Source organism: Anas acuta, chromosome 3 (assembly GCF_963932015.1).
Source record: "Anas acuta chromosome 3, bAnaAcu1.1, whole genome shotgun sequence".
Taxonomy (NCBI): Eukaryota; Metazoa; Chordata; class Aves; order Anseriformes; family Anatidae; genus Anas; species Anas acuta.
Genome location: NC_088981.1, coordinates 60,688,254 through 60,832,432, shown reverse-complemented (window position 1 = coordinate 60,832,432; position 144,179 = coordinate 60,688,254). Strand labels below are relative to the sequence as shown.

The following is a 144,179-nucleotide window of genomic DNA, read 5'->3' as shown; positions in this document are numbered from 1 at the left end:
TGCCCAGGATGAGCTGCGGCACCACAGCTCGGGAAGAGCAAGTGAGCAGCACCCGCAAGGGCTGAGGAGCCCGTGGGGAGCTTCACTCTTCTTGGACTGATGCATGGCACATCTCAGGGACTACGCTCCCTGGGAGCCCTCCAGATGGGAAGGGAAAGCTCGTTTTGCTATCACTCATGTTACATTTAATACTGAAGTAATTAAAGGGAATGAAGATGGAAAAGCAAACCATTACAGTAATAAAAATTCAGGAGAATAATTAGACACTTTTTATACTAATGAAGACTGGTGGGGGAACTCATCTGCATTTACCAGCAGTTTTAAAATATTAAAAATATTGTATTGTGTTTTATATTTAGCACCTAATTTCTGCACATACACACAATTTTTACTCAGTGCTTGTAATGAAATTCCAACAAGGTTATCTAGGGCTTTCTATGCATATTCAGCTATGATTGACTCACCGCTCCTGGGAGTCTGGAAAAAAACACATGCATGGCAGTTTTCTTAGCTCTTCACTTAAAGCACAGTTACAGACTCCTCTGCATGTTTGTATCAGTGTGATTGAAGATGAATGCATAAAAAAGGCTTTATTCTTATGCTAGATCTCACCACTATAAAGACACCACGCTCTTGTTCTGCAGTGAAAGGGAGGACAACATGACACATTTGTAGGTTAAACTCCAAGCAACAAGCATGTTTGATACAGCTTTATGCATAACAGTTGTAAATTCTGTTTTATCCCTGTTAATTTCTTTTTCTTTACTGTTGACTAAATAATAAATCCCAGTTGTGTACATGAATCCTTAAATTCTAACAGGATTTTCTAAGAGTGGTATACCTACTGAGTTTGCAAGCTGAAAAGAACCCCCCTTATGCTGGGTAGCTTAATTCCCACTAAGGCCTCCTCTCCAAAGCCCTTCTGAGGCCCATTGCAGACATCATTGCTTGAGTTAAGGAATTCTCCCAAGGCCACAAAGCTAATCAGAAGCAAACTCAGGCAAAGAGCTGGGAGTCCTGGTCCCATCTCTCATTAACACACCCCTGGGGCAGAAAGAGATGTGTCCTTTCCACAGAGAAGGATGACTGCTTTCAAAGCAAGTCTTAAAATTTCTGGCTCCCAGAGAAAAGCAAAGAAAAACTTGAGTAGTGCCTTCTGCTCTGTTGAAGTCACAGAGAAACTGGTGCCATCACGACTATGAGCGACATGTATTCCACCAGCCTTTCCTTCTCCGTGCACAAGTTTTTCCTCAGCCAATATCTTTGACAAGAGAGCCCTGGAAGTTCAAAGCGGAGAGTTTCCAGGGTCAAGTTTAGTGCCTTTTTGCAACTACAGAAAATTTGGCTTCGGATTTTTTTTTCCAATCCTTCACTTCGACTTTCAAAGAGCAGCTGGTATTTACTTCTGGAGAACGTGTGGGCATAGAGCAGGGAAGGCAGAACAGACTTGGATAGGAAAAGAAAACACAAAACACAGAAGGCAGGTAGCAGAGATGAAAGAGTAAAGGTCAGGACCATAGGGAGGAAGATATGAAAGAAATTAATGTGATATTTAAGTCTGTAACACTATTGGCTGGCTGTGTTGATTCAGTCAGATATAATGCTATTAAAACCTTAGTCAGTGTTTAGAGATCTTTTCTGCACCATCCCCCAGAGCTTTATTCTTTATTCCCTGGAACAAGCCCTGTAAATACCATCCTCTACTTGCACTGAAACTGGACTCTGCATTATCTTCTGTTTTCTGGGCTTCTGTGAGGCCTTTTGAGCTGCAGTTTCTTCAGAAACAGCCATCAGCCCCTTCCCTTTGGTGTCTGCAGAGGAGCAGTGCAAGAAGAAGCAAGCAGTGTCAGGACAGGGGCTCACAGGCCTGTGAGCCTTCTTTTGAGGCCCACCCTGTAGGCTGATTAGTTTTTGAAACAAGCCTTGTCTGTGTTGGGTCTCTAGGTATTTAGGGACTGGGATTGTATTGAGATGGCAGAACAGCTATGGCATTGCACTGTGGTGCTGAAACGGAGAATTTGGGCCATACCCAGGTTCATCCCTAGGGAGGTCCCAGCAGCCTGCACTGGTGGTGCTGATCTGGTTGCACCAGAGACCTTGGGCCCAGAGGGGCACTGCAAATTCCCAGTGTTTCCAGTGCAATGGACAACTTCTTGCAAAGTTCCTTACATCTATCCATTTTTTTTTTTTTTTTGTACATTTATAGGAAAAGGAATTATGCCCCTGCAAAAAGGCATTCCAGAAAATGCATCACATGAAATGACCCTGCCATTCTCCAGGGTTCAGCCATTGTTTCACTCAGAAGATGATACAGACTGCCTTATGAGCAGTGGTGCCACACCATACACAGCTGGACAGCTTTTGTCTTAGCCTGAACCTGAGCTGACAGCTTCCTGCTCCAGTCCCACACCAGCCTACCCAGAACTGCTGCTGCCTCATTTCCAGCCTGGCCAGTTAAAGTCGGCCAGCGGAGAGACAACGCTGTGGGCACCTCCCTGGTGTTTCCCTGGCAGCCCTGCTCACACAGCTCTGAGCAGCAAGAGCAGGACACAACTACACCCAGCTGGCACTCGTAAAGCTGGAGTGGGGAATTAAACTGCTCATTTTTCTCTGACATAGCTATTTCTCTTGGACAATCCTACAGGTTAAGCTGCTGTGGTTTTGTTGTTTTATTTTGTTCTGTTATGAGTCAAGTGGGCATGGAATCAGAGACTGTAAGACCAGAACTGCTGCCACTGCCATCTCATCTGACCTTCTATAATACACAAGCCACAGGCCTGCTCTGATTCTGTCTTTGTTACTCTTGCTCAGGCTTTCAGAAAAACCTCATCTGGACTGGCTGGCAGGCCAGGCTGCATGTGTGTACCAGCTGGCCAGCTGGCACTTGCACTCAACAGCATGAAGCACCATTGCAGCTGCCTCATCCCGGCAACTTTTGTCATAAGTGGGCAAGCATATTATAGATATTTTAAACTCGTCTTGGTAGTGGAGAAGGAGGAAAAACAAAGGGAGGAACTGAAAGATGGAGGGACATCCCAGTTGCAGAGACTTTGCTATCCCTAGGAAAGCATGAAAAAAAAAAAACATTTGGCCAACTCTATTTCCCAGCTTTTAATTGGTTTCATAGCTTGAAAACTGACTATCTAATCTCTGTTCCCCATGTTTAAAAAAGTGTACAGGTTCCTGGCAAACATAACATAATAATAATAATAATAATAATAATAATAATAATAATAATAATAATAATAATAATAATAATAATAATCCCTTGATTTCTTTCTCAAGAGGTGAATTTTCTACCCCATAAATAATTTCTGTTTTTGTTTGGTTTTGTTTGTTTGTTTCCTGAATCCTCTCTATTTTCATCAGCATCTTCCTTGAATTTGTAGGTGTCAGGCTAGACAAACATTTTAGCAGCAACCTCCCTGTAGGCATGAAACAAACTTTGTTTCTTTTGTTTTGTACTTTTAAAAGTGAGATAGAGCAAAGATAATATAAGGTGGTCATCATCATTTTGAAGCTCATGTTCAGCAGGACCACCTTACTGCAGTCCTCCCCAGATCTTAACTTACAGCCTTTGTAGAGACATATCTTCCACATTCAAATACCTACTGTTTGTTTGCATCTCATTTACTTTCAGATACTTTCCCCTACATTTTAAAACTATTAGATTTCTCTAGACAGTGAAGGAACAATTTCATATGGCATAATGTTAAAAATTGATCTCTGTGGGAATCAGTAGAAATGTAACCATTAAAACAGAAATCCACATTAAAATTTGAGACATACCTGCCAGTTTTTAATCCATTCTGCCTCTTAATCAAAATGCCATGCTGTACCATATAAAGCACCCTGCAAGGTCTATGACAACAGCCCCAGTTAGGTTTTGCAATCAGTCTTGTAACATTATGAATGGATAAAAAATCTTTGTTAGTTTTGCATAATTGCACTCTGTTCACCATTAAATATACCACTTCCTTTTATTTTATTTTATTTTATTTTATTTTATTTTATTTTATTTTATTTTATTTTATTTTATTTTATTTTATTTTATTTTATTTTATTTTATTTTATTTTATTTTATTTTATTTTATTTTATTTATTTGTTGACTCTCATATCAGCTGCAGAGTATTTTGCCTGGGATTAGTTTCAGGCTATCGGGCTTATATTGTCATGAACTGCTCTATTTGTCTTGTTTGAGAAGATTGGCAAGATATGGCTGATTATTATTATAATTATTATTTTCCACATGTGCAGCAACAGATATTTATCCAAAATATAACATGACCTCTGTCAGACTGTTTCCAGAATATTTCAGATGCAAGATCAGTTCACGGGGCATCAGCCTTTCAACTTGGAAAGTGTTGGGTTCTGGTCCACTGCATAGGTCCTGCATTTTTTCCACACTGAAGCATTTAGAAACTAAACATATCCTCCTCCAAGTTCAGATGAGAGTTATTCAGAAGGAAATGAGATGGGGAAACCACTGGCCTAATGCCAGAAGAGCAGTAGGAATGAGTGCTGGGAGGCTGATGAAGCACAAGGAGTGTGTTGTTGGAGGTCCCTCCACAGCAGCACGGCCTCTGGTGGCCCTGTACGGTGCAGAGCAGGACCTGCCCACAAGCGGCAGGGAGGACCCCAGTGTCTTTTCTGTGGCTCTTCTGCTGTTTTGCACTCTTCCATCCAGGGAAGAAGCCAGGAATATTTCAACTTCAAATGTGAAGGCTATGATACCATTGCTACTGTGACTATTCTTAATGTCCCATATATTTATCTGTGTGCACCCATAAACGCTGTTTCTTCCTGTGGTCAGATGGGCTCCTCAAAAGTGCCAGCCTTCACCATACATTCCTCATCATAAATGCTGTTTAACACTTTCTCTCCTGAACACCAAACGGAGCCGTTGTCTGCTGGCTGCACAGTTCCCACAGGCTGGAGATGTAGGGGAGGAGGTGGAAGGCAAGGGAAGCTCTACCAAAGGATCTAGTCCATTGCCTCCCTTGCACCAAGACCCCGAGCAGACTGCTCTATGTTCTGTCAAGAAGTGCAAATGCTACTCAGATTTTACACAAAGAAACTTGCAGCATCTGATAGGCCTGGAGAGAGGCTGAAGCCTGTCTGAGTTTTATCTGAAGTGACAATGCTGCTTTTCTATTTCATGTACAAATTAAAATGAGTCCCAAGGAGGGCCACAAAGATGATCAAAGAGCTGGAGCACTTCTATTATGACCGGGTAAGGGAGTTGGGGTTGTTCAGCCTGGAGAAGAGAAGGTACTGGGGAGGCCTTCCAGTACATAAAAAGGGCCTTCAGGAAAACTGGGAGGGACTCTTCATCAGGAAGTGTAGTGATAGGACAAGGAGTAACTGTTTTAAACTTAAAAATTGTAGATTTAGGTTAGATATTAGGAATAAATCATTTACTATGAAGGTGGTGGGGTACTGGCACAGGTTGCCCAGAGAAGCTGTGGATGCCCCATCCCTGGAGGTGTTCAAGGCCAGGTTGGATGGGGCTTTGAGCATCCTGGTCTGGTGGGAGGTGTCCTTGCCCATGGCAGGGGGGGGTAGAATTAGGTGGTCTTTAAGGTCCCTTCCAACCCAAACCATTCCGTGATTCTATGATTCTATGTTTCTATTTTTCCCTTCTGATTTCTCAAAAAGATTTTGATGTGCATCAGAATTGTAATGGGAGGGGGCTTCTACAGAGTCTGAAGCCAGAAACAACAGCTTTGGAGAATCTGCAAGCCTGTGTTCATTTTCATTAACAAAGTGTGGAGTAGAGCCATAGCTGGTACAAATCAGGACAGCTGGTGTGTTTTCAATGGACCTGACCCTGGTGACATCTGTTGTGGGTGTGACTCTAAAATGAAGGACATACTGCACAAGCAAGTATGGGAGCAATTGTTGGTTTGTTTTTTTTTTGACTTATTCAAAAATATATAGATAGGTTCTTTATATAGCAAGAACAAAATAAAATAGCTGAAATAATAAATGTGCCCTTTTTACTTTCATGGGCAAGTAGAAAATAAAATCATCCTTTTTATTAAAACAATTTGGCACTAGAATGGGATTTGTTGGATCTTTGCAGTTATGCCCAAGACCTTGTCCCAGTTTCCCCCTTTCCTTCTCCACCTGCTCCTTTAATAGCTGCTGAATAGCTGTAAAACAAGGACAGTGGAGGATATCAGATGCTTTTTTTTTTTCTTGTTCTTTTAAATAAAGCAGCAATTTAAAATCCCCTACATGAATAAACAATCCATATGTTGCCTGAATTTTTTATGACATGAATTCCAAAAAAAAAAACTTAAAAAGCTTTCTCTGTGGTTTTGGAACTGGGTCAGGAAACTCACTCAGGGAATTTTTAATGAGCAAGGCAGCCTCTCAGCTCTGGGTTACTGGTTCAAACGTGAATCAGGTTAGTAGGGACCAGAATTTGTCGCTGCAGCTGAAGAAGTTAGACCCACTCCTTAGCTCAGATACCCACTTTGCCATGGGCAATAACAACATGACAAGCACAAAAGCCCAGGATGGAAACAGAGCCTGGATTATCACAGTCACTGAATATCCTTCCTCTCAACACCTGCTCTTTAGCCCAAGCCCTTGCTTGGACATTGCCCTCCTGCCCTCAGTTCCTTCCAAAACCTGCTGTGCTACCTCTGGCTGTGAGGGGACCGTTACCCTCAGTCAGCACAGGGATAATGAAATATCCACCTGTCTGAAGGGCAATCTTACACAGTTAGATTTTTTTCCCTAGCTTTCAGGCATTAACCATGGTGAGTCTCCCTGCCTCTGTCATTCACCTCAACTTTTAGATCCATCACTGTCCCAGGCATCCCATTTTACTACTCCTAGGTGATAAAAGCAGAAGGGAAGTACTGGTACTGCATGGAGCTGCCCCGTCAAACCAAATGTCTTACATGGTCTGCCTGCCCTCCTTAAGTGCTTCCTCCAGCCCCAGCACTTCTGTAGAAATGAGGAAAACATTGCCAAAGGGTCAAATACAGATGGGGAAATCAACACCTGTTTTGTGTACTTATGCCTTTTTATTATGAAGGATCAATAAATATGTAACAGATGAGCTTTCACACATTAGAAGAAAACAAGTAAGAATTTAACTGCACTGCAGATGCAAAATGACATTTCTTTTTTATCTTCAATTTAACAACCAGCGTTTTATACCACTGGTGCTACTTTACCAATCACAGTAGAAGAGCATTAAGGAAAAAGAAAGTAGAAAAAGAAATGGATCATGGAACTGTAGTTACATTTGGCCACATTTATTTGATTGGATTTGTACTTTATGGTATTTTTAGGCACATCTGCAAACATACAGGGAGCAGCTTTTAGGGCTCTGCCTCCTTCTGTCTGACTGAGATATACATGTTACAAAGCCCTGTAAAAATCAATAATAAAACTTTCAGGACATAGTAGACAGCATCACAATCCACTCATAAATTTCATTATCTGTTTGTCTGGCTGCTGGGAATGAGAAGGTCACCAAGAAAACAATATCTGTCAGGTTTAATCATATTCTTTATGTATTTTTGTGGAAGTAGCAAAATGGAACCAATTAGTATAGGGGGATAGCCAGTAAAGATTTTTTTTGTTGTTTTTGTTGTTTTTGTTGTTTTTTTTTTGTTGTTTTCAGAATGGAAAAGAATTAGAACTATCTTTCAGACATCACAGCCAGAGGGAGTTGCTGCCTGCAGGACCTAGCCCAATCATTAGGAAGCCAGTGGAATGGCATTCTTCATGCATACATCAATGGAGACTGGGATTATGCCCTAAATATCCAAACACAACATTTTTTGCATATTGAAGGGAAGCTGTGAATTGCACTGGACAAATTTTATTGAGTTATTGTAAAAGAGAACTAGCAATAAGAAAATTATAGAAAATATAAATAAAACAGAAAAGAATTTATAGTTTATTTTAGTTATTTCTTTGATCAGTTGAAGAGCAACTTTAGCTGAACAACTTACACAAAAGTTGTTCGTTTGTTTTGAGAATACTACAGCTAATACCAAAATATACACTCCAAATGCAGTGGCCTGTTTGCATTAAGGTAACCAAGTGCTATTAGGGGTGGAGTAGAAAAAATAAGTCTCTTATCTCTCCCTGCTAAACCAGAGTCAGGCACTTAAGATGCTTTGGCTAACCTATAAAGACAAAAGCCAGGGTTGGGGTTGGTTGGCTGACTCAGAAAGAACCATTTCTGGAGGAAGGAAGGAAGGAAGGAAGCCCTAATGAGACAAGTGTTGGAGACCATCAGCATAAAGGAGAGTTGTTGGGCTGGGAAAGGCAGGGTCAGAAAGACAAGAGGTTGGTGGTGAAGTCTTGATTCTACTCACTCTAGAGAACTTCCTACACTAAATAAACTATGCTCCAAGCAAAGCAAAATGTTGCTTGGACAGACCATGGATATGAATAGATTATTTCTGGAACTCAACAAGGAATGTTCCCTGATTGTGAGGTCTTTTTAGCACCAAACTCAATATTATAAAAACTTAGGGGACAAAAACAAAACAAACCAGAATAAAAGTATAAGCTTAGAGATAGGTTACTTAGACCCATATGGCTTAAAGAGAGCTTAGCTTACTTAGAGATACAGAAGATGGTTGGTAACAATCAGACATCTGTTTGCTGGGACCTGGAAATAATACAGGACTGAAGGACTGCCAAGGTCACTGAATCGCAGATCCCAGCAGATGCATCAGGTGATCTTCTTCTGAAGTGCTTTGTTCTAAGCCTAGTTATGTTCAGGACTGATATGCATGTCAGCCATTCCCTGTTTATCATTCCTCTGTGACTTGCAGGCAATATTTCAGTAAAGGACATACATCCTATTCTTATGTGTCATGTTTTGACATTATTTAGTCCTGAATCAGGTGTGACAGCAGCATTGCATCTCAAGTGCTGGGAGTGGGAAGAAATATCCTGGGAAGTTATTACCCAGAAACATCAACTTCTCTGCCATGAAAAGAAGCTGTGGATGCCCTATCCCTCAGAGTGTTCAAGGCCAGGTTGGATGGGGCTTTGAGCATCCTGGTCTGGTGGGAGGTGTCCCTGCCCATGGCAGGGGGGCTGGAATTAGTTGGTCTTTAAGATCCCTTCCAACCCAATCATTCTGTGATTCTGTAATTCTAAAAGGTGTAGAGGAGACATTGGACTATTCTTGACCTGGGTTAAAATTCCCATTTCTTTAGTTCATACCTTCCCTTCTAACAAGGGAGAAATATGTTTCTAGTCAGTAAGAATTAGTACTTCAGGTAGGTATGTGGCAAGAGAATTGCTTTCCTCTAGTTCAGCTCTCTCAGTGTGTCACCCAGCTCTAAAATATGTAATCACACAAAAGAGTTTGTGACCGCAACTAGTTAGACACCACCAAAATGTGGAGCTATCTCTCTTAATTTTGACTTGCCTGAATGTTACTGTTTTTTTGTTTTGTTTTATTTTGTTTTGTTTTCATATGAGTTTTGGAGGGCTCCAAATTTCTGTTCCCAGAAAAGACCTTGAAATCTGATAAGTACAAGTGATTTGTTCCACTACTGATCTGGCTAAACATGCCCATTTTGTTCTTTATATTTCGACAATGAAGGCATTGTGCTAGCACGTGGCTCCTTGCCACTGAGAAAGAACAGAGAGAAAAGAAAGAACAGAGAGAGCCCCGCTCTGATGCTGGCATGTGGCCGAATGCTCCTTTGGTCAGAGCTTTCTGGGCACTCTGGGGCATGTCACTGTGCCAGACATGAACGCATATCACATCGTTAAATCCATAAATACTACCTGCTGCTGGTGTGCAGTCATGAATTTTTGACAGACTGAAGCGTGATAGAAGGAAATTACATTGACTTGCTCAGGGCAAAATTTTTGTTTAAGGAATTACAAGCAAAGTCTGTGAAATCCTTTGAGATCTCCATCCTCACCATTACTTTCAGCTGCTCTGCAGTCCCTTGTGGATGACAACAGGCTCCAAGACAGGAAGATGACTACACTTTACACAGCCTTACTGAGCTGCATTTACAGCCAAAGCTAGGAGACAGTCTCAGCCCCACAGACACTTCTGTGACTGTTCTTCAAAGGGAATTGTTAGCAGGAGTTTGCATGTGGAGAACTTCTTGGAGAGGAAGGGATTCAGGGAACTTTTCTGGGTAAATTCCTGCCATGTAAACTTAACTTTTAAAGCTCAAAGATTTTTCCAAAAGAGATAGAGAGAGGAGGAGAGAGAGAATTTATTTCGAAGTTTCGTAGTGTAGTTCAAGACTGAAAAATCAAAAAATGATATCACCAAACTCAGAGACTAAATCACCAAAAAAGAAGCACCAGAAACAATCAGTATTCCTGTGGGAAGATATACCATCACTTCACAGCTTTAATGCTTAGAAATCTCCTGGTCTCCATGCCATGGTTATAAATGGCTTGTTCCTGTCTGTATATTCTTGTGAAAATGCTGTCCTTTACCTTCAGTAACTCTTTTCACGGCTCTATCATGTTGGTATTTCATAGTACAGCCATGAGTAATGAATGCACCCAGGTCTTGCTTTTGTTGGAGATAACATGTAGTGGAAACACATACTTTCAGCTTTAAACTTGTATAGCCGAAGAGTAAGAGTGCCATTTAGGTACTAAGGGATGAGAGTGCTGTCAGTGCTTTTGGTTTGAGATATCTCAAAATAGACACAATTAACTTAAAATACTGTATGGTGTCTTACAATGGTATGCCCTGTTTTATTAAGATCCCTTCACCTTAAAATGAGAATTTTTCTCTTACTTTACTTGCTTTTCCTTTCCCAATATGAGAATTTCATAGACATTGTTCATGTCCTTTTTATATTTCCTCTTGCATCTGCAGTAAAGATCCTTTCCTTTGTATTTCTTTGCATCTGCAATAAAGAACCATATTAATGTGCCCTTCCTAAATTTTCCTATCAGTAACAACAGCAGCAAAGCTAAAGATGAAAGAACAGCAGATACAAAGAAGAGGGAAGATGAAGAATAAATATAGTAGAAAGCAAACACAAAAACTTCTGTCCTAAAATCATTAGGACACAGCAGTGCCATATACTTACATAAAAAATAAAATAATCAAACACACATAAAAAGAATGGCTCTGTACCCAAACAAATCAAGGCTTTTCAGAATCTCAGTTCAAAAACTACAATCCTAATTGAGGTTTCCATTTTTTAATTTAAAATATTGCATCAGCTAACAGCTGCACTTCTCAAAAAATGCACACATTTGTGCACCCAAACCCATGTAGTTAATGGTCAGCAATTCATGGTGAACACAACTCTTCTCTGATGCAGAACTGCATATAAAAAATCAAACTGTATGCAACCAAAATAGGAACTAAAGCAGGTTTCTTGCCACACAACCCTTCATCTTTGCTGCAATGAGATGGACTTTTAAGCTGGATGATAACTTACTTTGCATCAGTCTGGGGGTCCAGCCTAAAATGAAGAATAGAAAACACCTTTGGTGTTTCACAGAATCACAGAATTTCTAGGTTGGAAGAGACCTCAAGATCATCGAGTCCAACCTCTGACCTAACACTAACAGTCCTCCACTAAACCATATCCCTAAGCTCTACATCTAAACGTCTTTTAAATACCTCCAGGGATGGTGACTCCACCACTTCCCTGGGCAGCCCATTCCAATGTCTAACAACCCTTTCAGTAAAGAAGTTCCTCCTAATATCCAACCTAAAACTCCCCTGGTGCAACTTTAGCCCATTCCCCCTTGTCCTGTCACCAGGCACATGGGAGAACAGACCAATTTCCACCTCGCTACAGCCTCCTTTAAGGTACCTGTAGAGAGCAATAAGGTCACCCCTGAGCCTCCTCTTCTCCAGGCTGAACAAGCCCAGCTCCCTCAGCCACTTCTCGTAGGACTTGTTCTCCAGGCCCCTCACCAGCTTCATCGCCCTTCTCTGGACTCGCTCAAGCACCTCCATGTCCTTCTTGTAGCGAGGGGCCCAAAACTGAACACAGTACTCGAGGTGCGGCCTCACCAGAGCCAAGTACAGGGGGACGATCACCTCCCTAGCCCTGCTGGCCACACTGTTTCTGATACAAGCCAGGATGCCGTTGGCCTTCTTGGCCACCTGAGCACACTGCTGGCTCATATTCAGCCAACTATCCACCAATACTCCCAGGTCTTTCTCCTCCTGGCAGCTTTCCAACCTCTCATCTCCCAGCCTGTAGCTCTGCTTGGGGTTATTGCGCCCCAGGTGCAGGACCCGGTACTTGGCCTTGTTGAACTTCATGCAGTTGACCTCAGCCCATCGGTGCAGCCTATCCAGATCCTCCTGCAGAGCCTTCCTACCCTCAAGCAGATCGACACACGCACGTAACTTGGTGTCATCTGCAAACTTACTGAGGGTGCACTCAATGCCCTCATCCAGATCACTGATGAAGATATTAAAGAGGACCGGCCCCAGCACCGAGCCCTGGGGAATGCCACTAGTGACTGGCCTCCAACTGGATTTGACTCCATTCACCACGAGTGTCTCTGGTGCCTCTATTGCACCCATGCTCCAATCCTTCTGTTTCAGGAATTTGTCATGAAATATGTTAAAGAGTTAAAGACACCTTTGCACCTACAAGGATTTTGTCAATGACAAGCATAGAACTGATTATTACTTCAAAGTCTTTGAAGTCTCTCTTTTTTCTTTTTTCTTTTCTTTTTTTTTTTCTTTTTTTTTTTTTCTTTTTGACTATTAAGCTTGTTACTTAGACTTCTAAAATAGACCGACTAGACCTTACTGACTAAAAAAATCATTTTGACTCCAATGGGATTATTTTCCTTTGAATCAGTGCCACAGAATTGGTCTGGCGTTAAGATCTGTGGGAATTCCAGATACCACACTTATCTGTCCTCCCCTCCTGACAGCTACTAATACCATTTTCTTTTTCTAGAGGATCAGCAATTTAACTTAGTAGGGCACAGCACTGGTTTCTGTAAGATGTGCATAAGCTACAGGGTATTTAAAAACATAAAATAAACAATCCAAAACAAAACAAAAAAACAAAACAATAAAAATGACCTTAACTTCAAATGACCTTAACAGTCACAAGAACAAATTTTCCCTGGGATATTCTAAAATAGTGTTCTTTTTTCTTTCTGTGGAGAAGTTACACATCCATCTTGACCAAATCATATCACTGCTAGGTTTCAAATTATGAACTTATATGGTTACAAATTTTCTGTCTCTGAATTGAAAAGAAATGTAACATTGCATAGTTTTCAACTTCTGCTCTTACTACACCTTAAGAAACATTTTTAGGATTAAATATTGCATAACAAAATCATCCATGTCACCTGTCTGTGTGACACCCTCTGTGAACGACATGCTGCTGAACTCTTCCCCAGAGGAAACCAAATAGCCTATTTGCTTAGGAATCTGGTATATGACTCAATCAGTGACTCCTCTGTGTTGTTCTCTCGACAATTCATTAATTCTAATTAGAAATAAAAGCCTAGAACAGCACACTGGCTCTCCTCTGTTGGTTTATTGATTCAAAAAAATTAAAACAATAACGAATAAAGGAATACATTTTTGTCATTTCTATAGACCCAAGAAACTTCATTGCTTCTAAGGGATGCTGCTCGGTATGGCTCTTCATTAACCCAGACTCAGTACTCTCTTTTCTAAGTTATTAATTTCCCCATTACTTAGGGTAACTGTTTGAAATAGCCCAAATGATTTGTGCTACCAGCCATGAGCACTCAGCCCAGACCTCGAACTGGTTGTGGGTGACTAAAATTTGAGGGTTACCAGCAGAATACTCCTCTGATCTCAGTTCAGTACAAGTTTAACATAAATAATAGAAACATTCTCGGACTATGACCTGTACTTCTAGTGTTTATTTTTAATGGAGAAAGAAGGTTTTTTTTCTGTGCATATCCAGGGAATTCAGAGAAAGTAGCACTGAACTATTGAATGCTAGAAAGCAAAAGACAAATGTAAGTGTGAAAAATACTCAGCATACAGGAGATTTGTCAGTCTCTAACTCAACTGAAAAGTTCAGTGAGATTCATCTTATTACTGAAAAGTCAGGAATCTGGGAGGGAAAAGAAAGGTATTAGTATGTCCCTTGTAACTAATTTATCTAGCTGAAAATAATAATAATGATGTTGTTATTTTGTCTTGAAAACTTGGATACCAGCAGAAGATTTTGACTTCAAATAGTCTGAGAAATTGAATATTCAGAGCCAACAATGGAGGAAGAAATGTACTCCTACATGAACCCCTGTTGGTTAGTGGTTTAGAGTTTGCTTAAATCAGAATATATGTATGTATATTCTTTTATATATATTTATACATATATATTATATATATATGTATTATTATATATATGTGTATTATTATATATATATTCTTATATATATATTCTTTTAAAGTAATTGCTATCCTGGTTTTTAATGTTAGCCATCTAAAACATTTCAAAGTGCATCAGTCAGGTGGGCTACCCATTAGGGAGTTGACCTAATCAACAAATGTCTATTGGTGATATGACATCAGTCTGCCATGGCCACCAACATATTTTTGAATAGTGCCTACTTTAAAATGTGTAGCCCTGTACTCTCAATGTCAACACTGCCTTTCACAGGAAATTACACCTGTTCAGACAGCAGGTAGAGCAAAGAGTACATATGTATTCTCATAAGTAACAAATGATTGTAATTGTAACAAAAATAAGGCCAAAAAAAAAAAAAAAAAAAAGAAAAGACCTAAACTAGAAATAAGTTTTCAGGGCAACCAATTACTCTGCTTTGGGTTTGGGGCCTTGCACAGAAAGCAATGCAAATGGACAGGCACTGGGGAGAGTGGAAGGTTTCAGTCAACCTTCGCACCAGGGACATTTCAGCTGGAGTGTGAAGGCTAAAACCAAGGAGCTGCAAGTTAGAAAATAAAAGTCATATGTTTACAGAAATGAAGGCCCAAACTAGACAGCCTTCAGCCTTCAACACAGTAATTAATTGCTACACAGCGCCCAAATTATAAAAACTTGGGGAGAGTATGTAATGGTGAAATAAAGTGCTCTAGCTTGGTGCATTTTTGTTAAAAGCCCCATCTCCAGAGTATTTTCAATTGATTGTAGAAAACACTGTAAGAAGCCAGAGGAGAGGGGAGTAAACTACTGCTGTAGTGCTGTTATCTTTTATCCTGTACCTACTGCAGCAGTTTTCATGCAGATTCTTCCTTGCTCCTGCCACACTGGTCCCCACACCAATTTTGTCACCAGGAGGTCACATTTCAATTTCCTTGCCTTTAGCCCCCAGCACATGTGCAAAAGCTCAGTAGTCCTGTGGGCATATCTCAAGCCTTCTGCATCTATCTCTGCATCTGGAAAACAAACGGATTGCGAGGCTTGGGAACAGCATCAAGAAGAGCTGCACATTTCTTTTAGCTCTCAGACAGGACTCCCACCTTCCCAAAAGCTTTCTGAATGTGGTAGGAGCCTGGCTGGGTGCACTCCTCTATGTAGTGGAGGAAAAAGTTTCTTATGTACTTGCTATTCAGGCTGTGCCTGTGGGAGTCCTGATAACAGATGTGAAGGAATGAGGGACACCTCCTTCCAAATGCCCCTATTGCCAAGGCCTTTGGGGCATCAGACCCTTCAGCACTCATGGTAAGCATGTTGGACACATGCGTGCCTGCCCACCCAGGGACAGGACAGCTTGCGAGCCACAGTCACATCCTTCAGTTACATCAGCATATATTGTTTTTGGGTGGGGAGAGAAGTAAGAGATGTAATTCAGAGCCCTGGGGGAAAACAAAATTTCCTGCTTTGCCACAGGGACTGTGCATGTGCAGTCCACAGCAAAGGCTCTGCCTGAAGGTGCACACAGCTCACAGCAGATCGCAGACCTGAATGGCAAAAAAAAGGGGAATGAGTATACACAGGAATTACATGATCTTTAAGGTCCCTTCCAACTCAAAGCATTCCATGATTAAGGAAAACATGGAGGGTTAATCAAGAATGGAAATCAAGATGGTTTATGTCTCTGATGGTCTGATTCTTGAACATTTACACGTGCATGCACACCTCCCCCCCCAAAAAAAACAAAAACAAAAACAAAAACAAGCAAAACAAAATAAACAAAGAAACAAAAAAGGGAGAGAAAGGGAAAAAAAATATCTAGAAATGTGTTAATGCCATGACTTTTTATCCACGTGTATGAACATCAGCCCTTACTGAGCTTTGAGCTGAGGATCAGAAAAAATGCTGGTTGCTTGAGTTTTTATGTTGGAAAGACAGGAACCTTGCATTGCACAGGAAACCCTCCCCCACTTGCTGGCTTGGCAAGAAGCAGAGATGCACAACCACAGAAGAGGGTAAACACATTTCTGCAAAGTCTCTTAATTAAAAAGAAGAGAAAAAAAAAAAAAGGATTGTATATTTCATCCACATGACACTGACACATTCAAATTTGTATTATATGACACATGCTTTGAATATGTACACAAGTGATAAGCATATTAATGAGTCAAGCTTTGACAGGAAAATATATTTCAAAGCTTGGATTTCTTTGACACAGAGTTATTCCACGCTACAGATAATTAGTGCCGCCTGCTTTCCCCTTGCTCAGAGGAGAAATTTTTCCCTACTATAAAGATTAGTCAGAGCTCTTAAAAATCCTGTTCAGTTAAATCCAACTAGTAAAGAATGGTACAGCACATGTCAAACACCAGACAAAGAGGAAATCAAAATACAAAGTGATTAATTTAAGGAACCCTTTGAAAATCAAATCTGCATTTTGTTTTGAGTATGAAATAGCTCATCATGAATATTTATTTTGATGACTATTTTTACTAGTTTTGCTAGACTATGAACTGCATCCAACGTTCACCTCTAAACAGAGATGAGAAAACCAGTTTGGAGAAAGATGTGTCTGCAGCTCTGAGCACTCTCTGAATCCTTGCTTATTTACAGGATGAAACCCAGAGCATGAACTTCAGCATCTATAGCCAGCTTTTTTAGTCCCTATAAAAACTAGATCCACGTCTGTTCTTACATGGTGGCCCTTTTAATTACCAAGCATTACTAGAAGAGTGTGTGTTGTTGCAAAAAAGGGGGTTCACTGACCTTTCCACACAGTTGGACCTGTAATCTAGCTGGGGCTTCAGGGTGTGCTGTTTATAAATATGTCTTTAGAGGCTGAGGTGGGGTAGTACCAGCATCTGTTGTCTCCACTATAGTGGTGATGGAGGCGTCCCACCTTTAGCATGATTTTTCTCTATTGCAGCATTGTTGCTCAGGGTGACCACAACAGTGGAGGTCAGATATCTCATTCTGTTATTATTTTTGCAACTCCAGAATGATTGTCATAAGTTTTCTGGCTCATTTTCTGCCGTGCAGACTGGTGGAGCCTGCACTTGGGCTGTTGTGCAAAACCCAGACAGATTGTGACAGAAGACAAGCGCATGTCAGAAACATTTCTGCAGGTCCAGCTGGGAGTAGCTGCAGCTAGCAGAAACGATGTGGCAGAAAGCAGCAGCAAGCCAGGCAATCCTGTGGGAGGGTAAAAGGAGTCTTTCTCAGTCTTTCTCAGTAATTTTAAATCAAGATAACAAAACATATTTCTACAAGCATGAGCACGGATTTAATTTACAAGCGGTAGTGATAAAATAAGTAGTTAGTACTTATTAAACTATCCATATCTTTATGATGTGACATCATCGTGTGCAATGGAGCAGTATCTGTTAGTCTGGAGAACACAGAGATGATATTACTTCATAACAAAATGATAGGGAGTTATGGTTTCTTTTATCAGACTTGATCCTCCATAATTATGAAACTTTGCTCATAATCTGAATATGCATAATGCCTTCCTTATTACGAGGTACAGCCTTTTTATCCCCCCCCCCTTTTTTTTTTTAAATGGAAAATGAATGAACAACCAGCATTATTTATTTATTTATTTTTCCCACAGTTGAAGCTTTCCTTTAGCATCTTATAATCTTGCAGCTATTTTCCATTTCTCTGATGGCTTTTCTTTCAGCTGTGTCCTATGGAATGGCTTCTCAAAGGAAAACCCAAGGTCTCCCACTGAAGTTGGCATCAGCCCAGACTGCTCTTTCTCCTTCCCATGACTTCTCCCTCTTTTGTCTTTATAATGAATTTGCTAGTGTATCCTAGCCTCTCTGAGTAGTACAACAAAGTAAATGGAGCCAGGGCTAATCTGTGAACAATGAGGGTCCCTTAAGGTCCCCATCCCTCATACCAGGTCTTGTCACCAGCCCAACTGCCTCCCCAAAGTCTTCCTCCCACAGCAGAGAGCAAGCAGGCAGTACTAGCAGCTGCAGGCCACCATGTGCACATTTCTCTAAGCACCTCCTGCCTCTTTAAAGCAGGCTGAAATAGAATCCCACGTTAGGTCACCAACAGCTATAGTAATCTTTCAGGTTTGCTTCTATTTTTAAAGAGAAGAGTGACTTAACAGGAAATTATGGTAAAATTCTTTCACAGGACTGTTTGGGCTGTCAGGGATCTCAGGGGTCTCTGGTCTAGCCTCTGGCCTCTCAGCAGCCCCTGCCCCTGCACAACTGTCCTAATAGTGAAGAAACATTTTCAATGTGTCTCTATTTTCTCTCAAGCTCCCACCATGCATGGCTGGGAACAGCCCAGATCCCTCCTCTCAAGCAATCCCCACAGGTACCCAGAGGATTCTTCTTGTCAGGGGCCTCGATCTAGAGGTGGTTCAGTGAGTACAGAGAAGCCCTTCTCACAACCTCCTTTCATGCTACAGTATACTGTTGGCTCATTTTGACTTTGCTGTTTACCAGGACCCCAGGATCTTCCTTGCAGAGCTTCTATCCTGTCCCTGGACTACATCTTTGCCAAGGGCTCTTTCTTCCCAGGTGCAGGACTTTGCATTTGTCCCAGATGGATTTCATAATGTTCCCGTCAGCACATACCTCCCTCCTGTCCAGATGCCTCTGAATGGCAGACCTTCCCTTGAGGGTATTGGGTTGTGCACCCCCAATATGAGTTTATCTACAAAGTTGATGAAAGTGCACTCAATCAGCTTTGTTACCCGTCTCCAGGTAAGGTATAACATGTTACCATTTGAGCCCAATCATTCAGCAACTTTTTTTTACACAGTTGTCTGTCCATCTAGACATTCACATTCTAATTTGGATGCAAGGCCATTGTGGGAGTTAAGAGTTGAATAACTTGCTAAAGTCAATCAGTCCGCTGTTCTCACTTCACCTACAAGGCAGTTGGGTTACGCAGTCATTTACCAATGAGTTATCACTGGTAAATCTATGCTGGCTGTTCCCAGTCATCTGCTTCTTCATGTGACCAGAAATATGTTCCCAAATTAAATATGTTTAAAATATAACAAGCAACTCTGCCTTACACAAGAAGTAAATGCCTCTGCCTTTTTAGTAAAGCCTTCTAGGAATGCACAGGAGAAAATGGACCTGGACCTGGATAAAAGGGGTTAATAATCAAATCTTGGCAAAACACACACCAAGCAGTAGCGGCCCAAGAGGCAGAAGAACTGTAGCTTTAAATCACTCTTGAAGTATAGCACCTGGGGCGTCAACATCGTGAGCTGCGACCTCAGGAGAAGGGAAGAGCGCCATCTACTGAACCACAAGGCAGGTTCTCTTTTCTTTTCCGTACTCTTTGGGTACGGTTTTGAGGTTGTTTATTGTCAAACCAGCACTTACTGGAGAGTTACTGGTCACTGGGTAAGTTACTTAACCTGCACTAACAATAGGCTGGTTCACATCTTGGAGAAGAAATGATTACATATCTCTCAAACCTTTAAGTCCCAGTAGCCATAAAGAACATCTGAAACCTTTCTTGCTCCTATTATTAACTATACATTTATCTCATTCATCTATCTCATTAAACTTTAAAAAGTAGTTTAAAATAAAAACAAAGGATGTAGTAAAAACAAATAAAAGATCCTTTATTAAAATATAAACAAAGTATATAGTCAAAAATTATCCAAAATCCTATCGATAGTGAGTCAACTAGGAAACGAATCATTCAGGTTGACTTTATTTCCATTTACTGTAGTGTGCTCTTTTTCCCATCTCCAGCCAGTCCCTTTCTCCTAGAATAAAATAAGCCTCAGGTTTATATTTCTAGACTTTTTTTTTTTTTTTTTTTTTGGTAATGGTCTTTTTGATGTTATTTCTTGTGTTGGCTTTTTAAAGCACTTGCTAAATTTGCTTGTAATATGAGGCTACAGCAATCCACCATCCTCCTACACTGCAGTCTGTTCTAGCTTACACCGTATAAAAAATCCTGTGCTGTCACAGGGTGGGAACTGTACTCCGAGACTCCTAAAATAGATACAAAGGGAAAAGAAGAGCTACAAAGGAAAAATAGGAATACAATCTGAAAGCTCAGTTCTACTCTCAAGGCACACTGCATATTCAAACCACCATGTCGTTTAGCAAAATTGTCCTTTAGCTTTACAAGGAAACTCAAAGTCATCTCTCTGTTTTCATTTGGTTTCTGAAAGATCTATCCATATCAGTGATCCCCTTCTAAACTTTAGCTAACTTACAAAGCACATCTTTATGAGCTCTGGGAAAACGACTAACATGCAGTAATTTTATTTAAAAAATCTAGCTTGCATGTATTATTTCCATGGTGGAAAGTGTCAATCTCCATAACACAACCATTGCCAAAGACAGTATATTCACATAGAAAGCCTACCTCCATGCTTCCTTAGCTTCTGGTACACTTAGCATTTCACCAACTTTGCATTGTGACTTCTGATTCATTCAAATTATTATGCTAAAGGAGTCAATGTGTGATATCATAAAGCTTTTTTTTCCTTTTTTTTTTTTTTTTTTTTTTTCCTGGAAGTAATTTCTAAATGAAATTTAAGAATTCCCAGGTATAAATTGTATTAACTTTGGAAATATAAAACATATCAGCAACAAACAGCAGAACCACACCCAAATCCTACCTTTCAGAAATAAAATTTATGTAATTTCTTTTACAGGTACAGAAACACATCAGATTAAGTTATATAGACATACCAAGAATAAAGCCAGCTGGACAGCTCAAGGATGGATAATAAATGGACTTTCCATTTCACAAAGATTGCCATAAAATCAGAACACACTTCTCACCCAAGGTAGAATAAACTTCAAGCAAGAAAAAATCTCAATAAATGAATTTTCTGAAACTAAAGTTATCAGTAATTTTATTGTTTATTTGTATATTTTTAAAAGTATATATATATACACACACACATATATATATTGTCTATGAAGTCCATAATATTCTACCAACCATAACACAAACACATTTTGAAAGGGGAAAATGAATTGATGGTGAATTGATGGTGAATCATTTCTATTATTTTTGTTAAAATCAATGTATAGTGAATCATTTCTATTATTTTTGTTAAAATCAATGTAGTACAAAATACTATTAAGAAATTATCAACTTTTGACAGAGAAGCAACCCTCTCCAGAGCTGTCTGCAATTGTCGGTGATTTCCCTGGTCATGTCCTGTTGGGTACCACACATTTCTATACTCCATCTTGCACACAGCAACTCAACTGGCAAAGTGACAGCAAATGTGCACTTATTAGGAAAAGTCTTTGAGTGGACCAGCTCTCTGAGCTGATGCACAACACCTGTCCTTACTTATAAACTATTGCATGACAGTTCTAGTGTCACATTCTTCTCTAGATCAGATTGACAAAATTATTCTGTATACTGTGGCACATTGCTTATTTGCAGGATCGCTGGACATTTTGAATCCCTGCAATTGCAGGTGCCTTTAGGCACTGGTACCATCTGGTCTCCCCAGCTCTCAGCTTGGTACATATTATTTTATTTTTGAAAGACTGAAGTATCAGGTCATGCCTCCGAGCTTCTTGGAAGGAAACGGTGATCTTTACGGGTTGTGATCTGCAGAAGGTCATAATGCATATGTAGACACCCCTCCTGCTTTGCCCTTCTGTAAAATCAATGAACAAGAAGCAGTTCTACACAGAAATATTTCATGAGACAGTGAAAAGAGGTTTTTGTTTTGCTTTGGTTTTGTTTTTCAATAAAAAGATATGGAGGCAGAAGAATGTATAACCTGTGCTAGAATGTACAACCTAAGATGGTTGATACATGAAACTGTTTCATTGCACTACATATGCATCCTTTGGTAAAAACAGTGACTATCAGGCTGCTACATCTTGAGCATTAATCTCTGGGGAATAGTGATAAATACAAGCCACTGAATTGAAAGGTGGAGATTTCCTGCTCATGAGATAACACTCTGGAATAGCTTAGGTCTATGAGATTACAGGGAACTTCTCCAGCTGGTGCAGGTGTAGACCCAGCAATTCTTACTGGAGCTTCAGAGAAGTAGAAGAAAATATTTTCATAGGCCAAGGGTAGAAGAAGGCAAAGTTTGTTGTCTCAGCTTCCCATTCCTTTGGTAGTTCATCAGTTGTCTTTATTTCCTTGGGCTCATCTACAGCCTTTTGTTTATCAAATCCCAAAACATTCAAACTCTCGATAAACCATTCATTGGTAGTCACATAGGTGGCAAATGTTGTGTATCAGATTGACAGCTATGTAGCATTTTTCTCTGAATACACTTGAGGTTCTGTTTTCTTCTCTAATTTTACAACATTGCTTGGCTGAATGCCTAGAACTGAGTTCCACAGAGGATGTGAAGAGGTGGAGGAGAACAAGCAGGAAAAAGAAGAAGAAAGAAATATGGTCTCAGGTAACGTAATTAATCTAACAATAGTTGGCTCTGGCCAGGCTAGGACAAAGCACAGGAGAAGAGGAGCATCCCTTGGCAATGCAGCCTGCTCTTTGAAGATGGGGTGAGCATGCCTGAGCTCTTGTGGAGAGTTTATTTAAGATAGTATATTTAACTTTATATCAAGTCTCTGTATGCTTTGCACTCCTAGAAGACCATTGTATTCTTTTGGAAAGCCCCTGTATCACAATCATTTGATGATACAAGTAGGAGAAACTTTAGCAGAGATGGACTCTTGTGGTTACCACTGCTGAAACTCATAGCTAGAAGTGACCACCGGCTCCTAACCTAGGACTTGCCAAGTAGCCTAACTGCACCTCAGAGAAGGTGTAGGCCAAAGACCTGACACTTGGTTGATTCACTCAAAAACTAGGAAGGCACACTTGTGATATTTTGGTTTCCACAGAATGGGATACCTTTGATTCACTGAAACCAACCTCTCTGTTTTGGCATCTGCACCAGCTTTCTTCACTCGTGGGAAGTTAAACAGATTTTTTCCCCCTAAAAATTCAGTCTTGTTATAGTCTTCTGGATACCTATGAGGTGCCCCAATGCTCTTCATGCTTCAGGCTGAGTAAAACTACTGACTAGATGATGGGATCGAGGTAGCAACTTCAACACTGGGAAAGCTGAAGCACACTGAACTACAAGAAGAAAATTGATATGAACTAAACAAATTGGAGATGCTTTTGGAATAAAAAGAAACAAATGCAGTTTAACAAGTGAAAAAATCTACACAAAGATGAAATTGCCTGAGTACTGGGTAGGGAACGTTGGATTAGCAGCTGACCAACAGAAAGCACATCATCCTAGAGCTGACTAACCACAACTTAAAATGTTACCATCATTCCAGGGGAAAAAAAAAAAAAAAGAAAGGAACATCATTCTGGAATGTTAAAAAGTTGAGTGTTGAGTATATTATCCTAATACAATTCCTTTGCTTTACTCAACACTGGTGAGACACAACTGCAGAACCAAGTCCAATTTTGGTACTTCAGAAAAGCTATTGATCAATGGGAGAAAATCCACCAAAGAGCAATGTGAAATATAAAATAAAATTAAAATAAATAAATAAATAAATAAGCAGAAAGGATATGACACAAGTCTTCATGTACTTCAAAAAACAGCAGCTAGAACAAAGGCAATAATTTGCTCACAACATTCACTTTAGAGAAAGCAAATAGTAAATTGGAGACATGAAATCAGCATTAAACAAAATATGGGAATGTGAAGCTCTGAAGTTGATATGGTAATATATGCATATTTCTCATTCATATCTCTATTATATGTTCTTCTTTTACAGGTACTGTAGGTCTGTCTTGAAATTTCTTCTGCGGGATTACTTCCCATCTCTTCCACTGACAAGTGCATTGAAAAACTGATCATACAGCCAAAGGAAATGATCATCTGTTTCTGAGCAGTTAGTGCTGTCCTTCACTATATGACTAGGTGAAGTTACAGCACAGCAATGAAATTCTTACAGCGAGATGATCACTTTCCTGTTCATGGGTACTGTTTTTAAGTTATTAAATGTGTATCCACAGAGTAGGCAGACACACACATATGGCATGTCACTGCTAATGTTGCTACTCTTCTTAAAGGTGATTGCCAGGAAGAATTCAGTGAGGTGAGTGATTTGCTTACTGTGAGGGGAAAAAAAAAAAAAAGCCAAAAAAAAGCTTTGAAAAGGAGGGAAATGCCTTCATTATTATATCTCTTTGTGAAAAAGGCAGTGATTAGTCTTTGTGGGCAGAAGTGTATGCTAGGTCAGAATAGACAGAAGATGGAAATTGATAGGTGCAATGGCCACATTTTCTTTAGCATCCTCCCAGTCTGTTGTGACCTGCTTTGCTTTTAAACCTTGATTTAGCTGCAGCTGCTTTTCCTCATTGACAGTGGCTTAAAGAAACTGGATCCCTCTGTTGCAATGAAGGAATTTACAAAACTGTCCTTGGTTGCCAGTGATCTAAAAATCATAACTATGCTAGAACCATCATGGATGTTGCAGGATGACATGCCCCAAGATCATCCAGGATGGAGAGGCAATGCAGCATCTCACTCAATTGACTTGTGGCTCTGAGGATTGCAGGGGATGCAAAACCTCATCCTAGGTCCTGTGCTGAACATACAGCAGTCATTTGAGCTGGAAACAGATCTTTCTGAGACTGACTTGCCTCAACCAAAGCCAAGGATACACAGTTAGCCTGGTCTGACTGCTTATGCACCAAATCATACCTTATAAAGTGAGATCTTTTATTGTGGGAAACCCTGCATTCCTACCTGTTCCCCACAATTAGAAACCTGGCTGGTCTGGGTAGGAAATGACCCACAGATTCTTCCCATAGTGACTTGCAGCCTATATTCTGATTCCAAAAGCCCTGCCTGTGCTCAGGCACAGAGGAAACAAGGCAAGCTGAGGCAACACAGTTGGAGCAGTGTGCTGGCCTCAGAGGCACCAGAAGGGCCTTGCTGCTGGCAGCACTGTCAACGAGGGCCCTCGTGGGTTTCACATGCTGCAGAACTTGCAAGTGAAGTGAAGTCATGACTTAATGTGACAGTAGGGAGCTGAATCTAAGGTGGTAACAGCACAAGTGATCCCAGAAATAATTTGTTTTCCTTCTAGGGAAGTAAAAATACCCTTTGTGAGGAAAGGATCTTTAAATGCCGTATTGTGTTTTGAGTACTCTGAAAGATGTAGATCTTCAGGAATGTCTTATGTGCAAAGGGGATAGCACCATCTGGTAAAGAAATGTGACTTTGCCATGAACACATCCCAACAGTATTTCAAAGTAGGAGGAGGTGGTTGCATTCAGCCAGCAAGCCAATCCTTAGAGCAAGCTTTTGTCCTCTTCACGCACTATGTGTAAGCCTTGCACAAAGCTGTGCATTATGAATAATAAAAGAAGTTTGGACTTTCTTATGACATCCAATTTGCAGATATACCACTGTGCTTTAATGGATACCAGCAAAGAGAAATCAGCATGAAATCTCAGTTTTGGAACATGATAGCTAAGATATACAATATATCAAATAAGATTTAAATGTTAATTTCTAACCTTACAAAGGAGTAAAGTGTGAAATAATAATGCTCTGTAGTACCATATGATATCTAGTCTCCAGCCATACAAGATGACAGGGGAAAAATCTTTCAGATTTGAAGATCAGGAAGACTCTCTACCCAGGACAAGTGCTACAGTTGTTCCTTTTACTAACAGGAGCAGGGGAGGGTCAGACTGGGTGTTAAGGAAAGGTTCTGCACCCAGAAGGTGGTCAGGCACTGGAACAGGCTCCCCAGGGCAGTGGTCATGGCACCAAGTCTGCCAGAGTTCAAGAAATATTTCAACAACACTCTCAGATACAGGGGCTGATTTTTGGGTGGTTTTGTGTGGAGCCTGGAGTAGGACTTGATGATCAAGGCAATGGCTTGAAGTTGCACCAGGGGAGGTTTAAACTGGTCATTAGGAAGAATTTCTTCATAGATAGGGTGGTCAAGCATTGTAACAGGCTGCTCAGGGAAGTGGTCAGGTCCTCGTTCCTAGAGATATTTAAGAGCTGTATGGGTGTGATACTAGGGGACATGGCTTAGTTGATGGGATCTGGTAGGTGAGGTTGATGGTTGGATGTTAAGATCTTGAAGGTCTTTTCCAACCTGAATGATTCAATGGTTCTGTTATTTGTGTCCCTTCTAGCTCAGGATATTCTATGATGCTATGATTCTAAGTCCATGAGTCCTGATGAGGTGCACCCAATGGTATTAAGGGAGCTGGCTGATGTCATTGCAAGACCACTCTTGATAATAATTGAAAGATTATTGCAAGTGGGAGCAGTGCTTGAGGACTGAAGGAAAGCAGAAGTCACACTTATCTTCAAAGACCAGCCTTTATGTCCAGACTGGTTGAACATCTTCATTAAGGATCTGGATGAAGTATGCCAAAGGGTCATGTGGCCATCTGGAGAGACCTCATCAAACTGGAGAAATAGGCTGACAGGAACCTCATGCAATTCAACAAGGAAAAGTGTGGAGTCCTACAAATGGGTAGGAATAACCCCAATCACTAGCACATGCTGGGAGCCACACAGCTGTAAAGCAGTCTGTCAGAAAAGGACCTGGAAATCCTGGTAGACACCAAACTGAACATATGCCAGCAATGTGGCCTTGCAGCAAAGAAGGCCAGGGGTATCCTGGGCTCTATTAAGTAGGATGTTGCCAGCAGGAAGAGAAAGACAATCCTTCTCCTCTACCCAGCACTGGTGAGGACACACTTGAAGTGCAGGGTCTACTATATGACTGTTTAAATGCCATCTGTATATGGTCCTGGGCGTGGGGCTCTAACTTGCCCTGCTTGAGTAGGGGCTTCAGACCAGACGTCATCCTAACTTCAAATATTCTGTGATACTGTGATTCTCTAACTTGTACTAGGTAGGGAATAGTTATGTTGTGACAATATAGTGGGGAGCATAATTGAACCCTGAGGATATATAGAAAAAAATAAAGAAAAATAAAGGGCAAATTAAAAAAGCAAACAAACATGCAATTCTACTCCTGTCCTCTGTGTAAGTCCCTATGAATATTTTTGAGCTATTTCTTACAGACCAAAAGCCTTTTGTGCTACACATGGTTGTGGCAAAGCTGTAACCTGGGTTGGTTCTCACTAATAGCCCTTTTAAAAAGTATTTTCATGTAAAAGTGAAATAACTTTTTAAATTATGTGTTTCAAAATCAGAATATGTACAGATGAAGATGGTCATACACTTGCCCAAGAGCTTGACTCTGATCTGCTTCTTGCTACAATGTATTACAGACAAGTCTTTGATAATTCATGAAACACTTCATTACGGGTGAGATGGGTGTTACTATTCATTGTAGAATACTTGATTTAAGTATTGATTTCCTGTGCTTGTGTTTTCATGGAGTGCAAATCTCAAGCTGTTTCTTAAGAACAAAAGGTCACAAGAAGCTAAAAGATTTGCTGTTTTAAATTTCCACTAAAATCAGTGAAAGTCACTTGCACTTTCCAGAGTCTGGCCACTGGCAGATCTTCATTTTCCTTTAATCCCTCAAACAGTGGCACAGAATCCTAAAAGAAGGATGCAACATGCATTGCCGAATGAACTTTGAACACTGTCTCTTTCACACAGATCATTAGTAGACATGAGAGATTCAATATTAATTTTCACCTAGCAGTAGAAGTACCAGAGCTGTAACTGAACATGTGACATCTGAAGAAGTCTCGACTCTTAAGCCATCAGCAACAGATTAGCCAAACATCCCCCCTTTTCTTCCATATCAGGAACATTAGCTCTGGATGGAATAATGATCATAATTGTGGTAGCAGCTGGGACAATTACAGAAAATGAAGGCCACATCCCATCACTCCTAATTCCACAGTAGTGCCTGTTACTGTCAGTTGAAGGTTTCCCTTGATTTCAGAAGCTGAGTATCATCCAACACTGATGAATAATTACAGCCTTTACTACTATCCTCTACTCAGTGAAATGATTTAAACTGAAATCCCTGTGATCACTGTTTCATCTAAGGCTTCTGACCAAATGTCATCTGAAATGGCTAGGCAAAGAGCCAGGTTACCAAAGGTAGCATTTGGATAAAGCAATATGTCAGTCTGTATACAGAGAAATTAATTCAGATTGTCAGCTAACCATGTTTTTAATAATGTCCTCAGAGCACTTAGAGTCAAGTTGTTTTTTGAACACTCCCTTTGCCATTCTATCAAGTCATTCAAGTCACTTTTATTATTATTATTTTTTTATATCTGGAAATGAGTCATATTTCTATTTATCTGGAAATAATGGGAAGGAGGTTAACATACTTGAATTAATGTATGAGATTTCCTCTTACTGACTCTGACCTCTAGAACCCTTTTCAGTTTCGTTTGGTGCACCTGCTCAATAACATTATTTTCAGTCACTGAGTTTCTGTCCAAACATCAAGCTGGATGAATCTGAGCTGCCCCTGCAGGTATCTCCATGGACTTCTGGGAAGGCTCAGGCCACGTTTTTTGTTGTTGTTACTTTTTTTATTTTTTTACTTTTTTCACAGCAACATGGGTTAATGCAAACATGTACCTCATTCATATAGTCTGTTGTAAGTGCTTTTCAACCACTCTCTTTTTATCTCTGACGTTTCTGTTGAGAAATACATGTTCTGTCCCTTTCTTGAGTCATCAGTGTTAATCACATTTTTTTGGTAACGCATCTCTGAAAAAGAAACTCACAGATCTTCATGTTATTTGCTGTGGCAGAACATCTGTGGCCCACATAAAATAGTATAATTGTCTGGGAAAGAAAAGTCTGCAGTGAGAATGCACCAGTTTGAATCACTGTCTGATTAGATGTATTCTCAGCCAAAGAGAACTGGGTTTGGAAACTGTGCAAAACTTTGATGACTGTAGCTCTCTTAAAATTATTTCGACATTTACTACTAGCTGATCTTCAAAGTATAAATAAAATATCAATGCACTTTAAGTAAATCCCTCTGGTCTTGACTCTGTTCTTTCTCTTTCCACCACACACATGCCCATCAAGATCTGGTGATGTCAGAAATACACTCTGTTTACACAACCAACTGAGCAGAACTGCTTATGTTGCACTTGGGGGTTCATCTCCTCGGCAGGGCAAAAAGTCCCTGATGAAATCTCCGCAGGATGGAGCTCAAAAGGCCAGCTCATGCTAACAGGTCAAAACTCAAAAGCCAAGCTAATGATACTCCACGTGTCTCTAAGATGGTCTTAGAGTGGTGTCCATACTGCACTGAGAGCAGCCCAAAATACCAACTGTACTTGAGTCTGGGGAGGGTAATGGTGGCTGTCGTTGACATTAGATGTAGGAGATGTTTCAGCTAAAGTCAAGGGAAGAGGATGTGATATATCTGGACAGGGACAAAAAATGCCACTAAGTCTAAACAGAAAAACAAAGTAAGAAATCTGTTGGGCAATTATGTTGCACAGGGGAATCCTGGGTTCTCTTGTTGCAACATTGCTTCATACCTCCAATTTAAATTCCAAATCACAGAAATAGAGCAGATTTCTGAGGGCTGCATCCAGCTGAGCATCAACGGTGCATGGCATCTTTGTCACTGGTCTCAGGGCCTGATCTGTGAAACTTTTTTCTCCTTATGTCCAATCACAATTTTTCTTGTTGCATCTTGTGTTTGTTGCCTCTTGTCCTTTTACTGTGCACCTCTGAGTAGACCTTTTCTAATACATAAGGCTGTTGAAGACCATCATTAGTTCCTCCCAAAGCCATATCTCCTCCTGGCTGAACAAACCCATTTCTCTCAGCCTCTCTGACACCACATGTTCATGTCTTCCTGTCCAACTCTTTCTTGGTGGCCTTCCTCTAGAGACCAGTGTATCGACATCTCTCCTGTAATAGGGAGGTCCAAAACTGGACACGGTGCTCTAGATGCAGTCTTACAAAATAGATTAGTTACTTCCATCAACATGGCTGTGGTTATTAGTATCTTCATCTAAGTTTCAGAAGAAAATATTTCATGGGTCATAGCAGGTGCTTGTCTGGCTTCATCTTCCTGTTTTCTGTGGGTGGGCACAGACACCAAAGCCCTCCTGTGACACCAAGTGTTAGGCTAGGTACTGTCCCATACCATATGTCTGCTCCTTACCAAACTTTTCCCCTCTACCAGCAGACCTAGGTGAGCAGTAACTGGTTATCTCACCCCTTCATCTTAGGCCCCAGAGCCAGCAGTCACCATACCTGCTTCTTTCTGCAAGAGCTGGAAGCCTGACAAGGACCAAGTTTCGAAGTTCAGGAAAAAAAAAAAAAAAAAAAAAAAGTGGTGGGAGAATGAAGTCTTGCATAAAATTTCCATAGGATTGTTGTCTGTAATACCAGTATTTTTAATCTGTTTGCACACAAGAGAAGGGTGAGGCAGCTGTACGAGTTCAACTAATTGAATGCTTGATGGGAAAACATGAAAGGTATCCTCTCAGTAATCTGCTTATTGAATTTGCATAAGAAAAACCTTCTAAGTAAAGAAATAATCCAGCTTTGCAGTTATCCCTCCATTATTACAGGCAGAAGACACATGTAACCTCCTGATGGAAACCTGAATAAATCATATAGCCATCTACTGCCTGCACTTTGCAGCTTCTGCTCCAAAGTTGAGCATGAGATAAAAGATACAATGTCAGTCCTTAAACATAACTGAAGGATGTCCTGCCCTACCTGGATTTTGGTGGTAGGCATAGTTGGATCTCCTCCACATCCAGTCAGCTGGTGTGGTTCATGAGAAGGTGAGTCAAGACAATCTGCAGGTAAGAGGCTCTGTTAATGCACATGGCACTGATACAGACCAAGCTCCTCCTCAGGCCCAGCAGAGCTGTAAGGGGTTTTAGCAGGGGTGCTCAGCTCAGAGGGCCCTGGAGGGACTGCTCTGTGAACTCATAATGTCACCAGGAGATCTGTAGGCCTTGGCTGCCAAGGGAACAAGCAAATAGTGATGATGGAGGCCTTGAGAGGCCTGAGGGGCATCTCAGCAGAGGTCCCAGGGATATAAGTAACATTCAGTAGCAGACGAGTACAGTTGATGGAAAGGATGCAGACTTAGCTGAGCAGAACTTGTTTTAGAGCATGACAAAGGAAACAAAGAACTTACATCAAACACATGTATGAAAAACATCCCTCTGTGGTGCAAGCACAAAGTAGCTAACAGAAGATACTAAAACCTGGAAAAAAGTCAGACAGAAAGGGAGGAATGCTTTTGATATTATCACCCTTGTCATGGAGTCCATTTCTGATCAATGCCACTATTGACCTGCAGTTGGTCTCTCTCGCCTTCAGCAGAGACAATGATGCTTTTTAAATTGCCACTCAACATATTTTACATTACATTGTCAGCAACTTGTATGCGAAGTATACATGTATTTACTCTATGCTTTTGTTGAGCAAATTAGAATTTTAATTCTTATTGATAGGTTGCAGCAGTATGTGTATACATACATGTGTATGTGTTTGTGTGTTTTCTGCCACAAGCTTTCATGGGCCAGAGTAATAGCTACTGCAGCATGGTCAGAGTAATCTCAGATGTGAGGGACTTGTGTGGGCTGAGGGAAGGCTGGTTTCAGTACTAAAAGGCAACCTTCTTTCTCCTGGTTATTACCTGGTAGGTAATTTATAAGGAAAACATAAAATTAAATATAGTGCTATTAGACATTGTGGTATGGTATGCACTTTACATATATGGTATTCACTTTGAAAAGGAAGCATTTGTTTTCAGGACTGGCCTGAAAAATTTTGACTGATTCCTTGGTTCCAGAGGCTGGAATACCACAGCTTTTCTCCCCAACCTACAAAGCAACATGATATGACACTCTCTTTCCTTTTTCTTTCTACTTCCTCAGCATTGGGTTTGGCTTCACCTTGTTGGGGAGAGTGGAAAGAAATAGCCAGGCTGTAGTGGAGATAGCAGAGACAAACCTGGTCAATGGCAGTGATAGAAAATACACTTCAGATAGAAGCAAATTTTACTAAGAGTACCACCCCATTTACTATACATCAAATACAGTCATCTAAAAATAATCCTCATTAAGTTTACACGTACTTCAAGCAGCTGTAGGGCCTTAGTCCCCAGGAGGAATTTGTCACTGTGCAAAGAGAAAACTAATGCATTTGTCTCACATCAGTACCTTCCCAATGGCCATGTCCACAGACCACTGAAACCAGCAGACCAAGGGTTGCAGTGCATCTCTGCACTGGGCCTCTGGCTACTGAAGTCTAAGCAGTCTGTTGGAAAAAAAGAACATCTGAGCCCCCTGAAAGCTGCTTTAATAAAATCTTTTTCAAAATCAGACCATCATATATACCGCTTTCTAGTTTGCATTTGACATCTGCACTTCTCATCACCATGACAACGTAGTGATGTGACCTGTCACAGATTCTTATAAAAATTTATAGCAACGTATTTTATCAGCTTGTTAATTCTGAACTAAACCTTTCCGAACAAAGAGAAGAGCAAGGCTTCTGTTTGCTAAACTGAAGTGCAAATGCACAGGGCTTCCAGGGTTCATGGTAACCAGAAGCCTGCAACACTTACAGATAAAATGATAATCAGTTTGAACTACTTTCCTTTCCAGGCAGAGAAATGATGAGCTGTTTTTGCTTTCATTTTCCTTCTCTTTCACTCTCTAAAGTAATTGCTTTTAGTATTTAACTTTTTTTTTTCTTATATCAAAAACATTAAAAAGTACTACATGACAACGTGTTGGAAAATATGCATCAATTTAAAAGAAAAACATGCAATTAAATGATTAATAGATTTTAAATATGATTCAACTAGGATTACACAAGTTTTAAAGACTATGAGACAGATTATTCTTTTCCACCTTGAAGCACTATGTGTTATACAGTATAATTTAATACTGATATTCTGTTTACTTATCTGTTGACTTATATTAAAAAGAGAGCCCATTCCACACAAGAAAACTGACTTCACAGATCAATTTAGCTACCCTCTTGTCCCTAGAATATGTGTTCTTAAAAAGCATAATTTCAAACTACTTCAAATTTCTGGGCATTGGTGCTCCCTCCAGTAAGCTCCTCAGGTTCCTGCTTGCAGCACTGAAGCCCCATAAAGCCTTCTTCTGAGGGAGGTCACTCCCTCCCTTGTATGGGCTGTGCTGGGGCTGGTAGAGAGCATCCATCATCCTGTCATATCTGAAGAATGAAATTGGTGCCATGGTTAGGATACTGTCTTCTTCATTGCCTTAACCACTTATTAGAGGGCTTACCTGAGACAGGAAGATTTGTATTATTCTCTTTGCTGTTTGCATGGTATTAGACTCCATCTCCAGAGGAGTAATGGACAATATAGCCGTGAGATACTCTGTCGTAAGGTTCCTCAAGCCTTGTGGTTCAAACTGCACCATTTTGCATGGGTAAGGAATGATAAGATTCATTAGCTTGTCTAGATGTCACCTTTCTTACTTGCTGCATTTTATTAAACTAGTTATTAAATTATCCCTATGAATTTAATAAAGAAATAAATGGCCTAGAAAGAAGCATGACTGAAAATTAGACATTTCAATGTCCTGTTGACCTGGAATACTTGTAGGTACGTGCTTCCACTTAGCTAGGTTCTTACACAGAGCTGTTCTTGAAAGTATGATGTTGCTGCTTTTCAAAAGGATTGTGGGAGCCACATGTCTGGATCAGATATTAAAGACTAGAAGAACTTCAGGATGGGTTTGACCTGAACTATTCTTTTAACAACCTTGAATCACCAGTCTTTGCAATGATGAGTTACATAAAACCTCAGCTGGGGAGCAGGGAAAATAGTCTTAAAATGTAGCCTGTCAATTCACAGAATTGCAGAAAAATTTAGGTTAGTAGGGCCCTCCAGAGATCATCTGGTTCAATCTCCTGCTGAGTACTTAACTACTTTTAATACATGATAACACTAGCACCAAGAAGACCCTAAGGCACACCTATTCTATACAGTGAAGTATGGAGGTCTCCCAGTTGGTGCTGTAGTCAAATGGAGCAGCCACCCAACTTCAGTTGTGTTGGCCCAGACCTGAACCACTGGAGTGACACTTGGATTCTGCATTGTTCTGGCATTAGCAATTAAAGCTTTAAAGCCCCACCTGGCTAGTCTGCACGAGTAGTACCTAGAACACCTTTGATATCCAAGCCAACAGATTCCTTAAAAAGAGCTCTGCTTAGTCTTATTTCCAAATCATCTTGAAATTGGTATTAAAGTGTTAAATTAGAATATAATTCTGAGCAAAAATGGATTTATATTCAAGATCAGTGTGGAAATAGTTGGGCCATCCAACTGCTTGGCTACAGCTGTTGTTTAGTAAACAGAATGCAAAACACCTAGTGGGTTTGACAGATGCAAGCCTCCAGCTATTCTGTTGTTCTTCCTTTTTTTTTTTTTTTTGGTTTTGTTTTGTGTTTCACCTTCAAAAATGTTGCAATGCATCCTCAGTGCTGAGATTTTAACATGTGAACTTACATAGCATGCCAGTTAATACGCACAAATTTTAAGATTTTAGCCAAATCATTCCCATTTCTGTCTGATGAAGTACATGGACTAACACTGAGCAGAACAGGCCAGGCCATGACAAGCCCTAGACTCAAGAAGACCAAAATCCTAAACCACACCTTATTTTCAGCCAAATCCCCATGTCTAGTATTTTCTATCAGGTTTTCCTGGCAGTGAAGAGTGAGCCGATAGCAAACTCTTGTCCCAGGGATTTAGATGAATTTTAGGCTTCTTAAATGTGAACCTGAACTGCTGAAGTGCAATCCCACTGATGTTCACAGGAGCCTTTCCACAGAGGTTAACCCAGTGGGCACAGGAGACCTGATTGGAAATAGCCCTGACTACATGCTCTGAGCAGGAGGGCAGAGCAGATGGGACCTCGGGGCATCCCTTCCCACCCAAATTATTCTGTCATTTTCCAACTCTGTGATTCAAGATACACAGAACCTGTCAGGCATGGGCCTTTAATCTTTGCTCCCTCATTGTTGTGATCTCTCTCTGGATGCGTTGGAAATGCAAGTCATTTTTACTGTCCACCCATCCAATCGAATGATCTAGACAAGGTCAATGCTTTGTTTCCTTTAAATATGCTCAGTGGAATTAATCAGGAAATTTTGTATTTCTGCCCTTTTGTACAATGTTCCTGCAGAGAATCTCAGGATGTCAATTCAGATTTTTCTGAGAAAAAATTCCCTTTGTCAGGCACAGACCTGGAGCCTGAATCAGACCTCATTTACTACAATACATTGGGTTCATCCTTAATTTCAGTGTCTGTTTGCCTGAGAACTTTCTGGACATAGTTTCAACACAGATATACTCAGAATGGTGCTGGGTTATCATTATGTTGTGGTTGAATGCCCATACATACTTAAATTAATAGCAAAACTCCCCCATTGACCTGAAGAGATGTAGGATTTTGCATCTTTTGCCTGTTATTTATTGTTGTTAGGAGTCTACTGAAAATAAATCATATCAGACAATGAAACTGTCAGTTTTTGACATCGTACATATGTGCATGCTGGAAAAAGCTGATACAGAAGTAAGCATCAATACAGAGGAAGCTGATACTCATTTCTCCCACGGCCTGTGCCATGAAGGAACCTCTCCTTCTGGAAGTGGTTGTGGTGCTTGTGATTCACGGGGCTCTCTCTTCAGGGCTATGGGCCTCACTGATCTGATGCAGACACACAAAGCTTCATGTGTGTCTCTTATCCATTCCCATCCTAAATTAATAAGACCTTAATTATAGGGGCAGGGGAACAGCAACTATTTTTGAACAAATTAAAATACTCCATCTTGTGCTTTGTGCTTTTTTCTAAGCAATTGTGTGTTGTTTTGTTGTGTTTTTTTTTTTTTTTTTTTTTTCCCCTCCTCATTAATGCTCTTCTCTGTGGATGCTAATGACTCACTCAGTAATGATGCCATTGCTTTTAGTTAATCACTGTGTTAGCAGTCACTGCTGGTGTCAAAGCAGAATGAAACCAGTGTCATCATCCATCAAGTATAATTCACACAGTGAATGTTAAGCAGGAAAAGCATTTGCAGCAAAAGGTGTGTCACAAGGTAAGTTTTTTGTTTTTACCTAGAAACTTTTCTGTTGCAACCACCATATGAAATTCATCATGAACTATTAATATTTGTTCACCATAAATAATAAATTCATCGGCATTTTCTTCTCATGTGCAAAGGAGAACAGTTACACAGTTGGAAAGGAGTCTAAATGAATCAAGTCTTCTATAAAATAGAAAGGTAATGTACTTAGTTCAATAATTTATCTAAAGATTATATAGGGCATGCAAAGAAATAGGTTACAGTAGAAAATTTTGAGGAATTGTGCATTTAAACATTGTTATTGTTAAACTGATGGCTGGAACTAGGGATCCTGATCTTGATACTGTCAGTTTTTGACGACATTTTAGATATCTATGTTTACAATAATTTACATTTTGTAAAGAGCTTCGGTTCCTTATATTCATGTAAGAATCCAGAATAGAAGAACATTGGTTTCAGATAATAAGAGGCCAGGATAACACACCTGCCAATTTTGAAAATTTTCTTCATCTAGCAGAATATGGTGGGGATAACCTGCAGGTACTGCCTAGTCTTACTGTCAGGGTAGACAGAGAATTTGAAACAAAACCATCTGTTTTGCTTGTTATTACTTCTATAGATAGACTGGCAAGAAATCATTGAAAGCAGAGGACAAAAGGCGACTCAGATTCAGCACCGAAAGTACAGGGACATTCAGCATGAAGGAGAAAGTGCAAATAAATAGCAGCCAAAACACTGTTCTGGTATTCCCCAAATGCTGTGGCTGTGCTACGCCCTTTGAGGGAAAAGAATAGCTGAAGGAGAAGGAAGAGGGACATTTGGGATGTCTGGGGAAGGAATCATTCCATTTGCAACCCGAGATCTGGGAAGTGCCTGGGAGGAAGGAATTTGTTCCTTTGAAAAGAGGCCATAAACAAAACAATTTGAGAAAACACCCATCATCATTTTCTCTTTGTAATATGTGCTCAGGAATTTCAGAGAAGTGCACTTCCAGTGTACTCACAAAGCCCACCAGGTATAAATACTGCCTGTCATGGTATTTTCCTTTTGTTGCATTTTCTGAGCCATTTAAAATCGATCCCTAAAATAAGAAAAGTAAATCCAGCATAAAAGAATCCTGCTTCTTATAACAGGCTGTGTCATTCATTTTAGATTCTGTTCACTTTGCCTCTGCAGATTTGCCATTCTGAATAGTGCTCATTACTGGTTGTTTCAGATTTTATTTTTGTTTTTATCCTCTGCTGCTGTATTTTGGACACTGTATATTGGATTTTTCAAATAAGTCTTCTCCCATTGCAATTTCCCTCTTGTTGACCTCAAACTGAAGAGATAAACAGATTGTCTATGAGTGAGGATACTGGACTGGAGAATAGAGAAATTTCTGAGTTTATTTGTCATTTTAATCAGTATCTCCTCTTAGAGTCTATGAAATGACTTGCATGAACTTCAGTAGTCTTCAGTCTGGGTCTTTACTGAACACCTGCCCTTACAATGATGAAGACAGATGCTCCCTATTTGGTTAATAAAATGATAAAGAACTGTGTAGTGAAAATAAACCAAGTTCAACATCATTGAGTGTTTCTCCTGAAAAAAAAAGAAAAAAAAAGAAAAAAAAAAGAAAATGGTAATCTAACCTCTCAGTTTAGGAAGAATATCAGCTTGTCAACTTGAATTCATGTTTCCATTATTTTCATTTGGATTGGAGTAGAAGATACTAGGAAAGATTATATGAAGATTCCCTTGAATTTGCTAAAACAATTAGTGGAAGTCACATTTTTTATTCAGTTTTATTTATGGCCCCTATACAGTATCTGATCAAACATGAAAAACATCGTTCATGAAAACACCCTTGTAGAACACAGGTGTATGAGCCAAGATCTCAGGTTCACAGAGTAAACAATGTAAGCCATGTCCTCTGACTTTTGATCCATCCAGTGCCTTAGTGCAAGACCATCCACCTCCTCCAATCTGTAGCACAACGCCTTGCACAGTGAAGTGATTGTCATCCTATGAGACTTGATGCCGTTTAGATGTGCACCATTAACAAAACATAAAACAGTCTCACCACCCAGACACTGAAGGAGATCCAAACAAAGTTAATGCAATAAAATTCCCAGCTTTTGTGGTATTTTCAACGGAAGGCACTAGAGAATTAAAGGTCTTCAGGAAAGAAGGCGACTTATGAAATCTTGCCCAAAACAAAAACAAAAACCAGCAAACAAACAAAAAATAACAAGAAGTCTTGTTCACTGTGGAGCTGCTGGAACAAGCAGAACTTTGTGACTGGCCTTTAAAAATACGTATATATGGTTTCTGCAACAAGGTAAGTCTTACAAGTTATTGGGTCGCTTTAGAATAGTTGAAAGAAAAAATATCCTTTATAAAGAACAGCTACTATGTGGGTCGTATGAGACACATTTCCTGTCAATTCCTTTATTTTTACTCAGACATATTATTTACAGGAGAATTTGGGTCACTAAGGCTTTATTTCCCAAGCATGTTACACCTTTTCACACTCACAGTTCCACTTGATCTGCCTTTGCTGGATCTTATGAACAAATAGGTGAAATTCTGCCTCTGTAAACCTGGGTGTGCATTAAGTGATTGGGTTTTCCAGTTCAAATGGGAATGACACTATCCAGGCATTTTGTGTCAGCTCCTATCCATCAGTAAAAGCATTATAGCTTTTCTTCACCACCTGACTCTGGTGCAGTCAATCAACCTCTCTCTCATTTAAGACAAAAAAATGTGATCATTAGGACAACAACATAAAAGGTTTGTTCCTGTCTTTGGATTATGATAGTGTGACTGCTGAGGAATTCAAACTAGAAAATTCACAGCTATTTCACTCACGAGGTAGCTGCTTGTTGACATAATTTGTCCTGTTTGTGATCTAAATTATTCAAGGATTAAAATAAGGCAGTTTCTTACTCTTTTTTTTTTTTTTTTCTTTTTTTTTTTTTTTTTGCTTTTTTGTTTGCTTGTTTGTTTGTTTTTAGTGCTGTTGCTGTCTTGTTTCTCTTTGCCAAAATCCAAACAAAGGACCCTTTTGAAAAAACACTCTATCACAGAGAATGCAGTATAACAAAAACTAGGCAGGCTTAAGAGTTGTTGACCTTGCTTTGATGAGGGAAATGAACAGCAACAATTGTCAAAAAAAAAAAAAAAAAAAGTTTTGTGCAAACACATTTAGTAAAATAAAGTTTTCAGTGTGCTCTCCACTTGCATAGATCAGCAGTTGGTTGTCCCAAGGACTCTTGCCACATTTGCAGTTGTTCATGGCCCAGGAGGGAACACACTGATAAGGCACAAGACTAATGGGAAGAGTCAAGGTGAAGGCAGGGAGTGCAGAGAGGTATCGGGATCCAAAGAGACAGGGACTAAATCTGGCTTTTTTTGAAGGGTTTCAGAAAGGGCGCAGTCAGACTAAATCAGGGGTTTAAAGGCACGGGTTTAAATCCACAGGTAGGCAGTAAGGACTACAGTAAGAGGCCTCCTCTAATCCTGGAAACAAACAGCTTTAATCAAGCCAAAACAAACATTATCCTTGCAGATGAAAACAACCTAAACAATTTGATGATTCATTCAACTAAAACAAAATATGTTGTGTGTAATTAAACTCCTTTCATCTTTTTTCCCTTAATTTTGCTTCCTCTCTATACCAAAAGCTGTTGTTTTGAATGAAGCATCAAACCATTCTAGTCCAACAGCATTAACATGAAGCGTTTTGACGTTTCCAAAACAGGTCTCTTGGCTTCCTTCTCTCCTCTTCTTATGCTGGGCAGCAGAGAGTACTAGCAAAACTGACTTACATAAACAAGAGTTCTCTGAGGTGCATCTGAGGATGTACCTAAAGTGAAGCTAGGGATGCTATAGCACTGAGGATTATGTAAATGTACGCACATGATGTATAGATTTAGAGAGGAACTGGAAAGGATTCATTAATTGCTACTATACAGGAATACTATGAATGCAACTTTAGACATCAGATTCCTGAACTGTTGCTTATGAATGTAGAAAGGCTATGCTAAGGAAAGGAAGATGTTTTATTTTGCTGTTTCTTATGCTCTGGCTCCAAGTTACTGTTTTTATAGAGAGCATATAGCAGTCCTGGACAAGAGGAAGGAGAGAAAAACTTCATCTCAACTTCTCAAACTTCATCTCAAACTTCATCTTTTCATCTCAAGTCCAATATTAGTACATCTCAAAACATAAATAAAACCTAAACATGGTTATCTGTGTGCACTGCCATTCTGCATAGCAACACTGTGGAATGTATATTTTAAAAGTATTTCATATTTAACTGTAATTATTAAATTATTGACTCACCTTGAATTATTTAAGTTTGCATATTAAATATGTAAAAATTAAATTATTTAAATTCAAATATTACATTATTAAATATTGTGTCAGTGCTTCTCAATGCTTCTAAGATTATAGCTTTTTTTTTTTTTTTTTTTTCCCCCCCGATAGAATCTCGCATTAAGAAATCTGATTTTGTTTCATCTGTTAGTGGGGAAAAAAGCACCTTTCCAACTTTTTCTGTTCTGGTGCCCTCTTGTATCCTGTTATGTTACCACAAGATCCTCAAAATCCAGGAGTTTCTCTGCACAGCAAGAAAACAGGGGAGTGCATCTTGCCTTCCTTTCTGTCTCATTTGGAACCACACTTACAAAGAGACTTATTTTCCTTTCTTCTCCTTTCTCCTCTCCTCTCCTTTCTTCTCCTTTCTCCTTTCTCCTCTCCTCTCCCCTCCTCCCTTCCTCTCCTTTTTCCTTTTCCTTCCTTTTCCTTCCCTCCCTCCTTCCTTCCTTCCTTCCTTCCTTCCTTCCTTCCTTCCTTCCTTCCTTCCTTCCTTCCTTCCTTCCTTCCTTCCTTCCTTCCTTCCTTCCTTCCTTCCTTCCTTCCTTCCTTCCTTCCTTTTTCTTTTTTGTTTTCTTTCTTTCTTTTTTCTTTTTCATTTTCTTGTTTCTTGTTTCTTTTTTTTTTTTCCTTTTTTCTTTTCTATGTGATTTATGCCTTAATCAAAGAGCTTGTGAATCCCCCACTGTGCTATGGCACAGAGTTTTAGGAGTTGGAAAAATGATAATAGCCTTTCCCTAGCTGACAAATAATGAAGGAACATCACTGTTCTTTATTGCTATAATAAAACCAAGAAAACAACTGATGAGTATAAAATCTTGCATGTGATACACTTTCTTATCTTTGGTGTAAGGTGCACATTTGTGTCATAATTTTATTACTGTTTGATACACGCTTTCTGACTTTCCTCCTTTGTAAATGAGTTGTTTGGGTTAACTCCAGACTTGCATTTTTTTTACTTTCATGGCCTTGTTTTGTTTTTCTCATATTTACCCTAATGCACAAAATTACAATTCTGCATATTACTGAATACCTTGCAACACTTCTGCTTTGCTAAAATCAATTCCAAATGGTTTTGGTGCACTACCACATCAAGGTCTAGAAGCTGAGAATAGCTCAGTTGGAAAGGACCTACAAAGATCATCCAGTCCAACTGCCTGACCACTTCAGGGCTAACCAGAAGCTAAAGCATATTATCGAGGCCGTAATTCCAAATGCCTCTTGAACACTGACAGGCACGGGGCATCAACCACCTCCCTAGGAAGCCTGTTCCAGTGTGTGACCACCTCACGGTAAAGACATGTTCCCTCAGGCCCAGTGTGACCCTCCCCTGGCACAGCTCTGTGCCGTCCCCACACACCCTGACATCGGTGACCATGGAGCAGAGACCAGCACCTGCCCTGTGCCTCCCCTCCTCGGGAAGCTGCAGAGAGCCACGAGGTCGCCTCCTGGCCTCTCTTCTCAAGAGAGGACAAACCCAGTGCCCTTAAGCTGTCCTCACAGGACATGCGTTCCAGCCCTGTAACCAGCTTTGTTGCCCTCCCCTGGACACTTTCAAGTATCTTAGCATCCGTTCTATATCGTGGAGCCCAGAACCACTCGCAATATTCAGAGTGAGGCCATACCTTGCTACAGCACTAGTCCCTGTAAACACGAACACTGTGCCTGGATGAATGATCTTCAGAACATACAGAAGTAAAACAGCACTAAAATGCCATCTATCATCTGCTGAGCATTTATGTGACAAGGGCACAGCACTGTGAAAGATGATCTATTCTGAAGCAGAGCATGCATCCAGTTCCAGTCTTTTTAACTATTCTTGGTGACGTAAAAGCCAGCTCCCTTGGAAGTCAGTAACTTTTATTGAAGCAGCAGCACTGTAATTATGACAAAGGATGTGATACTAGTATAAATCCCTGTTTTCTGACAACCCCCTACACCCCAAAAATTTATGAGAGTTGAAGTTGTAAGACCTGGTAGCAGTAACCTTGCCCAGGCTCTGCTGCATTCGACAAATGATCTTTTCCTTCTGAAAACTGAGACAAATGGTAGGAATATGTTTGTAACAAAAGAGGGATAAGGAAAAGAAGAGGACTACTAACATGATATAAGAGAAAGTTTCTCTGCAGCAGAGTTTCTGAAACAACAAATTCCCATCAATACCTGTTCTGGAACAAGAGGTCTGGTAACAGCAAGATGAGATGGTGATTTGTGAGCACTGAGGAAGTCAAGTACCACTTCACGCCATCAGAAGAGAGGTTTTTCAGGTCACTGTGGTCTTGCATATTTGCATGTGAGAAAGATATGAGCTCTAGCTGCCTAAATGGCTTACTGTCATTGATATGACTACCACTTCTGTTTCGCACTTACAGGTGCACAAATGAGATATATTAATCTGGCCTGGTGAAGGCAATGAGATTAGCTGCTGTGCACAAAGTTAAGCACACTGCTGAAAGCTTAGCATCTGCATTGGTAAAACTGCAGTAATTGGATTTACACACACTTCTCAGTAAAAGCCCAGGTTCCCCATTTCTTGGTAGAAATGCTGTTTTTTGCATGCCTGGGAAGAAAAAAAAGAAAGGGGGGGGGGGAGGCGGGAGGGGAAGGGGAAAGCGAAAAGGAAGGGGAAGGAGACAGGAAAGGTGCATATACCAGTGTTATCTCTTGAAATGGTAACTAAGTGCCTAAGTTTGCTTTCTTTTCCCAGGCCTAGCTGGGAAATACTTGCTCAGAAAAACAAAACAAAACAAACAAACAAAAAAACCACAGTGCATGGTGAAGACTGGTACCACTGGTACCACTGGTACCTTTGAGGTCCGGAGGGAGAAATCCTCCCCTGTAGTGTTTCTTCTATATCATGTGTTTAAGATGAGAAAACAAGAAGTATTGTTTTTATTATCCACAGAAGTGTACTGATAGGAAAGGAAACTAGCTGTGCACTCGAGCGTGGGTCAGTGGCAGCAGCCACCATCGCCCTGTTCTCAGGTGGAGCGGTGCTGAGCCACAGCCCCCGTGCTCACAGCAAAGCACTGCTCTCATCTGCCCTGCCCACCACTCCTCTCAGCCACAGGGGTTGTTGTTTGTGGCAAAAACACCTGGATATACAACTAAGCAAACAATGACAGGGTCCGATGCTTTCCTCTTTCACAGCTGTGACGTTACTTCACCACTTCATAAGGTGGAAAAGCTTAAAAACACCCCGGCCCACCTCATGGAAAGGCAAGCAGAAAACACACTGCAAGGTGGAAAAGCTGAACGAGGGGCACCAGATGTGTTATAGATGTGTCATGGAGCTACATGCACTGACACGCTGGCCTGGTTAAAAGACACAGCTCTGCTTACAAACAAGATCCTAGTTCTCTGCTGGACTAACACTTTCTCACAGTGTCAAATTGAGAGGCTTGACTGAGTTACTGCAGGGACAAATTTAAACATTTGGCTGTAGGGGGCTTGTCAGCAGGCTTCCCATACCTTTTCTAATTATTTTTTTTTGTCCTCCTTCTGTAGATGTCCTTCCTTCCAAGACAAACAACTCCAGAGCAAAAGAGGCACCGTGTGCTCCTCTGACTGAAGGAGGTTCTGTCAGGAAGCATCACCCACTTGAATATACAAAATGTGTGTAGAACAGCTTGTAAAAAACTGATTTATAGCATTAAGATGGTTTTGCTCCTTGAATGCTTATGAGTCTGCCTGAGACGTCATCATCTACCCTTCTTTCTCTGATGGAAACAAAATCCACCTGTGCCTTTAATAATTCTGTATTTTTACCTGAGATACCCAAGTTGTGGATAGATTTAGCATAGAGCATTATTAAACTATTAATTCAGATCCTACAGATGCTGACCAAACAATTGAAATTTTTCTGTAAAGCACAGGAACTGGGTCAGCTGCTGATGACAGTGACAAAGGCAACAGTATAATAGCTAAACGAGCTTGGGAACCCTGCAGAAGATGAAGCAGACAGGACCAGGCTTGTGGGAAAGGATGCTCTTTTATCATCTTTCCTGTGATTCCCCCATGGCAATCCCCCAGCCCTGTTTGTCCCTCACATGTACATAAGGGTGCTCTACAGCCCAACAGGGAGGCAGAGAAGCCTTATTGGCTATATTTTACTGATGGATGCTAACAGCAGAGTGAATCTCAGAGCTTTGTTTAAGGTTACTTGGGCAGGCTGTGACAGAGAAGAATAAATATGAATTCCTGCAGTCCCTTCTTGGCCCTCAACCACTAGTCCCTCGTTCCTTTGTAGTTTGCCAGCATTTCATATTTTAATGTTCCAAATACTCCCACTCTGCAATGTTTTATTCTAATCCTTTTTTAATGCTGTCCTACTTTCCTGTCTTCTAGCTTGTCTAATTTCAGGGAGAAAGACAGACAACTGATGCCAAGGAAACCTATAAATCACTTTATATAATTCATAACACTATTGAAAAATCAGTTTGGGATTTATGTCACTGCAAATGAAATAAGCTATTTGCAAGTTTCCTTTTATAATTTATTAAGCAAATTGAAAATGTTCTTTAAAACAAGCTTTGTCAGCTTGTCATCTAACAGAGCAAAAGAAATAGTTTTCTGATGGATCATATAAATTGGATTTTTATGGAGTCCCAGCTGTTTCAAAGGGCTTTCTTTCCTCTGACAGGTTGACACCGTGTGCCACTCCAGCACCACGGCACGTGCTCAAGCACGGTCTCTATTTTTCATTCACACAACAATGGTGAGTGCTGTACCCGTGGTTTGGGATACAGCACTGGAAAAGCCTTCCGTGTGTGTGAGAACAGCTTGAATGTACTACATATACTTACATATGTTTCTAATGTAAATAAGGCCTAGCTGAGGAACGTGTATGTAAAACTCTGTTTCACAGCTTGCAGTACTGCAGGCTCTGCTTGCACACTGGCTAGAAACGTTATCAAGCCAACATCTTCTTGAATATTGACTTCACATACAAAGGGAAAAATAGAATGCAATTATAGCATCCTGTTATTTTCATTTTGGCTGCAGTGCTTATTTTCAAGGGAAGAAAGCAGTGGCCCAAGCTGCCTCTGGAACACGCAAAAGCACTATCAGTAAGCTTCATCCAACTCTTTGCAGGCTGGGAGGTGGGGATGTTGCCACAGCTGTGACAGCCCAGCTCTCAGACAGCTGTGGAAAATAAAATGACACAGTGGCATCCCTTTGCCAGTGGCAAAAATCCTATGCATGCCCTTGTGTTCAAGTGACTTGGGAAAAAACAGATCTATCAAAGCTGTGTGGCAAATATGTTTCAGTGCATTCTTCAAGAATTCCTAAGGGCTTTTTTAGATTTCCTCTTAAAATAATACTAAGAAATAAGTGAACAGACATCTTACTTTCTTGATTAATGTGATTTCTTCTGTTCTCTTTAAAGATTAAGTCCCATGTTCATCAACAACAATGAGAGCTGGAGCAAGGAGAAGTCAAAGAAATGCCAGTATGGGAACTGCAGAAAACCAAGAACTTATGGCTCAGTGGTTCACGATGGGGTCACCTTAGCATGTGGTTTGCTGGGTGTGGGAGGAGAAAGCTAGGGGATGGAGCCCTGAGGTGCCCTGGGAAGGTGCCATGCATCCCTGCTCTGCACAGCCCTTCCTGTACACACTTTTAAAGCGAATGACCTGACCTACAGTAAAATGCAACTGTTGTACAAGAAAAAGAAAAAAGAAATCATAAATATGAACGTGAGATAGGACTTATTTTGTGAAAGCTTTGTCCTTCAAAGATGCCCAAGAGGTGCTGACTAGTAGTGTATGTTATGGGGATGAGTTTCTCAAAAACTGCATAAAAGGAGTTTTAGTCATACAAAGGTCTGCAAATTAACAGTCCAAAAAACCCAAGTAAAACAATTACTTTGCAATAGACTCAAGGACAAGGAAGCAGGGACTTCTGCTGCTGTTTTGTGCATTTGCTTTTTCCCGTGGGTGGAAAGAAAGCCAAATCTCCTTGCTTCGCCTCTGCCCTAAGCTGGTTTCTGCTGAGAAGACAGGTGAGAAGCTGCTGTCCAAAGGCAAAGACCTGCCCTATTTGGTGCCACTCCCCAAGCACCAAGAAGCTTGATTAAACAAGCATCAAGCTGAAGCCATCACCTGCAGTAGTTAGAGCTCCATTTTCAAGGGAACAGATGAACAGCATCTCTGGCTTTTGTCAGACTGACACAGAAACGCTTCTGCCTAGAGCACGCAAGGCTGTGAATCATGAAGTTGCTGCTGTCTGTGTAACTGTAAGGATGGCTCTCCTTGATGGACAGGGAACCTTGACTTAGCTGAACCCACAATCAAATAGGATCCCCTCACAGCTGGGGGCTTAGAGCACCATAGGTGTGTGTAAGCTCCCAGGAAGCATTTATAGGGGCAAATCCAATAAAAAGCAGCAGCTTGATTACAGTATATCCCCACACATTTCAGGAGAAAAAGTAAATAAATTAGGAGGAGCCCATTTATCCTAAAAACAACTCACTCCTATAAAATCTCATAATAGATGCATATCACCAAGTCCCACGTCAATCCCTGAATGAAACGAGGGGAAGGGCCAGATCTGAAGAGCACTACACTGTACAAGAGCACATACATAGCTTATGCACAACATAAGTACATGGGAAGGGAAGGTAAAATTTTGCTTTTGATTAAAATGTTTAGAGGAATGCAGAAACAAAACAGTGTCTCTCTGTCCACAGCTAACAGCTGATACAGAAGAAACAGGAGGGCTGGAACAAAGGCACAGTGAAAACCAAGAACATTCACCCCCTTTTGGAGCTGAAGAGGGTACTGCAGGTTACTGCATGATCATTTTATTCAAATGTTGACTCACTACTGTAAGATTACTCTCAGCAGTAGGCAAGATGGAGGTAAACCCATCTCGTGAAGAATCAGAGGGGTAGGTAAACTAACAGAGCAAAAATTTGCAGTGATCTTACCCTGTTTTGGTGCACCTTCAGAAAACATTGCACAATTTCAGGTACAGCCCACAAATACTAATATAATCTGAACAGTCTTAGCGCTAAAATCCAAGTCAAATATACTGATCTCCCTTATTGCTTACATTTTGATGTGCTTTTGATGTGATACAAAAATCTCTTATCAACTCTGGTAACAGTTGCATGCATCAAGTGACTTTAAAATAAAACTAATCCTTTATTCTTACCATAACAACATGCATTATTGTTTTGATTTCATTAATCCTCTTTCAGGTTCTCTCTGTACAATCACATCAATTAAGAGGGAGAAGCATGTAGCTTGAAGCCTTCTAGATGTGTTTGGAAGATTTTGCGAATCCCACAGCTCTAGCAAGTCCTTAAGCAAACTTGGTTATAAAAAAAAAAAAAAAACACAAACAAACTATATTTTAAACATTTAGGACAAGAGGACAATATGGCTTCTAAGTTGTTAAATCTTGGATAAAAATGTTGGTAACTCCAAAGATTTGAGTATTCGTGATGCATTACACACACAATGATGAGATTTTTCTGAAGTCTCCCTCTGGTGGTTAAAGAGGGAATGCAAACTTTTTTGAACAATCTCCACTGACTCAACCAGCTACATATGTCGTTCAAGTCTCCTAAATAAACATTCTCTATAAAAGTCAGATGAGGTTTAAATACTTAAAAGAACACTCAGGGTCCACATCAAGCTAAAAATCTATTTCAATATGAAGTGAGACATTCAGGAAAATGCCTGCAGTGTTAAAAATAATTCAGTCATAACATGCATGCTGAATAGCCAGGTAACGTGCTGTTCTGCAGGCCTTTGTTTGTGTGCTCCAAAAATTGTTTAGGAAGAGAACCACTATTAATACAGTTTCTCTGACAACAGCAGCTTTCAAAGCCACCATCAGAATCTGCCATGAAAGCCTGTGGGAATGCCTCTATGGATAGGATTGTCCCCACTGGAGTTTTGGAGACCAGTTGTGTTCACCTCTTTATCAAAATGAAAATAACTTGACTGGAATGGAACACAACATGTTTTAGACCAAACATGTAGTATGTGATAAGCAAACATGTTTTTATATCAGACAAATTAATTGAAAAGCACTCACAGTTTTTTCTTACTTAAATTACACTTAGCAGAATTTGGGATCCAAGTATACAATCCAAATGACGGCAGTTTCCAGCAATGCAGGTTCACTGTCCCTTTTTGACAGTCTTCATAACCAACCAACCAACACTTCTACCCATAGTCAACAACTCCTTTTCATAACTATCACATTTTTAGAAAAAGGCATACATCAGAGAAAGAAATCAGACTCTGAAATAGGTGGAAATTGGTACTATTGTGAAGCTGATAAAGAACTTAGGCCATGGAAATACACTTGCTATGGTATCCTTATTTTTAACACAAAATTTATGAAAAACAAATACTACTACAGTCATAAAAGGATGCTTTTTTTGGTTGTTTTGTTTTTAATTAAAAAAAATTGACAAACGAGTATTTACAAGGCATTTAGTCTTTCAATTCTCTTATCAAAACCCTCAGAACACAGTACACAGAAAAAAATTAAAGTCGAGTATTATACAAATCTAAAATATAAGATATCGATATTAATAAAATTCATATGATTGACCTGATAAAAATTACACCATTTCCCAAATAGGAAAGATAAAATAACAACCAGCATAGCTTTAACTGAATATGCAGACTTTCATAATAAATTCATTAGAGACAGCCTCTGGGTAGTAATCTAACAGTCTAGTAATTGATGCTAGATCAAACCCACTGCTCATTTGTTGAATGTAAACTGTACATATAAAATTTACAGGTATTTTCAAAAGCTCATAACATCCTCCCAAAGCCTGAGAATAATTGACCCAATGCAACTGATGCAATCTTTTTTTCTAGAAGATTTTCTGTATAACAACTTAATTTGTCTGCCCCAAAAATGAGAAGAATTTAAGTTTTGTTGGACAAAAATAATACAAACTTCTAATAATGCAGAAGCCAAATTTATAAAGGCTGTTTTTGTACCAGGCTACATGTGTTGAGTGTCCTTTCATTTCATAGACAAATAAAAGGAAAAATCCAGGTGACTCTGATCAGGTTAGGGAGCAGGAATACTACGAACTCTTCAGAAATCCACGTACTTGCATGCAAAGAAAGTTTACTCAGTGCTTTCAAGGAAAGGTAACGTATACCTTATTTAGTGTCTGATATAAATAGGCAGGAAAACTGGCGTGCATACAGTTGGACAGCTTCATTACGGAAAAGAAAACGAAGCAGAAATTTGCACGCAGTTCTCTTTTCCTTTTACACAGCATACCAGATTGCAGATCAGATGATGCTTCACCTTGACTTCTAGAAGGAAACCGTCACACCAAGGCTGACCTAACACTTCACTTCACTGTGTAACTGGCAAAGCAACATTAACAGGCACTTGGCTAGGCTGTGGTGCTGGTGAGCCGTTACTAAGAGGTTGCTGTGGAACAGCTGCTGGCTCCATTTTGCTGATGTGCGTTATGAAACGTAACCGAAGTTTCAAAGCTGGTCTTAAATTACAAATTATTTTCTCAACCTGTAAAATAAAATAATAATAATAATAAATAATAATAAAGGCAAATGCATTTGGTAAAATAGAAGTATTTTGACCACTGTACCTGACCATTACATACGCACAACTAAAAAAGGAAAGAGATACAGTAAATCATGTAAATCACTTAACATGGTGAATAGAACTTTATCTTACAGACCTCTCCTGACAACTAACCTTATTACACCGCTCCTTGGTGTAACAGTTGTACAGCAACGCTTTGCAAATGATTAACACAAATCACTTTAAGGAAGCCCACACCGTTATAAAATAAACTAGCTGAATTACTTTTCTACCAGCTATGGCTACATTCTTGTTTCTGTCATAAGACAAGTTACATTAACTGAATCAGAAATTAAGGAAAAACTTAAAAGCTATGGACTGAAGTGAGGAAAAAGCTATATAAATTTTTGGTTGTTTGACAGCTTTGTTTCTACTGGTTATTAAATAATAGTACTTAAAAAGTTTTCAAGCTGCAATCTGAAGTTTCACGCTACAGAAAATCCAGAAATCTGAGATACTCAGCCTACCGCATCTAAAAGGTTTTACCTGTATAAAAGTGTAGCAACTCCCCAGTTTGCATACAGAGAAACCAGTCAACAATTAAGCATTTTTTTAATGCTACATACAAAAACCGTTCCTAAAAATATTAATTTGCCATAAGGAAAAAGGATAATTAAGTATCATTATTGACTGTTTACTTACTTGGTCTTTCACACTGTCACCTGTAAACATATACTTCATATGATACAAGAAATCACAGATAGGATCCATGTAGTTCAGGTGCGAGCTGTACTGATCAGCATTCAGGAGCATTTCATAAAATGCCACTCCAATCTGTCTCCACAGACACAAAAAACACCCAAAATCAAAACAGGTTTTTAAGTGATTTAGAGCAGAAACAGTTCAACAGTGTAATAAATATACTGCTTTTTAAGTACCTGTGATTCTTAACTGCTTATTTCTTGCAAAGACAAATGGGCAAGTCTAACCAATCCCATTATGCTTGACTAAATGATTCTTTTTTCCAAAAGCTAACTTTCAGCGAGTATAGTGATGGTATTTTGGTACGTTACATAACTAATGCTTGAATATCACTGACTGCAATATGCTTTGAATAAGTGCCCACAAAACTCGAGAAAGTAGATGCTAATAAATCTTGTGTTAAACTTGTTATAGGTATTTGAGTCTTCTAGAGAGAAGACTCTACAGATTACTGTTTTAGCTTGTACCTAGACTACAGCTAGGTCTTTGGCAAATGCATACAGTGCACTTTAATGGTTTAAGCATTCTCCACAGAGAGATGAATTCTCTACAACTAGAATGCTTCCATATACTTAATAAAGGAGGCATTGTGTGCAAACCTATGTAAGACTGACCATTTAAAAATAGTAATGTGAAATCTGAACTTTGTGACTTGTCATTTTAGTCACACAACAGCTGCTGCCTACTCTGAAGGGAGTAACTCATCATGATATTCTGACACTGAAATCAGTTCCTTGCAAAGGAAAAGTAGTAGTATGGGAATGTTAAGAAACTTAAAAAGCTATCATCTTTCCATCTTTTCTTGTATTTTGGTTCAATGCAGAGAAAAAAAGACAAAAACCCTTCCTTCCTGAGGGAGGAACAAACTCATCAAAGCAGTATTTACTAGCTATTTACAGTATTACACAGGAGCCTATAAAAAGATACTGCTCCACACCTAAACAGCATTTTCTATTGCCCTCCAGTACTTAAGCACTATTTCATGAAAAAAAAATAAAATTGGTGTGACTTTTATTGTAGCTATAAGAAAATGAGAAAAAAAGAGAAAAGAAGAATAAAAAAATGATTTGTGGATTCCCAAATGATCACAGAATCATTTAGGTTGGAAGAGACCTCAAAGATCATCTAGTCCAACCTTTAAATGATGATGATGTATGTATTTTTTTGTTTCATGCTTCTAAAATATACTTAAAAAGAATCAGAAAATGGCACAGCTCAGTAGGAAAACTAAAGGAAATATGTAAATAAATATACAGAAACACTATGATATGATTATTCAACCGATACAGCTCCTTACAGTATCCTGTATTCACAATACATCCAGAAACACAGGAACAACAGTTCAAAGCTCACTGTTTATGCCTTCCTACATTTTGTGACTTGTTCACAAAACAATGTATGTAAACTGAACAGTTTATTACGAAATGAGGGAAAATATTGCAGCTGCAGATCTAATAGGAACCTAAGAAGATTTAAATTGAAATCCCCAGCATAGACATGGGTAATTTGGGATGAAAAACAATTAGTAGTGGTAGTAAACCTTTATATTATGTTGATCAAACTCTAGAAAGAGATGAGATGCATACTTGCCATACAGGCTTAGCAGATATTTGCTGTCAGCACAAATATGTAAAGACACATATCCCATGTTTAGCTCGTCTTTCTCTAAAGGACTCTGCTACCTGCAGTTATTTAGGTCATCTGGCAGCTGGCCAACTCCATCTCTTTTCTCCCTTTCTTCCCTCCAATGATATCAGTGTAAGAAACTGCTTGTGCTCCCTCATTCTCACAGTACATAGTTCTTACTTACCTTCTTTAACCTGCATAGAAGCTTTTTAAAAAAACAACACACTAAGTCTGGTGCACATTTTGCATGCAATTTGAAAGCCAAAGCAAACGTCACTTAAAAAAAAAAGTGCTGGGTGTTTCATCCTGAACCAAACGGACAGGGTTTCAGTTAACAAGGTAGCTGAATAGCAACTCAGCAATTCAGATCCTTAAAACCCATTTTATTTGTATAGAATTCAATTCTAAATGTTTATAAGAAAGATCTCTGTCGCATTCTACTCTTTAATGTAACTGAAAAGCAAAAATACCATACACTGTATGAAGTAATCCAAGAGCTACACTTTACCTCTATCATGCATCGTGTCCTCTCCTGCTGGAACCGTTGCAGAAAAGGACCGACAAGATGGTAAACGTAGAGTAACTGGAACTCAGTTTTCACTATGGGTATCAATACTTCTGTGAGGAACCTGTAATATTTCAATATACATCCTATTTGAATTGCACTTTTTGTCCCCCTGGCCCAAATTTTAACTAAAACATAGGATTCTCTCTCGCAGATCTGAGTCTTCATTTTAGAAATTACGATGTACTTCAGAAAATACTAGCTATTTCAGTGAAGCTGCAGAACATTTCCAGACATTATCAAGAGACTAGAACCTTGTCTCAAGGAGACAATCCCACCTGAGCTTAGCAGAATGCCATGTACAGCGAGAAAGCTTTGCTCTGAAGTTTTAACACTGATTTTAAATCAATGTTCACAAATGATTGACAGGAATACATCATACTACCTTCACTTTTCTGTCCAGTATATTACAACTTGGTATTTGTAAATGACATCTGCTAATTCTGTCATTAACACAGCACTGCCGAAAGTCTAATCAACTTCTGGTACTTTTTACTTGCCTTAATGACTAAGTGGACCACTATTGCATTCTTCAGTCAGTAAAGCATCTCAACTGGCAGCCATAGGGCACTTGCCAGAATAAAGGACACACTTGCCAATTACAGTTGATGTTACAGTTGATGCTTTAAGACTACTCTACAATCAGTGCCTTTAAGAAAAGCTGAACATGAAAGGAACAAACAAAAGCATAAAAGCTAATCAAAATTTAAAAAAGCAGATGAAAGGCAATCACACTCTAGATGAGAGCTCTGAAACTTACAGACACAAGAGTCATGTCAGGGGAATAGGGAGCTGGAATAAACCTTGAGATTTATCAGGTGGGTTTTGGTGCTGCCCCCTAGGTATTTGCTTGTATAAATACTACCAGTACAGCTTTGTTATCTACAATATGCATGGAGTAAGACAAATCATCAAGTATCATAGCACTTACTTAGGAATAAGAGACAGCTGTCCAATGCTAGAATGATGCCAGACAGCATGTGCCAAAGCCAAGGTGTAGCTACAACCCATCTCAGAATAAGATTGGTGACATGCTGTGAAGTCAAACAGCTGGAACGGGTAACCAACCCACTCTGTCTCTGATGTCAGGCTGGGACTGTTGATGACACTCACAATGCGATCATGGAGAACAATCCAGTATGGCTCCTGGAAAAACAAAAAGCCTGAATTCCTTCTGAAAGGAACACCATCTAAGATAATGCTCCTCATTTTTTCTCTACCACTATCATATTTCTAAGATGCTTTCAACTACATGTTTATAAATATAAAGACGTTTATAAATACGTCTGACAAACCTGAAAATTAAGAAGCACAATACAGAATACATCTTTGTTAGTGGATGTGACACATTAAAGGGTGTGGCATTATCAAGATGTATCTTACGAACTTGGTTATTTAGAAAGCTAATGTAAAGGGCTCCAAAAGAAACAGGGCAGAGATGAAAAGAGACCAAGAATTTTCTGAGTAGGGTACAAAGGAAGGGTACATATGTCAGAGAATATAGACGAAGGTGCAAGGAGAAGACACAGGAGAAACACGTATCAAAAAAAAAAAATAAAGACATAATTAATGTTGTCTTTCTTCCAAGGAAAAGAACCATTTTGCTGGACAGAATTCCTCGTGAAAATAACTGTTGCACATATAAACAACATGTAAACAAGATCAAAATTATCCAGACATTCCTGGTCAGATACCGTTTATATTCAGGAGATCAACATTTCTACTGAAACATGATCTCTAATACCGCATATACTTGCTTTTGCAGTCTTAGGCACATCTTATTTACATGATTTAAGAGATACAGGATGTGCAAGTGTAAGCATTTATAAAAAACACTAGATTTGCATCAGAAGTCTTATGAAAATTCTCATCTTCATAGCTCCAGTCTATAATTAATATTATAGATGTGGAAATTAAATATGTTTTAAATAGGAGTGATTCACTTTTTTCCCCCCGACTCAAAACAAAATAGAAAAACAGAAAGCCTGTTCACTTTTTCCATGCTGGGTAAGTAGAAAAAGATGTTTTCCTAAGCCTTCAGAATGGCTCTGCAGAATCTACAGATGTTGGCTGTCACATTGCAAACTACAAAAAAAAAATTACAACATGTTCCAGGAAGATGCTAATCTTTACATGGAAAAAAGATTATTATTATTTTTTTTATTTAAAAGTGCAACATATCGACTTACTGGTAAGGCTGTGATAATTAGTCCAATAGCATTCATCCAAGCTGTGATATTCTCTCTTGGCACCAGGGGCTGACTACAGAGAAAAAGAAAACCCGGTCTGAGAAATTCACAATTGCAGTTTGTGCTTTTCATGTACCTAGAACAAGGTGTACTTATACAAAGAAAATTTCTCACGAAGTTGAGAGAACTATACAAACATATGCAGCTATGTAGGAGAGCTAACAGACAACATAAATACCACTACGATGCCACTAGCAAAATTTTATTCAGACATGATTTTGCTTTTGTATCATGTTTTCTTCAAATACTGTAATCACACTGTGATTGCTACAAACAGACTCGAGCACTTAAAGGCTACTTGTCCCTTTGTTGACTATTTCCCTCCATATGCCACAAACAAAGCTAACAATAATACATTACTAAGCTGAATAAGGCTAAAAAAAATCATTTCAGTTTATCATTGCTTATCAAAGATGACATCTGAGTCACTGAAAGAATACTAGGTCCTTCCTTTCACTTCAGTTCTTTTCATGGTGACTGAGTTAGGAATCAAGAAACAGAACTATGGGTCAAGCTTAATGCATCCTTACAGAACGCCAGCCTTGGTACACTACACCGTTTTAAAGTATCTCTGATTTTACACTAGTATCTCAAGGATCTGGAATCCTGCCAAGGATTCCTCTCCCTTTCTCTGCATATCAACTTTTTTCCTCCCACACCAGCTGAAAGGACAACAGGCTTTTTCTAGTCTTTGTGCTGCTGAACCCACTGGATAATTCATTAGCTAGTGCAAGGTCTTCCCTTCATCTTTTCATCATGCTGAATCAATGGTTCCTGAAGTACACACAATCCACAATAGTGCAGGAATCCAACACACCATTTTTCTGCTTGATCCCTATAGCTTTGTTTGTCCTCCAAAAACACCTAATTAAAAATGTTATTATTTATACTTAAAAATTATAAAAATCAATGAAAATGAATATCACAAACTACCTTAGCAATCTCAATAAATTACAGAAAACAGTTTCAGAGATGCAACGTACCTCTTCAGCACAACGTTCAACAGTGCATTGCCCACATCCTTTCCTGGAACTGCCAAGGCCATGAGCTCAACACAGGTAACATGAAGAGCGTGGGCAGCTGGGTTTGGAAACTCATTGAATCTCCAGTCACAATTTGGAAATGGACCAGGTGATTTTCCTGCCATCGGTGACAATGATTAAGGAAAAAAAGCTTCCCCGACAAAGACTTGTGTAAGCAGCATGGTATTTAAAAATATAGCTATATGACACATACACATAGTTGAGTTGAAATGAAAGATAAGCTACTGAGAACTAATAAAATAACCACAGTTCATAAAAATAAGACATCTGGCCAAGAGCATCAATATAAGTCACTGAAGATTGCACAAATACATAGTTACAGATGCATTACACACATGGTCATGCAGAGGATAAATTTCCCTGATTAAGAGGTGGAACAAAACAACACCAACCATCTCATTCACCATCTGCTTCCATGACAAGATGAAAATAACAAGAATTTTCTACTCTGCATAATCTGAAACCATTAATTTGCTTCAGTATATGATCTCCTAGCAGAACTCCAGGGTGACAGTTTATGCAAAGTGAGCACCTGCTTAGTCTGAAAATACTCTGCTTTCACAAGGAATGCTAGCTCATCTGAGCTACATACAGAAAAGATCTCCCACCGTACTGTTGACATTTGCATAGAAGCAGGGTTTTATATATTTTTAGCTTTCTTTAGATAGACTGAGTAAACTTCTTCCAAGTTACACATAAAGGAAAGGCAGGTTTGGGAAGATAAGTGAAGGAAAAGACACGACACCCAGAAAACTGGCCAACTTCCATAAAGCTAACCCAGAAAGAGAAGGTGTCTAGCACTGTTCTCTAGAACATAGCTGCATGGGTTCACCAGTTATTTCCACAGGAATTTAAATCAACTGCGATCATAACCATAAAAAGTAAAAAGCAACAATTACGAAAATTTAGGTTTGTGTTAAAGATATAATTTCTAGTTCTTCCCGCCTAAAAAACAGATTGTCAGCAGTAGCTAACAGCACGTATACTGACTTTCACCTATATATATTCAGCTATATACATGCCTAAATGTGGCACTGCTTACAACATATTTTCTTAGTAATACTGGTAATGGCACTAGAAAAAAATTGATCTTATGTTCTACATTGTTCTTTAAAGAATCATGGTTTATGTCAAGCTGATTTTATGACACAATTACAATTCAATTTAGAATGCACTAAGTATTTTGAAATAATGGAATAAATAGTGAAGTTTTTATAAAGTTGTAGTCTATATCATTTTCACCATATTTTTCAAGCTTCTTTTACTAGGAGAGCACACTCCCTACACAAAATAGGAAAGAAATACTGAAGAAACATATTACAACTTTGTTTTTAACTTCTAAACAATGCTTGTAATTAAAAGGTATTGCTCTGTACTGGTCAAAAGGACCACTGACCTAGTATGTATGTATATATACACACACACATTTAATCATCTCCAGTCAGTTCTGTATCTGCTTAACTGGTTTACTGCTTTGACATTCTTCACACCTTTAGAAACAAATGCATACAGTTAAAATATGCTGAAGTAACCTAATATGAATTTAGGCTGAACAGATGGAAATTGAACTTTACATTTTGATGAAATGAAGCTAGGAGACACTGGCGCAGCTTATTTCATGCACAGTTTAAGAAGGATATTGTCTACTAGTCTCCCAATGAGTTTGCAATAGTAAATGTCATCAGGAATCCATGGATTATCTTCTCGGGCATTCATAGCACATTTGAGATAAGTATCACTTAAACACCAGCCCAGTGGGCGATTATCTTTGAGAGAGCCAATAATGGCATGAACAAGCTTTCTCTTGAGGTTTGTGCGCTCTCTGAGATGCCTCTCGTAATAGTGAAGAGTGTTGTACAGGTAAGTCACAGGACGATCTGCCAAGAAGAAAATAAAGTGAACAGGATGCAGTGTTACATTTCTGGTGGCAAAGTTAAAATCAAGAGCTCCCTGAGACTAAATTGCAGTATTTCAAAACAGCATATTTAGAATGGATTCATGTTCTTTATTTCACTATACAACATTGATTCTCTTTTGTCTTCCATTTATACTTTGATGTGTGGGGAGATGGGTAGAGGTCAATCACAGAACATCAATATTAACATAATAATCTATCCGACGTTAATCCACTAAATCACCTCTTCATATAAAAGGTATTAAATAGGAAGACTCCAGGTATGAAATCACAGTAAAAGAATATTGTAAAATGTCTGGCAATAACATAGCTATGTCATCTACACAAAACTTACTGTAACATTGCAGTAAAAAGCATATTAAAAAGTCAGGTTAAATTATTTCATCTTAAACAAAGATAGATGGAGGCATTTTTGTTTGTTTCTGATTTTTGTCTGTTTCAGTGTTGGTAACAGAACGATTGTTAAGACACAAGTCCAAGTACTCACTACTAGAAGGGAGTGAAAGGGAAAGGTGTTAAGCATGCACTAGCAAAAGCTACCAGAATAAAAGCAAGTTCACTATTTGTAGGCTGAAATACACTAACCAGGGAACACGCTTCTTTATGGAAATGTGCATAGAGCTCACAGAATAGTAAAGGATTAAACATCACTGTGCTAGCAGATTAAAATTATGAATGAAGGCGATGAAGGAGAAAGAACAGAATTGTCACAATAGGAATAAAAAGTCTGCATTCCCAGATAACTTACCGTGAAATTTGTATAAACCTCCCAGATGATCCAATAAAGTTTCTAGTGACTTAGACACTGGAAGCAGTTCCAGAAATCTATGGATTACAATGTCAAACACTGGCAGAAAGCGCAGGCATACATTTCCAAAATAAATTGGTAGGTACTGTGGCTGGATCTGAACTGGGGGATTGACTTGCTCTGCCAAGCCTTCAAAATACAGCTTTTCAGGGTATTTCTGAAGGGAAGAAATCCAACAAAATTAAAAGCTCTTTCTTTAAAAGCACTGCATTAAATATTCAGAATCGGCATTGCTTTAAAAAGACACTTCATAACCCTTATTATCATACATGAATGCAATGAGAGGCTACCAGCGTAAATCTCACTGAAGAAAATTTATCTCTGAGTGAAATTAAATAGTGGTTATGACTCCTACATACAACTCCTTCAGGAAAAAAAAATATACAAAGTTTCATCACCACTTGAAGGGGCATATAGGAGCATTAAGGAAACCAATGCAAAGCTGAAAGCAGGCAGTGACTGTGTTTTCCTTGTCAAGTGGTTTAAGAGAAAATCTAGGGGAATCAGCACTACCAGAAGTTTCTGCATTACGTACTAAGTCAGAACACTTATAACATGTATAATATGCATGTAATTACTCCCTGGGAAATTGCAACCTTAGGCATTCATAACACCAGGGGAGCTTGGTATGCAGACTCTAAGAGATATAGGAGGGAAGGCGGAGTGGAGTGAAGACACCATAACCAGGCTCTGTGCTAGCACTGCAGGGATGGGGAACCTGAGAACAGATATCTTTTCCCTGATGCACAGGACATGTATTCTGAGTAAATTTTTAATTATTTTTAAAATAATTAAAATTTTAATTATTTTTATTTTCTTAAAATAATTTTTAAAATTATTGGATTTAGATTAACAAGTTTCTAACCAACCCTTCAGATGCTTCCATCTTTAGATATCATTGCATTATAATTTTAACATTATTACATAAACATAGCGTTGTTTTTTTTTTAATACTAGTCTAAATAAATTAATATTTATCAACTAACTCCAAGAATCTACAGAACTGTCCTGTAATTTACAGGAAAAAAGACTTTTTAGCTGATCTGAACTCCATAGCATAGTATTACAACAAAAAGATTTTATTAGCTTTGATACCTTGTGATAACTCATATGCTTAGTATGCCAGTCGTTCTGCAGCCAGTGCTCTGGGGAATTCTCCTTCACAAAATCACTCACTCTGTTTCTGAAATCGTTAGGCTTGAGTAAGAGTAACTGAATTATGAAGTAACAGACTTGAGCTTCATTTCCTTCATGACTACGCATAGCCTTTAAACAAAAAGGATCAGAAAACGTGGAATTAGAGTTGATATCACCATCTGCTTTAGAACCTTTAATCATTGGCTAGCCTATGGAACTGGACATTACATACATGTAGATTTACACACAAATTCACGTGATCTCTCAACTGTATTTTTAGAGTTAAGACACACAATAGAGGTAGTTTTCACAGGAGATGGCAGAACCTAACAATCACATTTTCTATTCAACAGGCAAAAAGTCTCAAAAAATTCCCAGTGAAAGTATGTTACTGTGAATTCTAGTTCTCTTTAGGCTGTCAATTCTTTTCTTGAAATTATCCAATTAATGATAGCGAATCTAAAATTTCTTCAAACTTCTGGCCACTGACATATTTGGACTAAAGTTTTAAAACCCAATTTAATTTCCTCTGGGTAAATTCTGCTTTTCTTTTTTTTTTTTTTTTTTTAGAATAACCTGCAAAGTCAGAGAATGCTATTTCTCCCTACTTTTCTACATGAAAAAGGTTGGGTTCCAAGCAAAAATAGAAAAACTCTAATGGGTGCAATACTTCACTTTTGTTTCCACACCACAGCATAACAACAATAACATACATTAATATTAACTCAACAGTTGCCGTTAAATAACCAAGAAAAGCTTCCCCCGAAGATTCAGAGAACTGTATGACTGAGTTCTATGTTGCTTACAGAACTAATCTACTGTTTTACTTGATTTTGGGGTTGACAAATAGTCAATACATAAAACCAATGCATTTTTTAAAAAGATTGCTCCCATAAATGTGACGAAGATCAAGTTCTGTGAAACCTCTCACATCCTTTCTTTTAAGGCAATACTTACCAAACACAGTATCAGCCTATCCAGTGTTACAATGTTGTATTTCCATACCATATCATTCAGAATCTCAATGCATTTATTAAGCTGCTGGCCTCCTGCTGAGGTAGAGAATTCATACACCAAGAAATCCGCAAACGTCCTGACATGTGCCACTAGAGCTCTAGCCCCAATTCTTTCTAGTACTCTGTTGTGGAAGAAGAAAAGAAGTCTCTCTAACAAGGATACTTGCACAGATCATAAAAGCAACCAATCAATGTTAGTATTCTTAATACATTTTTAACCATCTATTTTACAAGAACGAGTGGGTTTTATAAAAATGTTTGCTTAAAAAAAACCAAACCCTTACCTTATTAATTAAAAACAAAACAAGCCCCATCCCGTAAGCAAGGAATTCCTAAGTCCAGACGCATTAGCATAGAAGAAATGCCTCAAGTTCAACAGTTCTTACCCGTAGCATTCTGCTCAGAATACATGCTCTAGTTATGCATTTTTCTGCACATAACTGATAAAGTTACACAACTCTTTGCATGATCTTCTGCAACACATTTCTATTTTCCTGCTCTGTGTGCTTTTAATATAACCTTAACATTAAAATACTGCTATTTTCTGATTGCATGGATGAATAACATATGCTATTATATATGTTCATTGTTTCAACAGACCTAATGATGACTGAAAAAGAATAATCTTACTTTTCAGGACTAGAGCTGATGCTGTTACTACAGAGAACAAATCAAAAAAAATTGTAGACCTACGTCTATAATTTTCATCTTAATTTATATATATAGCTTTTATTAGTGTATAAAGGCTAAGTAAATTTCTGAATTCAAACACCTCACATCCTTGCCTACACCTCTCTTACCAGGATGAACATATGGACCACTGTATACAAAAAAAAAATCAGCTAGGAGGTGTACTCAACCTTAAACAATGCAAACATGTAGTTTGCAATATGTAGGCTCCACTTCTTTTTTTCCCCCCCCCCAATATGTAGGCTCCACTTCTTTTTTTCCCACCCCATGCTCCAAATTAATAAAAAAGTACAAATCAAGCTGTAATGCACAGGGCCCATGTCCTTAGAACTGAAAACATTGTTGTAACAGCTTTGAAATTGCACAGCTTTTAAGCTCACCTGTAGCCAATTTGATTAATGTGATCCGTCTCTAACAGCATCTTCCATAGAAGACAAAGGAAAAGTGGGGGTGAACCTTGCACAGAAAAGTGAGTGATTATACCATTCTCATTGGTCATAGACTTCCACTTCCGATATTCTTCTTCCACATTCTTCTTCAAGTTAAAACGGCTTTCCTGAGGTACATTATTCTGTTTGAAAAATACCTGAAATAAAAGTAGATTTTGGTGTGACTGAGAGCCTAAAACAAAAAATTGCAACAGGTCAACCTTAATGTGATTTAGCAGGTTTTAAGTACTTCCTTGTACAATGAAAACCTACTAGACAGGGTTGTTGCCTCACTGTGGCACCACAGCAACTGTATCTATAAGTCACATTACAAATTGCCACAAGAGAAGAAACTTCTCCATTATTTTTTTTTGTTTTGAAAGATCTGATTTACCTTACTCTGGTACTAACTGCTCGCCAAACTTGGCCTTAGAGTACAGGAAAAGCTAACACATTTCTGAAGATCAGCATTACAATCATGCTGTTTTTTTAGTGATTTGAGATGAAGAGCATATGGACAGGAGAAGAATCTCACCAACAAGTAAATGGCAAAGAGAATAAGTATTTTCACTTATAAAATCATCAGTTTGAAACCATTACCTGCAGTGGAGCTGGAAAACAGCTTAGTGTATGTGATGCCCAGTTATGCGGAGTAAAACTCATGATAGTCTGCAATATATCCTTGCACCAAGTTCCCTGAATTGAATCAGAGCCTGTGAAAAAGTCTAGAAAATGGATTGATGCCATTAGCATTTCATACACACACAGATAATAATTATTTCTTACATTTATTTCTTCTGTAGTAAAAGGCATTAGGCCTCTGCTAGTTCAACAGGGTTCCCCTTTTGATAAACTTTTCCTACCCCCTTCTGAATCTTACATATTTTGTAGAACAAGATATTTTATGCTATTTAAAGTAATGAAATTATTTTTAGGCTTTGAGCTAGAAATAAAGCAAGCAATTTTAAGATGTTATATTTAATTTCCTGTAATGACAGCAAGACATGCTTTTGCTAATTAAGTCATTAGAATTAATTTTAAAAAATCCTGAGTAAATTAGCGATGGAAAAATTGCTAGATGCGACTCTGTATTGCTTTAAATATTCTTCAGATGTACCTTTCTCAATTAAGCTCTGGAAAAAAACACAACTCATCTTCCTCCAGCCCCAATGCTGACTCAACATTAAAGACTGAACAAAGGTAAAATAACAAAACCCTTTCCCTTTCAAATTTCCTCCACCAGCTTTTGTGAAATCAGTTGTTCTAATTCTCCACCGAGTCTCCAGATTTAAACCGTACTTTTCCCATTTAAACAAATGAGCTAGAGAAAATATCCCTCTCCAAGCTATCAAAAACCTGACCACTATCACTGCAAATTAATGACGCATTAAAATACCAGTGAAAAGCTTCTGCCCCTTCCCTTTCCCATGAAAGGGAATCCAAAACATGCATTACTTTGTCTTAAAGGTAAGCTATATAGGTGGTGACTTCTGAATGAGCAACATACTTGTTCTCAACATAGTGATTTTTTTTTCTTAAATGGCACATATTTAATCAATCCAAACATTTAATAATGAAAGTGAAAACAAGACAGAGAGAAGAACCTGGTCACACTATATCTCTGCATAAAAAACAGCTCTTAAAATCTGATTTCTGTTATAAATAGCAGCCCCTTCCCTAAAAACAATTTTATTTTCATTTAAAAAAATAAAAAAATTGCTTTTTTTTTTTTTTTTATAAAAAAAAGGGGGGGCGTATGTTTTTGACCGTACCATTTCTGGGATATTCTGTTAAATGGTATTTAGAGAAGAAGCTTGACTTTACTATTCAGTTAGATTTTATCTCGAAGTACCATTATTACCTGTCACATGTGTCGCCCTTGCTAGAGTTAAGATCAAAGCCCTGTTGAGTTCTTCTGATTCTGCTGAAAGAACTGTTTTGGGATCGCTGAGGAATCGTGTGAACTGTGGTTGTACTTCCGAGCTGCCCAAAGCTGTGATCAGCCTTAGAGCAGTACTCTCAACACTGAAAGAAGAAAACAGCCTAGTTAGCTAAGAATGCTTATACTACTGCTTCTAAGATACCAAAAACATATGCTCTTCCACCAGTTTCTGCTTCATATAATACAGAAGCATCTGTTTTGAAAGTAATGTTCTTAACTTTCTGACAAAATTCTCCGCCACACTCCCACCCTGTTTAATAAACTCATCAACCATTTAAGTACTTTCTTTTCAAATAAAGCTCTCAAACTTTGATTTAGTGAAAATTCCAGATGCAAAGCCCCTGAAAAAGACTCTTGAGTCTCTCCAATTTAGAGTTCCCCCTTCTGATATCTTTTGAATGTCTTCATCTAAACATGTAATATATGGAAAAAAAAACATATATACACACAAGAACAGAGCAAAAAACCATGAATAAGGCATGGAAAATTGCAAAGCTATCACCTTGAAGTAGACAGCAGTAAATCATACTTCTTAAAGAAATGAAGAAATACTGCTTTTAATGAGAAGCACTTTATCTTCCAGCACTCTAATTGAGAGTGCTTTTCACACCAGATAGTTTGAAGCAGTTTAAGAGACTTTTACAGCATTGTCTTTGAAATGCCAAAGCCATACATTAGTTTACTCCAATCTAGTTATACGCTATGCATGCTTATGCAGTCTGATTAACAATCAGGTTTTTTATTTTTCAACTAACAAGACAAAACAGTACCCAGGTGAATAAAAAAAAAAGGTCTTGACTGAAGAAGAAATTTATCTTCACTTGTTCTCTTCATTCTTAGTAAAGAATAAGCAACTGAGCAATCTGAACTTGGACTTAGAAATTAGTTTAATTAGACTTCCTTGATGTGAACCAATAATAATGAGGTTGCTCTCTCTTCTTCCATGCCTCCCCCCAAGAAGTATCTTTCTGTAACAATAAATAGACTTCAAAAAAAAACAAATAAACCCCGCATTCAGCATACAAACTGTATCTCAGTCTGCAGCTTAACCTTTAAGAAATACAAAAATTAAAATGTCACTTTAACAGTAAGTTAAACTCAAAGCTTTTCCCTAGAATTAACTGTGTATTAACTCTACAGCTTCAACTACTAATTCCATCTTTCCTGTATGCAGATTAGCCATTGTTTTACTGTGTGATTATACTGATGGAAGACGTGCCATTTTTTGATCCATTCAGATTCACATAAGACCACCACAGCTTTTTGCTAATTCCTTTACAGATGCAGGATGAATGAGATTATTTCTTTGATCTGACTAAAAATAAACTATACTAACGGATTAAATGGAACAAATTTAATTCTTGTAATGGAATTACACATCTTCTACAGGAGTAAGCAAGCACAGTCCCCTCGGGCAGACAAATTAATCACCGTGACTGCAAGAAACAAGCATTGCCCTTTTCCTCCAGTGCAAGAAGTTCAACAGCTTTCTGACACTTCCTGACATGATGGTGCTGGTGCACATTACTGTGTGACAGGAACCTATCACACCTGTGACACTTCTGCCATGTGTGTGCGAGGAAGGCTGCCTTGTGCAACTCTGCAGAGTAGTACTGCTAACATCTAACTGTATCTCCGAAACATGACCTGCTGAGGTTCCACAAAACACCACATTCACAGAATTAAGACTGGGAAGTATTTGCATCCAATTTCAAACAGTTCTTCCACAACTTTCAACACAGATTGAAGAAGCAATCGGAGATAATGATTAAACATGGTAACCATCACTTACCACAGATGAAGCTGGTTCTGATTAGTCTGCGGCACAGCAGCCAAGGAATGAAGATGGCTGAGCAGCTGGACTCTGTAATGAGGCTGGATGTGATGCATGCGATAGCTAAACATTTCTAGCAGAGTGTGCAAAATTCCCCATGCATGAGATTTGAACACTGTTGGCAGGAGCTGACCTTATGAAAAAGAATTTGTAAAGTTAAGTTTTCTAAGTGATTACACTTCAAAAAACAACTACAGAGTATACTGTAGATCATTATATTTATTTGCAAGTCAGATTTTTTTTTTTGAATCTCCAAACAGCAGATGTGCAAGCACTGCTTTAAGAGGCTGTAAACATGCACAGCTCAATAATCTTGTGGCTGAACATATACAGCAGACATCTTAATTATTTTATGAAGTGAAATTAAATATCATTTCTGAACAATTTCATACCTTTACTTAAGATTTTCCATTAAGCTTTTTTTTTGACTTTTTATTTTTCTTTATACATGACAGCTTGACTAGGAAGGTCCTGATAGTACAAGTGATGATATAAAGGGACTGCAGCACTCTCGTCTGAAATTTACTGCAGCACTAGGGTAACTATTAGTTTTTGTTTGGTTGGTTTTTTAATATTAAGACAATTTGCACATGTATTCATGATGTTGCATCATTAGATTTTGATATGGCCTCCAGTTCCTAGAAATTTTCCTCCAGAAAATGCTACTGAACTAAAAGAAGATGGAAGGGGGGAAGAAAAACTTTCTTACTGATAAAGCCTTTGATGCCCAAGGACTCTATTTCCATATAAACCAACAAGCGACTGTAGGTTTCCACGAGAGCAGGAGCCAAGGCCACGCTAGATTTTGCATGAGCCAACTTAATTACCCTTGTAGCTATGCTATGAATCAAACTGAAGAAAGAAAGAAAATATTTTTTGATCAAAATCAAGTACTTGAAAGTTAAGAAGTTTATTATATAAGTCACCAAATCTAAACATGACATTTTCAGACACAGAAAAGTTGTCCTGATGATAATTACATAAGCATTAACAGGTTAAAAAAACAGAACTCATTGCATACTGTACCTCATTTTTGCATGAACTGTGAGTGAATCCAAGAGGTTCATTGGCAATGGGGTAATAGACCCTGATGCCATGCAATTAGTCCCTGGAAGAGATATCCTCATGTTGCCATTGCCATAAATAGTCTCTACCAGGACACCCATTGGTAAAGTGAAACACTCTGAATTGGTTGAATAAGCATTACACAACAAGGCAATCTTGTAGTCATTCATCTGTAAACTCTTATTTCTTAAGCTCTGTTGCAAAAACCTGCATGCCAAAGACAGATTATGTATTAAGTAGGAAGAAGCAAGAAGAAAAATACACATGCATTCCAACATTAGAGCCACAATATCCACAGATTAAAAATCAATTATAAAATAGCATGAAAAAAGAAAATATTTATCAATTGCATCACATCAAATAACTAGATTTTATGTCATAGTTAGTTTCACTGTTTAGTAAAAACAGTTCAAGACAAATTTTTTCTGTCACCTTAAGAGAAAAAATACACTTTAAAACACACTTTTCCAGACAAAACTTACCCTAGTGTACTGCTTATACACACTTTCCAACCCACAACACAATAAAATAAGGTAGTCAATTTGCTTTCCAATTCTCTATCGGTAGTAAAGATTTATCACTCTTAGACATAAAACAATTTCCTTTAAAGTATAACAGCATTGCACTTTTTAATGAGGTATTTTGACTTTGAGATTTTAGTGCTTTTATCCTTTGATAACCCATCAGCATTCCATCACATTTTCAATACATTTTGAATACAGACTTGAAGGGTCCTATTTCATTATCTCTAGAAACAAACCAAAGTTTAACACACACACACAAAAAAAAACAACAACAAAAACAAACTCACACACTCAAAACAAACAAACAAAACTCACTCATGGTGAAGTTTAAGAGAATGAGGAATGGGAATCTGTAACTTGGAGTTGTCACTATGGGCCTTCCGATTCAGATGAATCCAAATGCAGGTCATTGCAAAAGCATGAGTCGACTGGGGTTTGTTAATGTCAGGTACAGGAATACACTACAGAAAGAACAAGCGAATGTGACATGTTCATTGTATTAATGTACAGAAAACCAGCTTAGATAGCCAGTATTCTCAAGGTTAAGTTTTTCTTCTGCACTCGCAACACCACAAGCAACATATTTAAAGGACGAATTCTATTCCTCGTCAATCACTTTAATTCAAGAGCTCTGGAACACAACTAGACCTCAGTAATTGTTCTGAAATATAGCAAATTATCAAATGCCTCAGCACCACAAGTGAGATGGCAGCAATGCATAATCAAGAAGAGAGTAAGACAGGTCCTCTTAAGAGCAACAGCCTTTGACAACATTTAGAAAATGCTCAGAAACGCCCCTAAGCCCACAAACACTTGAAACAAACATAACTCAAAGCCCATTAACTACATTAAAGTAACCAGTCCTGTCACTCTTCTCAGAGTTTATGCTGATAAAAGCCACTGTGAGGTCATGCAACAAATTGTACTACAGAATTTCTGCCAGTCAAAACTAACCTAGGAGGAGAAAAAAATTGCTGCACTTAACCCTTATCAGTTTGGTAGGCCACACATTTGTGCTAATGCATCTACTGACCTCAAATAAAAGGCACTGTAAGAGCAAACAATGAAGATGTTTTGAGAAAAATGCTGCCATGGTGAAGTTTAAATACTTCTTCTAACTCCCCTGTCTTAAGAACCTTCATTCTAGAGGAATGAACCAACCGTGACTAAGATTTGATTTACAGCCGCAGAAGGAACCATTAATACAAAATGAATTTAAAGTGTCATGTTCATTTTCTTGCTCCTGGAATTGTCTGATAACGTATTATTCTGTTATAGGACAGACATAGCAATGAAATTCCATAACATTATTCTTTAATAGTATCCTGAGTGTGGAAGCAATCACCTCCTCAAAACCTTAGTCAGACCTATTTCAGGCAAAACATGAGTTAGGAGGTTTTTTTGTTTTGTTTTTTCTTTTGACTACAAAAACACTGCCCAAGTGTGGCTATTGAAAAAATATAGCTAGGAAATACTGATTTTTTTGATTTAATTTCAAAACTTCTGTAACTATGCAGCACACTGCTGCAACACTAACACAACAACAATAGCAACACCTATGTATGGAACTGTCGTGTTGAATAATAATTAGAAATTCAAACAATTTCATAGACAAAACTTACTTCTTTCTCAGGATAAAGGAGGTCAAAAAGCTTCATAACGGGGAGGAAATCAGCCAGAGCATTCTTCTGGATACTGCCAGAGATGAACTGCAGTAGCACCCACATCAGATGGTCTCTCCCTTTAATGAGACCACGGCCTGCCAACTGTCAGAAACACTCAGTAACAGACAAATACTGAATGCAGAAGGAAAAACACTGTAAAGATTCCCATGAAAGTAGAAAAGCAGGCTGTAATAGTTTCAATTTTCAGAGATTATTGGGCATTTTATAGCAGGTCATAGACAGAAATTATAGAATCACAGAAATACACATCGTGTTTTCAGAAAGATGGCAAATAGATGCATTAGTCATAACAGAGAAACAGACTGTGAGGGCCAAAAAGGTTAACTGTAGGATTTAAAATGTATTTAGCTCTCCAGTGTCATTGTTTTGAAAAAAACAGCAACTCTTAAATGTTGGCCTTAAGCTGTCACTTTGTGATCTTGTAGCCAAAAGGAATATCACCACCAATAGCAGCAGGCCATAGGTTTTATACTAACTATTTAGAAAGTTTCTGAACCCAAATAACTTGGACTTGCTTCATCTGGACTCTCTGGGCCTGCCCGAATATCTTTTTATTGTAATTTGTTTAGTTTGTCTGATACAGCAATAACAAATACTCTATCAACCTATACTCTTACCTAGCTTGACTTTTAGCTTAGATCTTGTACAGTTTTGTGGCATAGAACCTATTGTTTTAATAACACTGACTTGCTTTACCAAAGGTTCATTGACAGTCATCATAGGAAAACAATTGAATTTTAGGGCTACCAAAAAGGGTAGGGAAAAAAGTATCCTCCCCATGTAAAACATACTACATATAGTAAATTTGGATATACATGGAATCATGGACAAAGATGGAGCACACTAGAAATTTTATCTAAATAGCCACAAGCTCGTCTTATAGTGAGGAGAAAGAACACTCTCTTCCTATCATGAACACCATATTTCTCCCAGCTGAGAGCTCAGGATGCTGCTGGCTTACTGTAACCCTTCCTAGCCTTTTTAATGGAAGACTGGCAGCAACACCTTTAGGATTCAGAAAGGAGACGGTAAATACCAGGAAGTGTATCACTTTTAACAATTATTACTATTAGGAAGTAACAATAACTATAGACTGTAATTACTAATGTCACTGTAATTGGACAAATGATCTTTGATTAAATCGCTCTGATTAGATTGGTTAAACAAACAAACTAAAAATTCTTGCATTCATTTACAAGGCATGTTTCTTTAGCTCTCTTTAGCTTTAGCTTTCTTTAGCACAGGCTGTTTGCTCTGCTAGAAGCTTTGATGTATATTGGATGCAGCAGTACAGTACTCAGACCTTCTAAATTATGCCAGTTTATCTCCCAGCTCTAGCTACTAACACATTTTGAGTTGAAATATAATACAATACCCCGTAACTGAATAAACTGAAAACAGACCTACCTAACAACAATGTAACTTGAGAGTTTGACTTGTTTCTACAGGGCACCATAATAAAAAGAATTGATCGTTACCCATAAGGTATTTCTTGGGAGAGGTAGCATGGGCGAGGATTATTTCTATTTTTATTTTAATTATTATTAAACCTCTCTTACCAACTGGGAGTGATACAAACAATTTACCTTTTGATGGAGTGACAGGACCATATGAGGAAAACTTGCAAACTGAAAGAGCACAAAGAAAATGAGCTGGCTGGAGAGATGCTGCCACAGAAGCTGACTGGTTCCACCATCGTCAAACTTCTCTTCAGTCTCAGACCGTTCCATGGCATACACCACAAGATCCACCAACTGGTCCTCCAGCACAGGGCAGCGCTGCTTGTGCTGTAAGGCAGAGATCAGATACAGTATTCCAAAAGTCTTACCATTAACTTCAGGGTTTGTACAGTTGCAGTTATAGTACAGTACTTTGACAGAAGGCTGGGAAGCATGAAATGAAGTCTGAACTTAAGTTAAGGATAAGCCACTGTATTAAAGCTGCACTATGTTACAGGTCACAGTGATTTTTAGGTAATTCCCTACTCAGTTCCATAACACAGATCACCAGTGCACCGAAAAAAAAAAAAAATCCCTGTATTTTAAAGAAATTCATGCCCAATGTTATTTTGCTGATCTTGCACTTAAAGAAAATTTCTTCTTTTAACACGGTTTTTGTTCTTTTTCCCTTTCCTCGTAAAGTACTTTTCAAAAGCAGAAAGCACCATAAAGGAAAAAATACCAATTATACTGACAAAACCAGAGGAAGCATCCCAATACACAGTACAGGTGTTTCATGACCATTCCTTCTCTTTTGCACCCTCAGTTTGGGCTCACCTACAATTAGCAGCAGAATGAACTGGTCAGTACCCCTAAAATTACAGGTTCTACTGACACAGCACCACATGGTACAAGGCAAGGTCAAGAAGACTTGAAAGTCAATCTGATGTAAACAGTGTGTTCTATGTACTTGCATAGAACAGCAATTATGTATTACAGTGATGAACACTTTAATTGTTGGATTTAGACTGCCACAATCTCCGCAGCAAGGTAAGAAATCAGACAAATCATTTAAAATAACACACCTTCTCTAATGACCTTCAACAACAATCAAGTACGGAAGGCATTATACATTCAGATCTGGATGTTAGCACTGATGTACATAAGCCAGCCCCACTACCAGCTTGGAACTCAGGTCACAAATATTAAATTTAAGTATAAATGTCAAGTGCAACAACCTTGTATTACTCCATATTTGTATAGCTAGTGCTACAAGTTGCTATTACTAAAAACAGAAAGCTGTGTGGAATTTAACTTACTTCAGACAATGCTAGAACTATGGAACTAATCTAATCTCAGCTTGTTTCATTACAATCTCTCTTCAGGAATGGTCACGTTTCTATTTATTTTTATATCTGATGCCTGTAACATAATGCAGCCTTAAAGAAAGCATTATTACTTTAAATGATACAAAAGAAAAGGAACTGAGCTGCTCAAATACTAAATCATGAAAATGCAAGGTCCCTTTCTAGAGGCAAAAAGGCATATGTAAAAAAAATTTTTAAAAGGTTACCCAAATATTCATAAAATAGTTTAGATGAGTTTAGATGCCTTAGATGAGTTCTTTGACTTACTAGCCAGGCAGCCTAAAAACACCTTTTAATTAATAAAGTAAGAAATAATAAAAGGAAAGAGAGATGCTCAAAGGGGATGCTTGTTCTAACTTTCATCAATGGTAGTCTTTTGTAACAACAAAAAAAGAAAATATTCTCTTAAATTGAACATAAAATGCAAGAACGGGAAAAGTTGGCATAATGTAGTGAACAGCATCCCCTGTTGCATGCTCTTTGCCAGCTCCAAACTGCAGAAAGCTCCAATTCTAGCTGTGCTTTCTCAAAGCATGCTTAACACAAACCTCTAACTAGAATAGAAAGCACCGGTTACTGTTTCACCTTCTCTTCCAGTACACAATGCCAATGCCATTGCCACAGATCAACCACGCTACAGGTTTACAGAGAGCAATGTTAACATCATCAGTTGAGAACACTTCGGTTTTGTTTCGTTGTGTTTTTGTTCTTGTTATCCCCTCCTCCCCCGGCCCCCCTCCCTCACCAAGCAACTAATTATGAAGCAGAGCAGGGTGCAACAGACAAGACTACAGACTAGTTTATAATCCAGCATGCAAAACTACTACGTACAGGGCTTGAAATTTAATAGTTTGCTAAGCACTGGGTTAATGTCCAAAAGCCTAATCATGTTAGGCTATATTAATTTAGGATAAAGTTATTGAAAGAATACAACAGGAAAATATTACTGTTAAAAAGAAAGCCAGAATTTCCAGTAGGAATTTTCAGTATTCTCAATAATTCTAAGACTGGGAAAGGTTTAGGAGCCAGGAAACTAGTAAAATAAATTCATCTTTTTATTCTGAAATTCATCCTTTTATTGCTTCACAACATTCTGTGATAAACATAGCAGTATTTATTATTCTATCTTCTTTATTTAGTTTTCTGGCATTTTTTTTTTTTCTGTATTTTCAGTGAACATATTTAAGCAGAAATTTTCTATCTATGAGTTTTGGAGCACTCATATAAAATGCTGCACTTGCCTATGTCTTCGCAGGATTGGGGTCTTATTTTATTAACTACTTGTAACTGAAAGAGAACTTCTCTATGTATTGAGACATGGATAAAGATACAGGTAAGGGCCGATTTTCCTCAAAAACAAACAGGAATTTGTGTTTCAAAATTAAAAACAAATAAAAACTGATTTGGGATTTTGGAAGTATTTTTATATGTGGAAAAATACAGCAGTAAAAACAACTATGTTTTGGTCTTTAAAAATAAGAAATAAAATAACCAAGTTACACAAATGTGAATAAATACTCTCCATTTCACTCCTGACAATAACCTTTAAATATCTGACAAATACATAACATCACTGAAAATATTATTAAATGATGAAGAGATACAGGAAAAAAAAAAGTACTACCAGGACAATTCGACACTAAAATTTCTCTCAAGACCAGCCCTCTAATGGACCAGTGGTACCTTTTTGTAGCAGATCAAAGCTTCAATTGTCTTATTTTTTTTTTTTTTGTTAAGAGATTTCCCTAAAACGGAATTATTTTAAGAAATCAATAAGGCTAGCTGCAGGTCATTATTGTTTCAAGTACTTTAAGAAATACCATTTAGCTTGAAAATATTTAATAAATAATGGATTCAGGAGACAGAATCCTGCTGAGCAACAGGTACCTCCAGAAGTCAAATTCAAAGTGCATAATTTAAATGGCTAAAGTAATTGATACAAAACAGAACTACAGCCCCCTCTCACTTCCATTTTCCACAACTGCATGCTACCAAGACTCAAAACAAGCCCCTACAGTTTGTTTATATTACGCCTGATTCTATTCCTACCTAGTTCTGTGAGTATTCTGATTAAAAATGGTGTAAGATTCAACAAGGGAAGTGCTCTCAAGCCTTCCCAACACACAGACAATCAGAAATGTATCAAAAAAAAAAAAAAGTAATCATACCCCTTAGTTTAAGTACTTTGCCATGCTAACACTGATAATACCAGGAAGTCCCCAACATCAATATATAATACTTCAAAAATACAAGGGGCAGTCAGTTTTTGAGTTATGTCATTCCTTCCACTTGATAGTTTAATTCTACTTCCACGATGACAGACATCAAATAAACAACTTCCCTAAGCAAACTGTTCTGGTCTGTCGCTAGGGGAGATTAGAACTACACATCCACCTGAACACAGCACAGTATCTCATCTCAGTACAGCATCTCATAGTCAAAGCTGCAGATAACCACAGGCTATTTGCAAAATACAGTATGTCCTAATTAAAAGTTTGTATAACATTATAGAAACAAGACACCTGAAAAATTACCTCTTTTTTTCAAAGTTTCCCCAACTAAAACCAATCAAAGCTTACATTAAGCTTAAGTAAAATTTCATTTTTTAGAGGACTGCAGCACAATCCAGATTAATTATTCAAGGATTCAATTATTCTAAAAGGACGTTTTTCATGTAAATCTGTATGTACAGAGAAGGTAATAATATAAAGCAAAATGTTCAAATGCAATTTCATGACTGTCTTAAGACATTACTAAAGTTTGATTCAAAGAAGCACATGTTTTTAAGTACTCCCTTAAATATGATCCCTAAACTGAGTCTTAATTTGGCAATGTAAGACACTAAGCTTTTAAGCATTTTCCAAGAAAAAAAAGCAAACAAAAAACTTCCCTAAAACCCAAACCCACACAGATTGTTAAATACCTCAACAAAATTATTCAAAAGGTAAGTAAGCATTGGGAGTACTACTCATGTATATGAAGAGACATGATAAGATACAATTTAAAACTCTCCTTCCTATAAACCAATTCACACAGGTAGAAAAGAAAATACTACCACACACAGAATTATACACTAGCAGAAAAGAAAAGCCAACCCCACAGTCCAACAGAAGGAATATGCTGAAGTCTGTATTACCGCATCTGGACTTAAAGCCATACATAGACTTGGTAGAAGTATAAAAAAGCTCATAAAAATCCCACATCAAAACTTAAATTCCTGAAAGGAAGATATGAATGCATAAACATACCAAATTTTACCTTCTTGTTTCTCTCTGCAAGGTTAGCGGACAGCTGGATATGTATTTTCTACACAACTCAGAGATGGTTTGAGTGAACATTTTTCTAACACACATCTGCTTAGTTAAGACTGAACCAGAGAATTTCATTGTTCGTCTTCAAGAATATTCGAGAACTAGGGCAAATTTCCGATCTGCTGAACCATACCTAGTTTGTGATGCCAAAAGATTCAAATGAAGGCTCCAATCCTGCAACTGGATCTGTGTGAATAGTTGACAGGGCATACAAGCAGCTTCATATAAATAAAAAGGAATGCCTGATCATCACTTTGAGGTGTTTCCGTATTCATTTTTGAAACAAAATTGGAACTATTTGCATTGCTAAGCATCTTTTATTACAGTGACAATCAACGTATAGAGGTTAGTTCAGTTCTACATATAAAATACAAAATTATCAGCCATTTTACTGAAAACACCAACGCAGTAAAACAACTTGTGAAAAGCACACTATTATTTTTTTTTAATCGTCTGGATACAATAACAAATTCAGCTATAACATTAATTTGTACCTAAAAAGTTATTAAAATTGTAATGTTTTCCACAGCTTTAACCAGAATATATCAATGTCTCAGTAGAACATATAGTATTCCTGTTCTATACCGCTACACCACCCTACTCTCAATTTGCACTTTTGAATCACAGCAGCCTAAACGTCCTTACGCTGGTGTAGTTGTAGCAGCACAGCTATAGTTCATGTTCTGTCAGCATTTCCTTTATAAGCTACATTCTTCAAGTTTGTTCCTTGGCCATAAAATTTCATGCCAGGTTGAAACTTTGTGTAGAAATTCATACACGCTACTAACCAAGTTTTAAAAAGTATACTTCGATATATTTCATTGATTCAATTGAATTTCCATCAACTATTTTTATAGGATGGAAAAATAAGACTAAATAAACAGCATTTTTAATGTTGACATTTTTTGACTCTAAGGCACAGACCACAAATAGTTAGAATAAAATGGGCTTAATATTTATGTTTTTCCTGTAGTCTTGTATGATTTACCAGCTACAATATACATACAAGAAGAGTTTAAATTATTATCTAAATGTAGACACAGGAAAAGACCCAAAATACAAATACTACTCTCCTGAACACTAAACCTAGCAGCTCATTTCTGAAGTTTAACATTTCAGCTGCTTTAAGAGTCTCAAATACAGAAGACTGTTGTATACAACAGTATAGTACTGTTTGCCAAGATGTAGGAATCTGTGCATTCAAAAACATTGTCTCAATCCAGAAAGAGCGTGGGAGCACTGCTGTATTTCACTTAAAACAGAAAATATACACAAGGTTTCAGAGTCATGTAAATTTTATAGTCAAGTTAAAAATCTGAAAAAAGTTTCTTAAATGGAAACACTGACACAACCTTCACTATAGTATTGCAAACAGCAACGCCATTTTATAAAGCTTGAAATGTTGTGGTTTTTTTTTTGTTTTTTTTTTTTTAAATAGGAGAGGAATTATTATTGTAACAAGGGATCAACTGTAAATATAGTACTGTATGTCAAATTTTGAACAAAGTCTACTTGGTTGATTTGCTCAGGCTTGCCCTTTTTTTTGTTTTTAATCAAACAAACAAACAAAACCAAACAAAACCCCACAGGTAGTCCAAATTTTAAGGAACTACTTATCACACTACTGTGTTTTACCTAGCTTGAAAAATATTATAATTGCCTGTTGGGAAGTTTGTTACAGAGACTTCCTAATGCTTTTTTTTTTTTTAATATATATTAACAAGGATTGTATTTACAGCTTTGTAATTTCACAGTTGAGTGCAGTGGATGTTTTTCCACCTGCATAAGGAAAGAAGTCTTGAACTAAGAGTCTTTCTTCATCTGAAAATTCCAGCAATAAAAGTACTTATGACTGGTAAAGGTAATGGTAGCAGTCCATTCCAATCAAAATCTTAGGACCAAAGGACCACTGACTGTCAGAGTTTTATGTTATATCTCTCATATCTGAAGAGATTTGTATCGACAATTTGCCCTTGTCTAATGGTCCTGCCAATTTCAAGCCCTGACTGTACATGTATTCTCTAACTGGAATCAGTGGCTACAAAGCGGCCAGCGTATCGTTAGTCACAATACAACAGTAAGGTTGTGAACATACCTGAGCAATGTTCAAGGTCTAGAGCATTGGAGGATGGGCAGGACAAGACAGGACAGAACAAAAATAAAGGAAGAAAAAAAGAAAAGACAAAACAGTGACTATGAGGCCAGCCTCAAGGATCCCCAAGCCAGACTAAGCCCTCCCATTCTAATGAATAAAAAGAAAAAACATAATAAAACAAAACCCAGCGTTCCACTATTGTAGTACTGTAACATGCCAATACAACAAAATACAACATTTTGAAAACTAAAAACAGGAACAAGAACCGTTTTTTATTTTTTGAGCTAGCAGTCTCCTACTGTCTGTCAAAGGTGTACTTGAGGCTGGCCTTATAGGAAAAAAAAGCAATGCAAAAAAAAATCATATTTTAAATCTCTACTTTTCAATTTAACATTCGTAAAGCAATATCCAAATGATAGGAACAACAGTGTCCAATTAACCTAATATGATCTCATTAAAAAATAAAATAAAAATAAAATAGTAAAAATAATTAAAAAAAATCACTCTCTGGACCTAAACTGTTTTGCTTAGTTAGCTATAGCAAAGAAAAGAGAAAAAGAATAGTGCAGATTCTATGCAGAATTAAACCATGTGTTACAGCACAGTACAGTACCTGCTTATTCAGACCTAGCATATTGCAGACCATATCCCTTGAATACGGTTGCTCCAGCACATAGCGCAGCAAAGCAGTCTGCGGCTCAAACAGATCCTTCAAAAAAAAAGCAAACATATACAAACATATATTGCCTCAAGATGACGTTTAATACTACTACTTAACTGAGTTAACAATGTAACAGGTGTTTTATCTATGATCTACTTATGCAAATCTTTTTGTTCTGATACCCAAAAGAAAGAAGGAAATAACTCCAACTCTTTAGAACTCTTTAGAGATGTTATGGGGACAAGACAGAAATACACTCTTTAAAACCAGTAACAGGGTGTCATGCTTTCTGAAAACAGCCTTGGAAAACTGCGAGCAGGACTCTGGAAGACCATCAAGAACTGAAAGGAAGCTAGGTAAGGCAGCTGAGGAAGCACATGACCAAGATCCATAAAAATCACAAGTGACACAAAGAAAGCAGATATGGAACTGCTCACTGTATCTTCCAACATCTGAATCACTTCAAAGAAAGTTATTTGAAGCATGATTCAAAACAAATAGAAGGCAACGGCTCACGCAACAAAGCTGAAAGGTAGAACTCCTTGTTAAAAGGATACTGAGGATGCTAACAGTTTACGTGGGCTCAAGAGAAGACTGAACAAGTATTGGAAAAATAAATGGTTATTAAATATAGAAACCAAGCTTGTCTCAGGAAACCCCTAAACTGAAAATAGCTGTGGACTGTGAACAGCATGCAACATTAGATCTTCTATATCCTTCCTTAGAGGCCTAGGTTATTTGGGATGGGATACCTTGGATTTTTGTCCCGTTCATTTACATTGTTAACTTCTTTCAGTACAGCACTCTTTCACACTCCAGAGTTGTAACTTCAAATAAGCTAACTTCTATTTACATTTGAATTGCAAATGTATCTTTCCCACGGAATAACAAAGAGAACGGGAAGGTGATTTCTTCTTTTCTATGTTCTTTATCTCCTCACTGCTAAACTATTTTTCAATCAATTCTCTGCTCCCACTTGCTCCCAGAAGCACACACCAACAAAGAACATGAAACAAATTTTTCTTCAGCCTCCTGGGCAGCAGTTACACTACATGCTACTTTAAAGTTCCTCCATGTACAGTTTGAGGTCATTGAAATAGATAACACAGGGAAAACATCTACAACTGCAATGCTAGCCTAGCTGACCAATAGGAAATTCACAGTTGATTTTTTTCCCCCCAACAATGTAAAACCTTTGTATTTCTGGAACATAAAGAGGTTTAAGATGTTTAATAAGGCATACCTTGTCATATGGTAAGAGACCTTTCAAAGGAAAACGAAGGGTTGTAGGATCCAGCTTCCATGAGTTACACATGGCACCTGAGTTATTTACCACAGGAAGAAGACTACAGCGACCTACATGCAATGAAACATCATGAATTCTACAACAGTGAAATTGGCCTATCATTAATCATTCTGATGCAAAAAGTAGCCTCAGCCACTTTTATGCTCTCCTTACATTTCCATTGTTCATAGCTTTTTACCATAGGATTGCTTCAAGCTGATTTTATTTTCCCCAACAGAAAGTTCAACTTCTCAACTAACAAAGTATCCAAGGAGTTAAATCCCCTTCTATTCAGATTGGGTACCCTGAAAATTAAAGTATTTGCAAGTATTAATCTAAAAGAAACACTAATTCCCATGGGGGAAAATCACAGCACTTCATACTGTATGCCAAACCACAAAAATAAAAAAAAAAAAAAAAAAAGAAGTGCTCCACAAATGGTCAGTTTTATTTCATTTATAGAGGAGCAATCTCTGTGCCCAAAGACCTTTCAGTTTACCCTAAGACTGTTCTAATGCCATTGCTTGGCCTACAGATTAACTTTTAGTACACTGGTCCTTCCAACAAAAATGGTATTACTAGTTTAGGTATGTAAGCTATTCTTTTCCCTTTTCCTTCTTTCATCCCCTATGGATGAAAGAATCCTGTGGGCAGGCTTCCATTCAAGATGATGTTAGTCAAATACAAGTGTCTGTGCTCCTCCTGCAGCCGCAGGAAATGTAGTCAACTAAGTCAATGTAGGCCAGTGTGATTCAGCTGATTGTACACCAAGAGTTTTTGTAGGATAAATTTAGACTCATTAGATAGTATAGGTTAGAGACTTAGGATATATTTCAATTGTTTAACCATATTTATAATATAATTTATTTATATTTATATATTATGTATATAATAATTATATATTTATAACATAATTGTTTAACCAAGCACCTGCCTTGAGCCCCTAGTGCATCTGTGCGTAACCATCTAAATTTAGGTGCCCCACCTTTGACCTCAATCTCATTCTCAGTTCAAATTCCATAACTTCTGCTGTCCAGACCAATCATAACACTATCACATAAAACAAGAAGTACAAATACTTGTATCTTCTCCTCAATTTATACATGTAAAATAGCTGCTTTGGAACCAAAATGCTTGGGGACATTATGATTTTACGCTCTTAATCTCTTAATTCTTTAAGTTCAGTTGCAACAACACTTGCTAAGAGCTAAGAAACAATGCAACTGTCATAAAGTTACTTAATTCTCAAAGCAAACAGAAGACATCTTTATCTTTTTAAAGAAAACCACAACATGCATCACAATTAAAACAGCAAACTTTTGTTCTCATCTGAACTAGAAAGTTCACAGAGAACTTTGCCACAATAGGGATGAAACTGAGCAGCTACAAAAGCTCCAACAGAAATTGAAATCAGAAAACATTCTAAAACTAACATACCAGTCGGTAGATCTGTTTTATCTCAAAATCCTTAAATGCAGAAACGCTATGATTTTCTTAAGGTCTACTGTAGATACAAACTAAACAGCCATGTAACAAGAAGTACACTTCTGCTATCAACTTGAATACTTTTGACCTCATCAATATCAATTTTCCCCTTCAAAGCAAAAACTGGAGAAGCAAGTCTGAAAATAAACTAACCAAAGGAAAGATACTACATGAGACATAAGCTCTGAATCATTTTGCTTAGATGAATATATGCCCCAAAAGGTTACATAAAACAAAATATTTAGTGAATACAAGTCATTCTCTTACCACAAATGGAATTTATTCTTGCTGTGGGTCTGAAGGTATCCACAAAATCCGATACTAAATTACCTAGTAACTGGGTGAGAAAAGATATGCAATATCAATTGCATATATTGATAAAGATTATTTAAGACTAAAAAAAAAGTTCATGCACTTTAGTTAAATACACAGAAATCTACTAAAAATAGACATCTCCCTACACATTTCAAGAAGTCAGAAAAATACTCCAGAAATTAGAAACCATAAAAAGAAAAATGTAACCTTGTAAAGTGGAAGGAAGCACTCTTCTCACTTTACACTTGAATGAGAGCAATAATAACTGTTAATAACTTTATAATAATGGTTTCTTTTACGTATACCACATTATTTCAGTGTATACTATTTAGGAGCAAAGATTTTAAGACAAAATAAACTTCAAAATTTCAGTTTACCTCTGGATAACAATACCACAACAATAAAGCACCATATTTTTTATTTCCAGATCAATATTACATTCTTTATAGAAACAATGACCATTTTTATTGTATGACATTTATCACAGAACTGAATTTAAACACACAAAACCATCTCAGTCAGCAATTTAAAGTGCTTTTTTTATTTCTTACTACAGAAAGAGCACAATCTGGTTGGTAAGCATAACTGGTGTTTCCAAATGTATTCAGCAAACCCAACTCAATGCATCAAGACTTTTGAACACCAAGCTAGAGGTCAAAACTATGCCATCAACTTCATGCAAGAACACACGGATCTGCTGATCCCATCACAACAAGCCTATACCTTTAATTGACATACCTAAACACAGAATTTGCCATTAAATACAAGATTCTAAATCTTCGCTTTAAATTTGTTAAGCAAAAAAAAAAAAAAAAAAAAAAGAGACACGATGTTTTGTTTTCCGTAAAACAAAACTCTAGATTACATGATTTTATATCTTGTCATTACCCAGTGGGGAAGTTTTCCTTCAGGATACAGCTTTCTGATTTCTGTAACTGCAAAGTAGGCAGGTAACAAACATGCATTTCTTTCCAAAATGTAGGCTACCACCTATAAGTAGAAGAATGTATCAGCATTAAAAAAAGTTGGGATAAGATAGACAAAGGTATGGCCTGTCTACTAGTCTGGGGCAATCCATAAAAATAAATACTAGCAAGATTAAAATACTTTTTCTTAAGTTGTACCCTGATAGTTCATTAGATTAAAATCTGCTTTTAATTGTACTAGTGTAAGTTAGGCTGTTTAAGCTCAAGTAAAACTATGCCTTTATGTCTGCCTATAAAAGGTTGAAAACAACTAGTATTTTCACTAACTAAGAAAAAAGAAAGTAGTTAATCTCAACATTTTATCTCATCCAACTTACTTCAGTAAGTCAAACATGAGGTCTGACTTTTCCTTTAAGGATTTTAGTGCACAACAGCATCCCCAAAAAGCTCCTCGTATGAGGTACAAAACACAGTAACAGAAAACAACAGGTCTTTGCTGTTGATCTGTATCAACTCTGATAGCTAGAGTGGCTCTATTTGAAAGACTGATGTGACATCGTGTAAAACTGAGATAACTACCTCTCTTGCTGCTAAAAGCTGCTGCACAACAGCTGAGCTCACAGTGTTTGGAATTGTTAAGATTTTCTCTAGGATTACTTTCAACAGATCACGCACACCCTAAAAGAAAGCACACAAAATTAATGTTCCAGGATATTTTTCATTTCAGGCAGATAAATTACACAGTGAATATGACCAGACAGCATCTTCAGTGAAATCAGATGGTTTTTGCTAAGTGCCAGCAGACAGAGTGCTAGGGAAAATGTGAACACTAATGGCATTAAACCTCTTATGGGACTTCTCAATCTTGGCATACCCCACATAAAAAAAAAAAAACTGCTGAAATCTTGATGTGCATCCAGAGATACCCAACATATGACGTCTTGTGCAGACTGCCCAACATACAATGTTGTGCTTTATGGGTTTGATCTAACACACCCACCAACATTTGTGAAGCAGTCTTCTTCTGAGAGATATTCATGGTTTTCTGCTCCTTTTGTTGGAGTCGGACCATGCCAAAGACTCAGAGTTGCATTTCCTAGGTAGCAACAGGGGGTTCACCAGCACAAAAACATAAAAGCAAAGCCATAAAGCAATACATCTTCTCACAAAGAAAGGAATGGCGGGGGAAATACCTTGTAGTCTACACCTCCAATAATTTTCCGGACCAATTTAAATGTTAAGGCCCACAGCTGTGTCCTTTCCCACTCCAGTGTATCAGAGTTTATCAGAGATTCACAAACCATCCTAGCAGAAGAAGATAATGCAAGAATGTATGTCAGATTATGAGTATGTGCTCTCACATTCTTTAATAACGCTCTCACAGAGCACCCTGCAATACTGCAGCTTTCAAGTATCCTATTTATTGACTCACTGTGGCTTAACTTACCTGGGTGGCAAGAGTCCAGTTTCAACTGCCATTGCTAAACAGTCATAAAGAAAAGAAATTCTTTTAGGACTGTGCTGGCTATGAATGAATCTTACAATCCACTGGACACATTGTTCATGGGATTCCTGAAAAAACAGCAAAGGGGAGAAACAATGTATTTATGGGTAGTGAAACAAGCCATAACATTCATATAATCTCCTATCATGAAGAACTGAAACTGGCAGGAAATGAGAATGAAATTTAAAATGTTTTTAGTCCAGTTGTCCAACATTCAGTTTTCCCTACAAGTCATTTGATACAATATTGGAAACAGTTCCCATTGAAGTCTCATCTCATACCGAAACTGATTTCTATAGTCAACTTTGTTTTTCACATACTTTCAGCACAGAAGAGAATAAAGTAGAACTGTTTTATACTGTTCTTCCCGTATCATTTATAATCAAATTGACTGAAAATGAAGTAGATCTCCCATTACAAGAAGTATGCCTAGAGGTATCTAACTATTAAAAGGTCATTTCTGAGCATAAACATTATTTTCATTTTGTTTTAATTATTCACTTCTACAAAAAAAAAAGTTATTTTTGAACAGTTATTACTTTCACTTGGTTATCTTTATTAGAAATGCACAACTTTTGCTGAACAACTATATAGTCTTACTAATGTAAAAGCTGATCTTTTTCTTGCATAGTCTTCCTATATTCTTTACTGGGCCATACCTGAAATCAGATTCTGAATAACTGGAAACACACCTTATAGCTTCAGTGTTTGTCTGCTAGACAAGGTTTTACTACATGGGCAGGAAAAAAACTTATATATATTGAAGCAACAAATTAAATGTTAACCTGGGAAAGACTGCTCCAGAACTGTCTAAAAGCACCCAGGCAGCTGATCAGTTTGGTTCTCTCATCTTCAGGAGTGTCCATAAACATACTAATGCAAACGAGAAAATTGGTTATTAGCACTACACCAGTGAAAGAGCACAAGTAGAAAAATGCATTTACACAGAAAGTCACAAACAAAAAATCTAACATCGCACTCACCCAGGAAAAGCTTCTTCAATTACCTCCGTTTTCTGCAAGAGAAAAGCCCCAGGTGAGCTGCTGTGACAAGGTTTTCCAAGGGTGCCTAACCAGCAGGACGCAACGCTAAGGAGGGCTCTAATGGGACTGTATCAGAGGGGGATGCATTTCTTCTGTTATCACAGAATCATCTAGGCTGGAAGATCACCGAGTCCAATCTCTGACCTACCAAGTCCTCCACTAAACCCTATCGCTAAGCTCTACATCTAAACGTCTTTTAAGGACCTCCAGGGATGGTGACTCCACCACTTCCCTGGGCAGCCTATTAGGCCAGGCTCTTTCTTAGCTTATGTCCCAAAGTTGTAGAAATCGTTCAATTCTGTAACTGCAGCTCTCCTCCCACACTTCAAGAAATCCTTCTAGTATTTCTGAATCCTGCTAAGCTTTCTGTCCCACTCCTGTTTCTCGACACTTGGTTACACAGATCAATTGGATATGCAGTTACTGCTCCACCTGAGTTTAAGTCCATTGCTTTTAAAATTCCATGAAGCGATCATACAGCCTTGCAGTAGAAGATTATCTACATGTAATACCCAGTTTATCTTGTTAAACCATTTTTTTTTATTTAATGCCATTACGCCCAACTGCAACGCCTAGAACTGCCCCTGGATGCAACTCTCGGCCTCCTCCAGCTGCTGCCCAAGGCCTGACGCCCGCCTGTTCCGCACAGCAACGCGAGGCGCTTTCCCTGCTGCCCACCAGATCGGCAACAGCAGCAGCGCGAGCGCCAGCCCGGCATTTCCTCAGCCGCAGCTGCAGGAACGCAACGGAGGCGTTGGGCACACAAAGAGGCCGGCGAGGCGCGGACACACCACGCCACGAACCACCCCGGGCCGCCATTCCCCATGAGGGGGGGGGAGGGGGCTCGGCCTCTGCCCTGCCCTGCCCGGCGCCCCCGTGCCCCCGGCCTCACCACCACCTCCTCGAAGATGCTCTGCAGCTGCGTCTCCATGGGCGCCATGGGCAGCGCCATGGCCCCGCCGCCCCCGCGGGCCCGCCGCAGCCCCCGCCGGAAGGTCCCGGCCGCTGCCGGCCCCCCCCGCCCCGGGAAGCGGCTGCGCGGCTCCGGCGTTCCGCCGCCTCTGCGTTCCGGGCGGAGAGGGAGGCTAGGAGGGAGGGGAGGGAAGAGAAGGGTTGCCTTTATTTTAAACCTAATCTAAGTTTATAACTAGGGTTCTGCGCCACGCAGTTTGCCCCAAATGCTACACCCAATGTTGAGTTTTAAAAGTGGATCATAAGGTAGTCTTGAGCTCCCAAATAGGTCCCAACAGTGATTTATCTCATACGTGGTGCCTTTCCTGCTGCGGATTTGCACAGCAAGGTCTAGCAGAGGATGGCTGCCAGGGGTGGCCCCTGGGAGCAGAGCCCAGCCAGCTCCAAAAGGGACCCGCTGCTGGCCAGAGCTGAGCCAGAGAGCGATGTTGGATGGGCCTCTGGGAGAGCAGACTGAAGGAAGGGAGAAAATAAAATAATAATAACTGCTGCACAACAGCAGCTGGGAGAGAGGACTGGGAACCAGTCCTGCAGACACCCAGGTCCATGCAGCAGGAGGTGCTGCAGGCAGGCAGCAGCAGTTTCCCTGCGGCCCAAGGAGAGGCCCCTGGTGGAGCAGGCTGTCCCCCTGCAGCCCATGGGTCCCACATGGAGCACATCTCCACGCTGCAGCCCCCCCATGGGTGGAGGAGCCCCCGGTGGAGCAGGTGGATGTGGCCTGGAGGAGGCTGCGGCCCATGGAGAGCCCCCGCAGGAGCAGGGGGTCTGGGGGTAGCTGCCACCCGTAGGGGACCCGTGCTGGAGCAGTTTGCTCCTGGGGGATGGACCCCGTGGGATGGAGCCGTGTGGGAGCAGTGCTTGAAGAGCTGCTGCCTGTGGGCAGCCCCCGCAGGCTCAGTTCAGGAAGGACGGCATCCATGGGAGGGACCCCACAGGGAGCAGGGGCAGGGAGTGACGGTGAGGGAGCAGCAGAGATGAAGTGCCATAGACTGGAGCCCCCATTCTCCTGTGCTGCTTGAGGGGAGGAGGTGGAAGAGGGTGGATGGGGGGAAGATCTTTGGAGCTTGCTTTAGTGTCTTATTGCTTTACTCTGTTAACAATAATCAGCAAAGGATATTAATCTCCCACACTGAGTCTGTTTTACCTGTGATAGTAATTGGTTAGTGATTTCCCTGTCTTTATCTCAGCCCCATTTTTTTTATATCATATTTTCTGCCCATGTTGTATTGAGGAAAGGGAGCAGGAGGACCATGTGGTGGAGTTTAGCTGACCATCAATGTGAAACCACCATATTTGTCTAACCAGATCTAATTTTAATAAAAGTGAACTACATATGAGCTTACCTATAGCAGAGAACCTGGTCCCTGAGGTAGAGCTGAGGTCCAAGTCAGTGCCATTACACAGGCAAATCAGGTCTAAGTAAAGGTCGTTGTGCCTTCTGTAAGGGACCCAAGTGTCAAAGAGGAAGAACAGTACAAGTCGTAAGGGCTGGGATTGCACCTAGTTGTCTCTGCCAAGGAATGAGGCCATGGCAGATTCCATGTGTTTAGTAAAAAGGAGCTGTAAGCCTGACCAAACAAGGAAGGAAAGAAACGTTTGCATGAGAAAGAAATGACCCGGAAATTCCAGCGACAGAAAAGGAAATGCACCTTACAAAATGACTTTAAATATATAAAAGAGCAAGCAAACATTTTGACAAGCAACATTATACATGAGAAACAGTCTGCAACCAATAACATAGGTTCGGGTGAGGATCTCAGTGAAGCAGCATTTTTATTCACGATTGCAATAGCAGGCATCCTGCAAGCAGGAGCCCACAGCAGAAGTGTATCATAACCTTATATCCCCTATTACCCAACACTTGATTCCTCCACTGTTTCCTCACTGGCTGAGTACTACAGCTTCACAACCTACTTGATGCTTGTTACTACACCATATATGTACAATTTTATTTGACCAACCAGTAATTTCTCATTTTTCCCCTTTTTTCTTCTTCTCTCATTACTGGAGGGGCCCATGATCTTTTGTTTGTTTGTTTGTTTTGATTTTGCTGATTCCACAACTGCTTGTCTTGTTTTTTTTTGTAGCCATCCTCCTTATTTTGGGGCAGTGGGACCTTCCACTGTCCCCTTATCTGCCTAACATACCCCTCACTGATGTGCCTGCGCAATCACTTTTGAATATGCAAGGTTAGTGGTATTTTCTATTGCAAAAACACAGCTTTAATTCTCACAATTGTTATACAAGGACAGCTAACAAGTTCTATCTTCTTGTTTTGCTCTGCTTGTGCATGCAGCTTTACTTTACCTATTAAACTGACTCTAGCTCAGCCCCTGAGTTTTCTTTTTCTTCTACCCCTAGAGTTTTCTCCTCCATCCCTCTGGGACGGAGGGACCGAGTGGCTGGGTGGGGCTTGGCTGCCTACAGGGGTTAACCCACCAGAGTGCTTTTTGGCACCCAACATGGGGCCAGTGGCGCTCAAGATAACAACAGATTTGATTTATAAGCTGCCAGATTTATAGCTGTTACACTGTTTAGCTATTCATTGGCAGGTTTCTGTGCATGCCACAGGTCTTGCTTGCTTCTTTGTATTAGAGTCTGGTGCTTGCTAGCGGCTGCTATTTGCTGTACTTAGCATCATGTTTTGCTGTGCTTGGGAACATTTTGATAACAGCAAAGGCCACATCCCTGGACTGGCAAATTGCCAGGGCTTTGCTGTTTTTTCCTGTGCTGCTGACTGGACAGGCTGCAATTGCAGTGTCTCAAGTCAGAGGGACTTGTGCCTTCCAAGTACGTCCACACTGCAACACTACCTCTACAGGAATTGCAACCCTTGGTTAGGAGCAGGGGCGAGGGTGAGGAGTCCATTGCAAGGTTAAGTCTGATAGTCTGGTCCAAAGGGACGAAGGGTGAAGACTGGTATGGATAGACCCTTAAGTTGTAACCCATGATTTGAGTTGCGTGTTGTAGGAAGTACTGCAGCAGGAACCACTCAAACCGATGAAGAATGAGCTTCCCAAAAAGCCACGCAAGCGCAGCAGTGACCCCACCTGAGCTGGCTTTGGCACCCAGTAACATCACACTACCTCTCCTCTCCTGTGACCACCATAACAGATGGAACCCAAGTCATGAAGATTATGTCCATGGACATTTCAGGAACATTTTACAAAGGTGAACCGCAGACTAAGAGAATGATATCTGTGTATATATCAAAGGATGGGCAGGGACGTGGTGGTTAAATGAGGAAGTATTATATAGTGTGGGACATAAGCATAATGTAAATGGCGTATAATAAGGTGTGGAGATCGTGTTGGTTTGGGCTGGCTGGGATGGAGCTAATTTTCTTCACACCCACTCATATGGTTCTAGGTTTTGAATTTGTTTTTTTATAATAAATGTTATAAATTTATTTTAAATTATGACTCATGTGGTACTCAACTTTAGAATTGGATAAGCATTTGAGTAGTTACAATTGGTAATGATTCAAGAATCCTGGTTCTCAATCCAGGCTATGAAGGCTATATATTTCCATAACAAACAGCCCTCCCATTAACCACCAAATTGAATGAGGAATACATTTCAAACTGTATTTAATTTTTATTTCTATTGAATTTGATTTGGCTGTATACCATTTGTCTTTAATGAGTGCATCTACCACTACTGGAAAAAAAAAAAAAAAAAGTGTAGCAGACTGAAAGAAGTCTATGACAAAAATGGATTGAAATTAAATGGGAGGAATCCTCTGGTGCTAAATAAGGGAAGGGAACTCAAAACATAGATGTAACAGAGCAGAAGGTAATCATCTACTTAGGTACTGGTTTTGTATAAGGTATTTAACAGAATCACAAATACTTTCTTAGAAGTAAAGAAATACTCTGTATGACAGGCAAATAGTTGAGTAGTCAAATTTGTGTAGTTTTTGCAAGTTATTGCTTAGCAACATATTATTCCTAATCTGCAGTTTATCTAATGCCATCTTTATCTTGAAATGTGGCAGAACAGTTCTCTCTACATGAGAGAACTTTTCAGCCTTTGACCTTGCTGAGTAGTTTTCCTGCTTACTTTGGCTTCCTGCAAACCTATCACCAATGTAAAAGCTAAAACCTCATTAAAAACCTTTGAGCAAAGTACACACACACACTTGAAGCAAAAGCAGCCTCTTAGCTGCAGCTAACCCAGCTGGGGAGCCAAAGGAGCACAGCATACACACAGCTGAGAGGCAGACCTCAGCAAAATGAATCGTCACGATGAACTAGACATGCATGAAGGCAGACATTTGGATGACATGTTACAACCATCACAGTATGTGAAGAAAAAAACACTTCAGAAATACAAGATAATCTGTGCTGTAAGTAGGCACTGTTCTTCAGGGCTGCTACTCTTTTTTTTTCCTTTCAGAACTGTAGAAACTTTACAATTTTCAAATCTGCAGGCTTTTTACTAGTTTTGTTGTATTAATGTAATTATTCAAGGTAGCTTGGTAATTGATGCCTAAAGTTCTATAGCACTAAGGCACTAATTTCTCTGGCAGATTTCTAAAGTTCTTGTGGTACTTATCCAGCAGTTTAACACTGTCAAATATATATATATATATATGCATATACGTTTATATATATATTTCCTGGCAAGTAATTAGACTTTTTCTTTTGCTATGATAAACTGACAGATCTTTTGCACAGCAAAGACAGTGCTTCAGTATGTTATTTTATTAATTTGTTTGTGGCCAATGTATCCCCTGTTCCTTTTTGCTTATTCTTTTGTGTCTTTGGATTTGTCATTAATAAAAAGAGTATGTAGGCAATGCATTGATGAAAAACAAGGTATAGGAAAAGATGAATGAACCATTTCATCCCGTATTGTCATTCTCATGTCTCAAATGCCGTGTCAACTCTTTCCTTCTTCCCCAGGGCTTTAAGAGTCATTCAGCTACCTTGTAGATAAGAATGTGTTTTTTTTTTTTCTTCCCGCTACATTTTTGAAATCTTTTGTTAGAACTGATAACACATTTTAGGTTTCTGTTTCTGACCATAAATGAAACAAATATTAAAGTTGTATATATACTTATACATACATGTCCATATGTGTGTACGTGTGTGTTTATACAAGCTCTTGCATCTAGAATTGGAATTTACTGAAAATGACAGGATGACAGGTACTGATTTTCAAAAGACTAAAAACTTAATTTTGAAAACAGCTCTATGAAAAAGAGAGGCAGGATGTGATATTCTTTAGCGTTATGTCATCAGAACAATTTCACATAATGCAAGTTCCTATTTAATGCTGCATTAAGCAAGTATTGCATAAAATATAGGAGAAATATTGGAAATGGAGAAAAAAAAAAAGAGAAGTGAAAATAACAGACATTCCTTAAGTCATCAGTAAAAATAATTTAATCGAGAAAGAGTGTAAGAAGAATGCTTAATCAGGAAGGAAAGTAAACAGTACTTTCCAAAGGTACTTAGAAGAGTAAACTGAGAAGTTTAAGTATCATAAAACATTCATTTTTCCAAATGCAATTGTTTTCAAATGCTTACCTTTATAAGAAACAAAATCTCAGTATTGCAGGTGTCAGCTGTTAATATTCTACACCACTGATTTATGCTTTTGAGAAACTATATGAAACTACTACTACTTCCTTAGTAAATTTTTCCTGAAAGAACAGGTGGAGAATTGTGTACTCAGTGAGTAGTAACACTACCTAGAAGGTCCACACTATCAGAGGAGAGTCAGAGAATATGCATTAGGGACAACTGTTTCATGAATAAGAAGCCCTAGTCATGAATTTAGACATAGAAGTTAGCAGTAGAAAGTCTGAGGATTTGAATAGGTGCTACTGATGTTATTTTACCTTAAGGATCACTGTCCCCAAATCAAGGGCCTTTGTGTAAATTTGGTAATAAAATGCAATATGTTGTGTATATACCTTTTAAACATGAGTTTTTGGTTTTTACTTCAGCTCTCTAATGACTTGCAGCAGTGAGAACATTTAGTTGCCGTAGTAGCTATCCCTTAAACTTAGTATTATCTGTTTACTTCAACTACAAATACAAGTTTGTAATTATAAACTGTAAGTTTGTAAGAAAATGGAGGGTAAAATCAGAGTGAACTTTTAGGTGAAGGTTGCAAGCCTTGGGGATTGATCTGGTCCGTGCTCAGGAAACAAAACCAATTACAGTACACTGGAAGAATTGTGCTCCTGGTCCAGAAAGAGGCAGGTGTTCTAGCCCAGATGCGACTGCTAATTCTCAGTCCTGCTTGACTGGATGTGACATTAAACCTCTACCTTCACATCTGGGGTCTCTCTTCAAGAGACTCTTCTGCCACTTTGGTCAATCATTCCAATTCATGCTTTTCCCACCAGTCTCTTTTACCCATTTCTCTCACCAATTCCATTTCCATTCCTACTGCTGGGGTATTTCTCCTGTCTGAAAACAAGGGAGTGAGCAGCAGGGAGCAAGTAAGGTTGACCTTCCCAGTCTGCAGGTAGGAATGATGTGCATTTAGGCTGTATCTTGGAGTGGAGCTGCAAAGTGTACACCCACCCCTCACCTGAGAACAGGGCAGCGCTTTCTGCTGCTGCCACTTGGTAAAATGTTGGGGCAGGGTGGGCAGTAACGAAAAACCCAGGGTGCTTCCCTAGAGGCTCTATTACAGTAATGCAAAGTATGAGGGTAAGCTGCTCTTATTTCTACTCTGTTTTGAATCTCGATGTTTGCTAGTGCCTGATGGTTGCTGGAAGTGGCAGGAAACAGGGTTTGAAACAAAAGCAGGAAGTAAACTGGATTGTTTTATGGTTCTTTTCTCTGACAGGCATTTTCCTTCCTGTTACTGCCTTAGTAAAAAATGGATATGCTGCAATATAGAGGGTTGTCATTTTTCACTGTGCTTTTTAGCCATCACATCTATAGTGTCTGTTAAGCTGATGAAGGTTTCCTCAGCTCTTTCCCAGTCTTCCAACCATTATGCGACTCTCTATTACGCGTTTTCCTTGGGCTGCTCGTTCATTTCCAGTTTTCTCTAACCTCACTAATACAATGTCTTACTCATTAAAAGAAACTGGCTAGTGGATGAAAACTTGACACATGCAGCCTCAGTCCAGCTGAGTTTTAAAAAAAACCCTGTGGGCATTTTAGGAAAGTACAGAATCTATAAAACAGGCTTTGGAGTTTAGAAAGGTGGGGATTTCCTTCTCTTTGTAAAGATTAAGAATTTGCAAAACAGGTGAATGCAGTCATTGCTTTCTATTATCTTTTCCCTATCAAAGAATTCCTTGGCTACAAGATAGGACCGGCTCTAGGTTAAAAGTGCAGTATTTAGGCGTTGCCTTATAAACAGTTCACAAGATTATTATTTCTGTGCCTCCCATGCCATATAGTTAATTTCTAATAAATGTAACAGTTTAGCACAATTATGAACTTTAATTTTTGTGTATTTGTGTGACAGTTTCTGCTAGTTGCTTTGGTGGTTGTGTCGCTGGGATTAGGTTTGGGACTTGGACTAAACCGTGGAGCCCAGGAGCAAGGTATGTTTATGATACTTCCAGTATAATTAAGCTACATCTGCTAAAGGCCTTCAGCAAACCCTCTTTTATAAAGTATACATGTTCTGTGACAACCTGTCATCTACGAAAATAAAGTTCTTGCATTTTTCCAGTTGGATTGTATAAAATCTCTACACATAATTATACCTGAAAACATATGCTAAACCACTGAATGTCTTGCTTCTCAATCTAGAAGTGTTAAACCTAGTTCACAACAGCTTCGGAATTTTTATCTTGATAATATTTTTAGAAAATTTGAGATAGGACATTCTTATTATATATAAGACATTGCAATTATTTCAGCAATGTGTATTGTAGAAGAGATGTCATTGGACCACCTTCATGATTCATAGTTCAGGTGCACTTGGCATAGTTCAGGTGGCTAAAACTGATCATGAATTTTCTGTGAAACTGTCAATTTCTGTAAATCTGTGGTAAAAAAAAAATTATAATGCTTTGAATTTGTGGAATATTATTTTTTAATTTGAAAAAAACAAAATAGCATATTAATGTCAGGGTCAATCAGGATCAGAACAAATAAACATCACATGGTGAGTTATAACACCTCACTTGGAATCAAAACAATAATAATCTCATACTGGAGGCGTTCAAGGAAGCACGGTATCTTTCTCACTCCTAATCAACATGTATCAAACATATTTACCTACATCAACTCTTTACTCGTTCAGTCCTAGCAGGATGAAACGGAGTTATAATTACTGTTTGATGGCACATGTGTTGTATTACAACTTTCTGTGTAAAATATGGAGATACCTACCACATGAGTCTTTAATGATATTTACCTGAGGAACTTGATCATAGTTGTGGAAATTGAATGGAAGGTGAAAGATGGCACTGAAAGAAAATTTTTGTGTCTCTGACTGCAAATTTTGCAGAGCAATCCTAAAAAGGGACTGCCAAACTGTATTTGCTACCTTTATAACCGGATCTACTTAAGAAAGATGAAGTAGCATTGTAAAGTATGAAGCAGCATACTAACTTAACAAAACTCACACAGTTTTGTAAATATTGTGAAGAAATTAGATGTATGGATTGCAGATTGTATGAACAGTTCTGTTTCAGAAAAAGAAAACGTTTTATATTTCTTCTGATAAAGACTCACCATGTATATTCTATATCATTTTAAGTCAGATAGACTATCTGAACAACTTTGATTGTTCTAAAGCCAATGGATAGAGGGAAAATTAAATGAAATACTTTAAAGATTAAAAATGAAGAAAAAATGATTGCATATGTTTATAAACATCTGTGAAAAATCACAGCTTTTCCTTGGCAAAACATGGCCTAGACATGGAATGCAACCTTTTATTACGTTTCCATTTGTATTTTTCTTTTCACAGATTCATTTATGCTCATTACATATTTGTTAGTCTAATTATTTGCCTAGCTTTCTTAATGAATGATTATTGGTATTGTATGCACATAAAGAGCAAAGTACCACCTGTGAACTTTCTACATGTGAAACAAGCTGACTAACGTGAAAAAAAAAAATAAAAATCTTAGCTCATAGCTCCATATCCATACATAGTGGATATTAAAGCCTGATTTTTGTAGGCAGTCCACCTTGCACAAGCGTGAACCTTTTGGAAAGCATAATAGGATATCCATCGCTATATAGCTGTGGATAGATGGGAACACTGGGAATGTAGGTGCTCAGGGTGGTTCAGACAATGCTTCTACAGTACAGAGACTACAGACACAAGGCTCATTGTGTTTTGTGTGGAGCTGCAGGTGATGTTTGGAGAGTTGGAGTTGCCCTTGGGTGTCCCAGAGGCAGGGAGCAAGAGCTCCCTGCCTGAAGGTATCAGAGCTGTGGTGAGGAACTGCATGTCTCCATTTCCTGTGCAAGGCCCTTTATGTGGTCCCTTTTATTTCTTTGGGTCAGAACCATCAAACCTGCAGGTTTTTAAGGCACTTCTTAATGATTAGGTGGGAGAGATGTGGTCAGGCCAAGGAGTGTACCAATAAGCCCTGCCCAGCGCTCTGGGCCTGCCCCCACCACCCAGGGCCCAGGGCACCACTTCAGCCTGGGAACTGTCAGCCCTGGCCCAGATGAGGCTGCTGCAGAGCCCTCAGGGAGCCCCTGACCCACACCCAGGGTGGGAGTCGCTCTTCTCTCAGCATCCTGGATCCAGAAACAAGCAGAGGAGACACCAGTGGGAGGGTGGGATACCTGGGCATTGCCTCGCTGGGGAGAAGTGCAGCAGAAACAGCTATGCCAGCAGTCCCGGGTGAGCACACGAAAAATAAAACCCAGGACCTTCAGTATCCAGAGGACCTCCTACGACTCTCATGTTGCTTGGTCTGACCTGCGCACTAGCGGCTGCAGTGGAAAATGACTTGGGAAATTGGTTTGGAAAATTAATCACCTTTCTTTACATGTCCATGATCCGTTCATCTGACGTGGCTGGGACAGGACTGTTTTGCAGCCTGGTCATTGAGATCCCTTTCCTTCTCGTTGCAGTCAGCTGCAGGCACAAATGCAATGAGCCCTATCGGAAAGAGGTGGCAGGCTGTCAGTGTGACAGTGGGTGCAAAGAGCGTCAAGACTGCTGCTGGGATTATGAAGATGCCTGTGTGGAGCCAAGTATGGTCTTGAGCAGTCTGTGCTCATTGGTTTCCATTCTGTTCTGTTTTATTGCATAGTACTAATTGGAAAAAAATCAGTTCTTGTATTTACACTGATATACAGAAGACCCTCTGGCCATGCTGGGAAAAGGTTTTGGGCTTTGCTATGCCATATATTGACTTGGGGAGGGAGGAAGCCAGTGGTGTTGAGTTTCAGGTTGTTAGAGTGCCTAGCATGAAACCCTTCCACCTCTTTCTCAAATTATATCCTCATCTTTTTTCTTATGAAGAGACATGCTTTTTAGGCAAAAATATTAATTGAAGCAATTTTTATGGACTTCATGTATAGCACAGTGCAATTCAGCAGTGCACAGCACAGCAGCACGGAACAGCCAACTCTTTTGAAGATAACCAGAGCATTTGTAGTGCATGTTTCCTGGCCCAGATTAAGTTATGGACGAGTGTGAATGAAATGACAGGTTTTCTTTGACTAGGGGTCTGAAACAATGCCTGTGCACCAGAACTTTTTGTCCTTTTGAAAATTAACGGGAGTTCCTGTAAAGTATATTGTTGACCTTATGATGTAGGCTTGGGGATTACTTGTGAATTAATGGAATCAGAGGATTGCAATGTTCTTCCAGGAAATTTATTTCCACTTCAAGTCCAGATTCTTCTCCAGTTAGTCCCTATGCTGTCTTGGCAGCAGTTCAGTTTTTCTTCATCCTTATCACTTTCTGCCTGCTTCTGCCCTTAGACCCTTAGATCCCTTAGATCTTTTCCTATCTGCTGGGAATTAAGCACAAGAGAAAGAAAGAAAAAAAAAAAGATCTCTTGCCTTCTTTCATTTTAATTAATTAATTAATTCATTTATTTATTTTTGAAGGGTGGAAGGCATTGAACAAGATAACTTTGGTAACACCTTTCTAAAATGAATTATTCTATGATTTGATGTTACCATTCAATGGCAGCAACATGTTATGTGTTTTTATGCGTTAAATGTGTTGAATTTTCCTCTTACATGAAACTTTTAAAGTAAATCAAGTAGGACATATAAATACTGGTTTAACAAAAGCTTTTTTTTTTTTTTTTTTTTTTCCTTTGGGAGATTTCAAAACAAAGGAGTTTACATACTGTTCTGTGCATGGAATAGTAATCTTTTTCTTACATTTTTCAGCCCGATCTTGGAGATGCACTAATTTCCGTTGTGGTGAGAAAAGGCTGCCTGGAAGTTACTGTTCTTGTTCTGATGACTGTTTGCAGAATAAAGACTGCTGTGTAAATTACAACAGCATTTGCAAAGGTAAATCAGAAGTCAGAAAGATGTTGTATAAATGTTCCTGTGAAATAAATGTTTGCTCAAACATTAGAAATATAAAGGTTGATACATTTGTTTCTCAAGGTTAGATTCTTATAGTTACGTATTGGAAGATGAAGATGTTTTGTGGTGAAGCTTTTGGTGTTTTTGACTAGGAAGAAGAAGATTTCTGGAGAGAAGTGTGAGAACTGTCATTCATAAGAAAGAGTGTTCTGAATACTGCAGCAGTATCCCGAATGTGGTTTTTGCATTTGTGTTTTTTGTTTGTTTGTTTTTTTCCAAAAAATAGTTGGAGACATGGTTCCAGCTTCAAATTCCATGGAATCTGAAGTACTTATAGTAGTAGTAATGAGCCCTAATTAAAACTTTCCCTTTCTTTTTAATAAAAATTAATTTATAGAATGAGTTTCTTATGTTTTACTTATTTTGAATGTTGTTCATACTTAATTGTTTTATACAGACTCTGTCTAAACATAACATCATTAGTAAAATCAGATTACAGATATGATATCTGAAGAGTATACTGGTGACTTAAAACATGTTATCTGTTATTAGAACTCCTGTATATTGTGAGGTGGCTGAGACTGAAGTCAAGTTCTGCAATATTATATTTGTCACCTAAATGCAAATGGAAGCTAAAAACAGTCAAGAGTTTGGCTAGATGCTAATTTATTTGAGCAGAGAGTACTGACCTAATTAAGATCAGTGTACATCCCCACTTCTGGCTGTTTATTAGGATAGGAGTTTTCTGTGGTAAGCCAAGAACTCTAACAGCCACTGCTTCTTCTCTTTTCTTTCTTTATTTTTTTCCTCCCTTTCATGCTTTTCTTACTTCTTCTTTTATTTCCCTTATTTCTTCCAAAGGGATGGGCAGATCATTATAAGTGAGTGAATGTGAAATGTGAAGCAGGTGTAGGTTCAAGGGAGAACAGAAAGACCTGGAAGTCAGAAGCTGTGGCCAACAAGGGAAGACTGAAGGAGTTTGGATTCTTTACAGGGGAAGAAAAGAAAAACAAAAGCTAAAGGAAGTCCTGGCAGCCATCACAAAGTGTATAAGTGGAATTTGCAGAAAAAGAAGTATTCCAGTGTGGATCCTGGATACAGTTAAATGTTACTCATTTAGAGACAGATAAAAATTAGGCTAAGCTTTCATAGTAATTTCTCCTCCACTTTATTTGCTTGTTTGGGTAGTATGTGTGTTCTGTTTTTAGCTTACAGCTGTAAGCATTAGTCCTTTCAGTGTCTAAAGGCCTCATAGCTTGTGCAAAATGATATATAAAGGTATTTTTAGCCCTACTTTTCTATAATTCTGTATTGAAACAAAAAGTCTCAGAAAGAGCTCTAAAAAGGTCAACCAAGAAACTTCTTTGTTGTACAATTTGTTTTTTGTATTACTTTGTAATGCTAACTCAGTATTTTATTTTGTCATTTTAGGTGAAATACCTTGGGTAGAAGAACCATGTACACCACTTGAAACTCCTCAGTGTCCAGCTGGGTAGGATAAAGTTTTTTTCCTTTCCCCTTCCCCTTCCCCTTTCCCTTCCCTTCAACAAATAAGAAATATTAGGGTGGGCAGAAATGCTTCACTCAGCCACAGTAGGTCTTTAAGAGATTTTTATAATTACTGAGAATAAGATGCCTGCCTAGAGAATATATTTTCTATAGAAATAGATTATGGCTAGCAACATTTTGTTTTTCTAGAGCATATGTAATTTTGTTGCAAATCCATTTATCGTTTACAGCTCAGAGCAGAGTACAGGAGTTCAAATCCAGATTACACGTCAGTTTCCAAAGACCTGGAAAAATTGTTAGAGTTAATTCATGTATCACAAATTGTTCATAGTCCATTTTACGTTATTAGTACAGTATTTCTGATAATTCAATCTTGACGTTCTATGAGCTTATGCAGGCTACGATAACTTGGAATTTATGATGGCAATTCTTTATCTGAAAGATTTATTTATTTATTTATTTTTACTCAAAGAGCATATGAGAAGAAAGGTTAATTAAAAAAGAAGATATGAAAGTAGTGCTATGTCTGCAATATCTGGAACATGGAAATTCTGATGACCACCTGTAGGTATTTTATAAAGATATTTTATATCTACAGGCAGATGTTATACGTATAGGATAGGCAGAAACATAGTTTAAAAGTTGTTCTCAAGATAAAATGAATTATTTTTCGGCTAAGTCTTGGTATCTGTCAGGTTATTATTATGTTATCTATTTTACTGCCGAATTATACTTAATTATAACAATTATACCTTTAGTAGTGCAGCCTCTTTCTAAAGTTCATGGGTTCCTGCATGGACCTCCAAGTATAGGTACAAAGATACGTACTTCTTAGGTTAACAAATAACTTACGGAGTTCACAGTGATTCATAGGCTAGAATTTAGACATTAGAAGAAGGCTTCTTTAAGTGCTGTAAACAACACAGCTATATAAAGCTCCATTTTGTTTCAAACTTCAATCAGGAAGCTATTTTATGCAAAATGTTTGTATACAAACTTTTGATGACAGTGTACTTTAGTGTTTTGGAAAGACTGAATGAGAAACAAACTGGGATAGTTTGTTTTATTTTTTGTGATATTGTGTGATATGAATATATAACTTTATTTTTATAGTCATCACTCAAAGTATTACTCCAAAAAATTCTTCAGTCACATGTTAGTAACTGCATTTAATCAATAGTAGTTCTTTTCAAATGTTTTCCAGGTTTATGTATTGAACCATTTCTACAAATTACGAATAATTGGTTCTATTTTTATTTATTTTAGATATCACATATAATGAAACTTATTTCAAACTACATTTTTCATTCAATTGTAAGCTTTATTTTTTCTAAGGAAACAGTGAAATACATAATGATGGTTAACAAAAAGACCGAATTGCAAAACTAGATAACTTGATCCCTCTGACTTTTTCTCTTTGTGTTACAAGTAAAATGCTGTAGCGCTAGCATTTTATATCTCCTAATGCATTTTTTTTCTTTATCAGTCCTTTTAGATTGGTTAAAAAAAAACACATCTAATAACTTGGAAGGTTTTTTTCACAGGTAGCACTTCCCAATTAGAACGTTTACAACAATAATCTAAACACTTCTACAGATCAATTTCAATTTGCACACGTTTTATCATACTTTCCATATAAATTCAGATCTGAGGCTTTTGATCCTTGTTTGCTTACATTAAATCTTACCTATGGCATGATAGCAGCTGCATTCTTTTCTTAGCTTTGTGTGCAGTGTGTCGGTGGACTTGAGGTAAGAAAGCTTTCTTTACCTCAATGAGAGAGCTAACTTGAAAGATAAAATCCACAGAGAACCTGGACTGCCCACTGATGTCTTCAAAAAGCAAATGTGGTAAGGTAAACAGCACAAACCCGGCAGTGCAGAGAGATTACTCTTTCCAGCCCAGAGGCCAAATGATCTTAGCTGCCTGCTGGGTGATTGCTGTCTTTTACAGTCTTGTGCAGGTGCCCTGAAAGATTTTTAAGGTGTGTAAAGAGAGAAGAGACAGAATTCAACACTACTATGTCCAGAAGTGCTTTGGCTGTTCTGTACTCTGGGCTTGAATTTGGATGATAGTCTGTAGATTTATATTTGTGATTAAAAGATGAAAAAGAACCAAACAATTTATTTTCATGGGTTGTATATATAATGAGTAGCTTGTATTTTATGCCTCCAGTGGTTTCTTTTTCATGAGGATTGTGTGTTTGTACTTGAGCTATTTGTTTATCTCTCACTGTGACTTTCATTCTTGGAATCATATGGGAGTTCTGGAGACTGCTTTTAAAAATAGAATTTGTTTTGTTGTTAAAGACTTTAACAAGTCAATAACTCTTCAAACTCCTTAATGATCAAGAAGTTGTATTTTCCTACAGGTTTGATGTGCCACCACTTATCCTTTTTTCAATGGATGGTTTTAGAGCAGAATACTTGCAAACCTGGGGTTCGTTGCTGCCAAATATTGAAAAACTCAGTAAGTTACCACAAGTGCTTTGACTGTTTTCTTTAAAAATCTGCATGCAACCTCTCTACTTAGTCCCTTTTGCTGCTACATTGTTCACATGTTGCTCGACAATAAGAAGATCCCAAATCAGGTCTCCCTTATCAGTTGTATACTTATATTATTTCATATTCTACATTAATTCTTGTATTTGAGTGCACAGCAACCAAGACTCTTTTTTAAGAAGGCCATTAATATTGGTCTGCAGTGTTTTATTAAATAACCAGTTTGAAATGTACATTCAAATACAGTTTAAGGCTGAAAAATAGTTCGAGCAAAGGATTTCATACATTTTCTGTACTCCAGTAAAAATTCTATTAGGTAATGCGATCTTCATTAAAGTATAATACTAAAAAAAATGCATTAGGTTATTGGGAAGTATCCCTCAAAGGTGTACTTTTCCAAGTCAGATATTTTAACATATTAAAAAGAAGCTGAATATTTAAGAATTTAAGAGAATGAGTGAATATTCTTATCTTAGACTTAAATATAATGTAATTTACATGTTGGTATAAATTAATGTATTGATGTAATTGCAGTAAGGTTCAAGCAACTGTTTCTCAGTATTTCTTTAGGTTGTGCTGTAGAGGGCTCTGAAAATTGAAAACCATTAGCGCACAGTTTGTATTCAAATTTCCTGAATATTTTAGGAAACTCTCAATATGCTTTGTACCTGGACAAAATCTCTGCGAATTTATTCATTTCTTCTCAGCAGTAATAGTCTAAATTGACAGTGTTTGTGTCTGTTCTGAATATATTATATTCTGCTTACTGAATAGTAAACAATCTTGTTTGTGGATTACAAAGGATATCCAGGGGCCTGAACTTAAAACAATGTGCAAATGACTTCTTTTGCAAATATTTTATTCTTTGCTGTCTTTCTGAAAATGGAAGGAATTTGAATCAGTGAAGAAATCATGCATGAAGAAGTCAGTGTTCAATTCCAGTCTTTTGAAAGAGGTGAAAAGGAAATGCCAATTTGACTTAAGGCATGAAAACCATGCTAGGTGTATGTTTCCAAGAAATCCCTGTAAACAAGATCAGTTCTAATTCAATACCTGTGGTCAGCTTTAATATTTACTTATACACACTCATGCTTATATTTCTCAGTAATCTACTGTGGGTAAGAAAGGGAATTTCCTTTCTTTGCAAAAGGAAGACTTTTAAGCTGATTTGTACCATAAAATATTTCCTCTCTAGGACTCCATTAACCTAGCATTTTCAATAGAGCTAATGAAGCAAGTTGGTACAGAATATATATTATGAAAGTAACTCCTTTACTGTTCAAGAGAAATCTGTAAAAAAATTCTTCTGATTTTCTCATTTGTCAATTATTCTGTCCCTCTTTAAACATTCTTTATAAGCCTTTTTTTTTCTGAACAACACTAGAACAGTTTTGTTGAGTATCAGGCTTTCAATTGGTTAGCTGAACTTGTTCAGTTAAAAAATTTTATTATTTAATGGAAATGCTTTATATCAACTAATAAATTGTGCTTCTGTGTGAATCAAATGATCAGCTGACTACAGATTAATACAGAGTTGTTTCTCCACATGACATTAAAAATGGCATTAAGGCATCTTAGAGTCTTCACAACTTTTATTTTGTGGATAAATAAGTTGAATTGCAGTGCATTTAGCTATTACAGATGTTCAGGTGTGGTAAGTGCCTTTGAAAATTAATTGCTGAAATGTAGCACAATGGATGGAGAGAAAGAATCAAAGAATCATCTGCGTTGGAAATGACCCATAAGATCATCATTTCTAATGATCACCTTATGTCCATCACTGGCAAGTCCACTACTAAACCATTTCCCTAAGCTCCACATCCACACGTCTCTTAAATACCACCATGGATGGCAGCTCCACCACTTCTCCAAGCAGCCTAATACAATGCCAGTCTTTCCGTGAAGAAATTCTTCCTAAAATTTAATCTAAACCTCCCCAACACAACCTGAGTCTGTTTCCTTGCATCCTATCACTTGTCACCTAAGAAAAAAGAATGACACCCATCTTGCTACAAACTCCTGTGCCTTCAGGTTTTCATTCTTGAAGCATGTCCAGCCTTCCTGGGCACTTGGGATGAGATTCAGTCCAGACTAGGGCACATATATTTAGATATGTTCTTGGATATGTCTATATATAAGAAACATGCCCATTGTAGTAAGTGCCTTTATGGTTAATGCAGTCTGTGCAGTATGGTGCAAGTGCCTAGAGAGCATGTCAGTTCAACCTACAGAGGGTGCCACAGGACTGGGTGGGTTTCAGCATCTACGTCAGGGCACAGGTCTCCCATTGATCTTACATCAAAACTGCTGGCTTCCTGTGTATGTCTTGGATATCTGAGGGTATCTAAAATGGCATTGGACTCCAGTGCTGTTGCAAATGAGTCTTTCTGTTCACCAGACAGCTCTGCAGATTGTCCTGCCTGGGCTGACCTGAGGCTTCAGTCTGGTTACATAAATGTATATGTCCCGTGCCAGGGTGATTTGAAGTATGAGAGACATCTACTTAGGTTGGCATGGATGCAGGAGCAGCGCATGGAGACTGGGCAGAATCACTAAGGACGCCTCAAAGGACCTCAAGCATATAGGGTTCAGGCAGCTGAATTGAGTGTCCTGTGTTCGATGGCAATCGAATGTAGGCCTAGCTCACAAGGAAACACCAGAATGTTTGTGTCGTATTTTTGGGTCAAATTTCTTGTCTAATACAATAGCAACTGGACAACTGAGCAGCTGACTGTGGTGATGTTTTGTTTTATTTTATTTTATTTTATTTTATTTTATTTTATTTTATTTTATTTTATTTTATTTTATTTTATTTTTTATTTATTTATTTTTTGTTTTTAAGACTGTTAGTTTTCAATTAAAAAAAAAAAGGAAGGAAACTAATATTAATTCTGTAATCTGTTGCAGAAACATGTGGCACACATTCAAAATACATGAGAGCTGCTTACCCCACAAAAACTTTTCCAAACCACTATACTATTGTCACAGTAAGTGAGAATTTGTTATTTATACTTTTCTTTATCTATATGACACAGAAAAGATTTTGTGGTACCAAGGAATTAACTAATCTTTTTGTGGAACATAGGAACTTAGGCTATAGAAGTGATATATAAAGAGACATGCTGAGATAGTACATGCAGCGTTGTAGGAAAGAGGCATGCCTACGTGTTTATGTAGGTATGTCATCTGATTCTGGCCTATGAACCTGTTATTCCTGATCTTTGTCAGTCTAATTGGATATGGGTGAATAGGGGTGAGGGCGCTGCCATTTGATGAGTGTCTGTGTTAGGGTGGGTTTGGCAGCTGATACGTAACCATGTGACATATCTGATACTTAATCTATAGCATATCAGCTTTTAATGGGGTTGTGTAGGAAACAGGAAAACTGAAAGGGAACTTGCAAGGCACACTGAGTTCACTGGAAGTAATCTGATGAACTATGTGAGATAGGAAATGTATTCTGTTTCTGTGATAAAACAGCCATAAAATAATTGCAATACTTGCAACATAGTTTAGGTTTCATTTGATTTTAAGGTTCATAGTTTTATGTTTGTTTGTTTTCATTTTGCAGGGATTGTATCCAGAATCTCATGGTATTATTGATAACAGCATGTATGATGTAGACTTGAACAGGCACTTCTCACTTTCAGGGACCGAAAAATTCCAGCCTGAGTGGTGGAAGGGACAGCCGGTAGGTTTACCTTCCATTCATGGTGTTCCTTTATGTCTAAGGGATCATGTGTCATATTATAAAACAAAAGAGAATAAAATGCAAAGTTGTGTGATGTACTTGCAGTACATACTAAATGTCCTTTAGGGTTCACATTATAGGCTGCCTACAAAACAGTTTTCTTTCTGAAGGTAAAAGAACTCTTAAAATGTTGACTCAGAGGCTTTAAGAATTCTTTTAATGGGACAGTTTCTGAAAAATCCTTAAATATTTTGGCTGTTATTGGAATGGTATTCTTGCCACAGGAAACCTTAGTAAGTTTTTGATAGGGTTTTATTTTGCAGGTTGTATTTGGTTGGTTGGTTAGTTAGTTTTTGACAATTAGCTAAACAATGAAATTTGCAAATCTATTTCCAAAGTATATCCATTTAAAAATACACTTATAAAGTCCAGGCATATAAAAACAAGGAATAGGATAGCAAGAAACTTCATTTCCATCTAAATGAATGCTTCTGTGTAAAATGTGACTCATTTCATCAAGAAAACCTACCTCTTGATTGTATCTGTGGTTATAGCTAATATTATTAATTTACTAGAAATACCAAGTAGTACAAAAATAGAAAAAAAAATATTTACATGTGTAGTATATGCTTAATGTATATGTTTAACATACATATATATTTAATTATATACACACATACAGATTACATATTTATATATATATGTGTGTAGTCATGTTTATAGTATACCCAAGTATACAAATTTTGGTGCTGTTGTTTTCTGAAGGATTCAGTAGGGACCACAGCTGCACTCTTTAGAATGAAGAGAAATATACCCTGTAATAATAAAATTATGTAACTAGAAACCGTATCTTCCATCTTTATGATTCATTCCACTGGATCCACATATCCATTCTGCAGGATATGTCATTGGAAAAAGGACACACTACCTGTTGGCAGCTATGGAAATACCTGTACGATTTTTTTTTCCCTGAGAATTCCCAAGAAACTGCAGCATACTCACTCCCATGCTACCAATGTTTCTTCAGAATGTGTACACAGAAAACAAACTTCAAATCTGACACATTTTTAGGCAACATGATGATTTGTTAGGTACATGATGTATGAAAGAAGAAAGAAATGTATACCTGCAGCCCATATTTCTGATCCAATCATGTATTTTGATTCTGGTGATCTGAGGCCCTCCAGTTGTGTAAATGCAATAAAATAATTTGTTTATATCTTTATCCATAGATGTGGCTTACAGCAATGTACCAAGGTTTGAAAGCAGGAACATTCTTTTGGCCAGGCTCTGATGTTCCCATTAATGGTACATACCCGGACTTGTACAAAATGTACAACAAGTAAGTTTTTATAAGGCTTGTGGAAAATGCCCCTAAATTACTCCAAAAATACAAATTGTCATATAACAGTTGAGGGAATTAAATACCTAAATAATTTAATTTAATAATTACAATTTTAAACAACAGTCTGAGTGGCAAGTGCCATATCACATAGTCCTGTGTTTGCCACGGAACTGCCATTAATAGTTAAAAATTTCAAACCCATTTAGGTGATTCACAATAAGAAAGGCAAAAAGTACTGTATATTCTCCTCTCCTAGATGGTTTTGAAAGTTTCAGCCAAGTGCAAACCACCAATTTCCCACTGAGAAGGCATCCCGTAAATAGTAGCCACCTACTAGCTATACCAAAGACTACCATAGTTTCACACATGAAGTCTAAAATCTACACATAATAACTAACTCTTTGAAAGTACTTGTACTTGATAATAAGTTTTCAGATAACCTATACCTTAACTAACTTGGAAACACTGGCAAAAGGTTATAGAAGGCAGGAACTAACTGAAGAAAGGACACTGCATAGGGAAGCTACTGAAGGAAGATGACCTTTAGACCAAGTAATTTTTCATCTTTTGGAAGGCATTTTTTTATATTTTTATTTTTTGTGATTTCAGTAAATCTCTCATGGTTCTGTACATTTACAAGGCTATTCTAAAGTTAGTATATAATTGTAAGGCTGTATTGATAACAAATTACTTATTACTGGTATCTTACTAAGATATGTCATTCTTGAAATACAATACATTGACTTTATTATGTTACAAGAGTAATATAGTAACATAGTAACTAGGTGGACTCTTTCTCTGTACTTATATTCCTTGGAATTGGGAGGGCAAATCAGAAAGGGCTTGTTGACATATCTTTTTGTTTGTTTCAGTTCAGTTACATATGAAGAGAGAATTTCAGGAATACTGAAATGGCTTGATTATAACAAATCTGAAAGGTAACAGTAATATCCTAGTGGTTTGTAAGAGTACAGCTTGGAATGGTTGTAATACTTTGCAGATGAACTTTCTATTAGTGTTTCTGAAACATGGAATCTACCATGTTTTGCCATCTCAGATGAGAATTTGCTGAACATGACCTTGCAGTATAAGTATAGTTAATGATTTTCAACATACGATTGTGGATGCAATGTACCTGAATGGAATGTACTGTTTTTTAAGTTTTCCTTTATTGTTTTGTCTTATGCCCTAGGTGAAACATGTAACATTCAGTTTCTAGGCTGAGTGTAGGATTTTGTAGGAAAGGTCTTACACAAGAAAGGTTAAATATCTGAAAGTAATTGCAGACAGTAATTCAGAATGAAAAGCAGATGTCTGTACAGGTTGTGGTAGTGTGGATATTACTATGTTTGCATGTATCAGAGAATGACAAAGTAGAAGACTTTTACATCTTCTAAATGACACAAGATTCTGAATACCGTAGTGATCTAGGACTGTAACTTGGCAGTTAGATGCCCAATAGATTTGTATCTGTTGCAGTTGTTTAAATGAAATAATGACAGATTAAGATTCATTTGTGTGTGTTTTTAAATAGAATTTTAGATTACCATGCTGATCTTTGTAACATGTAAACAAGTGAAATCTTTTATATGATGATTTGTTACCAAAGTCCTCATATTTGCAGTTAGGAGACACTTTCTAGAGCCTCATCACTTGAGCAGGATAAGGTCATTTTAGTGGTAGTTTTGTTTGTATCTCAAGAACAGCTTGCTTTGTTCTCTAAGATCCTGAGGTTTTACTGAGTGATTTCTTTAAAGACACTGGATACTGTTTCTTAAAATGTAATTCCAAATAAAATAGTCCATGTTGATTAATTACAAAACTCAGAGTAAGGTAGATGATTATAGTTACTGTTTTTGCTTTTTCTTTTTTTCTTAAGGTTAGAGGAAATTACTTAAAATTATATTTGTATTTCCTTTTGTTTCAAATGAGGTTTTTTCTTTTTCAATGCTGTCTCCAAATTTTCATAATATTTCCTTTTTATTTATTTGTAACTTGAGGCCTGATTTCTACACTTTGTATGTTGAAGAACCAGATTCTTCTGGACATTCATTTGGACCAGTTAGTGCTGGCGTAAGTAGTTTTTGTGTTTTTCCTAGACTAAATATCACTAAAAATGGTGCCGTACTATAAACTTATCTGATTTATAAACTTGGAAAGTATACTAGATCAAAAATTACCATGACTGTTTTCTGAGTTTTCATTAAGTTAGGCTCTTGCTTGTGGCTGACCCCTTAGTTATGATCAGCAGTGTGTGTGAGCCAAAGGAGCCGTAACACAAATGGACTGGCAGAAAATCATTTCTGTTCATAGTGTTACAAATAGTATTAAGTTTAAAGTTGAGTGCATTTAGACGAAACTTCAATTTTATTGACAAGTGATATTTGGAAGCATGTGGCCTAGGAAATTCTCAGAACTGTCTCTTATATATTCATTAATTCTACTTCAGTGTTTGTTAATTTGTATTATTTCCTTTTTATCTGCATGCATGAAAAAAGTTCAATCTTTAAGGAGAGACCCAACACATCAGGCTTATCATATCAGCTCCTTCCTAGATTGTGTAATAGCTTTGAAAATGATCTTCCACAGAAGGCTTTCTTGTAGTGGACAAAGAACAGAAAAACTGATCTTTGTAGGACAGTTTTAGGCTCCCTGACTGGAAAGTGAATTCCATTTCTCTTTGTGCACAAAGGGCTTAAAACCCCTTTACTGTATGCATAATTGTATATTTGTGCATTGTCCTTGCATGCAAGATTGTTGAGAGAGTGCGGCTAGGGGAACAAGAAGGGTGCAATTCCTCAGACTCAGTAAAGTGTTGTCCTTTCTGTTTGCTCTTTGAAGGAGACAGTAAGTCAGCTATGCCATTTAGGGAAGAGCCATTCTTTGTGAAGATCTGCAGTGTGGGTTGTGATGGATTTCTCCCATATTACTTCAGTGGTGGTGTGGTTCTCCAAACTGCTCCAGCACGGGTCCCCCACGGCTGGGGGGCAGCTCCCCCCAGACCCCCTGCTCCTGCGTGGGCTCCTCTCCACGGGCTGCAGCTCCGGCCCAGGGCCTGCTCCTGCGGGGGCTCTCCATGGGCCACAGCCTCCTCCAGGCCACATCCACCTGTTCCACCGGGGGCTCCTCCACCCACGGTGGGGCTGCAGCATGGAGATCTGCTCCATGTGGGACCCATGGGCTGCAGGGGGACAGCCTGCTCCACCAGGGGCCTCTCCATGGGCCACAGGGAAACTGCTGCTGTGGTACCTGGAGCACCTTCTGCTGCACAGACCTGGGGGTCTGCAGGGCTGGTTCCCAGTCCTCTCTCCCAGCTGCTGTTGCACAGCAGTTTTTTCCCTTTCTTAAATCTGCTCTCGCAGAGGTGCAGACATTGCTTATTGGCTCGGCTCTGGCCAGCGGCAGGTCCCTTTTGGAGCCATCTGAAACTGGCCCTTATCTAGCATAAGGCAGCTGCTGAATTCTTCTCGCAGAGGCCACCCCTGCAGACCCCCACTACCAAAACCTTGCCATGTAAATTCAGTACACATAGTCAGTGATTTTCTGTAGGAAGCTTGAAGGAACTCTGTATTGGAGAAGGACACCATGTTTCCTTAGATGCCATAGGTAAAGAGTGTATGTAAATGATTTTGAAATGCTGCTTGTTATTAATACAATGACATTCTCATGCTACAACGACAGTTTAATTGTCATTGTCATTAATTGTCATAAATGTCAAAGACATTTAATATTATAAATCTTATATTTTATATAAATTGGGGGTAAGGAAAAAATCTGAATGTGTTACATTTTTATTTTAATAAACGTATTTTAAAGCTTAAGTAATAGAAAAAAATCTAATGTGAGTCTTTAAAATGTACTTAGTGTAGCAAATTCTGTGGTAGAGTATTGGAATTGCACATCTTTAATGGTGATGGTAAATTGCACTGGAGCAGAAGAAATAAAGGAGCAATATGAACAGCATGAAAGCTGACAGAAAAACTTGCTTTTTTCAGACTTTGATTTAAGTGATAACTTGATTAAGTGATAACTTGAAATCAGCAACAAAGGAAAGTTCTAATGAACCTTGTTTCTCTCACAGGTAATCAAAGCCTTACAGCTAGCAGATCAAACACTAGGAATGCTAATGGAGGGACTTAAACAGAGAAACCTGCACAATTGTGTAAATCTCATTGTTTTAGCTGATCATGGTAATGTATATAATTTTGTTTTTCAATGTAAACTTCACTGAGTCATTGTTTTCTTTCTCTTCTAATATGTGTGCTTACTAGTTTTAATCAATTTTATAAATCACTTTATGGTATCTTGGAATGTAACTGTTTCTGTATTGTTCTCTAGGGATGGACAAGACCTACTGCAGCCAATTAGAATACATGACTGATTACTTCAAACAGGTTAATTTCTACATATATGCTGGGCCTGCAGCTCGCATTCGAGCAAACAAGGTTCCTCAGGACTATTATACTTGTAAGTGTGGACCAATCCTGGGATTGCACAAGCACTATATCAGGAAATAAATAAACAAACAAAACTTTCTGTATCAGGGAAAAGAAGGGAGAGAGGTAAACCGTGGAAGTGCTCTATTCAGGGAGTTTAGAGAATTCATAAAGTATTCTAAAAGGCATAATTATAGCAGATTTTAATTAAAAGCTGGAATCCTGTTGTACTTTCTTTTATCTATTCTAATTGTATTTATATTTATAGACACAGCATTTATACAACCTGAAGCAGACTTTCCTTGGCTTAAGTAACAGACTAAGTCAGACAGGAACAGAGTAACAAAGTATACTAAGGAGTTCAGAGGAACAAATAATGATGTTTATTATGTGTTTTATTTTCTGTATAATTGTTGACTTATTTCTTCTAATGGTCTTACTCTTTCTGAAAGAATTTTCCTTCTGTAAAGTGCTCTGATTTGTATTTTAGAAAGCTAATGTCAAAAGACTGAAGTTACTCTTCTAAAACATAGAAGGTGAAATTGCTAGAACAGACTGGATTCTCTGTGACTGCTGCTGGAACTGGAATACTAGACAAGCGGTCCAGGTCCAATTCAATGTAAAGAACATTCTATTTCAAACTGAGGTCTGTAGGGAGAAAAAAATTTGGTTTTCATGATTTATCAGCTTTAGGTGTAGGCAGTCATTACCATAGCTTTTCAACAGTCTTTCCTGATGTACCCAAAGTACCAGGTATTGTCACAGGCTACCATGTATGCAGGCAGTTATTCTTGCAAACATAGCATTCCTATCCATGGAAGGTTATGTTACCATGATCTTCACAAGCTAACAAAGAAATTCAATTTTACAGGGAAAAAGTGTGTTGAAATTTTTCTAGCAAGGCTTTGGACCTTCAACTATTTTAATGTATGCTGATTGATCTTTTCTTTTTAACAGTTGACTCAGAAGGAATTGTTAAAAACCTCACAGTGAGTAAATATTTTAATATTTTTTCCTCGTAGTTCCTCTTAATAGGAATGTGACCAAAAAACATAGTTTGTAAAAAACTGAGATTATAGTGCCAGTTTAAATAGCGTATTGTAGTGTACCACAGGAGGTAGTTCTAGAAGTTGTTCAAAAATAGTACACAAATGAGTGCTGTGCTGTATTTCTGTTCAAAGCAAAGAAGTTTTCTGAGCTTCACTTTGAAATGGAAGAAATAGGTGACTTCAGATGGAGAAAGTAAGGTATATCTTCATTATAGAACAGAATACAACACAGTGGTGCTTTAAATAATAGACATCCTGTTAGCTCTGTATCACAAGGGCTGCACCCAGGCCAGGTTAAAGCAAATTTTCCATGCAACAGATTTTGACATTGTGGAGTACATTGCCACAGGGTTTTGTAGAGGCTTACTATATAAATAAGAAGGGAAGATTTTAGATGACTTTAAGAAGGACAGGCCTGTAAGGGCTGTTAAACATGATGCACAAGTAAGCCTAGAGGAAGCTGAACAGGTACAAGAAAGAATATTAATTTAATACTTGGCTTGTTTGTATATGCTTTCTTTATACTTCAGTATCTGGTTCTGGCTACTGTTGGAAACAGAGTTCTGGGCAAGATGGACCTTTGGCATGAGGAAGTATGGCTTTTTCAGGATCTTTTATGGCATATGACTTGAGTACTTGCAGGACTTTTAGGTATGCTGCACTACCACTGGTCTCCATAGTGATAGTTTTGCCATACTTTGTGGGTGTAGCACTTGAGAGCAGGTCCAAGCTTGCTTGTGTCTCCTGTGTAGGCCGTTGCTCCTTCTAGGTGCACTCTGTGGCAGCTGAGTGCTGAAGGATGCAAACAAATGAGTGCAGGATGGAGTGCAAAACATAGGAAGACCAAGACAGTTTCTTTTACTGAAAGGTGATGAGGTGGAGCACTGCATATTTTTCTTTATAGTCTTAAGATAGATAATTCACTGTTGTTTTTGTTTGTGTGTTTGTTTGTTCTCTTGTTTATTTTAATCAAATTATAAATTAACTTGTTATATATGTGGTGTGCAAACTAGCATCCTTGCAGGAAGCTTGATTTTTGTATTTCTTTAAATTTATAATTCATGGTGAATTAAAGATATAAACTGCTCACTCTCTCTGTATTGCCATAATTTTCCTTTATTTCCTTCAATGTGAATTTGTGGACAGATGTTCTGATACTTCTAGAGCTGAGTATTTACTCAGCTTGGAAAAGTGCTAGGCTATCTCAGCAGAGTGTATTTCCAATAAACCACCACTGGAGGTCTTCCTGTAACCTCTTGAATCACTCATCTGTGCCATACAACACGTAGCTTTTGCCAGCCACTCGAAGTTCAGAGAGCGGTGAAATTCCTGTTTAAATTCTTATTGATTCTGAATTACCTCAGAACATGTCCTTTGTTCCAGCATCCAAAGCAGACGTGGGAGTAGAATATCAGGGGATGGGAATAGAGGAAGGAGCTTTTTCAGTGTTACATCTTCTACCCCATTGTATGATGTGGAGCCTGTCATACCAAAGAGCATTAATTAGGGTGAAGGCAATAGCAGTTTCTGCATGTTCTCTACCCTACTTGAAACTGCTACTGGTAATAGTTACAAGGTGAGATGCAACATCTCTGTATTGTAGGAATAATCTGGATTGAGGAGACTTCCTTTCCCCCATCTATTCATAGATAGTTACATCCCATGTTTTGTCTCTTTCAAGTTGTTAGAAGAAGGGTTTGGGGCAGAGAAGGAAATTGTGGATTGTATGTTAATTAGGTCGATTTCTTCTATTTTTTTCCCTTTATTAGAGTATCTTCTGCAGAATGATCTCCTCTCCTGAGCTAGCAAACCCACTGAATCCTTATTTGTTTTTCACTGTGCTTCTTAGATGACTATCAAGGAATATTTTACTCTCATTTCATACATGAATGGCATTCTGTGCATAGTGTAGAATTCTAGGGCTCAAAGGTGAAGATGTCAGATCAGACTCCAAATATGCTATAGCTTGTGTGCTGCCTGTGTGATAAAACAGGCCCTCTTCTCTGGCTTAATCTGCTTTCTAGCAGCAATTCCCTCAACATTTTAGCTGTTCTGTGTTGTCCCAGATTTCTGAATGGGATCAACACCTCTGAAACATTGCTGTGGTGGTTTCTGGCTGGTGGAGTGGCTCCTGATAACCATATGCAGTTAAATTATTGCAGCATGTTGTATGGTTTTCATTAGTGTCTTGATGGCAAACTCCTTCATGGTATGCCTATTAATATAGCAGTTAAAATAGTAAATGTGGATGTCAGAGCTAAGGTCTGTAGCTAATAGCTGAGCACTAGACATCTACATGTTCAATATTGCAACTAAAACTCTAGACAGTACATGTTATGTATATTTGGTTTTCTTTGTTGCTTATTGAATGGTAAAGTAATAGAAGGTGACAGAAAATCATGAACTACCTAGGAACTTTCTCTTGTAGTTTGTGAACTTACATATGAGATGCCAGTGACACTAGTACGAATGTACAGGGTAAACATTACTACTAAATGTCTTTCAGCCTTAGCAGTGCTTTTACCACAGTATTGGTAAGGTTACTATAATTCCATTACCTCTTGGGCTGAAAATGAGATAGGCAGGATTATTGGAGAAGTTCTCTCCAAACTGTTTGTGATAATACTCAATGATGGATTTATTTTTGATATTGCACAAATCTGACTGGGCCCTTTCTTGTTGTGCAGTGCAAAAGATCCCCTCAGCACTTCAAGCCTTATCTGACACCTAACCTGCCAAAACGGTTCCATTATGCTAACAACATTCGTATTGACAAAGTCCATCTTCTGGTGGATCGACAGTGGCTGGCTGTAAGGTACCATCATGTTTGTGACTGTTTTCCTTTTCATTTCATTCATTGATGCCTCCTTTCTTGTTTTGTAAGACTTGCAGTGTTACATTTATTTTTTTTTTCAAGTGTAAAAATGAATAATGTAAGCTAAGAATGCATTTTAGTATGACTGAAATCTTCACAGTCTAGTCAAAGAAGTCTAGTACTCCAGAAAAAAATTTTACAGAAAAAAAACAACAGCAGCAGCAACAACAAAAAAGCTATTAAAAAAAAAAAGTCTCAAAAATAATGCAGTTAAAAGTGTTACGCAAACCCTTCCTAGTATCTAGACCTTTTGCTGGTGTTAAGGTCATCCTCTCACTGTTCTTCTGGGCCCTTATGACTTCAGTCTGCCGTCCAGAAATTGGCATTATTATCCTTCCTCAATAGGAATATGATGCTGATGTTTCTTTTTCTTCACTCTGTGATCTTACTGAGGTCATTTTTATATGTATGCTAACACACTTCTATAACTTCGTCGTTCTTCACTGGTCTCCAAGTCAACACTACATCTCATTCTACTGTTTATAATGTACTTTACATGTGTTAAATACTTGTTCCCATTCTCTTTTTTACTTCTAAATATGGCTATATTAGTTTCCGGATCTACATGTCTTTGATAACTCACCAAAACACTGGTGAGTTGTTTGTAGCCTTGGGGTCTCCAGAGGCCAGCTTGGGCAAGTCTGTAGTCATCTCATGTCTGTAGTCTTCTGTGCTATGCTCTGCCCCTTTTCTGTGCTATGCCCCTTTTCAAGGTCCTCTGCTACTGTACAAGGTCAGTTTTTCTCCACACTACATCATTACCTCAGAACTGTAAATATTTCATTCTACACAGAATAACTAGTTTTTACTGCTGTCTATATAAAAAACTATGTAAAATTCAGGACAATGTTGGTGGTGTAAGTAGCAATACTGTATTTCTGAGATACAGGGCTACAACAGCAAAACTATGATCTGACTTGGAATTTCAAGGCTATTCAAATACTAGAAAATGCCTGATCAGTACATAACTCTATTGTTTATTTTGGTGCAACCAAATAATTGTCCTGAACCTAAAAAGAAATGCACAGTGAAAAATATCACATTCATTTTTTCTTTTTAGCTGTGCTTGAGTGTTCTTGTGCCTTTGAAAACAGGGTACATAGGTCTTACAAGTATGTGTTGAATAAATAAAAGATGACTATGTCCTTATCTTTCCAGGTATCTCAGCAACAGTTAAGTTAATACAAGCATTAGTCACCATAAGTCAGAGTATTTTGGCATGTTAATAATTCTATAACCCCTTCCCACATGAACATCTCTCCTTCAAGATCACCCTTTTAAGATATATGATGAGATTGCACTCTCTTGTAAGGCAAAATCCCTTGCAGTCTTATTTGTGTTGTTCCACAGAAGATAACAGATAAATTTTCCTACTATGACTTTTATATTAAGTTGCTGATACCAAGGAATATAACTGAAGAATTCTTCCTAAGCAGATTACACTGTTGTGAAAGTTCTTGCTGAGTAAAGGCCTCAGTCAAAAACAGGCATTTATTCAATTTATTTTGAAAACATTGATTCACTGTACACTCCATAGTTGTCTAGAATATGTTTTGTTTCTGTCCATAGCAACCTGTGGTATAAGATGGAGAGTTCTTCATAAACATGAACACAGGATGAGCAAAAAGCAGTACAATATTATTTCAGAGTCAGTTCTGAGGATATTGTTCAGAGTGCAGTGATTTAGGATGACTCTTACTATCTGCCTCTATTTGTGACGTTTTAATTCACAGTCTGTGATGGTTTCTTCTCAGGGACAACAGTTACACGTTTTGTGACGTAGGTAACCATGGCTATGACAATGAATTTAAAAGTATGGAGGTAAGATGATTTCTATTCAAGTCTTGTGTCTTCTCATGAAGAAAATCAGAATGTGGTAGATGAACCAGGAGAATATATAGTAGTTTTAGCATTGTGATTTTTCTTACCTGTCATCCAGACATACAAACTGTGAACATGTATAGGGTTCACATATTGGTATTGCCTTTCATCAGTGTGTACAAGTCCAGCTTCTTTGGGATCCTGTAGTAAAACTTGTCATGGCTCACCTTAACTCCACGGAACCAGTAAATCAAGCATACTGTGTTCAGATGTGGAACACTAAGTTCTTTCCTTTTCTACTGAAGCAATGACTGAAAAATCTCCATAAACTCAGGGAATCCAATTGAACATCTGAAGGCCTGTGTGCTCAAATAAACTAAATCTCATTTTCTCTGCTTGTCTTACAAGCCTTAGGCATGTCATCAGGGCAAAAAGATGATTAATATAGCCTGTATATTAATATAGCCTATTTTGAAATTTTGTCTCTTTCATGTCCTGTAACAGGTCTATTTAGAAGTCTTGAGCTTTTGAGCTCAAGAAGATATGTATTACCCATGTACTTTCTGTGAGGTGAAGCTTTAAGTAAGGTCAAGCATACCTCTACTAGTCCCATATCCTGTGCCTAATAATGAGATTCTTCCAGGTCTTCACAACTGTATTAAAACCACATGTCAATATACTGATCAGAATTGCACTCAGTGTTTGTGTTGGAAAAAAAAATAAATTCTGTTTGATGTAGAGACATTAATCATAGATAATCTTATGCTGCTGGCACAACGACTGATTAAAAATATTTCTTTATAAAGTAGTAATATGTCTTAATATTGTCTTCAAAAATATATTAAAAATTCCTTTTCTATTGTGAGAACATAAGAATATTATTTTAGAACAGATTGTTGTCCTGTTTAGTCATGTTTCCTGCCATCTCATGGCAGAGAGCTCAGAAGGCTTATGAAGCAATAGAAACTGATGTGGGACTGTAGGTAGTATCAGTGTTCCATTAAAATGCTTACAGATCCCAGCAAGGGATGTCCAGTACTAAATTGTACTGTTGGCGTTACTGACTTAGGTCTCAGCAAAGCTTGAGATGGGTCTCCCCAGTTCCCTAATGCTGGCTGTTGCCACAGCAATCAGCTCCTAACTATCCAAAGATTTTTGAGAATGCAAAAAAAATACAAAACCAAACTTTATATTTCTGGCTCAATATTAGCATTTAAATAGGATCTGTGAGTGCCAAAACTCTGTGTTTATTGAAGTTGTTACCAACTTTTGCAATGAAAATATAAAAATGTGTGAATTTGAAACACAACGAGCAATAATTTTCATAAGTATGTGTCAAAATATTAAAAAAAGATAAAATATTTTTTCTTAAAATTATATATAATGGGCAAAATTTTTCTTTTTTATCAGAGTAATCCTGTATTGTAATTTATGACTGTGATAAGACTATTTTGGTCCAGTGTCCCCATTTGCATGAAATACAAGTGAATTGTTTTTTTAATTTGGGTTCCTTTAAATAGATTTTTTTTTTCCAATCTAGGCTATATTCCTAGGATATGGCCCAAGTTTTAAAGAAAAAACAGAAGTGGATGCTTTTGAAAACATCGAGGTTTACAACCTTATGTGTGGTGAGTAGAAACAATCTAGTACTTAAGGTGATAAACCAGCAGTGCTTTCAAATACCAGTGTTGAGTGAGAAAAAGAAGAGTAACAAAAATTTTGGTGAATTCATTCAAAAGCTAGTTTTTTTCTCATACAATATGGAAGCCATGCTGTTTTGCTTACTATATGGTGCTGAAAGATTAACTGCCAGAAATTATTCTGCTTTGGAGGTTGTTATTGACTGCAAAAGAAGTCCACTAAAGAACCATGGAGAAGTGCTCCTGCCATGTGAGCTTGCTGTCGAAGTGGTGTCTGTAGAATCATTTGGGGATCATAGAATATCCCAAGTTGGAAGGGACCCATAAGGATCATGAAGTCCAACTCCTGATAAGATAAGAACCTTTTAGAGAGTTACAACTCTTGCTCATAGCTTCGGATGAACCATAGCAGCCATGACAGTAAGCAATTAGGAAGTATGTTCTTCAGAAAATATGGATTAAAATGCAATAAACTAGTATGCTTACTAGAGTGAGTCCAGAGGAGGGCTACTAAGATGATTAGGGGTCTGGAGCAGCTGTTGTATGAGGACGGACTGAGAGCTGGGCCTGTTGAGCCTGGAAAAGAGAAGACTGAGGGGAGATCTCATCAATGTGTATAAATATCTGAAGGGAGGTTCTCAAGAGGATGGAACCAGACCCTTTTCAGTTGTGCCCAGAGATGAGAGGCAGCGGGAAGCACAGGAAGTTCTATCTGAGTATGAGAGGACATTTCTTTACTGTGAGGCTGACAGAGCACTGGCACGGGTTGCCCAGAGAGGCTGTGGAGTCTCCTTCTCTGGAGATATTCAAAACCCGCCTGGATGCCATCCTGTGCAATGTGCTCTAGGTGATTCTGTTGGCAGGAGGGTTGGACTAGATGATCTTCAGAGGTCCCTTCCAACCTCAACAGTTCTGTGATTTTGTGACTTGCAAACAAGTTTGTACTCTGCATAAAATCATTTAATCTCAGGAATGTTATGGCAATGTATAAAACTGCATGAACAGTACTCAAGTACATAGATTACCAAATCTTGATGTAGTGGAAGAAGATATCAATGAACCTTTGAAAATGGAAAATTGCAAGATAGTGATAGTTAACTTAATGGTTTAAATAATTGAATAAGCTGTTTGTTCTACATTTAGAAAAAAATGCACAGAAAATGCATATTGGTGGAAAGAGAGTCTATTTAAAATGATATTCTAGTCTTAAAATAGCTTTAAAAATCATTTAAAATTTCAAAATTTCCAACAGATCTGCTACATATTACACCAGCACCAAACAACGGAACACATGGCAGCTTAAACCACCTGTTAAAAAAACCTTTTTACAATCCTTCACATGCAAAAGAGGAGTCATCTCCTTTATCATGTCCGGTTTCCAGTCTGGTTCCTGCAGATAATTTGGGATGCACATGCAATGTAAGTAGGAACTTTTGGAATCTTTCAATCATCCTTTTCAAGTGTGTTCTTTTTTCTTTGATTTTTCTAAACACTTGATTCATTCTGAAGGATTCTCTGATATTTTACAGATCACAGATCTTTCAGTAGTAAACAAGAGGTTAAATCTCACCACAGATGAAAGTAAGTAAAAAGAAATGAAAGGGACAGCACTATTTTTAAATCTATGCCTGTTTTATATTTTAAGTTACTGGTTTCAATGGGAATTTTTGCAACGTTAATTGCAATTTGAAGAGAAGTAGGTGAGCCAAGTCAGAAGCATTTTATTGTTTTTCTTGTTTCCCTGCATTTCTTTAAAAGATACTAATTGATACTTTTGTAGTGGCATTTATGCACAAGAACTAGATCTGAATCCCATTAAAATCTTGAGAAAAACCACACAGTTTTCAGTGGAAAACCTGAGTACTTCTGAACTATATGGCATATCTTTTTTTTGCTATCTTGCAACCGTATGTTTGTCTTTGATGAAAAATTCTCGTACTACCATGTTTTTCTATAAGGTTTCTGGAAATTTTATGAAACATTTCAATGTTTTCTAGCCTAATAGCTCTCTTTCCACTGGCAAAATGAATTCAAAAGATTTATATTCATAAGAAATTGCAAAGAAATGAGAATTTTCATGTCTGATGTCATATCACGTTGACCCGCTACGTTAAACAAAATGAAAACTATTTTCTACATATCTTTATTCCACTTAGAAGCTAAGAGCTTAAATAAATACATGCTTGTGTTTCTTGTCAGTTCTGTCTCTATTTGTTAATGCTTTAATTTACATTTTGCTTTGTGTTTTTTTCTCCGCTGGCTTAAACCTTTGTGTCATCAGAAATGTTATAGAAGAATGAATCAATCATTTTTTCTTAAATTATAGTAAAGAATGTAACCTCATACCATTTGCCATACGGGAGACCCAAAGTTCTTCAGAAGAACAACATTTATTGCCTCCTTCCCCATTATCAGTATGTGAGTGGATACAGCCATGATATCTGGATGCCACTGTGGACTGCATACACTGTGAATAAGCCTGTAAGTTATCAAACATTTGTATCATTCTTAAATGTCTAATACAGTGGACTGAAAATGTTGTGCATTCATTAGGAATACTGGTTAAGAACAGGTGGATATTATATGACCGAGGCCTTTATTTCTGAAAAGGAAAAAGTATCTATGACATCTGTCAAATTTTAAGCATCTAAAAATATGTTTAAATAAGTGGGAATGGCCATATGTTAGGGACACAAAAGATATAAAAGAAGTTCATTCTGTTAAGCCAGTTCTTTAAAAGAGATAAAGTGTCAAAGTTGCTCCAACTTGCCTGTCAATTCCTGAGCAAAAAAAGGTCTGTGATTTCCAAAACAGGAACTTTTAAGTTTTTTAATGATTATCATAGTCTTTATCCTACTAACAAACCATTATACAACTCCACAACACAATTTGTACTAATGCATGTGTTTTGCTTATTTGTTCTCTATTACGTTATATGATTTATGAAATAACCATTACATCTGAATGAAACTCTGAGAGTTCAAGGGTATACAACCCTAGAAAAATCTGAGTTCCTGGGGTCTGTAAGCTAGTGGACATTCATGAGCTTAATCCACTGTATAATTTGACCCTTTTTCTATATATTTCTATATATGTGTACATTTTATCTGTACACATATCTACACACATATGGGGAAATTATTTTAAACAAATATATGCTGCTAGAATGTTTGAATTTCAGAAAGTTTTACTCTATGCTTTATACTAATTTTTCATAATCTGGGTGGAAGATCATAAATCCAACCCTAGCAAGGCTTAAAATGTAGTGAAAAAAATGTCAATTTCAACAAAGATTATTTTTACTTCATTGTTTTTGATGATCTGCTCTTACAGCCTGGTATGAAAGTGCAATACCATACTGAAAAACAGTTAATTGTGGGCAGATTTTTCTTCTGAATTTGTGTAATTACAAAATCCCACCAGAGCTGAGGTCTTTTTAATATTTCAACAACAGCAGCAAAAAGCTCAGAAAATCAAGTTACTTTTCAATCATTTTCTTTTGTTGAAAACCAAATTCTCAGTTGGAAAAGTTCTTGCCCAATGTAACATCTAAGTCAACACAAATACATATGTGAGAGTTTCTGGTAGTGATTTATGCAACGTTGTGGGAAGTGGTGAATTATTAAGACAGAAGTACTAGAGTGTATAGCTCACAGCAGACTAATGCAATTATGTACGTTTCCTATAGAAAGAATAGGAAAGAATATTTTCTCTCTAGTACTCTCGGAAGCACAGTGATGAAAGGTTGTAAGTTTAAGAGTCAGCTCAGTTACTAACATACCTTACACAGAAAGCTGACATCACAATTTTAGTTTAATCACAACATGTAAAACTTGAGGAAAAGCTTCGCAAGTTGTGACAGCAGTGCAAGGACAGAAGGCTACAGCTACTGCCTTTGACTGTGAACTTTGGCTACAATACATGGGAATGGCAGAAGACTGCAATTTCTACGTAATTTTAATGTCTCTTACATTATTTATGTTTCCAATAAAGCCTGTGCAGAGATTTATACGATTTGCAAGATGGGGTATTTTTTGACAGTAGATAGCTATAAAGAAGGGTTTAAATCCTAAAACAAGTGGTACAGGCTGAAGTTCTGCTGGTTTTGTGGGATTTAGAAGTTTTGAAACTGGGCTGGCTGATGAAGCCAGCACACTTGCACACTTGCACTTGATACAGAATCAGGGATATCATGAATAATATATAGTTACAGATTTTAAATAAATGATGTCAGACTTTAGGTTGCTTAGTATTCTCAGTCAAAAAATATATATATATTGAAGGATTTTTTTTTGAGGCTTTATATTTATCTGCCAGGGAAGAAGGCAGATTTTTCTTGCAAAAAGATTTTCCTCCACCTGTCCGCAGACAGCTACGGAATGTGGAATATCTTTGCTGTATATAATCATTTGTGAATTCAAATTTTACAGTGGAACTGCAGTTTTATTTGCCATTCTGAGCTTTCAAGAGGTTTCCTATGTAGAAATGTGGAGCATTTTTTGAGGTTAAAGAAAATTACATGCAAGAATTTTTAAGTTTACTATAAAAATGTATTAAAATGTATAATAATCTAATCTATTTTATGATGAAAACTGCAATGATACATGTCTAAGTCACTGGGGTTTTTGGAACTACAGCTCAGTGCACTAGAATAATGGAAGTTTTGTTTTGTGTGGTTTGGCATTTTTTCTTCTTGATTACTGAAAAAAGATTCCTGGAAGTGGCTGAAGTTGACATGTCAGACCACAGCAGATGCTCAAGTCTGTCATGTAATGCAAATGTCTCGTGCTTCTCAATGTTAATTATGAATTAGTCAAAAGACAAAAACTTGCATCAGAAAAGGTAATGCATGGCGTGGTATGTAATGCTATTTATTTACAGTTGTAACTAAATACAACTGTATTTAGTTGTATTTATACAACTAAATTACGACTCATTATGTTTTTTTTTTTTGAACTCAAAGACAAGGAGCCAAACAGCTAAACCTGGCCTGATTCTGAAATTTTGAGAAGGTGGTTATCAGTGTCAAGACCTCATTTCTTAATAAATCACCCCTTCCAACAGCTTCTTTGAGAATCTTTCTATTCTTATTGAAAGAATACCTATTTAAAAATAGCTAATTTCTCTCTTTTGAGGAAGAGGAATGAAGAGAGGTAGTAGAGTCAATATATTAGTTTACAGAGCATCAGAAATAAGGCTTGCAATCTTGGGTTTCACTAACTGTTGATCTCATTGTACTAAAAGGTGACATAGGTACCCGTTCTCATCTCTTGGCAGCTTTTGATATTATTTACCACCTGACTTGTAGGTCTTTGAAGAAGCAAGCTGAAATATTTTTGAGTGGTTGCTTTTTCGATATTTTGAGAGTTCATATGGTATTCATTATGAATTCTCATTTCTTCAGTTGAATTTTCTCCGGTGTTGCTCAATGTAAACAGCCATGAGCAATTTATATCTCCTGAATGTATGAGAGTGTTTCAGAAAATACAGGATGTATGATGTAGTACATACATGAGACAACTCTAAACCACTGTCTTCCTGCCTTGGCACCTGTATTACAGCTCATATTATATAGATAGCTTCAAGTAGAAGCTATCAGACATCATATATTAGCCTAGACATCAGGAAGAGGTGCTTCAGTGAGGGGGTGGTTGCACACTGGAACAGGCTCCCCAGTGAAATAGTCACTGCACCAAGCCTGTCTGAATTTAAAAAGCGATTGGACTGCATACTTACATGTAGTAACATAGTCTAATCTTTTGGATAGACCTGTGTGGTGCCAGGAGTTGGACTCGATGATCCTTATGGGTCCCTTCCAACTCGGGATATTTTATGATTCTATGATTCCACGTAACATAAGATAATAAGGGAAGAGTTGGGGGATATTCTCATGGCTTCAGGCTGGAGAAAACATGAATGATCTTGAAAACCCAGCATCACGATACATGTCTAAAAGTAGATTCATTGCTGTATTTGGATAACATAGGTCCGGCCCCTACATTTAGTGAGAACTAAAATGTAGTTCTCTTTAGGACAGTCCTTGTCATGTTTACTCTGACCCTTGTTACTTTGATTCATATTTTCATTCAGGGACCATGGAGAAATCGAACCTGTTGTTGAATATCAGAGCTTAATTATTAAGTTAGTTTCTTCTGGGTGAACCTGATCTGTTAACCTGGCCTGACTGATTTCAACACTAGAAAGGACAAATTACAGAATTGAATTGGGTGTCAGTTTTGTATTGGGATTTACATTTGCTTAACAGTGACGGTTTATCTTCTCAGATGGCAAAAACAGCCTTTTGTATTTTATATTTCATTGCATGAGGTATATGTATTTTCCATTAATATTTAACCTGACTGTGATATGAGCATCTTTAGAATTCACATGAAAGTAAGTAAAGAAATTAAATCAAGAATTGTGAAGAGGCATGAGAAGAACTTACTTTCCACTTTTTTTTTTTTTTTCTTTTTTCCTGCTTGGTTTAAACCAATCAAAATCTACAATGTGATAAAATTCAATTTAGATGTTTAACTTTTTCATGTAAAGATGTAAAAATTAAATGTGTTCCATTCTTACCAAAATGAAAATAAATAACACGTAAATAAGTATGAAAAAAGAAAGTGTAGTTAAATACAGAAACGCACATTCTCATGTTTTATTTAATGCTATTGTATAATATAAGGCTATAGAAACAATTACACTAATCAGAATCACTTTTGGCCAGGTATTAGCTAGTGTGTAATGCTAACATTACTCAGCTGAAGTTAGTGAAGCTAGCCAGTAAAATGTGCTGAATTTTCCCTGAATTTATTTAACTTTAACTCTTCAGAGACACAGACTGTTATTATTGAGATAATATTCTCAGATGCTAAGGTGTAGTGTTATTGCCACCTTTATACATAAACTGGTTTGCAGGAGGATGTGAAATCATGTTTGTGTTTCCATAAGTTTGTAAAAGGGAAGAATGAGACAAAGTTGTCACCTGTTTTTGCCTAAGGTATAACTTTATTTTTCCTAATACAGTTTTAATCCTTATCCTGCATAAGGGTTTCACTGAATTACCTGCAAAAAGAAGTAGAGGAAAAATACTTGCACAGAGTGCATCAGTGTCCATTACTTGCATTGGCCTGATTCATTATGAAAACAGGAGAAAATTCAGTGAAGACCATTCTAGAAAGTTAAAAACATACAGAGCATTATGTTAGCCACAGCTGTGGGTGTAATACTTTTTTTTTCCCTTTTCACAGGAAAGCACATCTTCTCTTCCTCCCACTGGTTCAGACTGTCTGCGGGCTGATGTTAGAATCCCTGTTGCTCATAGCCAAAATTGTTCCGACTACCCAGAAGGGCTGAACTTGACATATGGTTTCCTCTACCCTCCCAGTGAGCATGATTCTTTTTATAGCTGGAGCATAGAAAGTCTTAATCAGCTGGATGTGGGTTTATGTTTAAACATATACCCAAACACCAAAACAAACTTCTTTGGATCAGCATGTTGGGCAGAAAAAGGTTTCCAGTGTTTGTAGACTGACCGAAAACCGGACAACTGCTACTTGTATCTAAATATTTTCAGCTTAGAGCATTTACGTTTTTCTTTAGAAAATGGAGTAACTTGACTGTGATGAAAACTGATTGGAAAGATGTAAAAGGATTTGAGTGAAGAGCTCCCCCTATTCCTCTGTATGAATATTCCTTTTCTATTGACCAATTTGATAACGACTGTATTGAACAGGTTGTAGAAACAAATTTGGAGATACTAGTTTTGGAGGAGTATCATACACTGATGCTCAAATATCAGCTTCAGTTGCAAATGGATAGGAATCAGATAGGCACAGAGCCTTTTTAATCATACCACAAAGGTACAACATAATTTAATATATTTTGGAAGATACTTTATTTCTGGGGAGCTTGCTTCATAGAGAGATGAAATCAAAAGAAAACACATCTCATGAAAGTGGAATAACCTGGAAATTACAACAGATGATAAATACAGTGACTTTTTGCTCTAATAGTTCCTTTCCAGTCTACTCCGTGAGCGAATAAATTAGAATAATTCATATTACATGTGAAAAACAAAACAAAAGAAAACAAAAATCCTGTCATTGGTATTTGATGTAATTATGACAGAAACTTTCTATCTAGTCCATATAGTTCAGACATAACTGTGTCTTTGTATATGGCTTCATGTGTTGTGTTCTGACTTCTGTGGAGTAGCAGAAAATTTAAATGTTAAGAAATGTAAAGTGATTTAATTACACGTACCTGAAATTTATAGTGACACGTGTATCAAATAGGTCTTTGTATAGCATTTCACTAATATATACTTTATTCTTTTATATAGACCTCAGTTCATCCACTCTTGAACAGTATGATGCCCTACTCACCAGCAATATTGTTCCCATGTATGAAGCTTTCAGAGGTAGGATGCAGGATTTTGACTATTGTAGATTTGATATAGCTATGACAAGGGCTTAAAAGGATTAAGTCATGGCCTTCAGTATATCCAGATCTCATGCAAATATACTTAAATCTTTTTAAAAATAGATATATGAAATTTTACAATACACTTACATGAACTATTTTTTTTTTTAATGTGTGTAGTCCTCTGCTTAGGTGTATGTAACATTAAATGCTAGCTATGGAACTTGTAGAACAATATCCCAATGGGGAAAGGCTTGAGATGAAGGAAAATGGCACATTTTCTTTTCTTTTGCAAGGTCTCAAGGGAAGACAGGACAAAGTTTGTTAACAGTGCCCTGATACCTGATGTTTCATCAAACAGAACTTCAAAACAGATAATGCAGAATATTTCTTTCAGGCAGATATTTCTAACATATGAGTACAGTAAGCTACATTAACCCTTTCCAACTAACTCGACTTGCATTTGTTTATAATCATTGATTAGAATTTATACAAATGCCTATTGTCTTGTTTTGCTTTTAGGTTTATACTCATTCTCATAGACAAAGAATAGAAAGAGAAATTACCGAAGTAAATGATCTGGGCTGAGGCTGGGGCAATCCCAAGCACAAATACAGGCTGGGCAGAGAATGGATTGAGAGCAGCCCTGAGGAGAAGGACAAGGAGGAGGTGGTGGATGAAAAGCTTGACATGAGCTGGCAATGTGCGCTTGCAGCCCAGAGAGCTAACTGCATCAAAAGCAGTGTGGTCAGCAGGTCAAGGGAGGTGATTCTGCCTCTCTGCTCTGCTCTTGTGAGACCCCACCTGGAGCACTGCATTCAGCTCTGGGGCCCCCAGCACAAGAACATGGAAGTATTAGAATGAGTCTTCCATCCTTGGAAGTATTCAGGGCCAGGTTGTATGGGTCTTTGAGCAACCTGGTCTAGTGGAAGGTATCCCTGCCTATGGCAGGAGGGTTGAAACTTTGCCTTTGATGAGATGGCCTTTGAGGTCCCTTCCAATCATTCTATGATTCTATGATGTAACTACTTTTCTAATACATTCAGACATGATTTATTCGTTCACTCATCATATAAAAAATAGAGATCTGGAAAACCTAAGTTGCCTTATTCTTCCAAGTAAATCAAAGACATTATGGAAAATCCAGTGTTCCAAGGAAAACTACAAGAGACTACAAGAAACTACAAGAAAAACTTACAAGAAGTTACTATAGGCCATAAACAAGAATAAAAGAATAAATCTATAGAGGGTACCTCCCAGCCCTCCGAACCCATGTTTTCTTTTTTTCCCCCCTTGATAACTGCAAATATTCAAATAGTCTTACTAGATTGTAACCTACAAATTATATTTGCCCAAATAACATTTGTGAAATAAGACATTGCCTAGTGATATTTGACATGAGTTTTGTAGAGATAGGCTAACTCTCAGGTGGTAAATATTCCTTTCTCAAAGCCATTATCTTGGATTCTACTAACTGGCACAGTTTTGGGTGCTAGCCCAAGGCCAGAAATAAATGGCCTTTCAGCTTTATAATTATCCATTTGAAGACAAAGGTACAATGAATTATATCCAGTAGTGCAATGGAGCGTGCAAGAGGTATAATAGCATTTACCATTACCCTTTGAATGGTGAATGACAATCTGTACTTTCTGATGAAATCCAAATTGTGTGTCAGGAGTTGATTTTACAGGCAGTTTAGTTTGGATTTTTTTTTCTTATGTATCTGTAACAAAAACAAACAAACAAAAAAGACGAGGTATTCATTTTCTTTAGTGCAGAAACAACCCCAATTTAAAGTTAAATCTGCTTGTATTTTTTTTTTTTTTTTTTTAATTGCAGACATATGGGACTATTTCCATAATGTGCTTCTTCAGAAGTATGCCAGAGAAAGGAATGGAGTAAATGTTATCAGTGGACCAGTATTTGATTACAATTATGATGGCCATTTTGACACTCCTGATGAAATTACACAGTAAGTACACAGAAAAGCCAAAGGTCAAGCTCTGGACTATTTCCCACTGTCCCCAAATAAGCCTTTTTTTCAGAAAGAATGAAAAAACAAGTGTCAAGGAGAACTGAGTCTTCCCCTTCTAATGATACATCCACTGTTACTCATACAATGGCAATTTCTCTTGTAAACAGGTACAATACTGTAAAAATTGAAGTTCCAGTAAAGAGAAAAAGGCTTTGCAGTTACATGTGTAACTATGTACATATGCACAGATACTGACCAGTAATTTACTTCCTAAGTTTATGCTTAGACTTTTTGTCCTCTGTAGTGGAAATACTGGAAGAATATATGACATCTTAATATATGGAGGATGTGCTTGAGTGCAGTTTTCTTGCTTTTATGTTTGTGCCCGCTCAGCTATTTGTTGTTTCTCCCTGTTTTCTCAAACTTTGTTTTAGCAAAGATCAGTTTTGCATGTTCAATGCATTCATGTAGCCGGGTATGTAACGTGTAACATTCCTGAGAGGTACTTTTGGCTTTCATAAAACGGAATTCCATAAAAGAGAAACATAAAAGATAAAGACCAAGTATTACTAGGGAGTAGTGAAAGTAGAAGGGAAAAGACCAAAAACCAAACCAAACAAACAGAAAAAATAACCCAAAGCAGAATATGCAAACAACTTGGGTTGTTCCAAATATAGGGAAAATACCTTTTAACAGTAAGGACACTTACGTAGTAGAAAAATGCTTGGAAATCTGCACTGCTGAATCTGTCTTCGGAGATGTTTTATTCAAGGCTAGACTTAATACCACATCTGTCAAAAATGGTTTGAGAATGGGAAAATCAACCCTGCCACGAAGTAGGAGGGTGGAAGGGAGGAGAGACTGGAACTTCCTTCCAAGCAGAATGCCTTAATGCGCAGTCAACCACATAATTTTGTCTACAGTTTTGAACAAGCATGTTCCATTCAGCATGTTATTCTGTCATAGTAAGCAGAACAATGATTTCACTCATGGTGTTTGGTTAAATTTTGAAGAAATACAGCAAATTTGGGAAGCTCCTCATAAGTTTATACACAGAAGTGGCCATGCTAACGGAGTAACTAATAAATGGAGGAAAAGACATTTTGAATTAGGTATCCTAAACTGGTGGCATATAACCACAATTTGTCATTCTGGCATTTCTTGCTGACAAGAATCAGATACTGATTTTCTTTTCTCTCTTCTTTTGCTCATTTACATGTGGTTGAAATTCTTAATGTAATGAAGGGCACATATGATGCTCTATCATGCCCCATCCAGATGTAAAGGTCTCTGAGTTTGACAAAGCAGTGTTGAGCACATAAGCAATTCTGTAATTTTCAGTAGGACTGCTTGTAGCAAAAGGACTAGTCCATGTATGTTTGGCTATTCAAGAAACAGATATTGAGACTATGAATCTCCCAAGCTTTTTATTTCAATCATAAGAAAAGTAGAAGTCATATAACAGTGAAAGATCTGTACTGAGATGAATTCTATAAAATACTAGTGGTATCAATGGTTATTACAGTTGATATCCAGATAAATCCCTTAACTGATGTTTGTTTTATAGGCATGTAAACAACACACAAATCCCTATCCCAACCCATTACTTTGTGGTTCTGACTAGCTGCAAGAACATATCCTATACTCCCCTGAACTGTACAGGCTCTTTGGATGTTCTGTCTTTTATCATTCCTCATCAACCTGACAACACTGAAAGCTGTGCTGTAAGTATAGTTTTATGTTTCTATGTGCAAATAAGCTTTGTGAACTGATTCCCAGTGTGATACAGTTATCTGGAGAATCATTAGATGTCTAAGATATTTAGACTAGTATTTAGGTAAATTCATTCCCAGTAGCTGAGCATGAGTTGAGAGATAATGAAGACTAGGAGAGCAAGAAGCTCCAGGAGAAGCAGCAGGTACCAAACCAGCTGATTGGAAGCAAGTGAAAAGAATAAATGAGGGTTTGATAAGAGGACTTGGAAATAGTGTCACCTGACAGGTAAGTGAAAAGGGCTGAGAAAAGCAGAACAAACAAGTTTGATGAAATATTTGTATGGAAGTCAGCAAGATAAACTTACTCCAGAGGTATCAAAGGTTTGTTACTCTCTTCAGTGGAATTCCTTCAGTCCTTTGTTCCGTGTTTGTCAGAAATTAGACAGCAGGCATTTAGATTGATCATTCTGCAGTTGAAATTCACAGTTAACAATCAGAAATACATACTTTAGTTAAAGAAGACATACATGTACATATATGCTTTCCACTAAGAATGCAACTCTCACATTTTGTAGCAAACAATAAAAATTAAATTAGTGGAGTATAACTTGTATTGATAAACCAATGATTGGAATATATCTATTCCATAAGCCCTGAGAGGCAGAAGGTTCCTTAGCTCGGTGTCTTTATTAGTCTTCCCACAAAAAAGTATAGCTGTACAGACTTGAACTAGCTTTCGAAGCAATGTAATAGTGTTTATTTAATTAGTGATTTTGAACTCATAACTCCAGACTGGTACAAGCTTATTGCTTAGAAAGCACTTGGGTATCTCCACTTTTTTGTTGTTGTCATCTCAGAGTTGACTGAATGCACAAAATAAATAATATTTATGAATTAAACTTTATACTTTAGCAATCTGTTGTTCTAAAGTTTAGCAAAAAAACCTCAATATTGTTGCACTCCGTAATTTTCATTGTGTTCTGTGGTAACATAAATTCAGTGAACTATTGTGTCAGAAGAATATATTGGTAACAGAAAGGCACATTATCATCTGTTTGCATAAAAACTTTGCAGGTAAATAATTCAGCATATTTGATTGTGCTTATATTGCATCGATTAGAGCTTGTATTTCCATTTTTTCCTTGTCTATCTAGCAATTATTATTACTCTCCAACAATCAAGGCTAAGCTGCTGTAAAAACTTTGTTCAGGTTCTCATATACCTGTTTTTTGGCTAGCCTGAGTACTGTAGTTATTTTGTACAGTAACTAAACTATCCTGACTTGGTTGTTTAAAATAAGACTCACATGTAATTTGTAGTTAAAAGCCATATTTGCCATTTCAGCATAATTTTGCTTCTTTGTTACTCTGGAAGTGGTGAGAGGGGACATCCCTTTGCCTCTGTGTAAGTGAGATCTGTAAAAGCAAGGCTGCAAAGATGTCTAGGAAAACCTGAAAAAAAGTTTTACAAACTGAAGGCCTTTAATGCCATAAAAGGCACTTTCTTGTGTGGTGGCTGTGTTAGACAATGACCAGTGTTTGAACATTGTTCTTGTTTCTTTTGGCAGGAAAATAGGTCGCCTTCTGAATGGGTTGAAGAAAGAGTTCAGGCTCATTCGGCACGTGTTCGTGATGTGGAGCTGCTAACTGGGCTTGACTTTTACCAGGAAAGACAGGAATCCGTCTCTGAGATCTTACAGCTAAAGACATATTTACCAACATTTGAGACTGAAATTAACTGACTTTGTGTTTAAAAAGTGGTATTTGGAAGAAAGAAAATCAAAGTGATTTCCTTGCTAAATAATGCAGGAAAAATTACTACAACTCCTCATTAAGAAAATACACAATACACAACTACTTTTGTTTTCAGATTCGTGTTCTTCAGTCAAGTGTTTTGTATGAACTAAATAAAAAATATCTTAATGTACTTAAATTGTCATTGCTAAGCCAATTTTCTAAATTGAGAATATTTTAATGCAAATGGTTTGGGGAAAAACAAACAAACAAAACCTGTAACAGGAACATGTTTAGTAGTAGAGAACCCAGAACTGTAAGCTGTATAGAAACTTTCTACAATGGAGCTAGAAAGTGAAACATTTTGAAAGGACTGCGTGTGCTTTTCCCCTTGTGTTTATCAGTGAGGTTAAGGTTATCTAATACCAGTATGCCCTGGAATGTCCTGAATTCCTCTTTCTTATCCAATTCACATGGAAACTCCTATGTACTTAAAAAAAAATATTCAGACCCACATAGAATCTGTATATAGTGGACTTGTCTGCTATGACCATCCATTGTCTTTTCCACTTGAATTAATTCATTATACTAGTAACAACTGAAGTGAAATTAGAGTCAATGAGTAATCTGTATTCCGTACAGTTCAGAAACCTTAATGCATTCTGAACAAGAAGAGGTGAAAGAAACACTCTGGACAGAAGGATTTTGTCAGGATATTTACCTGTATTTGCAATGATTCATGAATCTGGAAACTCCAAAATATTTGTGTTTATTTTTAAATAGTTAAACCTGAGATTAGAGGATGAAATTAGTGGTAACATGCAAAAAATGGTCAGTGTTACCTTCCGTAGTGACTTTACACACAAAAAATCTCTCAAACTGCGCTGTACACAAATTACTGCTGTGAGCAGGTCAGTAGGACAAGGCAGTGGAAATTCCCCAATTCTGCTATTACAGAAATGCTATGTGTTAATTGAGTGTTGAGCTGATTTTCTCCACTAAATGTGCTATTAAATACAGGTATGAATAACAGCAGACAATTAACCATTTGGCTTGTTTGTAAGCACAGTGGGGAGTTTTGAAGAAACATGTTAGAGTGTTTCAATTTTTAACTAATTGTAGACTGAAGATGATATGTCTCTTTAAAAGGAAGTCTTAAAAATTTGTAGAAAAAAATTACAGAATCACAGAATCACAGAATTTCTAGGTTGGAAGAGACCTCAAGATCATCGAGTCCAACCTCTAACCTAACGCTAACAGTCCCCACTAAACCATATCCCTAAGCTCTACATCTAAACGTCTTTTGAAGACTTCCAGGGATGGTGACTCCACCACCTCCCTGGGCAGCCTGTTCCAATGCCTCACAACCCTTTCAGTAAAGAAGCTCTTCCTAACATCTAACCTAAAACTCCCCTGGCGTAACTTTAGCCCGTTCCCCCTCGTCCTGTCACCAGGCACGTGGGAGAACAGGCCAACCCCCACCTCTCTACAGCCTCCTTTAAGGTATCTGTAGAGAGCGATAAGGTCGCCCCTGAGCCTCCTCTTCTCCAGGCTGAACAAGCCCAGCTCCCTCAGCCGCTCCTCGTAGGACTTGTTCTCCAGGCCCCTCACCAGCTTCGTCGCCCTTCTTTGGACCCGCTCAAGCACCTCCATGTCCTTCTTGTAGCGAGGGGCCCAAAACTGAACACAGTACTCGAGGTGCGGCCTCACCAGAGCCGAGTACAGGGGGACGATCACCTCCGGAGCCCTGCTGGTCACACTGTTTCTGATACAAGCCAGGATGCTGTTGGCCTTCTGGGCCACCTGAGCACACTGCTGGCTCATATTCAGCCAACTGTCCACCATCACTCCCAGGTCCTTCTCTGCCTGGCAGCTCTCCAACCACTCATCTCCCAGCCTGTAGCTCTGCTTGGGGTTATTGCGCCCCAATTACTTTTCCACATCTTAGGTGAGCTGTTTATTCACGTATACTCCAAGCATAGTTTAGCAATGTTTATCATACATCAAGATGTGGGACCAAGGTATCACACATGGCAGGTACTAGACTTAAATAGCTGCAAAATTAATTCACTGTCCTTCTTCACAAACTTATCTGGAATTCCTTTTTATTCAAATGTCTACCACCCCTCTCCTCCTTCCCTAAACCCACCCCACCCCACCCTGCTGATATACGTTGCCCCTTCTGTGTGAACACCCCTGCCTCTCAGGCTGACAAAAAAATGTATTTCTCATTAAGTATTGTGTAGCATCTAACACAAGAGGATCTTGATCACATATACGGGTTTTAAACAAACTTTTGTGTGAACGGAGACTGAAATTGCAGTTATTCTAAAAAAGCAAATTTGAAAGTGTTTTTGCCAGGGTTGGTTTGCCATTGCTTCTGGCAGTATTGTTTTCCCTCTTCTTCTCCCCCAAGACTGTTACATCCATCAGTGAGTTGATCTTGTGGTTTCACATAACTCCTTGAAACTTGCATGCTTTGTGATTTACAGGAAAAAATATGGGAGTTGTTCCCCCCTCCACACACACTAAGCGGAAGAGACTAGGGAGCCCAGTCATCAATTGATTTAAAACATGTCTGGATTTAGGACTGATTTGGTGGAAAATTCCTCTTTCCCAGTTACATGAACCAATGTCTGCATTAGAGATTGGGAGAACTTTTAGTTTTGTCTTGTATGTAATGTATGATATATAAAATATCTTACTAAAGAGGACACTTGCAGCAAACATCATTTTTAGAATACTCCCATTTATTTCTGTGCCTGGGGAATTCAGAATAGAGTAAGTAGGCAAAATATCATCTTGATATGTTCAGTATGAACTCTAGCGCAAAAAGTGCTCAAACCTGTAACCTCAGATAGGTACCTAGCAGTGAATGTGTCTGAAACTCTTCCAGTAAATTAGCAAGTGTTTTTAGGTTACTATTAATAATCTTTTATTCTAGATAACTTATAGATATACCATGCCACACCGATTATTATAAGAAATCTGGATTTTATGACTCATAATGACTTCAAAGAGCTTTAAATCAGGTTGATAGAATCATGATTAGGGGTTGGATTTGGTCCTGTTTAACCCCCTTGCATCACATAATCAGAGCTGAAAATGTATTTATTTATTTATTAAATACAATCTTCCGCCATTTCACATGAAATATTAAATACAGTCTTCTGCCACTTCAAACAAAAACACTCCATACTGTGTGTATAGGGTTGCATTACCAGTAAGGGTATAGACTGAAGTTTCTAATAGTTCCCTACGATGTTTTTATGGATCTTCTGCTTGTTGAAAGAGAGTAACTTCTGCAATATGCATAGAGGTGGGAATGAAGAACTGCCTCAAATGCCTCAAACAGTATTCATAGGCCACTAAAGCTAGAAACTTCAACACAGTCATTTGAACAATCTAAATATATACATATTAATTCAAATAAAATTAAATTTTACCATTTCAGCTGCTTACATTTCAAGACTCTCAACAATGGTTGTGTTACTCAATTCTAGACAGCATTACAAATACAAAGAATACTTTTCTTCATTAAAATTATCAAATAAATTAAATTTCTGATATATAAAACAGAGTAGAAGAGGGATATATTCCATATTGCACTTCAGGCAGTGAAACTACATGCAACATTGTCAGAAGTCTACTTAGGACATGCTCTTAGGGCATGCTATAGGAAAGCAGGACAAAATAGTGTTCTCCAGAAAGAATGTATACAGCTGATATTTTTAACTCAGAAATGCTTACCAATGCAAACACAGAAACAGTACAAGGTACAACAAATTGACAATAACACATAATAAAACCATCTTATAGTAAATATTTACTTTACTCTTAGAAACATTTTCCTCCTTTGATAAGCACTCTGAAGTGTTGTGAGAACTAAGAAATAATGTTGATTCTGAAAGGTTAAAGCTTGTCCTCTTTTCTAGGGGATGTACATGTAACTTTCCAAAAAATGACAAGTCCTTTTTTTTTGTGTTTGTCAGCCAGTTTTGGGAGACCTAAGTATCAAGCCGTAGTGAAATAGATATAAATCAATCTGCTGACTATAAAAACAGATGAGTCCTGGCTCTCATAGCCAATTTATGAGTGAGAATTCAAAATATAAATTCTGTAAAACATGATTTTCCTTTGTCCACTATTGAAACAGAAACTGAACACACCTGTAGCCATTGAAAGTCTGAACTCAGGGGGATGTGATTGTTTCCCTCTCTTCTGTTGACCTTTTTTCAGTATTAGAAACAATCTGTAAGTAAATATAGAAATTTGGCACTATCTATAGCTAGTCTTGTTCCTGCATAAAGGCAAGGTAATATGGGAGAGAACAAGTGAGGAAAACATAGCTTACCCTGCCCCAGAAAATCCTGCAGCCAGAGCAAGGAAAAGCCTAAGAACATTTATTTAACAAGTGCTACCACATTTCCCTTTGTACCACACCCTGGCCCTCAGAGACTGTCACCATGTAAAAACACACTTATTTTTTTTTTTCTCCTTTAATATTTATTACAGACACTGTTCACTTTTTGTCAGTACCTCACTGAAGGCTGCCTTCAAATGAGTGCAGACATTTAAATGGCACAGAAAACTTTTGCCATTTAATTCTGTGCCAATACACTGGCACAGAATACTCTTGACTCATTTCTTGGACATTCTTCCTCTAGGAGAATAGGATCAATGGATATAGACAGGGCTGATTTTCACCTCCCATGGTGATTCTGCAATGTTTGCACATAAGATAATAGGATTTTTCATATTCAAAATGTGCAACTGTGTTTTCTAACTGTACAGTTTCTATGCATTGCAGAGTCCCTGCCTGTGGTTGAATTGCTGTCCATAAGGAGTCAGGTAAAATTGTTGTGCATCCTGACCTGATGTCTTGGGAGAAGAGGAGGCACCTACCTCTTCTCAATCAAGCCACACTTCCCTTCCCAAAGACCTTTTCCCTGGAGATTGCTGGGATAACTTTCCTTCCCAAAGTCTGGAAATAGCAGAAAGTCTGAATCCTTCTCAGTCCCTTTGGGCAGAAATCAAAGAACATAACAGCCCTCAGAGGGATGAGAAGGGAGGGGAGGAGCATGAGTTGGAATCAGTCGTGGTTACAATTTAGGGCAGCTTCGGGTTTGGGATTACCCAGACATGAAGCTGTGGTGTCTTTTGCCAAGGATCCAAATTACTTTTGGGTATATGTTAAGGAGACACGGCAAGTGATGTGCCAGGTCAGAAACTGTCCACTGACCAGGAAGCCATTAAGGAATGAAACTTGGTGACAGCCTGCTTAGTCTGCAATGGTTAAAGCTAGCAGGAGAGCAAATGCTTCCCGAGCCCAGCTGCAAGGAGGGCAGGTCTCCAGGCCCTACTCCATGCAAGAGAAATGTGCGTGGGAAGAAGAGGACTCCTGCTTTTCAGAGGCTCTCCAAGGAAAAGCAAACTTGCTGAGCTTTCTTTGGTGTCTGGCTTGCACCAAGTCAGATTTCCGGCTAACATGGGGACCAGCTCACCTGTCACACACATGTGCACAGCACCAGGGACTGCAGAGAGCCTTGCTACGAGCTGAGGGGAAGGATGGTCTCTTCTGAGCACATGGTGGGCACAACCTTTCCTTCAGGAGAAAGCAGAGGCTGTAGTAACGTAGGTAGTTGGTGGTGAGGAACTCATTTCTCTGGCTAATTGTGCCTCAACACCAGATGTTGTTTACTGTTATGATGACAGCAGTAGATGATTGAGAAATCACTCTTACAAGCACAATGGTGGAACACGTGAATTTTGGCTACGTTGTGACTTCAGCAGGATCAACAGTTCACAAACAGATATATACCAACAATACCAACTCCAGCTGTGCATGTAAGGTATAAAAAAGATGACCGAGGCCTTTTAGATAATATTCATGACTGCTTGTAGGGCTGAGTGGCTGAAAGAGAAATGAGCTATGAGTTCAGGTCCTCACTTTGATGGGAGCACTTTAAGCAAATGCTCTTTCATTGCCTTGAAAGCAAAACTTCCCAGCTTTTTCTCAAGGTCCTGCATTTCAGATACACCAGACTTTTTTGTATGAGAAGTTTAATCCTTAGTACAGATGGAAGCTGTGTCAGTCAGCTATAAATATAAAGCGCTCAATTTGTTCAACCAAAAACTTTTCCTAATAACTACAGGAACTATCAACCTCTCTGTCCTTCTCCTTCTCACATATGCAGGACATGACACAGAACTCCCTCTCAGACCTCAGGAATGATATTTAGCTCTCAAGGAAGTGAAAGAGTGTGGACGGGGAATGGCAGAGAAAAAAACATTTTGTGAAGTGGTGTTCTTTTTGCTTTGCAGGCAAGCCAATAAATGTAATTTCTATCTATTCAGCTGTTTTATTTTGTGGTTGTTGTTGTTTGTTTTTTTCTTGTTTTTTTTTTTTTTTTCTTTTTTGTTTTTTCCATTGGTTTTTGTTTTCAAAAGAAAAGCTGGCAGATCCATGTCTACGTGTCTAACTACCAAAACTACATCTGTGAATACCATTTCTATCCTCTCAAGAACTTTTGAAGGATATTCCCATCAGCCAAGTATTGCAAAAGTGCTTCAGAAATCACAGTTGGTCTTAATTTCTCCTTGTAAATTTCTCCTCTCTTTTAGGCAAATCGGTATGCCTTTTCTATATCTGTGAGCACATTTTTTATGCAGCTTTTTTTTTTTTTTTTTTTTTTCCCCAGCTTTTTTCCTAATTCTACCCCTTAACAACTTGTTTTTTTCTCAGCAGGTTCCAGGCAGGACATGCACAATAGTTCAGGAGGATCTGAGAACCTGTAAGGACCACTTACAGGGTAAGGTGGAATAAAAACTTGAAAAGAGCTGTAACTAGAAGGTTAGATTTGATGCATTTTCTAGGTCATTGCAAACATAGAAGATCTAAATATGCCACTCTGGGGAATCAGAGGGTCCCAGAGCTGCTGACGCTGGAAGGCACCTCTATGGAGGATCTAGTCCAACCCCTCTACCCACAGCAAGGTTGTTCAGGTTCAAGGTTGTTCAGGTTCAAGGTTGTTCAGGTCTGTGTCTCATCAGGTATCTATCTCCAGTGATGGAGACCCTATCACCTCTCTGGAGAAGTAATTCCATCTTTCAAGTAAAAGTTTTTTTCTCACGTTTAAGTTGAATTTTCTGTATTTCAGTTTGTTTCTTGTCCTGGCACTGGGCATGAAAGAAGAGAGCCTGATTCCATCCTCTTTATACTTTCTCTTCAGTAAGACATTGATGAGACCTTCTCTGAGCCTCCTCTTCTCTAGGATGAACTGTTCCAGCTCTCTCAGCTTTTCTTCACAGGAGAGATGCTCCAGACCCTTGGTTATCTTCACGGCCCTTTGCTGCACTCTTTCCAGTATGCCCATATCACTCTTATACTGGGGAGCCCAGCACTCCAGCATCAGCCTCACCAGTGCTGGCTAGAGGGGAAGGATCTCCTATCACCTGCTGGCAATAATTCACCTAATGCAACCCAGGTTGCCTGTTGACCTTCTTGGTCCCAAGGGCACATTGCTGACTCATGTTGAACTTGGCATCCACCACCAGAGAGAAGCTGTATTCCAGATTGTCTGCTCCAGCATGAGTTGGTACCTGGGGTTGTTCCTCCCTCAGCTCAGAGCTTTGTACTTCTCTGTGTAGAACTTCATGAGTTTTGTGTCAGCCTGTGGTGGTTTTACCGTACTGGGCAGCTAAACCCCACAACCGCTCTCTCACTCCCCCTCCTTTAGATGAGGAGGGGGAGAAGTAAAGCGAAGAACAACTCACGGGTTGAGATAAGGATAATTTAATTAAAGGGAAATAATTATAATAGTTAAATAAAGACTACCATGAACTAACAATTTAACTAAGGGGAAAATAAAAAGGGAAAGGGGAAAGGGAGGGGAAAAAAAGGAAAATAAAAAGAAGGGAGGAAAACAAACAAACAAAATAAATGAAGGCTATATGGAAGTGCAGAGGAAAGAAATTACTCTCTACTTCCCACAAATGAGCGATGATTGACCACGTCCTTGAAGCAAGGCCTCAACGCACGCAGCCGGTGTTCGAGAGGAGGACCGACGTCTTCCAAACGAGAGCCCACCCCTCCCCTCTTCTTCCTGTTTCCACCTTTTATTGCTGAGTGTGACATCACATGGTATGGAATATCCCTTTGATTGGTTTAGGCCAGCTGCCCTAGTGATGTTTCTCTCCTCACCTTTTGCCCACCACCTAGGAGGGTTAGAGAAAGGCCTAATACTGTGCCACTGCTGCTCAGCAGCAGACACAACACTGGTGTGATAACACTGCTGTTCCAGCTACAAGTACAGAGTACGGCACTGTATGGGCTGCTGCTGGGAAAGTTAACATTCCAGCCAGACCCAATACACAGCCCATTTCTCCAGCCTGTCAAGGTCCCCCTGGATGGCAGCATGACTCTCTGACATACCCCAGTTTTGTTTTGTAGACTTGTTGAGGGTTCTGCCTCTGATATTCAGGTAATTAAAGATGTAAAATGGTATTAGGCCCAGTATCTGTCCCTGGAGTACACCACCTGTGACTACCCAGCAATGGGAATGCCTCAAAAATTGCAAGACTTATCATTAGGATGCCTTCCGAAGCCAGTGATGTTATTTATTTTTATGAAATTTTCTTAGTGGCCAAATATAAGCCTGTTCGCATACTGTGTACAGCATAAAAGTTTTCTCAAGGTCCTGCATTTCAGATACACCAGACTTTTTTGTATGAGAAGTTTAATCCTTAGTACAGATGGAAGCTGTGTCAGTCAGCTATAAATATAAAGCGCTCAATTTGTTCAACCAAAAACTTTTCCTAATAACTACAGGAACTATCAACCTCTCTGTCCTTCTCCTTCTCACATATGCAGGACATGACACAGAACCCCCTCTCAGACCTCAGGAATGATATTTAGCTCTCAAGGAAGTGAAAGAGTGTGGACGGGGAATGGCAGAGAAAAAAACATTTTGTGAAGTGGTGTTCTTTTTGCTTTGCAGGCAAGCCAATAAATGTAATTTCTATCTATTCAGCTGTTTTATTTTGTGGTTGTTGTTGTTTGTTTTTTTCTTTTTTTTTTTTCTTTTTTTTTTTTTTTTCCATTGGTTTTTGTTTTCAAAAGAAAAGCTGGCAGATCCATGTCTACGTGTCTAACTACCAAAACTACATCTGTGAATACCATTTCTATCCTCTCAAGAACTTTTGAAGGATATTCCCATCAGCCAAGTATTGCAAAAGTGCTTCAGAAATCACAGTTGGTCTTAATTTCTCCTTGTAAATTTCTCCTCTCTTTTAGGCAAATCGGTATGCCTTTTCTATATCTGTGAGCACATTTTTTATGCAGCAGCAGGTTGCAAAGAGATTAGTTTGCAGCCCTCTTTTCCAAACTTCCTCAAGGCACATTGTCTGCATCTTTGCATCTGACCAGTTCATATATATATATATATTTACTTATTTATTATTATTTTTTTCAGATTATGGATGCTGGATATTTCCCTATCATCATTAAACTTTTCAAATCAGTCTCCAGTTACAAGGAGGAAGAAGGGAAGAAAAAAAAGCCATCTGAATGTGGAAAAAAAAAAAAAGAAAGAAAGAAAAATAAAAAAAAGGGATATTAAGATTATTCAAGCTTTTGTTCCTTAGCATTTTTGAAAGCTTAACTGCAGTCTCATGGGAAAGGTAAGTTCAAGCTGTTGCTTACTCAAATTCTTTCCACAGACTGAGAAATCCTGTCTCATTTCCTTTCCACAGTTATGAGTTAGATCACAGTTTATGTGGTGAGTTAATCTTATGAGCAGTGTATAATTTTAGTTGCACATGCTTAGGAAAAGCAGATGATATGTTCTAGTACTTATTTTAGTAAATGAAATAAGTTAAAATGAAATAAAGCATTGCCAACAGCTTTCAGGCTGTGCCTGGATTATCAGACAGGCTTCTGGCAGCTTGGCAGCAGTTGATTGCCTGTAATCCCGATTCCTATAGGCACCGTTGCATGGACTGACAGCAAACAGGCCACTGCCTGGTTGGGAGATGAGTGGGAATCTTTCAGAAAGAAGTGGTAATGTTTCCCTAGGAGACTGTGGGTTGTGGAGGGCACAAGGGCTGGACAGTGACCCTTCTCTGTAGTCCACCCACATTAGGTATGATTAGGGAAGATGCAACCACACCAGTTTCCTTTGTATACTGTTTCAGTGGCTGTTTCTGCTGTCCAGCATCATCTGTACTTTTTCCCCATGGTTACTGCTCATCATTTTTATTACTCCAAGGTGTATCTTCTCTTCCTAGCCCCAATCATGTTTCTCTCCTGCAGCTTTGGATCAATGTGGTCTTTGGGTTCTCCAGTTGTTACCTCTTATGGTTAAAGAAGCTCCCATTCCTTTCCCCAATTTGTCTCTCAGCATTTGGGCCAACTGTTCGTGTGCCAGCCATGTTCCTTAAATAATTAATTCAGAATGAAGCCAACATGTAAACCACCTCCATGTTCTATCTTTGGGACTCTGACTGCTGCCCCCCCCCCATGCTTTCTCAGACCAGAAGTCATGCTGCTTTTGTAACTCAGGACTTTAAGAGAGCTTAGTGTAAAAGTGATTAATCCAGTCCTTAAAAACAGATGGCTTCTGCCAAAGGAATAAAATGAGCTATAAGAAGTCCAGAAATAAGCATTTTCAACAACAAAAGGCTTTGACATTTTATAACGTCTGTCATTATAACTGTTCTCAGAGGTACTGATTTCATATAGTATACTGATGTAAAGACCATTAGAGAGAAAATTACTGTTAATCTGAATGACTTGTGGGTGATTACTTACAAGTAAACACCATTGTATCAGATATATTATTAAGGGTTACAGAAGTATATATAGAATTTATTTAAAATGTTCCTCACATGTAAAATGTTGAAGAGGAATAATCCAATGGAAATGTTGCCAGTGTTACTCCTAGATGTTCTAATTATTAAAAGCTACCAAATGCTACAAAGGCCATTTGAAAGCTTTCTAGAAATAAAAATAAAAATAGAATAAAAGATCTCTGTGTCTCGTATAAAGACAATCTGTGTATACTTCAAAGTAACAGGCAGAAATTGTTACATACTGTTAGTGCAGTTATGGAAGTTCCCTTTTTTACTCATGAACAACCCAATATGTGCATGAATAGATTGTTGTAATATTGTTGGACAAATTTGATGATGGATTGCTTGAAAAATCTCATCCAGTGAAACACAACTGATAAGTGATATAAAGGTCAAAAGGAAGTTGTTGAACTGTTTGATTTCTGGAATATATCAGGAACTTTATACAATCTGCTGTGAGAAAGATTATATTTCTTCATGAGAGTTGCTTTTTTATTTTCTATAATGTGTTTATGTACTGTAATTAATGCAACATCACTGCAGAGAAAAATAACACTGACAAACTTTGGATGTTCTAAGGTTTTTGTTTTATGAATCACTGAATCCACAGTCTACTTGTTGTCTGACAAAGCTGTACAGCATTTTGTACAGCTACAGCATAGGATAATGATATATGGGACATGATACACCAGTATGTTGTTTATGCTCAGGGACTTTCCTGTGTGACATTTTGGATTGTTTATTGAGGTTTGAGGTTAAGCTGAAGAAAACAATGATTTTCGCTTGGTCTCTGATAATCCATCTGCTATTTGACTGCAAAGTGTCATTTGTGAATTGCTTTCAACTTTTACATACCACTTTTCAAACAAACGAGGTGTTCAGTGTGCATTGGTGTTTATCCCAAGCACAAATACAGACTGGATGGAAAATGATTGAGAGCAGCCCTGAGGAGAAGGACCCGGATGTGTTGGTTGATAAGAAGCTCAGCACAGGCTGGCAATGTGCGCTTGCAGCCCAGAAAGCCAACCTTACCCTGGGCTGTATCAAAAGCAACATGGCCAGCAGGGTGAGAGAGGAGATTCTCCGCCTCTGTTCTGCTATCATGAGACCCCAACTGGAGCACTGCGTTCAGTTCTGGGGCCCCCAGCACAAGGACATGGATGTATTAAAATGAGTCCAGAGGAGGGCCATGAGGATGATCAAGGGGCTGGAGCACCTCTGCTATAAAGACAAGGTGAGGGAGTTGG

The 144,179-nt window shown here is 38.1% G+C and overlaps 2 protein-coding genes across 6 annotated transcripts; one reads left to right on the top strand and one right to left on the bottom strand.

Moving 5' to 3' along the window:
* Positions 1 to 49,075: 49,075 nt before the first annotated feature.
* Positions 49,076 to 86,000, bottom strand: MED23 (mediator complex subunit 23). 5 transcript variants are annotated; one of them, XM_068677422.1, is made up of 30 exons: positions 85,841 to 86,000; positions 84,889 to 84,920; positions 84,691 to 84,778; positions 83,849 to 83,973; positions 83,595 to 83,706; positions 82,981 to 83,079; positions 82,364 to 82,465; positions 81,428 to 81,497; positions 79,634 to 79,746; positions 78,343 to 78,438; positions 77,730 to 77,747; positions 71,104 to 71,304; positions 69,455 to 69,598; positions 68,148 to 68,293; positions 67,270 to 67,515; positions 66,953 to 67,095; positions 66,202 to 66,376; positions 64,329 to 64,492; positions 63,068 to 63,192; positions 62,420 to 62,625; positions 61,291 to 61,471; positions 60,292 to 60,462; positions 59,137 to 59,353; positions 58,114 to 58,350; positions 56,414 to 56,579; positions 55,371 to 55,443; positions 54,113 to 54,327; positions 53,125 to 53,245; positions 50,931 to 51,062; positions 49,076 to 50,210 (listed from the first exon to the last, which is right to left on the bottom strand). In XM_068677422.1, exons 1-30 carry the CDS (start codon positions 85,898 to 85,900, stop codon positions 50,037 to 50,039), a joined length of 4,152 nt encoding a protein of 1,383 aa, XP_068533523.1. In that variant the 5' UTR covers positions 85,901 to 86,000; the 3' UTR covers positions 49,076 to 50,036. The 5 variants fall into 5 exon arrangements, with proteins under 5 accessions (XP_068533523.1, XP_068533524.1, XP_068533521.1 ...); XM_068677423.1 differs by having other exon boundaries at positions 85,847 to 85,998; XM_068677420.1 differs by lacking the exon at positions 85,841 to 86,000 and adding an exon at positions 85,585 to 85,750.
* A 4,027-nt stretch (positions 86,001 to 90,027) lies between these two features.
* On the top strand, positions 90,028 to 132,280 carry ENPP3 (ectonucleotide pyrophosphatase/phosphodiesterase 3). Its single transcript, XM_068677425.1, has 25 exons — positions 90,028 to 90,268; positions 93,364 to 93,442; positions 95,946 to 96,068; positions 97,224 to 97,349; positions 98,799 to 98,859; positions 101,248 to 101,345; positions 104,285 to 104,364; positions 104,949 to 105,068; positions 106,301 to 106,410; positions 107,286 to 107,351; positions 108,414 to 108,486; positions 110,495 to 110,603; positions 110,752 to 110,880; positions 111,807 to 111,838; positions 114,586 to 114,713; positions 116,528 to 116,594; positions 118,135 to 118,222; positions 119,487 to 119,653; positions 119,764 to 119,815; positions 120,561 to 120,715; positions 125,485 to 125,620; positions 126,579 to 126,656; positions 128,498 to 128,630; positions 130,201 to 130,357; positions 131,916 to 132,280. The coding sequence occupies exons 1-25, from the start codon at positions 90,155 to 90,157 to the stop codon at positions 132,087 to 132,089; spliced, it is 2,655 nt and encodes an 884-aa protein (XP_068533526.1). The 5' UTR covers positions 90,028 to 90,154; the 3' UTR covers positions 132,090 to 132,280.
* The last annotated feature ends 11,899 nt before the right edge of the window (positions 132,281 to 144,179 follow it).

Excerpts from the sequence above, each read along its gene's own strand:
- MED23 (XM_068677422.1), bottom strand. The coding sequence starts at position 85,900 with ATGGCGCTGCCCATGGCGCCCATGGAGACGCAGCTGCAGAGCATCTTC. Across the intron at positions 84,921-85,840 it reads GCATCTTCGAGGAGGTGGTG|AAAACGGAGGTAATTGAAGA; the intron begins GTGAGGCCGGGG and ends TTTCTCTTGCAG. Across the intron at positions 83,080-83,594 it reads TTGGAGGTGTAGACTACAAG|GGTGTGCGTGATCTGTTGAA; the intron begins GTATTTCCCCCG and ends GCTTTCTTTTAG.
- ENPP3 (XM_068677425.1), top strand. The coding sequence starts at position 90,155 with ATGAATCGTCACGATGAACTAGACATGCATGAAGGCAGACATTTGGAT. Across the intron at positions 101,346-104,284 it reads GCCAAATATTGAAAAACTCA|AAACATGTGGCACACATTCA; the intron begins GTAAGTTACCAC and ends AATCTGTTGCAG. Across the intron at positions 119,816-120,560 it reads AAATCTCACCACAGATGAAA|TAAAGAATGTAACCTCATAC; the intron begins GTAAGTAAAAAG and ends CTTAAATTATAG.